The sequence below is a fragment of the Citrus sinensis genome, chromosome 3 (assembly GCF_022201045.2).
Source record: "Citrus sinensis cultivar Valencia sweet orange chromosome 3, DVS_A1.0, whole genome shotgun sequence".
In the NCBI taxonomy this organism is placed as follows: Eukaryota; Viridiplantae; Streptophyta; class Magnoliopsida; order Sapindales; family Rutaceae; genus Citrus; species Citrus sinensis.
In genome coordinates, this window is record NC_068558.1 from 10,583,676 (window position 1) to 10,727,854 (window position 144,179).

At 34.9% G+C, this 144,179-nt stretch overlaps 9 protein-coding genes, 2 long non-coding RNA genes, 1 other non-coding gene and 1 pseudogene across 29 annotated transcripts; 7 read left to right on the forward strand and 6 right to left on the reverse strand.

Annotated features, from left to right (window-relative positions):
• Positions 1–9,449: 9,449 nt before the first annotated feature.
• On the reverse strand, positions 9,450–11,761 carry LOC102630524 (uncharacterized). Its single transcript, XM_052437400.1, has 4 exons — positions 11,142–11,761; positions 10,872–11,045; positions 10,296–10,669; positions 9,450–10,208 (listed from the first exon to the last, which is right to left on the reverse strand). Exons 1-4 carry the CDS (start codon positions 11,464–11,466, stop codon positions 10,032–10,034), a joined length of 1,050 nt encoding a protein of 349 aa, XP_052293360.1. The 5' UTR covers positions 11,467–11,761; the 3' UTR covers positions 9,450–10,031.
• Positions 11,762–14,672: 2,911 nt separating this feature from the next.
• Positions 14,673–30,250, reverse strand: LOC102607058 (L-Ala-D/L-amino acid epimerase). 13 transcript variants are annotated; one of them, XM_025098859.2, is made up of 8 exons: positions 29,600–30,250; positions 28,322–28,441; positions 27,874–28,090; positions 27,317–27,650; positions 27,120–27,181; positions 26,936–27,008; positions 25,347–25,411; positions 14,673–14,917 (listed from the first exon to the last, which is right to left on the reverse strand). In XM_025098859.2, exons 1-7 carry the CDS (start codon positions 30,029–30,031, stop codon positions 25,390–25,392), a joined length of 1,260 nt encoding a protein of 419 aa, XP_024954627.2. In that variant the 5' UTR covers positions 30,032–30,250; the 3' UTR covers positions 14,673–14,917; positions 25,347–25,389. The 13 variants fall into 13 exon arrangements, 9 of the variants coding, with proteins under 9 accessions (XP_024954627.2, XP_024954628.2, XP_024954629.2 ...); XR_003065492.2 differs by having other exon boundaries at positions 14,899–14,917; positions 25,347–25,533; positions 29,600–30,249; XM_025098860.2 differs by lacking the exon at positions 14,673–14,917 and adding an exon at positions 16,486–16,502.
• A 6,746-nt stretch (positions 30,251–36,996) lies between these two features.
• On the forward strand, positions 36,997–38,487 carry LOC102606768 (reticulon-like protein B9). Its single transcript, XM_006477713.4, has 5 exons — positions 36,997–37,226; positions 37,343–37,523; positions 37,626–37,767; positions 37,966–38,035; positions 38,138–38,487. Exons 1-5 carry the CDS (start codon positions 37,094–37,096, stop codon positions 38,296–38,298), a joined length of 687 nt encoding a protein of 228 aa, XP_006477776.2. The 5' UTR covers positions 36,997–37,093; the 3' UTR covers positions 38,299–38,487.
• A 3,795-nt stretch (positions 38,488–42,282) lies between these two features.
• On the forward strand, positions 42,283–42,363 carry TRNAL-CAG (transfer RNA leucine (anticodon CAG)). Its single transcript has one exon. It is a non-coding gene; the product is annotated as a tRNA-Leu (tRNA).
• A 1,360-nt stretch (positions 42,364–43,723) lies between these two features.
• On the reverse strand, positions 43,724–46,985 carry LOC102631054 (uncharacterized). Its single transcript, XM_006477711.4, has 4 exons — positions 46,650–46,985; positions 45,997–46,392; positions 44,686–45,100; positions 43,724–44,321 (listed from the first exon to the last, which is right to left on the reverse strand). The coding sequence occupies exons 1-4, from the start codon at positions 46,894–46,896 to the stop codon at positions 44,120–44,122; spliced, it is 1,260 nt and encodes a 419-aa protein (XP_006477774.2). The 5' UTR covers positions 46,897–46,985; the 3' UTR covers positions 43,724–44,119.
• Positions 46,986–50,811: 3,826 nt separating this feature from the next.
• On the reverse strand, positions 50,812–51,736 carry LOC102630659 (uncharacterized). The gene is made up of 2 exons (XM_006477710.4): positions 51,402–51,736; positions 50,812–51,209 (listed from the first exon to the last, which is right to left on the reverse strand). The coding sequence occupies exons 1-2, from the start codon at positions 51,595–51,597 to the stop codon at positions 51,007–51,009; spliced, it is 399 nt and encodes a 132-aa protein (XP_006477773.2). The 5' UTR covers positions 51,598–51,736; the 3' UTR covers positions 50,812–51,006.
• A 36-nt stretch (positions 51,737–51,772) lies between these two features.
• Positions 51,773–53,436, forward strand: LOC127901535 (uncharacterized). Its single transcript, XR_008053775.1, has 3 exons — positions 51,773–51,919; positions 52,502–52,699; positions 53,048–53,436. It is a non-coding gene; the product is annotated as an uncharacterized LOC127901535 (long non-coding RNA).
• Positions 53,437–64,607: 11,171 nt separating this feature from the next.
• On the forward strand, positions 64,608–68,552 carry LOC102630351 (uncharacterized). Its single transcript, XM_006477709.4, has 5 exons — positions 64,608–65,315; positions 66,358–66,504; positions 67,683–67,781; positions 67,912–68,067; positions 68,166–68,552. Exons 1-5 carry the CDS (start codon positions 64,716–64,718, stop codon positions 68,298–68,300), a joined length of 1,137 nt encoding a protein of 378 aa, XP_006477772.2. The 5' UTR covers positions 64,608–64,715; the 3' UTR covers positions 68,301–68,552.
• A 181-nt stretch (positions 68,553–68,733) lies between these two features.
• LOC102630048 (uncharacterized) lies at positions 68,734–72,793 on the reverse strand. Of its 4 annotated transcripts, none has more exons than XM_052436966.1 (10): positions 72,373–72,792; positions 71,972–72,071; positions 71,758–71,889; positions 71,506–71,648; positions 71,247–71,349; positions 70,085–70,185; positions 69,795–69,999; positions 69,422–69,592; positions 69,191–69,291; positions 68,734–69,099 (listed from the first exon to the last, which is right to left on the reverse strand). In XM_052436966.1, exons 1-10 carry the CDS (start codon positions 72,715–72,717, stop codon positions 69,040–69,042), a joined length of 1,461 nt encoding a protein of 486 aa, XP_052292926.1. In that variant the 5' UTR covers positions 72,718–72,792; the 3' UTR covers positions 68,734–69,039. The 4 variants fall into 4 exon arrangements, with proteins under 4 accessions (XP_052292926.1, XP_006477771.2, XP_052292927.1 ...); XM_006477708.3 differs by having other exon boundaries at positions 69,795–69,969; positions 72,373–72,790; XM_052436967.1 differs by lacking the exon at positions 69,191–69,291 and having other exon boundaries at positions 72,373–72,793.
• A 575-nt stretch (positions 72,794–73,368) lies between these two features.
• LOC102629761 (uncharacterized) lies at positions 73,369–77,198 on the reverse strand. Its single transcript, XM_006477707.4, has 4 exons — positions 75,997–77,198; positions 74,627–74,735; positions 74,256–74,391; positions 73,369–73,894 (listed from the first exon to the last, which is right to left on the reverse strand). The coding sequence occupies exons 1-4, from the start codon at positions 76,950–76,952 to the stop codon at positions 73,788–73,790; spliced, it is 1,308 nt and encodes a 435-aa protein (XP_006477770.2). The 5' UTR covers positions 76,953–77,198; the 3' UTR covers positions 73,369–73,787.
• A 3,616-nt stretch (positions 77,199–80,814) lies between these two features.
• LOC112498199 (uncharacterized) lies at positions 80,815–83,975 on the forward strand. Of its 3 annotated transcripts, none has more exons than XR_008052721.1 (3): positions 80,876–81,118; positions 81,359–81,519; positions 83,547–83,975. It is a non-coding gene; the product is annotated as an uncharacterized LOC112498199 (long non-coding RNA). The 3 variants fall into 3 exon arrangements; XR_008052720.1 differs by having other exon boundaries at positions 80,877–81,118; positions 83,734–83,975; XR_008052719.1 differs by lacking the exon at positions 83,547–83,975 and having other exon boundaries at positions 80,815–81,118; positions 81,359–81,758.
• Positions 83,976–87,218: 3,243 nt separating this feature from the next.
• On the forward strand, positions 87,219–91,799 carry LOC102629289 (receptor kinase-like protein Xa21; annotated as a pseudogene).
• A 30,301-nt stretch (positions 91,800–122,100) lies between these two features.
• On the forward strand, positions 122,101–127,398 carry LOC102610392 (probable LRR receptor-like serine/threonine-protein kinase At3g47570). The gene is made up of 3 exons (XM_025098008.2): positions 122,101–122,665; positions 124,769–126,781; positions 126,907–127,398. Exons 1-3 carry the CDS (start codon positions 122,101–122,103, stop codon positions 127,245–127,247), a joined length of 2,919 nt encoding a protein of 972 aa, XP_024953776.2. The 3' UTR covers positions 127,248–127,398.
• The last annotated feature ends 16,781 nt before the right edge of the window (positions 127,399–144,179 follow it).

A 144,179-nucleotide genomic window follows, 5' to 3' on the forward strand; every position in this document is an offset into this window, starting at 1 on the left:
AGTGAGCTTATTGGAGGCTAACTGGCGTACTCTTAGAGAATTCAAACTCCTCAAACATTGTGGTATAGGACTGGAGATCTTATTTTCATATAAAAGTAATCCGCCAAATCTCTCCAAATGGCAAATATCATAAGGAATGGATCCTTGCAAATTATTAACTAGGAGATCTAAATTTTGTAGCTGCTTCACTGTACCCACCGATGCTGGAATCGTTCCATTCAAGTCATTGGTGCTGAGGCTTAAGAATACCAAGTCACGTAAATTGCCAATTTCTTTAGGAATGTTGCCCTTGAGCTTGCACTCGAATGCATAGAAATACTGAATAGAAGTAGAGAAATTTCAATTAATGGTGGAAGGATGCCGTTTAAGGGATCAGAAGCTAAGGCTAAAGAGGCTAGATTTCTGCAATTAATCAAAAAAAGAGAGAAAACTCCACTGATCTACTGAAGACGATTCTGTCGTCAAGTTATTATGCATAAGGTTGAGCACGCTAAGGTGTCTCATGCTGCCAAGTGTATTTGGAATATGGCATGAGAATCAGTTAAAGCTTAAGTCTAGGCCAATGAGGTTAGATACATTGGTGATGAAGTTGGTAATTGTTCCGATAAGATTATTGGTCGACAGGGTTAAGAACTTTATGTTCGGAAGCGAGTGGCCAATCGTTGATGGTCAGTGGCTTGAGAGTTGATTGCCAAGCAGATTAAGAGATCTTATGGTTGAAATATTGAAGATCTTGGGTGGAATGTTACCAATTAATTAATTATTCACACCAAGAGTAAGTCTCCATATTTTCTAGATTGCCCAATCTTGGTTGGAATTTCACCTACCATAACGATATAGCGCCAACACTGATGAGTTATTGAGCTTTTTATTTAACATAAATTTAATTTCATAATGCATAAGAATCAATTTTTCCTATAAAAGATGTTTTATTAGTTTTATAATAATTTAGGAGTGATGATATTTTTACCTCTTAATTTTAAAAAAATCCATCTGCTCTCTAAAAGTTGTAACAAAATCACATTATTCTTAAGAAAATTCAAGCAAAGAAAAAATTTGGAGAATCAATCAATTAAATCCATCTTAATTTATTTTTGAAATTTATGTTCTTTTATTATATTTAATCACTAAATTTGCTTTAACATGAATTTAACATGATGTATTTTACCTTCATAAGGTAAAACTACTAAAAATACAATATACATACATACATACATACATATACATACATACATACATACATATATATATATATATATCTGAGTGTGTGTGTGTATTTTAATTTCAATAATTTTTTATGCAAAATTTATTGCCTCTAAATGATGTCTAAGTACTACTTATTAGTATTAACAAAATATACTTACAGCATGTGGGTTATTGAAAATTATTGAATTGTATTTTAAAAAATTATATTACAAAACATAAAACTAAATGCCAAAGCTCCATATTACATACAATAATACATGTTTCTTGGGATAATCTGGTCAGTTTATATTATAAAGGTAAAATAGCCAAATCAAACTTATCTTAAACTGTAAATGGCCAAATATTGTTAAAAGAACTAAGTTAATATATATATTGTTTGGGAAGGAAATGTGAGACCAATGATGAAGCGCCACGTGTCGATATTTAAGAGATTAGTTTGTCTCGGGTACCTTGGGTACCTCGGGTACTCTAGGTACCCCGGCTACCCTCAGGACTTCGGGGGTACCTCGGGTACACCATGAAAGGATATAAAAATCTTCGTAAATATGTGAAGGGATATGTGGGCCCTGAATCTCAAAAAGATCGGTTTGATACGTGTCGAAAATAAGGAAATCTTGTGCCGCAAAAGAGGAGACAGCCGCCTGTCACGCCAGCGAATCCGCCAAAAGTGTGATATTGTGACAGTTGAGACCACCAGCTTTTCCTGCTACACCGGCAAAATTACAACGGAATTGCAGAGGTACGCGGGACCACTCCACTACGCCCAGCACGTAAATACGCCACAAACTTGCTCTCCACTGATATTTTTGAAACGTCTAAGCCGCCTTACGCATAAAAATAAGAATATTCCTGACATGACAGCAGGGAACGCCACTAAAATAGCGCCAGGTGGCACGGCGACCGGGGTACACCATATAAATACTCAGGTTTGATTTTTATCAAGAAAAAGTGAACAGACTCACGCCAAAAAACTAGGGTTCCTTCAACCTCAAAATCTCCATTACCGAGAGCTTGCAAGCTCTCTAACCTGAGATAACCCAACTCTGACTTGAGCGTCGGAGTGTGGTCGCCGGCCACCCCCGGCTCCACCTCTGACCTCTTTTTTGGTTGTTTCGCAGGTTTAAGGCGAGTTTCACTAGCCCTCCGCACCTGAAGTCAGACCCCCTCCATAACCACCGTCATCTCAATCCTCCTCTACTCCACAAAAAGCCCAAACAGCCCGCACGTGCCGAACAAGCGAGGTACCCCGCTCCCCGACAAAAATATAAATTTATTGCTCTTGGGTTGGTTTTGTGGTTTTTTATTCATTAACCCAAAATCAGCCGCAAACAATTAGCGCCGTCTGTGGGGAGCGCGCAAAAAGCCTCCACACGGTGCTAAGCTTGTCGGTACGTGTGCTTGGACAACCATGGCACCCGACGTACCCGCTGATAACCAAATGCTAGGTCATGATGGAGCAGAGGACCACGACGGTGATGAAAGGGGTGACTCGACAAGGAGGGCATCCCGTCTAGAGAAAGGCAAATCAGTTAAGCAATCAGCTGGTATTCAACCCGACGAGGAGCCCGTTACTCATAAACACTTTGAGGATTTAGCTCATGCGATTCTCAGAGCAGTAGGATCTCGGGTACCCGAAGCAGCTACTTCTCCGGTAACTCAAGATGTCCCGCCTCCACGCGGTGAGAAACAGATCATACCAAGATCTGAAATACCGGAGGGAAGTAGACCAAAGCATGGGCCATCGAGCACCCGGTCAAAGTTTCAAGCTGCCGGCTCCCGGGAAGAACGCTCCACTGCCTCTTGTTATTCCCGTAGTAGCCAGGGTATCAAACGCAAACAAAAGGTCCATGAAGATCTCCGGTACAAGTTGAACGCCAAAAGAGCTTCCCAGACAACAGCGGCCTCCTCAGGTGCACCTGGGGTACCCCGCGAGTTCCTGGAAAAAATGGAGTACCTCGAAGCTCAAGTGAAACTCCTTTCTGAAAAACAAAACCCCACCAATGCTCTAGCGCCAGCAGTGCATAACTCGCCATTCACCATGGAGATTCGGACAGCGGTTCTCCCGGAAGCGTTCACCATGCCTCAAATTCAACAATACTCGGGTACCTCGGATCCCGTGGAACATGCTGAATTGTATCGTGACCAGATGATGATTAAAGGAGTGGGCGACAATGCTATGTGCCGGATGTTCCCGCATACCCTCACCGGACCAGCCAAGTCATGGTTCCGATCGTTGAAGGCAGGTAGTGTATCCTCCTTAGACCAACTCCTAAAAGATTTTGTTCATGAGTTTGGTTATGCATCCGCCCAAGATATAACATCCTCCAAGCTTGCTTTCATCAAGCAAGGGGATTCGGAGTCTTTAGCCGAGTACGTAACCCGCTTCCACCAAGAGGTGTTGCGTACCGGTACATTTGGTCACCAACATACTCTCACTCATTTTGAAAAGAATTTGCGTTTGGGGAAGCTATGGCGGTCATTTCAAAAACACCGCCCTCTTTCATATGGGGAAGCTCGTTCTCGAGCCCTGCAACAAATAGAAATGGATGAGAAGTGTAACCTAAAGCGGGAGGAAGACAGAGTCGAAGTTGTGAGAAACAAGGAGAAACCCAAGAGAGCCGAGGTACCTCAGGTACCCTCTCGAACACCCCGGGTACACATCCCTCCTCGTCCAACCCCACGTGGGAGAGGACTGAATATCCCTGGTGTACCCCGGGTACCTCAGGTACCCTCCCGAGCACCCAGAGTGCATAGCCCTCCGCTACCGCCAGAACAACAGGAAGCACCATAAAAATCCAGATATGACTCTTTCCACCATTTGAATCAATCTCCAGAACAAATATTTTACCATATTAGGGATACGGGGCTGCTTTGCCCACCTAAGCCAATTCGGAAATACCCCAATATGAAGCGTAGCTTGAAGTATTGTGAGTTTCACGAAGATTTCGGCCATAGCACCGCCGAATGCTTTCACTTGAGGGAAGAAATTGAGTCATTGATTCTGAGTGGGTATCTCAAGGAATTTGTGGCTGATATGCGTGAGGCAAGGAAGTTCTCGGAGCAAGAAAAGGGTAAACAAGTTGCTAACCCTCATCTCGAAGCCGAGATACCCCAGGGGTCTAAGAAAGGCGTGTATGTCCGAATGATAGCAGGGGGTCCTACCCTCGCTGGGGAATCTAGAAGGGCCATCAAACGTTACAGTAAGCTACCAAGTTTGGATCGCCCTGGAAAAGAAGTGAACTTCGCTTGTCAAAATCAATTTAGGGTACCTAGGGTACCCCACCATCTCCCGCCTATCCTTTTCACAGAGCAAGATATGGAAGATGTCTCGTACCCCCATGACGACGCCTTAGTAATTACATTGAAGGTTGCTACTGGTAAGGTAGCCAGAACTCTTGTAGACACTGGCAGCTCCGTTGATATCATTTTCAAAAGCGCCTTGGATCAACTATTGATTGAATCGCCAAAGATCACTCCATGTGCTACACCTCTTATTGGGTTCGCCGGCGATATGGTTATCCCAAAGGGCATCATCACGCTGCCAGTAACACTTGGTAAGGTACCTCACTGTGTTGTTCATATGATTGATTTTCTTATTGTGGATCACCCAGGTGCCTATAATATCATCTTGGGAAGACCATTCTTAGCAACAACGAAGGCGGCAATCTCCATGCATTACCTCGCCATGAAGATTCCAACTGCTGGGGAAATTATCACAATCAAAGGGGATCAGCAATCAGCTCGAGGGTGTTACTCGGTCGCATCGAAAGTGAGCTATCAAATCGCCATCAATATGTTCCTGGAGGGGTACCCCGTCAGCACAAGGCCATTTACCAGCCTATCCAAGCGGGCGTTGGCTAGACGCCGGAGAGTTGCACGTAAGAAAGCTCAACGGTCCACGAACTCCCAAGTACCCCAAGCGCCGTATGAAGCGGGGCCAATGGAAGTGGACATGGTAGCCCCTGGGGCACCACTGGTACCCCAAAATCCCAGTTCAGCATTAATAGGAGAAGTCGAGGTACCCCTGGATCCCCGGGTATCGAAAGATGAAAAGCGAGGAACACCGGTTGAGGATCTTGTATCTGTCTTGATCTGCGATAAGGACCCAACCAAGATGGTCAAGGTAGGCTCCAACCTCCCTGACCAACACCGAGAGTAGCTTATTGAGTTCTTAAAGGAAAACTTAGATGTGTTCGCTTGGTCTCACGCGGACATGCCGGGTATCCCGCCTTCTATCGCCTGTCATAAGCTCAATGTTGATCCACATCATAGGCCTATCAAGCAAAAACGTCGAGCTTTCAACCAGGAACGCTATGACGCCATTGAACAAGAAGTGGATCGATTGCTAGCAGCGGGGTTTATTAGGGAGGCGGTGTACCCCGATTGGGTTTCAAATGTTGTATTGGTTAAGAAGTCTAACGGGAAATGGTGCATGTGTGTAGATTTCACGGATTTAAACAAGTCTTGCCCTAAGGATAGCTTCCCGCTTCCTCGGGTAGACCAGCTAGTTGATGCTACGGCTGGGCATGAGATGCTCAGTTTCATGGATGCTTTCTCCGGGTACAACCAAATTCCAATGTACGAGCCTGATCAAGATAAAACAACCTTCATCACCAATCGTGGATTATACTGCTTTAAGGTTATGCCTTTTGGTTTGAAGAATGCGGGCGCCACCTATCAGCGTTTGGTGAACAAGGTCTTCAAACAGCAAATCGGTCGTACCATGGAGGTGTACATCGATGATATGATAACAAAGTCGGTGTACGCCAGTGATCACTCAGGGCACCTCAGAGACACCTTCAATATTTTGAGAAAGCATCAGATGCGCCTAAATCCTGAGAAATGTGCATTCGGGGTGACTTCGGGCAAATTCCTTGGATTTATGGTACAACAGCGGGGAATTGAGGCTAATCCCGACAAAATCCAGGCGGTTCTTGGGATGAAGTCACCAAGTACCATCAAGGAGGTCCAGAGCTTAGCTGGCCGGATAGCCGCCTTGAGTCGTTTCATCTCTAAGGCCACTGACAGGTGCAAGCCATTTTTTAAAGCTTTGAAAGCGGGAAAGAAGCTCCAATGGACTGCCGAGTACGAAGAGGCTTTTCAGAAGCTAAAGAAGTACCTCGTTAATTCGCCGTTACTCGCCAAGCCTAAGCATGGAGAAGTGCTTCTGTTGTACCTCGCTGTTTCCAAGCATGCCACTAGTTCGGTGTTGCTTAGAGAAGATGAAGACGGGGTGCAACGGCCTATTTACTACACTAGTAGGGCAATGGTGGATGCGGAAAAGAGGTACCCCGCCACAGAGAAGTTGGTTTTGGCTTTGGTAACCTCTGCGAGGAAACTCCGGCCGTATTTTCAGGCCCACACCATTGCCGTTGTAACAAACCTTCCCCTTCGACAAATCCTCCAGAAGTTAGACATGTCTGGAAGACTTCTTCGCTACTCTCTTGAATTGAGTGAGTTCGACATCACCTTCAAGCCACGCTCAGCTATTAAAGCCCAAGCCATCGCCAATTTCATTGCATAATTCGCCAATGCCTCCGGGGGTGAGGAGATCCCGGGGTACCCGGGCGAAACAACATCAGCTATTGAAGAAGAGCATGTCTGGGAAATTTATGTGGATGGTTCCTCCAACTCGCACGGAAGCGGTGCGGGAGTAATAATCATCGATCCGGATAAGGTGAAGCTATGTTATGCCATGCAATTCGGGTTCAAGGCCTTAAACAACGAAGCCGAGTATGAAGCTATGATAGCGGGGCTTAGGATGTCGAAGGCCTTGGGCGCAAAAAGAGTCCACATCAAGAGTGACTCTCAATTGGTGGTCGGTCAGATCAACTCAGAATATCAGGCTAAGGAAGAAAATATGAAGGGGTACCTCGGGAGAACAAGAGAATTAATATCTCAATTCGCTGAGGTCAAGGTGGAAGGAGTTCCACGATTAGAAAATTGTGAAGCTGACAACCTCGCCAAAATGGCTTCCTTCGGTGCAACTCAGTCAGTTGGTCCAATCACTGCTGAGTACGTACCTACACCCAGTGTTAATTTACTTGAGCCAGAAGAAATAGGGTCGATAACTGCTGGGGTACCCTGGATGCAACCAATCATAGGATACCTCAGAAGTGGGGATCTGCCCTCAAACAAGAATGAAGCAAGGAAGCTAAAGTACAAAGCTGCTCGATATTGTCTCATCGAGGATACCTTATTCAGAAGAGGGTTTACCTTTCCTTACTTAAAGTGCTTGGGAAATGAACATGCCGAATATGTCATGAGAGAGATACACGAAGGGATATGCGGTAACCACTATGGAGCACAATCACTGGCACAGAAGGCCCTTCGTCAAGGATTTTATTGGCCTACGATGCGGGAGGATGCCAAAAATATGGTCAAGAGTTGTGACAAGTGCCAGAGATTTGCCAAGGTACCCCACCTTCCACCAGAAAAGTTAACTGTCATGTTTTCTCCGTGGCCATTTGCTGTTTGGGGAATAGATCTCATTGGCCTACTACCAACTGGTAGAGGACAAGCTAAGTATGCAATTGTAGCCGTTGACTATTTCACAAAGTGGGTAGAAGCGGAGCCGTTGGCAAGCATTACGGAGAGAAAAACCACTGATTTTGTTTGGAGGAACCTCATATGCAGATATGGTATCCCTAATGCAATTGTCAGCGACAACGGGAAACAATTCGATAACGAAAAATTTCGGAATTTTTGCTTGGAGCTTGGGATAGCCAACCGATTTGCTTCTCTGGCTCACCCGCAATCTAATGGACAAGTGGAAGCCATCAACAAAATCATCAAGGGTATCCTAAAGAAGAGGCTGGAGGAAAGAAAAGGAGCTTGGGTAGACGAGTTACCCGGCGTTCTTTGGGCCTATCGGACAACTCAGAATATTTCAACTGGGGAAACCCCATTTTCTCTGGCTTTCGGGACTGATGCAGTCATTCCAGCTGAAATCAGGATACCCTATCACAGAACCGCATACTTCGATGAAGCCGAGAATGCCTCTTTGATTGCGTCTAATCTTGATTTTGTTGAAGAAAAAAGGGCCAAAGCAGAATTGAAGGTTGCAATATACCAGCACCGCGTTTCAGATTTATATGACAAGAGGGTACGCCCCAGATCATTCAGGAAAGGGGATTTAGTCCTACGAAGGGTAACTCAGAATACCCGAGTACCCTCGGAGGGCTCTTTCGGAGCCAATTGGGAAGGCCCATATCGCATAGACAAGCCGGTAGGTTCAGGGGCATACAGACTACTCCACATGGATGGAACAATCGTCAAGCATCCCTGGAATGCCGCAATGCTGAGGAAGTACTACTAACATGAGGACAGTGTCTTAAACCTTATCGTTCACTTTATCTATCTCTTATTTTCTTTATTATGTGTGCAATGTGGTAAAGCCATGAAAGGTACTTAGGGTACCCCACATGTGCAAGTGAAAATTTTAATTCCCTAAGTCCTAGAGAGTGGATATCTATATGGTTTCCTATTCTCATTGGGACAATGAGTCAGTCTTATGTAATGTTCTCCTTTTGATTACCGAATGTGATTATGGTTAAATTTTCGCCATTAATGTGACTCTCTCTTATTACGCCATGTCTTATTCAGTTATAATTGCTCCATCTCAAGATAATCAGGGGAACTTGAGGTATCTGACTCGATTCGATCGTGAAGATCTGTTCGAGGTCAACGCCAATAAGAAATAATACAACAAATTTAAAGAGGGAGGGTCAGAGAAGGCCCGAGGGCGAGGTAAACCAGCATACCCTAGCGCCATGAGGTTCCGTTAAGGTATGCACACGCCCACACCTCCATTCTTTTGCTTGAGCCAAGTAAAGAATAGATAAACGAAACGAGGTAGGCAAGCATGCCCCTCTATTCGCATTATTTTATTAAATATTGACTAGAAGCGGATGGCAAAACAAGCATGTTTTTGACCATTTCTGCAAGAAAGGGGGCCAAGAAGGTCCCCGGGAAAAAAAAAAAAAAAGGGTACCCGGGATACCCAAGAAACTCCACAAGTTTATTTGAGATACGCCATAATATTTATTTTATCCTAGCTGCGCCAAATATGAATTTCGTTTTATCTTATGATGTGCGAATTACTAAATTATTTTGAGATGCGCCATAATCTTTATTAAGATGAGCAGTGAGCACATCTACGGAAATCACCACGCAAGCGCCAAAAATACATCAGGGGGGTACCTGGGGTACCTGGGGAACCCCTGCGAGGCTACGCAAATCAATCATAAGTAAGGAATTCAATGGCACGCCAAATAAAGTATATTGCAGAAGTTAATGCGAACGAGTAGGCAAGATTGCCAAGGCAACCTTACAAAAGACAAGTATCCCAATACATCAAAAGGATGATATCATACTACAAAGGTACAGAAGCAAAGGAAGAAAGTCACTAAGACATCTCGAGATAAAGCTGTAAATAGCAAGTAAGGTCAAGAAGAAGGGGGGACATCCTCCCCACCGTTCCCCTCAACGGGGGCGTCAATAGGAACACTCGCGGCCAAAGAGCTACTATCTGCAGGAACAGCGCTAGCCGAAAGGAGATCCGTCTGGGGTGCCTGGGGAACCTGGGGTACCCCCGAAGATTGCTGCGGGCTATAGGATGGTGGAGCTTGGGTAGCCCTTTTATCCTCTATCGCTTTCAGGATGGCCGACTTGTCCACCCATTTCTCCACCCGGGGTACCACCAACTCAGGCTCGACGCTCCAGACCTCAGTCATGATAAGAGTGAAGGCCTTGTCCATCATTTCCGGTTGACGAGATAGTAGCTCGCCGTGCTTAGATTCCACCTCTTCCAACTTCCTAGACAATCAACTGTTCTCCCGGGCGTGGTCATCCAAGCGCCTTTGCAAAGCCCTGACCTCCTCTCCTAGCTTCTCTTCCCGAGACTGGCCGAGCCTAACCTCACCTCGCAGCTTCTCTACCTCGGTCTGTGCAACCGAGATGCCACTAAGGTCTCGGAGACCGTGGCTAAGGTATAAATCCGCCTACACAAATAATAATAAAGAAAAGGAAATGGAGTCAGGACGATAAAAAAGAAAGAAGAGGAAAAGAAAAGAGTGAGAGGCGCTTACGTCATGACAAGCTTTGAGCGCTCGGCTATAGCGCTCATTTAAATCTAATTTATCCGCCTCCATTGCCATGTCTGTGGAAATACTCTCAGAGGAATGAAGGAAGCAATCAGTCAGGTGCGATATCCGCTTGTTAGCCACCGGATCCAGCTCGCCCTCCATAAGGTCTCCAGGAGCCGAGAAAAGAGATCCAAGCTTTCTCTTGTGGGTAGCCGGGGTACCCCGAGAACTCCCAAGAGAGGAGACGGGCAATTTGCCTTTGCCGCCTGGAACGACGGGAGGTCGGTCACCTTTTGCAGAGGTACCCAGGGTACCGGAGGAGCTGCCGCTCATGCGACTGAAGAAGGCGTCAAAATCTTCGCCAAAAGGGTCCATGCCTATCCAACAAAAAAAAGAGGTGAGACAAAGAGACAAATCAGGAAAATAAACAACAGAGTCATCATCGGCAAAAAGGCACATTAAGAAAAAATAAGATATGGCCACCAAAGCATAAAAAAAAAAAGAAGTTTGTTCAAATAATGGGGGCACCCCACAGAACCAATGAAGGCGGGGTACCCCAGTAACACCACATAGCCATACGTGAATCGCCCCCCGAAGAAGACTGAAAACACTCCTTAATCAGACCAGCTCTCGCCAACCAGGAAGTGCACAGAACATCACCCTCACTCTGCAAAATCTGGAACTTCTCTATAACACCATTCACTTTCCTCCCCACTTCATGGATTGGGCACGTTCCCTTGGTCCAAGTGATGTCTGCAAAAATCCCAAAAAACAACGAATAAGGAGAAAATTCATGCGAAGAGGTGTATATATACATAGAAAAGGAGAGAAGAGAAAAGAAACACATACTATCTTCATTGAAGAAGTTCCGAACTTGCACAACTTCATTTCCCGCTGGAATGCTCTTCCCCCACTCGCCCTCAGCCACAAACCACCCATATCTGTAGCCCTTTTTCAGCAAGGGATCCGGTCTCACCAAATTACCGTGAACCCCCCAAGTAGCAAAATAGGCTACGGATAAACCAGTGGGCTTCTTCAACTGATAAAGCCCCCTCAAATCTCTATAAGAAATATCCTCCCCAAAAATATCTAGCCACAAAACCTCCAGACCCGTGAGCAATCTCCAACCGGGTAAGGATAACTGTCCGGGAGCAATTTTCATCTCAGTGAACATTTTTCTAAAAAATGGCTGAAGAGGTAAACAGAGACCTAAGTCAAAAAGGTCTATATGAAGGGCAACACCATCAGAATGAGGGTGCTCGGGGCGCTCGCCCTTGCGAGGTACCCTAAGGTGAACAGAATGAGGTATGTTGTATTTGGCTTTAACCCTTTCTAAATCTCTCGGAGTAGCCGGCCTACCCCCTAGTGCATAGAGCTTAGGAGCTACAGAGATAGAGGGAGAGATCAGGGAGGTTCTGGAATGCTGACAGGAACAGGAGATTTGGGTCTGGATGCCTTTGCACGAGTTTTTCTATGGGCTGGCTTGGCTGGGTGTTTACCTTTAATCTTTGATTTTTTACTAGTTTTGGTTCGAGATAACTTGGGACTAGCCGAAGGGGATCCATCGTCGTCACTAAGGGATATATGAGGGGCTGAATCAGAAAGGGGAGCCTCCTCACTCGACTCCCCCGACTCCTTGACCACATTACGACCCTTTTTCCCAACAGTTTTTCTCCCCATCTTGTTTTCCTAAAAACACAAGACACAAGTTGAAAAAGAAAACCTCCACATCAAAAATACCCCCACAACTTCAGACCTCATCCATCACAAGCCAAACACCAACATCCACCAATAAAAAAGCATAAACAAAAAAGAAAAATGCCAACACTTTGCATGAAAGCCAAAAACAGAGCCACAACATCATTCTTCAAAATAAAGAAATCAAAAATAGGTATGAAAAATTTTATACCTATATCTCACCAAAAGTAGCAAATTTTAGTCGCCAATAAGTAAGTTTTAGACTATAAATCGCCAAGAGAAGCCACAAATCGCCAAAAGTTGCTCAAAAGATGGAGCAGTGCAGAGGCTGTCATAGACGCAATAAAGCATGTTAGAGATAAAAAATAAAAAAAAAGAAGCTTGGACGTACAAAAAAAAAAGGAGAGAAGTCTGGAGATATATAAAAAAAAAAGAGAGAAGTCTGGAGATATAAAAAAAAAAAGGAGGAAGTCAAAAAAAAAAAGTAAATAAGAGGAATAAAAAAAAAGAGCTTGGACGTACAAAAAAAAAAAAAGGAGGAAGTCAAAAAAAAGGGAGAAGCCTGGAGATAAAAAAAAAAGGAGGAAGTCAAAAAAAAAAAAAAGTAAAGAAGAGGAATAAAAAAAAAGGAGCTTGGACGTACAAAAAAAATAAAAGGAGGAAGTCAAAAAAAAGGGAGAAGCCTGGAGATAAAAAAAAAAGTGGAATAAAAAAAAAAGGGAGCTTGGACGTACAAAAAAAAAAAAAAAGAAGAAGAGGCCACTGGAAGAAACGAAGAAGCAAAATGGGGGGAGAAGATGGCTTACCACAAGGAGATCACTGCACCACCAGCCGAACGCCGTCGTCACGCCACCACTGGAAATCACGTGAGCCAAGGCCGACCAAAAAAAAAAAAAAAGGGAAAAAGAAAGAAGAAAAAACGAAGATGAAGAAAAGAGAAAGAAAGTTTGATAGTGGGCTGAGAGCGAGCAAGCAAAAAAAAAAAAGAGGAAAAAGGAGATGGAAGACGAAAAGACAAGAAGAAAAGTGGAGATGGGGTGGCGTCGGAGTTTGGAGAAGAAGATGAAAAGTGTTTGGGGATTGTAGAATAAAGGGAAAATAAAAACGTGCAGTAGGGGATTTAAAAAACAAAAAAATGTGTGAAGCTGGCGGTTGAAATGATTTGGTTGGTTTTTTGAATTTTAAAAGCCAGAGCAAGCAAGAAGCCACCGGAAGTAATTAAATTTTATGGGAGATTATGTTGGGATTTTTAAAATAAACGAAAAGAGATTGACATTTACATCAGGGGTGTTAATTAAACCTGACAGAGCACACTGCACGAAGAGAAGATCAGGGATGTTTGCGTGAGGTTGATTTTTTTTTTAAATTCAAACTGCATGTCAGACGGCTGCCACTTCCCCAGAAAAAGGAGAGGGAGACATGAAGACAACTGTTCGTTCCCATCGTTTAAAAAAAAAAAAAACAAAAAAAAAAAAAAAAAAAACAAAACAAAACAAAACAAAACCAGGGGGATGTTCCTTCAAGAAGACAGGCATCAGTTCAGTGTGTAAATATCGCCACGTGCCACACACAGTTCCTCCAAGAGTTTCTTGTACCTCAATTACATTCGCCACAAAGAAACTAGGGGGATGTTGTTTGGGAAGGAAATGTGAGACCAATGATGAAGCGCCACGTGTCGATATTTAAGAGATTAGTTTGTCTCGGGTACCTTGGGTACCTCGGGTACTCTAGGTACCCCGGCTACCCTCAGGACTTCGGGGGTACCTCGGGTACACCATGAAAGGATATAAAAATCTTCGTAAATATGTGAAGGGATATGTGGGCCCTGAATCTCAAAAAGATCGGTTTGATACGTGTCGAAAATAAGGAAATCTTGTGCCGCAAAAGAGGAGACAGCCGCCTGTCACGCCAGCGAATCCGCCAAAAGTGTGATATTGTGACAGTTGGGACCACCAGCTTTTCCTGCTACACCGGCAAAATTACAATAGAATTGCAGAGGTACGGGGGACCACTCCACTACGCCCAGCACGTGAATACGCCACAAACTTGCTCTCCACTGATTTTTTGAAACGTCTAAGCCGCCTTACGCATAAAAATAAGAATATTCCTGACATGACAGCAGGGAACGCCACTAAAATAGCGCCAGGTGGCACGGCGATCGGGGTACACCATATAAATACTCAGGTTTGATTTTTATCAAGAAAAAGTGAACAGACTCACGCCAAAAAACTAGGGTTCCTTCAACCTCAAAATCTCCATTACCGAGAGCTTGCAAGCTCTCTAACCTGAGATAACCCAACTCTGACTTGAGCGTCGGAGTGTGGTCGCCGGCCACCCCCGGCTCCACCTCTGACCTCTTTTTTGGTTGTTTTGCAGGTTTAAGGCGAGTTTCACTAGCCCTCCGCACCTGAAGTCAGACCCTCTCCATAACCACCGTCATCTCAATCCTCCTCCACTCCACAAAAAGCCCAAACAGCCTGCACGTGCCGAACAAGCGAGGTACCCCGCTCCTCGACAAAAATATAAATTTATTGCTCTTGGGTTGGTTTTGTGGTTTTTTATTCATTAACCCAAAATCAGCCGCAAACATATATATATATATATTATAAGAATAATTTATTTAGTTAATTGTTCAAAGTTATTGTTAATTCAAATTCAGGATTTTATAAGATCAAGCGAACGTATCGTAATTGCATTGAGGTGGCATTACAAGAATAATGGATAAACAAAATAAAAAGACTCCTACAGAATTCAAATACAAATATGACGGACGTACTTGTAGGTTGTTATAACCAAGGTTGAGGTTGAAAAGGTTGCTCAAATTTCTTATCCCTGAAGGAATACTTCCATCAATAACATTGAACATTGCGTCTAACATCTCCAGCTTCGATAAGTTGAAGAGAGAATTTGGGATTAGACCTGTGAGACTGTTGTTACAGAGACTTAAAATTCGTAGTTTGGATAAGACACCAATCCATGTTGGAATGCTTCCACTCAATTTATTGAAAGTGAAACTAATAAATCTAAGTCGACGTAATTGCCCTAATTCATGAGCCAAATGACCATGAAAATTATTCAAAGTAAGATCAAGAGACATCAGGAATAAAAGATTTCCTAAGTGTGAGGGAATGGTGCCTCCGAGACCCATATCTAAATGATTCAAGGCCGTGACTCTCTGATGGGGCAAACCACAAGAAATACCAATCCAGTTACATATTGGAGAAGACATAGCCCAATTATTTGCCAAGGCACTCCGATAATCAACTACATGAGCTTTGAATGCAAGAAGAGCTGATTGATCTGTTGTTATATTTTTTAAAGTCTTCGTAGCTAAGCTGGCCGTGAGATATTGTAACAACAACATAGGAACAAAGAAAATTGATAAGCGCATATTATCGTTTTTAATAGATACAGAAACCTAATTACTAGGTAAGATTGATACAAGTTTTAAGTGAAGGAAATTGGCATATACTTATACAGTAGACATGTGAATGAAAACAAATATACTTGCAAATTGTTATATTTCGTCATTGAGCGAGTCGTCCAAGTAAACCCATTAGTCATACTTACCAAAAAGAAGAAGATGCTCAACAACGCGTATGCATGCTTAGTCTATTTGTTCACATTATGCAAGGCTTAATGGCAACCACAATATGTTACTTTTCTTTTCTCTATAAATGCAAAAGACGACCTTCACTTGACTTGGACAAGTATGGTAATATAGATTTAAAATAATTGTTATTAGTTGTACTGTAAAAATAATTAGCTGTGAAGAAAATAAGTTAAATATTTGGTCAAATTTATTTTTAAATGTCTACAAATTTTAAAATTAGTCGTATATATTTAGTATATCTTAGTGTTAAACTACTATAAGAATATAATTGACTAAAATGAACATGATATTGAAGAAAATTTATTTACACATTTATTTACATGTATATATAGTTTTTTTTATTGTGTATACAAAAATTGCTAACTAAAAAATATTTATATTTCATAAATTTTATATCCTCTATTTTGTTATCTCAATATAAATGTCTATATAAATAATTGTATTAAGAATAAAAATTATTGTAAAAAACAAATTTTAAAAAAATTACTCATTCCTTATTTTTTAAAATCTACAGTAGGATATGATGATTTTTCACAAAAGTGATTTTTAAAATTTTTATCAAACATTGAAATTAACTTTTAATTTTTCAAAATCATTATTAAACTTCTCAAAAATAATTTCAAATGGACTCTAAGTCTCGGATGATCATTCCATAAAAAGACTATTGTACTATTAGATGGAGGGACACATTCTAATTGGTAATTCAAGTGACTTTTCTTTGGGGAAATTTTCTCATTTAACCACTTTTTAACTTTTAATATAAAAAAAGATCCCACTTCAATTTTTCTTACAATAACAACTACTTACAAAGCTCTGGGACTAAACTACCCCTAAATTCTCAAAACAAAAGACAAACATTTCGCCCAATATTATCCAACTCCCAAGCAACAGCCGAACATCTACACAGACCATCAAAACACTCATCATTTCACCTCTTCCACATTATTCAACTATCACTCAACCTCCCTTTTATCTATCTCACATTCATCAAAGTAATATATTTATCCAAGTATTGAAGACAAAATCAAGCAACAAACTAAAGAATAATAAAAAGTTAAGAGTAGAATTTCTTCAATTTTTATCTCTTATTTTTTTATTGGATACAAAAAAATCAATTGCTCATTTTATTATAATGTGAGTAGGTGAAATGGTTAATATGAGGTCATATTGATGACAATGTTGTCAATACAGATGTAGATAATATGCATGTAGAAACATATATCATTGAGTCGGAAATGAATTTTGGACATTGTCACATTTTAATCCTATCACCAAGCACCATTCTCGAAGAGAGAAATGTAACATCTCGTTGCCAATCTAAACCACATTTGGTATTCATCATCAACTTGTTGTACGACTAGTCTGAACAACAAATAGTGTACAAGATTGCCACTAAATCCAGGATCCCCTATGGCCATAAAATGACCAAAAGTTGACTTTTTAAATAGCCCAAATTGAGTATCAGGTAACTTAGTCTGTATACGCGTAGTGACAAAAGGAAATCTCGTTAAATTTGAAACACAACCTGAGAAATGATCTTCGATTGATATCTTCAGTGACTAGGGATGCATATGCTTGTCGGACATATCTAAATAATTAATTAGGACAACATTAGCATAAATATTTTAAAGAAAAAAATAAAATTGAAACAATTGGAAAACTCGGGCGACAACATGTTCAGTTGTCGTCGCCCATGTACCTACGTCGCCTAATACATGGATGACATGATCTATCGCCCAAACAAATCTGGATGACACAATTTTGTTGCCTAGATTCAATTGTTGTCTCCTAGAAAGCGGGCGACACAGGTACATGGGCGACATCATGTATTGCCCAACCAAATCATGTTGTCATCTGTTTACATGGCTGGGCAACGCAAGCGTGTCGCCCGCGTTGCTCAGCCTCCCACACCATGCATGGCCATTTGGTTGGGTGATGGGGAGAAGCCACCAACCTTGCCCAAGCTTAACATGGCCAAATTTTAGACAACACGGGCAACCATCCATGTTTTTTATTGGCCGACACACCAACCTTCTCTTTAACCTCAAAATAATTCTAAATTTAGATTAATAATTTCTTAGAGACTTTTTAACAAACACTTGGTGTGCCATTTATTAGATATCTTAATCTTAAAAAAAACTCTCATATTTTCATACCCAATGCACATCCTAGTGATTAACTATAATCAATGATGAACCAAGCAGGCAATTTTAACAAAAATTTATTCTAAATTCATGAAAAAATCAAGAAAGTACCTAAGCCACTAAAACCGTATGTAAAGAAACTTGTTGGAAGCAAAATAACTCATACACGCCATTGGAAGTGAAGGAAATCACCGCTAGAAGTGAAGGAACTTGGCGAAACTCAAGAAACACCGAAAGTGAAGGAACTTTGTGTGGGCATATTTTGGGCGATGTTTTTAAGTGAATATCGAGCAAAATGTTTGTATGTTTTGTTTTGAGAATTTATGGGTAGTTTGGTCCCAAAGCTTTGTAAGTGGTTATTGTAAGAAAAATTAAAGTGAGGTCATTTTTAATATTAAAAGTTAGAAAGTGATTAAATGGGAAAATTTCCCATTTTCATTACTAATCAATGTGAAATGTAACTCAACATGTAAAATTGATTGGACGACTATAGCCTTTACATTTTTGGTCCAATGTATGATCACCAACAGAAGCATAATACATGGCAGCTATACAAGCTTGCAAGCAAACTATCTGGATACAAAAGTTATTGGAGGAGCTTGAGCACAAATAAGAGAAAATTTTTATGTATTGTAACAGTCAGAGTGCTTTGTATATTGCAAGAAATCTAGCCTTTCATTTTAGGACAAAGCATATAAGAGTTCAATATCACTTCGTTCGAGAAGTAGTGGAAGACGGAAGTGTGGATTTACAGAAAATCCATACGAAGGAGAACCTAGCATATATTTTGACCAAGCCAATCAATGCTGACAAATTTATCTAGAGAAGATCCTCTTGTAATCTAGGAGAAACGTAAGCAACATGACAATGGCGGAGCAGAAAGGATGGTGTGGAGATTGATTGGTTCTCAATCTAAGCTCAAAGTAGGAGAATGACAAAAATGGCATGCGAGCACCACCCTTCTAGAAGGTGGGCCTGCCCATTTTGACGAAGATGGCATTGCTTCCATCTTTGACTGGAACAAAAGAAAAATGGAGAAAGAAGGAAAAAATGGGTGCTAGGCCGAAAAAAAAGAAAAAAAAAGAACAAGTACAAAAGAGGACACCAGGATATTATGTGGTTCGGCTTTTAGCCTACATCCACAAGCGAAAATAGAAAGAAAATATTTCACTAGTCAAAATGAGTTACAAATATTGTAGTATTTTGGTTCACTTCTCAAAACCCCAATACACCCAAACTCTCAAAACACTAAAACAAGAACTTTATTATTTAAGCTCTACAAAATTCTATGCTCTCTTAAATGCAGGAATTGCTTCTAACAAAAACTGAATGAATTTGCTCGTTCTCTTTATTTATATTTATAGAGAAAATCTGGGTACTATTCATTAATTAATATTATTTTATTATTTTTTTCTTCTTTTTCGGCCCAGCACCCATTTTTTTCTCCTTTCTCCATTTTTCTTTTGCTCCAGTTAAAGACGGAAGCAATGTCATCTTCATCAAAATGGGCGGGCCCACCTTTTAGAAGGATGGTGCCCACATGCTATTTTTGTCATTCTCTCACTTGAAGATTAGATTGAGAACCAATCAATCTCCATACCATCTTTTCTGCTTCGCCATTGTCATGTTGCTTACGTTTCTGCTAGGCCACAAGAGGATCTACTCCAGATAAACTTGTCAACATTGATTGACTTGGTCAAAACATCTGCTACGTTATCCTTCGTATGGATTTTCTGTAAATCTACACTTCCGTCTTCCACTACTTCTCGAACAAAGTGATTCTGAACTTCTATATGCTTTGTCCTGGAATGAAAGGCTAGATTTCTTGCAATATGAAAAGCACTCTGACTGTCACAGTACACAAAAACTTTCTTTTGTTTGTGCCCGAGCTCCTCCAATAACCTTTGTATCTAGATAACTTCCTTGCAACCTTGTGTAGCTGCCATGTATTCTGCTTTTGTTGTAAATAAAGCCACAATGGTCTGCAGTTTCAAAACCCAACTTACAGCTACTCCCGCAAGTGTAAACACATAGCCAGTAGTCAATTTTTTTTTATCAAGGTCTCCTGCAAAATTTGAATCCACGTAGCCCCTGACAGTAAATTATGATCCTCCATAACATAATGCAACATCTGAGGTTCCTCTTATGTATCTTAAAATTCTCTTAACAACTATCCAATGCTCTCCACCAGGATTCGCCATGTATCGACTGACTGCTCCCACTGCTTGTGCAATGTCTGGTCTAGTAAATATCATAGTGAACATCAAACTTTCCACCGCTGATGCATAGGTACTCGAGACATCTCCTTCCTCTCTATTTCATTGTTAGGACACATACTTGAAGATAATTTGAAATTAACAAGAAGTGGGGTAGACATTGACTTGCAATCGTGCATGTTGAAGTGTCGCAAGATTTTCTTCAAGTAATTCTTCTGAGAAAGCCAAATCTTCCTGTTATTTTTGTCTCGGTGAATTTGCATCCATAGAATCTTGTTTGCTGGTCCCAAGTCTTTCATTTCAAACTCCCTAGCCAACTGTGCTTTCAATTCTTGGATTCGATCTTTGTTAGGACTTGCTATCAACATGTCATCCACATACAACAGTAAAATGATAAAATCATTATTTTCAAATATCTTGTAATATGCACAATGATCTGAATTGAATCTTTGTATTCAAGGCTCATAATGAAGGAATCAAATCTTTTATACCAACACATCGGCTCCTGTTTGAGACCGTATAGAGATTTGTTTAACCTGCAAACTAAGTTCTCATTTCCTCTTTCAGCAAAACATTCTGGTTGGAGCATATAAATTTCTTCTTCAAGTTCTCTATGAAGAAATGCAGTTTTCACATCTAACTGCTCTAGATGTAGGTCAAATGTAGCACACATTGCCAAGACTACTCTGACTGTTGTGAGTCGAACTACTGAAGAAAATATCTCATTAAAGTCAATACTTTATTTCTAAGCATATCATTTCACCACCAATCTTGCACGATATCGCTCCACTTGATCATTGTCATCACGTTTGATCTTGTAAACCCATTTGTTTCCAATGACTTTTCTTCCGTGTGATAGTGGTACAAGTTCCCATGTCTTGTTATTGTGTAGAGCTTCAATTTCTTCCTGCATTACTGTCATCCACAAAGCAATATCTGAACTGTTTAAAGCTTCATGGAAAGTTGATGATTTTCCATCCTCTATTAGAAGACAGTATGCAACATTGATCTCTGCGACATACTCCGAGTGCCATGCTGGCGGTCGTCTCTCACGAGTTATACTGACGAACTTCTAGAGTCTCGGCCTCGATTAATTCTTATTTCTCGTGCTCTGGTGCTACTTCAGAAGAATTTGAATATTCTTTTTCCATATTATTTTTCACATATACCTGTACAGTCTCTGACTTTTCTTTTACAATATCAGCATCTGCATCTTTCATTTATAGTTGATCTTCTATAAAAATAACATCTCTGCTGATGACGATCTTGTGGGCAGTGGGGTCCCACATACGATACCCCTTTACTCTATCAACATATCCTAAAAAGATACATCTCCTAGATTTTGGATCTAACTTTGCTCTTTCTTGGACATTGTACATTACATACACAGGACATCCAAATGCATGTAAATAAGAGTAATCAGCTGACTTTCCAATCCACATCTCCATCGCTGTCTTCAGCCCAATTGTTGTGGATGGCAACCGATTTACTATATAACAGGCAGTTTTGGCTGCTTCTGTCCAAAATGAATTAGATAGACCAACAGTTCTCAACATAACTCTTATTCGTTCTGTAAGAGTCATGTTCATCCGCTCTACCACTCCATTTTGTTGAGGAGTGTATGTCATCGTGAGCTACCTCTGAATACCTTCTTGCTTACAAAAAGAAAGAAACTCATCGTCTGTATATTCTCCACCATTATCTGTGCTCAAGCACTTAATCTTTTTTCTAGATTCAAGTTCCACCCGCGCTTTGTATTCTTGAAACAGTGGAAACACATCTGACTTTTTTTTAATTGAATACACCCAACATCTCCTGGAATAATCATCAATGAAAGTCACCATGTACTTTACACCTCCCATACATATATCTGGTGATTCACAAACATCATAATGAATCAAGTCTAGAATGCATTTATTTTTAGCAATAGATCTACTGAACTTTAATCTATGTTGCTTACTTATAACACAATGCTCATAAAATGGTAAACTTACTGATTTGAGCCTTGCAAGCAATTTTCGCTCAGAGAGAATCTTAATATCTTGCTCCGACATGTGACTAAGTTTGAGGTGCCACGTCATCATTGATTCTTCTCCATTTGAGGCGACACACGCATCAACCTCCTGTAGTGTTTATCCTTTAAGTATGAATAGATTAGCACCAATCTCTTCTGCCTTCATCAATACAAGCGCGTCTTTAACGATCTTCATAATTTCATTCTCCACATGAGTTTTATACCCATAATTATCCATTTCTCCCAAAGACAATAGATTTTTCTTCAGGCCGTTCACATGTCGTACCTCCCCAATTGTGCAAATTGTACCATCAAATATTTTGATTTTGATAGTACCAATACCAACGATCTCTAAGGCATGATCATCTCTCATATATACAGATCCTCCTGAAATAGGTTCATATGTGTGGAATCATTCTCTGAAAAGTCATGTGCCAGGTAGCTCCTGAGTCTATGAGCCAGACATCAGATAGTCATTTGCTACCTTTTAAAACAATTGTTGCCTCGCTGTAGAGAATTTCGTCATCATCTAAGGTACTTGTTACACACCCTTAAGCATTTGATGACTCAGGTTCTTTACCCTATTTTTTCTTCTAGTTACTCCAACACTCTTTTTTAACGTGCCCTTTCTTGCCACAATTGTAACATTTAATATTCTTCTTACTTCTGGATTTTGATCTACTATGATTGTGACTCTCACTAGGGCCACGTTCCGTTGATCTCCCTCTCGTCACTGATAGCGCCTCCGCTTGCTGCGAACTTGCTTGTCTGTTTTCCTTATTTTTCCGCCTGCTCTCCTCATTTAATACGGAGACTGCAACATCGTCGAAAACTAGACAATCCGCTGGATTATTATTTGTCAGGTTGATGATAAGTTGATCATACGAATCTGTTAAACTTTGAAGTAGAAGCTCTACACGTTCATTTTCCTCTATATTATGACCCAACATTGTGAGTTGTAAAAATAGTCTTCAAGGTGTTGATGTGTCAGTCACCGTTGTAGATTCCGTCATTCGAAAAGTATAAAGTTTCCTCTTCAAGAATATTTTGTTGTGTAGTGACTTAGCCTCGTACAATTTTGTGAGAGTATCTCATATTTCCTTCGCTGTATTTTTCTCTGTCACACTAGATAATACTCCGTCCGCAAATGCCCAGTGTAAATCAGAAATGGCGTTGCCATCAATCTCGTTCCACTTGTCATTAGTTATCTCTATAGGCCTTTCTCCAATTGCTGTCAAGCAATTATTTTTCCTTAATACAGCTTTTATCTCATTTTCCATTACGAAAAATTATTATCATTGAACTTCTCAATTTCATACTTTACTGCCATTTTGTTAATAAATATTGTACACAAACTAGTGTATCACCTTAAATAGTTGTGAGTATATGTGAATTTGCACACCATGAAAGTTCCCAGGAAAGACTGGATGGATCACAACGGTCCCACTTAAAACTCAGACTCTTTAGGCTCTTATCGCCTTTGTGACAGAACTTTCCTAAACATAAACAAAACCACATAATTGCTTTACTCACACCACTATTCCATACTTTGCACCGCAAAATTCTTAGATCGCTCCCACCGTTTCTCGTGAACAGTACTGTATTTATGAGCAGTGCTGTATACGTGAACAGTATCGTATACCTGAACAGTTTCGTATACGTGAACAGTATCGTATACCTGAACAGTTCCGTATACGTGAACAGTACCGTACGTGAACAGTACTCGACTCCAAATAATACAACCAATAGCTCTAATACCACTGTTAGGAAATTAATGGGCAAAGCAGACTCGCGGCTAAAATGAAATTGGAAGAAAATAAAAAACAAGCATAAAAGAAGACACCAAGAAATTACGTACAAGTGACAGGAAAAAAAAGACAGTCTAAAGAATGTGCTCTTTTGACTTTGTAGGAGCATCCGCGCATGTTTGGTGAGCTATCAATTTGGAGGAAACGCATATCATTTAGCTTTAATGCGTAAAGGGAATTTCTACGTTAGGGATGGAAGACGCAGCAAACTTGCAAATAAAATCTCATTTTTCCGACAAAAGTTTCACAGTGCAATGTCAATTTAATCTAATTTTTGTCCTCAAAGAATGGTTAAGCTGATAAGATATCTTATAATGGAGCAAAAGATTTACGGGCGAAATACCTCCACGCCAACATAAAGCTAAACATTGAAGAACATCATATATTGAAAACGGGATTCAAGAAATAACCAACATATTAAAACAATTTTAGAGAGATCAAATTTGGGAAGTAATTGAAGAGTTGAACTATTCAATTTCGGATACATACCAGTTTTATGCGCCAAAATATTAAATTTGCAGGTTTAAATAATGTTGAAATGCAAATTTTCTCTAGTAGAAGATAAGAACTCAAATCAGGCAATACGAACATTTGTAAGCCTTTAATTGGATTTTGTGGTCTAATTATAGTCAAAACAAGAGAGCTTTGATATCATATCGTGGGTCACTAAACTAAATCATGGAAATGTTAACTTTTAATCTTCACGTTACTTGTTAAGTAATGTTGTATTATCAATAACTAAGGTCAAGGCTTCTCCTTTAAATTGGCGTGATAAAGATTAGCTCATTTTAACTCGATTGTACCTTTTACCACCCTCCATTTTCATTTCTTATTGTTCAACCATCAATGTTCCCATGTCAAATTGATCAAAAGCTAGCCACATTATTGCCTGAGCAGAAACATTTAGGATACAATTATACTAAACTATGTATACATGTGTTTATTATACATCATTATAATCAATATAATCATCTAACCATCAATACAATTAGTCTGATGCATGACAGAATATCTGAATATCGAATATTTGAATTGTTGGACATACTAATACAATCAAATTCTTCTATGCCCGGCATATTTTAACTATATTGCAGGATGGAAGTTCAAGAAGGGTCATGAAGTGACAGGCATGTTGTGTTATAAAACTAAAATGAGGGACAGTGTTTAGTGACCAGCGGCATGAATTATTTTAATCAAATTCTTCTATGCCGGCATATTTTAATTACTCTGCAGGATGAAAGTTCAAGAATGGTCACAAAGTGACATAGGCATGTTCTGTTATAAAACCAAGATGAGGGATGGTGTTCAGTGACTAGTGGCTCAAATCATCAAGCAAAAAGTACTATATCAAAAAGAGACAGTCTCCATTTGAAACGACCAGGAAAAGCAGACTCATTCAGAAAATGTATGGTATAGAAAACACTCTTATAAGAAGCAATACTAATCTGGAAAGGCAAACTCAAAACAGGTAAATTATCTTCACAGGTCATTATGAAATTAAATTTTTTTTGCCCAATGTTGTAAAGTCACAATAATGGCCAAGTGAAACTGTGAATCTTACCAGCAAATCCATAAATGCTAGCCAAAGACTTTTCATTCCCTGCTCATTCACTTGTTTGCAAGCCCCTTCAAAATCAGAGATCCGTAGGCCATATTAACAATAAGAGAGGTTGGCAAACACAAAAATGAGGTAAACTTTTTGACCGTCCTGTGTGCCAGAAGTATGGAAGCAAAAAACCGAGTAATTTCTGCATTTAATATGATGTGGTTAGGATTGGTTAATGCAAAATAGTACCAAAAAAGGTGACAAGTTGATAGAGATTTATTGTTGGAAACCACTATCAAGTCCAGTTTCTCATAATGGAACATGAGGCATTAAAATTTGATGCATGCAAATAGCAACAGTTGATGCAAACAAGTCTGATTAAGACAAGGAGAAATGATTGAGGAACCAAAGCCTGACAAAAGGCTGACAAAAACACATTCAAAACAACAATTGGGAGTGTTTTAAAGAAAAAAATTAAACTCAACCAAATCGACATCATTTTGAGTGTATTTTTGACAGCCTTTTGTCAGGCTTTAGTTCAAATATCAGTGCTCTAAGACAAAAGCAGAAGACAGAAGTTCAAAGCATCTTCTCAAAATGATTGCTCATTACAGAATGATCAATATGGCACATGCAGCATGAGGAGTTAATTGTGAAATTATTTCTTGAAATTAAACCACTGTTTTCACTTCTTATTGATATGGCTAGTAAAGCCACTTTTCAATTGCTTGGGTTTCCATAGATCTTATGGAATTCTTTCAAGGTCTTTTTTCCTGAAATGAAATTTGGAAAAGCTTTAAAGGAGTCAAAAAATCTCTTAGGGGTAACACACATAAAAAAATCAATATTTTATGGCAATTTTAATGAGAATAATAGAGAAAGATAGTAATATCCACACAAAACACACAATGATATACATGATTTAGCTTTTAGCCTCCGTCCATGCTTAGAGACAACAATAATTTTTCAAGAACAAAAATGGAGTCCAATTGCAATATTCTCTCCCAAAGAGTGTACACTTTTTCAACTCTTGCCTTTTCATTTTCCACACCTTGGCTTATGAGTCTTTGGGTCAACTAAATGTCTCTACAATTTGAATAGAATGACTGGTATGTGGAGGTTTACGGATGCAAGAATTAGACTCCGATATTTGTTAGTGAAATTTTAACTCTTTTGTCTACACTTATGGGCACAAGCTAAAAGCTGGATCAAGTGTCATTGCAAGTTTCTGTTTAATTGTCAATATTTTTCCCTATTACCTTTATTAATATTTGCCATAAAAACTGTGTCCCCCACAATAAGTGGTATCAATATTATTTGATACCAATTGCCAACCTAGCAAGAACTTTTATGCGTCTTTGCCAACTTTTCAAATTTTATCATTGACAAGGAGACTGATGCGAATACCGTCACATAATCGAGTTCTCTTGGTTTGTTATTGTTGTTATAGGTATATCAAACCAAAGATTGGCTAGCTAGCTTTCATGATTCAAGGTTATAAGCAACAGTGTTGACAACCCCTTTAAAACAACTTCAGCAGTGATGCAGAAGCACAGTTGACACTCATGCAGATGTAGAAAGAATATAAGTGGTCAAGGACTCACCATGCAATATTGTCCCAATGAAGGAAACCACCATGGCCTCTTGCATTCGTAAACTTGTAAACTGCCCCTGACACTAAGACAAATTATTAAAGCATTGTCAAATTGCAACGGTACCATAATATTATATTAAACTAAATTATAATTTTATGAATAATGCCAAGATACAGGAGATTTGCTAAGATACCTTCATAACCATCAAGAACTGGATCTTCAGACAGAAGAAGAGGTGTATCTAGGTCAATGAATCTGCAAAGACAATATACTAGTTAAAATTCATAAGAAAAAATTGAATATAATACCCAACAAATATATTAGTTCGTACACAAATGTCCAAGTTTTTGAAAACATTTCTTTTCAACAAGCAAGAATCAAGATACTTACTTGAAACACCCAAGGCCAGCAGTGAGATGACCAGCAAAGCCCATGGCTAGTCTGGTCTCAACCATACCACCAATCATCAAGTTTAATCCTGAAGCCCTTACAACTTCTATAATTTCAAGGGCCCCAAGGACTCCAACTTTTGCAAGCTTAATGTTAATAACATCCGCAAGATTTCCTTTTACAATTTTCTTGACATCATCCAAACTCCGACAGCTCTCATCAGCTGCAACAGATACCCCAAATTTGTCTTTGGCAATATGACTAACATGGCCAAGGCCTTCCCAATCATCTCTATGAACTGGTTGCTCAAAGAGAACTGGAGTGACCCCCATTTCTAGAAGAAAGAAAACAGTAAAAAGGTAAGCTTCAATGATCATAGGAGTCTTAATACTTACCAATTGCTGAGATATAATAAGGTACCAATTTGGTTACGAAAAAGTAAAAGGACTGCAGGGTCAGATCATGCCCAAGCAAGAGTTCTTTGATTTTATGCCAGTTTTCTATTTATAGCAGGCATGAAAAAAAAAGCAACTGAGCACTTTATGTAGACACTTTACCATATAATTTTTCAAGAACTTCAACAGCTTCCTGTGGTTTGTAACCCTCATTGGCATCCAAGATGAATGAAGAATCAGGGTGGACAGCACGTATTGCTCGTAGGACTTCTATGTCTTCCTTCAGATTCTTTCCCACCTTAAGCTTCAGGGTAGTGAATCCTTGTTTGCGATATTTTGAAGCCAGTTCAGCTGCTTCAGCAGGGGAAACAATTGGAATCTACAAATATAACGGAAATAGATGAGGCTAACTTTTGCTTGCAAAAAAGTAATAATTTGCCTTATTGTACCGCAATATAAAACTTTTCAATCTTACTGAAATCACCAGCACCACCACGTGGTTCGTACTTTTTTCAAGATAAACATAAAAGACAAAAGAAGAAATAGAAAAGAAAAATTATCAGAGTGAAGTGTTTGTCCGTAGCTAGAATCACTGGAGCAGGAATTTAACTGTTATATCAGTGGTTATAGTATTTGAAACTCCACCAAAGAGTCTCCACAAAGGCATGCTGACACTTTTCGCAACTGCATCAATCAGTGCCATCTCGACTGCTGCCCTAACCTTCAATTGCTAGAACAATTTAATGAGTAAAGCCAAAAGAAAAATAAAAAACACTTCTGCATTTTAAGATACAAGCATCAAACTAAATAAAGAGTAAAATAAACTTTTAGTAGACCTATGACAAGATGTGCAGAGACATGAAACATGTCATTTCCCTTAAACTGATAATCTGGATTGTATCTGCATAATGAAATTATTGTCAAAAAATAAGGCACATAAATTTTTAACAGTAATAAATACAACTACTGAGTCATGGAGGACAGTAATCATTCAAATACATGTTCGGTTTTGCACTGACTTTCAAGTGAATTGCAAGCAAAATGCTAACAATTTTTTAGGAGAATCATATGGAATATCCATAAGACTCAAGGCATGAGAGTAACTCATGAATGTAGACCCAGTATCTGAAGCCCCAGTCTCATTCTGGTCACTTACAATCAATTCAAAGTAGAAACTAATTTAATGCAGCAGGTATGAGCAACCACGATTGGAAACAGTTATAGGAAGATGAAAAAGAAACAGAGAGAATAATTTTCAAATGATGTCCTTTCTCTCACTTTGATTTCCAGAAAACTTGACTCGAGCAAACCAAATACTGGTAGAAATAAGGCTCGCTAAAACCTTCAATTTCTACATGTACTAAATAGTTTGCTGTCATTTTCTGCATTCTCCCAACAAGCAGGCATATTTAGAAAGAACTCATATTTGTGAGCAAATCTATTAGCAACCAAATTATTTTTACGAAATATAGCAAACGACCCAATTGTAAGAACACAATTTCTAGACCCGATCAGATGATATTGGATGTCTTGGCTGAAGGCCAGAGGCCAAAGCCAGGCGGTAAGTTTACTCTTAAATAACGAAGGATTAAGGTCAATATTTATTTGGGCTGCAAATTGATGATTAAACATGTGAATACCAATAACTACTTGCAATTAAATTGTCTGCCTAATTTCATACATAGGTGAAGGTCACACCACTCCTTAATAATAAAACAAGGCAAAAGAGTAACCAATGGTACTCAATTCCAATCAAAAGCTTACAATAAAAACTCATCATTTGAGTAAACAATACACTCCCAACTAAACAACTTCACATAAAAATCCATCAAAAAAATCAAAAAAAAAATTCCAGAAGGATCTTGAAATCCCAAGAAAAAGAACTTACAGAAGCAAACTGATGACCAGGGAGAAGGCCAGCAACCACACCAAAAACAGAACCCAAAGCCATGGCAGGGCTCTCTTTCAAAACCTCACAAGCCTCACTGGCTTTGACCATCGCAGTCTGCTGATCCTCAGCAGTCACGTGAGGCAAAACAGGGGCCTCGCCCCACCCAACACACCCATTACTAAGCTCGATTCTGATAGCCACATTCTCCACTTGATCAAGCCTCGAAGTAGCAATCGTAAAAGGCGCAATCAGCGGCACGTTCAAGGGCCTGTTCTCTGCTCTCTGGACATCCACTGTGAACGTTTGCGTCAAGTTCTTGAAGCTGAAGCTGGTCGGCGCAGCAGCAGCCGGTGGTGATGACGCCATCTGGCAAATGGGTTTTTGGGGTTTGATGTTATTGAAAGGGAGATAGAATCCAACTGAAAGCATTGGCGGTCGGGTTTGATTGGATTCTCGGTGAAACAAGCAGTTGTTGTTAAAGTTGAAGAGAATCTTGTTGCTATCGTTAATGTCGCGGTTGCAAGTGTTTTCATTCCAAAAGTCTTTGACTCGATCGAACTGCTGTCCATTTTTTATATTGTTTATGTTTCGTTTTGGACGTTTCTAACAATGCTCATCGGACTGTTTTGTTTCTTCCTCTGTTGGGTGAGTATGTGACCAGTCAGAGTTCTGAGCAAAAGCACTCTGAAGTCGGAAATTATTTTATTTTATATTTCTCTTATTTTACTGACGTGTAATTTATAAATTTATTAATATTATCAAAAACATATTTTTCATTTATTACAGGAATATTTTCAAAACCACCACTTAAGTTAATCATTACTTCTCCCCCACCTAATGCTTCCTTTCTTATCAATTTAACACTAAAGTGTTAACTCCATTTGAAAAATATTGATGTCATTAGGGTATTTAATTAATAAAATATTTCTGACAATCACTAAGGAGACTCGAACCCTCTAATTTATGTCGATTAACCCAACCAAGATATTGTTAGCCACTATTATTAAATTAAATATTGTAAAAGATATGTATTTATGAAATTGATATAAATTTGTGTAATAATTTTTTCCCCTAGCACACAAATGTAAGAATGGCGTGTAAATTATTTACAATAAATTAAATATATGTAAACTACTAAGAAAGAAAATGTGGTACTATTCATACTACAATATTACTAGTACACCAGATAACAGCATTGTTTATACAATAATACTATTGTTTCCATCATACTGGTATTTTCACCGCTGGTGGCAACCATTTCATAGATGATACCAAAATGAGATTATTGTGATCTGATCTTGGGCAATGACAACACAGTCATCGTGAGCATGTAAAAGTTTCCAACCGCCAGCAAATTGACTTTTTTTTTTTTTATAGAAAGATTTACTTTCATTAACAAAGCTTTGAAAATAAGCACATGATTTGAGGAGGGAACGATCCCTTCCAAACACAAGATTTGTCATTGCCTAGGGCTATCTTAGCTAGTGCATGAGCAATTGCATTACAGTCTCTAGAGATATGCTGAATTTTTGCCATGCTGTTAAGTGAGTTCATCTTTTTTTGAATTTCAGCTATATTCCAGAATATTTTCGTTCTGCTGCTCTGCTTATGGAAGACAAAATCAAAGATTTCTTTGCAATCCATCTCGACAATTAGAGGTAGCAAATCAGCTTCCATTGCAGTCTGGATCCCAAAGTTCACTGCTGCTGCTTCAGCTTGAGCTACATTCCCGTAGAAGGGTGTTCGGTTTACAGCTGCAGCTATCACTTCTCCCTTGCTATCTCTTATCACCACTCCCAGACCTGCTTCCCTTTTCTCTTCATTTATGGCCGCATCGACATTTGCTTTAAATAATCCATGAGGAGGAGGTAACCATCTTGAGCTCTTTTCTGGTGTGTTGCTTGCTGCTGCTAAAATCTTCCCCATTTTTACTCTTGCATAAGCCTTAACTGTGGCATCAGCTTTAGCTACTGTGATATAAGGATCTTGCTCTGCATTTTCAAAGATAGACTCGTTTCTTGCATACCAGGCTGCCCAGCACAATGCAATTATCCTCTGTAACTCCTCTTTGCTTCTTCTTTTTTCTATTTCCTTCATCATAGATAACAAATCCTTATTTATGAGCACATTCATTTCTGCATAAAAGGGAGTTAGCTTCCACATCTGCCTTGCTGATTTGCATTCCAATATTGCATGGACGGTACTCTCAGCCTTCATTTTACACCTCGAACATATTGGATCCTGCAACACTCTCCTCTTCCATAGGTTTTCTGCTGTTGGGAGCAGATTTTTTATAGCCCTCCACATGAAAATTTTTATTTTCTCTGGTAGCTCCATTGCCCATATCACTGTTAGCATACGTGCATTTATAATGTTGATTTTGATGATAACAAACAAGATTAAGAATGATTAAGTTTTTAAAAGCTCAAATTATTTTAAATAAATCATTATTTTCATAATATAAAGGTTTTATACTTAATGGGAAAATGATTTTATGAAATTGGTTGTTTTCAATTAATGGTCTAAATTGAAAAAGTTTTGAAACTCTGGATATGGACTTATTTGTAAAGTTTTATGACAATTTGGGCCATAGTATAATTATAGAAAGTTTTGGGGTAAAACTATAATTTTAGAAAATAATTTCACTGTAGCGATCACTGTAGCAAACGGATAACCGTTTACTGAAAACGGCTAACCGATAATTTTCAAAAAGCATGTTCTGCATAGTATTGTTAAAATGATGATTCTAGAACATAACGGTGAACCGTTTACTGAAAACAGTTAACCGATTATTTTCAGATTGCTAACCTTGAACCGTTTAGTAAGAACGGTTAAGCCAAATTTGTTTTGCAGGTCTCTGGAATTTAACGGCGAAAGGGTAATTCTAAATGGTAAACCGTTTATTTGAAAATTGGCCCAACGGTAACTTTGACCGGCCTAAACGGTTAACCGTTAATGGTTAACGACGAACCGTTTTCGAGTAGACAGTCTATAACGGCTAGTTTTTCAGCTCCAACTATAAATAAGCTCAATCCAATTCAAACAAGAAGAATTCCAACGATCATCATTGAGCAAAATATTGAGAATACAACTTTCATTGAGCTTTAAATCCTTGTATTCATCTCATTCATTCACACATTGAGCTTTCATTTGTGATCAAACACATTGTGTGAGAGAAATTCATTTGTAATCCTTTTTGTAAAATCAAGTTAAAAGATTGTAAGTGTTGGGATACACTTGGGTTAAGAGATTGGGGATAATCTCTTGTTGTGAAGATCCATTGACACCTTGGAAGTCAATTGTAAGCATTTGAAGCCTTGGAGGATTGCTTAGTGAAATCCTCAAGCCCGGTGAGCTTGGAGGCGTGGACGTAGGCGGGAATTGCCGAACCACGTAAAAATCATTGTGTTTGTTTTCTCTTCCCTTAATATTTTTATTGTGCTTGATTGATTTATTTGTTATTACTTTAAATCCGTCTTAGATTTGCATTGAGTTTTGTTTTAAAATTGAATAATTTTTAATATCCTAATTCACCCCCCCTCTTGGATTGTATACTTGTATTTCAATCACATTCTATTGCCCACTATTATTTTTAGAGCAAGATGATTCTTCAGGGTGCTTGATCTTCCTAGCTATCCGATATCTGCTCTTAACCGAATACTGGTCTTTTTTATCATAATGCCACAAGATTTGGTCTGGTTGGGGGCTGTTTGGGAGCTGGATTTGCAGAATTTTCTCAACATCTTCCTTGCTGAAATGCTGATGTATGAGTGTTTCTTTCCACTGTTGATTGGCATCTATCAAGTCTACTACAGTGGCATCCACACTTAGAGTTGCCGGAGCGATAGGTTTAAAATTTTGTGGTCTTGGTATCCATTGGCTCTTGTATACCTTAACCGAATCCCCTGATCTAATTCTCCATCTCATTCATTTTTGGATGATTTGTCTTCCCCAAAGTATGCTCCTCCAAATGAAAGATGGCTTTGATCCCAACTTGGCTTGTAAGAATTCACTGCTCTTGAAGTATCTTGCCTGCAGAATTTTCGTCAGCAAAGATCTAGGGTTTTGGATTATTCTCCAGCTTTGCTTTGCTATCAGGGCTTGATTAAAACATGCAAAGTCTCTAAATCCGAGCCCTCCCCTACCCTTTGTGTGACAAAGACTCTCCCACTTTGTCCAGTGGATGCTTTTCCGATCCTTTTTTACTCCCCACCAAAAACCAGCAACTGCTCGTTGCATATCATCACATAAAGTCGTAGGAAGTCTAAACACATTCATTGCATAGGCTGAAACAGCCTGGGCCACTGCTTTTATTAGAACCTCCCTACCTCCGCTTAAGAAAAATTTACTTTGCCATCCCGAGATTTTGCTTAAGATTCTCAACTTTATTTCCTTGAAAAAGCTGACTTTCTTTCTTCCAACCATGGAGGGCAACCCCAAATACTTTTCATGCTTTGAAACCACCTTTAGCTGGAAGATGTCTTTTATTTCATTTATTTGCCCAGCTGAAACGTTTCCACTAAACAACATGGATGACTTTTCGAAGTTGAAGATCTGGCCAGAAGCAGTAGCATAGCAATCAAAAATCTACTTCAGCTTTTTGCAATCTTCCACTGCAGCTCTACTAAAGATCAGACTGTCGTCTGCAAACAACAAATGATTGATGAAAAGCTCTTTGTTGAACTTCAACCCCTGGCTTCTTTTTATCCGCTTGAATCAGCATACTGGAAAAGCCTTCTGCACAAGCTGTGTAGGCCAGTCAATGCTCTACACGATGGTGATGACTAAGCATCACAATTTAAGTTGACGTGTCGAGTTATATATGTCCCACTCGTACAAAATTTAAGTTTGACATTGACTTACATGTTTTTTTTAAAAATTTAATAACTTAATTAATTTAATTTTAATTTATTAAATTATGAAGAAGGTATTTAGTTATTTTTTACTTAATGATTTAATTAACTTATTTTTCAATCAGTGAAATCATTCAATATGTTTTTTTTTAACTTAACATAAATTTTCAATCACTAACTCATAAAGTTATTAAGTCATTTTTTTTAATTTTTTGCTTAATCTAAAAAGTCTAAATAATATTATTAAAAGATATTATCCAAAATATACCTATTTAATTAATTATTTTTCATCATTACCTATTTTAAATTTAATAATTAGTATTACTACCCATCTTTATAACTTGTGATAATATAATGGTAAACTATTATTATTTTATTTTTTATTTTCTTCAAATTAGCATTATTTAACTTTATAATTTTCTATGTATATTTTCACATAAAAACATCATGGGCTACAATAAAATTGATTAACATATACTAATTTATAATATAAAGGGTCGTATCAATTGAACATGATTCATGTTATGATAATACATTATCTTATTTAAGTTCTTTGAGATGTTTATTAATTTGTTTAATATTTATCATTTGTGAGGAACAAATTCAAAATTTTTAAGTTAAAAAAATAAATTAATATTTATTTTTAGCAATTCAAAAAAAAAATATCATTCAGATTCAGACATTCAACTCTATTCAAAATTCAGACTAATTTAAGTCTATCTAGATTTCAGATAAAAAAAATGCCACCTTGGCACCCATTTGAAATTATTTTTGGGATGCTCAAACATGAGTTTGAAAAATTAAAAGTTAATTTTAGTGTTTATTAATTTTTTAAAAAATCACTTTTAATAAAGTCACCTATCCTACAACAAATTTCAGAAAACAAGGAAAAAGTAGTTTTTTCAAAATTAATTTAAGAATCAATTTTATATTTAATACAAATTTCATATGTATCCACATTTGTATTATAATAATTCAAAATTATCCTTATTAATTAAAAAAATAAAATTATTAACTTTAAAGAGATTATTATTATTATTATTATTATTATTATTATTATTATTACCAATAAAAATAAAAATAATAATGTAAAATATTTATTTTAGTTATTAGTTACTATAAATACATAGTAAAAAATATTTTTATTATATATGTTAATAAATATGTAAATAAATTTTACTTAATATTATGTTTAATTCAGTTATTTATATTTTTAACAGTAAGATTTACCCAACACATGAAATTACTTTTAAAACTCATAACATTTTTAAAATCAAATTTTACCAAATATTAAATTGATTCTCTTTACAGTTAATTATTTTTCCAGCATTGTTAATAACAATTATTTTAAAAATTACAATATTACCAATCTAAAAATAGATTTAGTGGCACTCACCGCGGCCCATGTGTTTAGCTCTTATTGATGGAACTATTCAATGAGATCTACAATTCTTTCAAATGAGAGCTTGACACATGGGCCGTTGCTCATCATAAACCGAGCAATTTCGCCCATAAAATCAAAACCCTTATTACTATTATTAGTTAATTTTTAAATCTCACTCACTTTACTTGATTTTAATATATTCTTAAAAATATTTTGTGGCGCTGCCCACTCAAATTCTCATTGATTTTGATTTTGATTAATATGACTAAAATAATTTTTTTTTAAATAAGGCAAAAATAGCATAATTTTATTGGATAAAAAAATGAATAGCAAATCTTTAATCAAATAAATGATCGTATCATAAACAGATTCAAGTCTCATAAGCTCCCCAGGGAGGGGCCGAGCTAATGCTCCGTCGTTTAACTAGCGAGGCCTAGCCACTAGTTACTCCACATTGTTCATTCTTTTATTTGACTTATCGTAGAAGAAACTGTACGTAGCAAATATTCACAATAATAGAATCCATCAAACCCCAAAACCAAAAGTGATTTCCGGTACAATCAACTTTTACATACCAGTGATTTCTAGATGTATTGTCGCCAATTTTAATCATTTTCATCAAGGAAGCCATTCTTCGGAAACGAATCGACTCAAACAGACTGATCAATTACCAATGATGTTCTTCAAATGTTGAATTAAAGACAAAATTAACTCTAAAATGTGGAGCGAAATTACCAAGTTTTTTTGTCATTTGGGCATTCAAACTTTACATATATAGTTTCAAGTTAATCAACTTCAGCCTGTTTACACATCAATAATGTCCCCTGAAAAAGGTCCAGACAATTGACAAAACAGTGCGTGGAGCTAGCTAGTCATCAAGATGCTGCTGGCTTAAAGTTATTCTTGTCTCAAGTGGTACGCTTTTAATTAGATCAAGATGGGCATGTAAACTTTATGCAAGCATTTGCTAATTAAACTAATGAAGGCTTTTATGAAAAGATCTGCAGTCTTTTCGATTTGTGGAAGCGGGCATGCAAAGCAACCTTCAATGCGAAGCTCTAAGCCATTCCTTACTTTGTTCTCTGCATTACTTGCTACCAAGCCAAGCTACAAAACCCACATATATGCCATCTCCTAGTATATATATACATATATATACATGCATATTACTGATACTGGTGCAAAATAAATCAACATCACCATTTCACCAGCACACAAAATTAATTAGCCTATAATTAACATAACGAAACAGCCATGCCGATTTACACATCATCATCCGAGTCCGACAACGAACCCTCACGTCCGTCGAGAACCACCCCACGGCCACGCCCCCCGAGGTTGTTGGGGAGCCAAAGGCCAATACATGACATTCTCGGAGGAGGAAAAGGTACTTTACATATATGCGTGCGTGCGTGCGTGTGTTTTAATTTTTATTTAATTTCAAAATGTCATTTTGTTTGTGTGCATTATTAATTTTGATGATTGGATTCACATAATTCACAGTCGCGGATGTCTTGCTATGGAAGAACATAACGGTGTCAGCCTCGCTTTTGATTGGAATGACAGTGATTTGGTTCCTGTTTGAGGTTGTGGAGTACAATTTTGTGACCTTGCTCTGTCACATTTCCATCACATCAATGCTTGCACTCTTTATATGGTCTAAGGGCGCAGAATTTTTCAATTGGTATCTATCTATTTATTACTTCACAAACTATACCATTCGTAACAATGATTTTTTTTTTTTTTTTTGCCTATAAATATTGACATTTGAATTATAAATTCTCAGGAAACCTCCCCAAATCCCGGAAGTAATATTACGGGAATCAACATTCAGAGAGGTTGCTTCAACTTTACGAGTAAGATTCAATAAAATCCTGTCAAAGCTCCTCGACGTGGCATGTGGAAAAGATCCAGGACTCTTCATTCTGGTATTGCCATAAAACTGAGGAGCTTCCTTCAAAAAATTTATTAACGAGTTATTTTCTTTTTATTAATAACTGACGTACCGATCAAAGCTGGAATCCAAGACCTGAATCCTTGGAAGGCCGCTCCTTGCCACAGGAACTGTACCTTGCATTCAATTAATCAGTTAAATAACTTATGTTCTCTTATATATTATGCTACAGGTAATAGCCATTCTGTATATTTTTTCCGTGATTGGAACTTACTTCAGCTTCTTAAATCTCCTTTATCTTGGTAAGAATTTGCCACTATAATTCAATAATGTACACATATGATTATTGAAATTTTGGGGCAGTGTGGACTAATAATATGGTTTCTTTTTTCGTGTGCCTGAAGGTTTTATCTGCATTTTAACGGTGCCGTTTCTGTATGACCGATACGATGAACATGTTGATTATATTGCTGACAGAGAATTCCGTCGAATGAAGAAGATGTTCAGAAGGTTTAATTCTCAGTTTCTTAACAAGATTCCAAGAGGGCCTGTTAAAGAGAATTAAGCCACATAATCGAAGTTGTTACTGCTCACGTTACAGTTGAATTATGTGTTATTTACTATTCGAAAAATACAGATTGATCCATTTCATGGATATTGTAAGATACGTATAAATGTGTATATGGTGTGTAAATATGTACTTTGTTTCTATGTAATTTTTATTTGCTAATATGCAACTACAAGCCTTAACATATGACCTAATAAGTAAGGAGAAACAGAATTTTCAGAAAAATTAGTAAAATGAGGCCATTTTATATGCAATTAATCTTGGCGTAAAGGGGTTGATCATTTTCAACTCTAACCATATGTACACTGGTAAATTGAGCGAAATAAATAGTTTCGAAAAGACTTTTATGTTGAAAATATTTAGTGTTGAGTGGTCTCATATTGATTAGAAAATGGGTGATATGGCTTAAATAGATAATGAATTACTTATCTAATAAATTTATCTTTCGGATTGGAAACGTAGATATTATAAGTCATCCCCCAACAGATAACTAGCATTAGAGCACGATCCTAATAGTCAAGATGTGATAAACTCAACATTATTAAAATGGATCACCTCTCCATCATCCCAAGAAGTGGTATTAGAGTCAACTCTAATAGTTGAGATGTGGTGGACTCAATGTTAGATAAATGGGTCACTCACATCCCCAATGATGATAGTTTTAATTGTTAAGATGTTGAGTTGTCCCACATTGATAAGAAAAAAAGGAGATGACACATCACTTTAAAAGACTAATCTTTTAAGTTAGAAATCTAAATATTCTATCCCAGCTCCAATAATTAATTTGTTAGAAATCTAAATATTCTATCACAGCCCCAATAATTAATTTTTTAACTATTAATATGATAACATCACATCATTTATCAAGAAATTAATGACACGTCGAATACCAAGTGTAAACAAAACTATGTTTTACAACTACGTAATCGTAGCATTATTCCAATACTATAGTTAAGTGATTTATTATCCACTGAAATAACAAAATGTCTCGAACAATTTAAAACGACAAAATTGTTTTGTTAGGTCTACTGTTTTTCCTGCCCAGAGAGAATATATAGCAGTGATGTTCATAACCTTCAGCGCACATTTAAATATTTTGCAAATGGTCATCAGTTAATATTTACCTTTTTGTCAATCATACATACGCTATCCCATCTCACTGTGAATATTAAATTATTCCTTGTAATCGAACATGCTAACCTCTTACTTTTACGATTAGAGGCCAACCAACTAGACTATCATTTAAGGATAAATGTTATTAATTAGTTAATTCCTATTACTACTCTTGTCATAAGTGGGTGCCGTTTCGTTAAATTCCAATCTTAATTTAGATCTAGAACTTACAAGTGGCACCTTTTTTGTCCTTTGATGCTCCAATGAAACAAAGACAAAAAAAAAAAATTTAAAAAAAAATTAGAAAACACATGGAGGAAAATGAAAGTACAATTATAGCATGATACAGAACCCTTTCGATCGAACTTGTACAATAATAGAAGCAAAAACTAATTCTTAATCCCTCTCACGATGCAATTAATATTATTGTAATATTATTCTTTTCTAGGCTATAATACAACCCCCACTATGGCAAATAGTTACAATTTTAATAAGGTTTATTTAAACCCTTTTCACAAGTAAATAAAGGATGAGATGAGACTGGCCTAGTTTTAGCCTTCCCAGGGCAAGATCAGAGAAGGGGGAAAAAAAAGTTGAAGTCTTTGATTTAATAATTATGAATATTAAAGAATGAAGATCGTGGCCAATATTTGTTCGTTGTTAGTGCATTACCACAAACTTCCATGTAAAAACAGCAAATTCATTCTCTTTTAGGGGAAGGAAAAAAAAAACACTGTTTCTTAGAATTTTATTATTGACCAAGACTGTGACAAGAAAGAGTGGGGGTGAATGCGCTGCCAACCATCATTAAAGTTTTATATGTGCATGCATAGAAAGAGTGGCTGTGTTGACCCCACCACCTCCATTGTCAAAATTCCGATGGTTGTGTCTGCCAATTCAAATGCAAGCGAGACGAATCAATGAAGTTTTTATTAAATCCTAAAATAGTTTGAGAGAGATTGAGATCTAAGTGGTTTTGGACCTTAAAGCCACTATTTAATTTCTTCTCTTTGGGGTTGAGATACTGTGGCAGAAGGTATAAAACAAAATTATAAGTATAATGTTTGGAGTTCTGAACTTTTTTCACATGTCAAATTCATTAAAAAAACAACTACAATTTAGCTATTGTTAGTTATAAATTCTCAAGGCTCTTTATATATTGAAAACTAATCTTTTAGTTAAAACTTTAATTAAAACTTTAATTTTTTGTTATTGACTCTCAAATTATAAGATTTAGATCTAATGCTAAATTATACAGTCTGTGCTCCAACTCTTTATAATCTTTCACTACATGTGTATTATAACTCAACTCTTTATAATTTTTTACTACATATGTATCTATCGCAATATATGATTAAGGTTTAATTAATTTTATATTTTTATCCAATAACTAACAAATATATCTTTCTAAATTGTTAGTAAAAAGCTCAATAACACTGAATGCAAATCCTAAATTATGATGTATTATATACACACAAAATTTGGATAGGTAATAAAAAACTTCTACGTTTTAAGTATAACTGAAAAATTAGAATTTTGAGAGAAGAGTATACGACAACGACAATATTGAGGACACTTAGGATTATGAATTTTATAAAAGTATAAAGTTTTACATGTGCAATTATATCAGAGCCACATTTATTGCTTGACTCATTGACTTAGGGCTTCTATAAAAAAGCCTTTGTTGTAGGAGAAGCTCACTTCCCCACACACAAAGCTTATCACCAGTGATCATCACAGAGAGATAGAGTAGATGGTGAGACAATTATTGACAGAGTATATCATCACTGTGAATGGAGAAGGTGCTGCTGATGGTCTGGCAAGAGCTTGTGTATTCATCTTAGCAGCTTTGCTCACTCTTTCTCTATTACCAGCCATAATCTTTGCTTGTGCAGAAGGTGCATCCAAAGGAAAAACTTCTTCAGCCGATGATTCCAACCTTTACGGTGCCGGCTGCACCGCTGGTTGTGGCGGCGGTTGCGGTGCAGGTTGTGGTGCATGAATTTTACAGCTTCTTCATAATATGCAAATAAACCTCGCTCTAAGTGTTGAAGTTAGTAGAATTTGTTTTGTTTTGGTAGCCGAAGGCCTTCGTTGAATGTATTTATAATATTTTAAAGTTGAGATTTAATTATCTAATTATAAATCACATCTTTTTTTTTATAAGATCCACGACAAAACTCATATCAGCATTGAATTCTTGTCAATGAAATGATGAATGATATGTGATCATCATCACAGAAGAGGTCTTAGTAACTAATTATGAATTACAATCAATTTTTTATGCTGTGAGAAGCTTATACAATTTTGCATTTTATTGTAATGCTTCAGAAAACAAAATGAAGACTAAAATTTTCCAAAGCAGCACAGCACTAGTGAAGATTATGATCTAATAAAAAAAGCTAATCTAGCTCCATGTTCTATGATGATTGATGAGCATTCCATATTCTTTGAATCTGTGTCATCACTTTCGTGGGTCTATTTCGTTCACCCGATCCATTTTAGCCAAAAGTTTTGGTTCACATGTCATACCAAAACCAAAGAAAACAAAGGAAAAAAGAACTTCTTTATTAAAAAAAAAAAAAAGATACATTTAAACATTATCACATGTAAATTGATTATTATTGTCTCTCATTTTACAAGTTTTTATCTAGACAAATACAACAGAATGATTGATCATCAATAAAGTAGAAAAGAATAAAAGAATTAATTTTGGCCATAGCCAACAAGTGCACTCGTTCTTCATAAAATTTATCTTTCTTCTGTTAAACCTGTGTCTTAGAGTATGGATGAATTTATCTTATCAAGTGCTCACAATATTTTAATTGGTAATAATTAAATTAAATAAATGCGGAGCCTACCACCAACGTCAAGATGGCCGAGTTGGTCTAAGGCGCCAGTTTCAGGTACTGGTCCGAAAGGGCATGGGTTCGAATCCCATTCTTGACAAAATGAGTTTTTTTCGATTTTTGGGTTCGGTGGGTCGCATCACATTTTACGATCTTAATTTATTGACTAATGCATACAAAAATGAAAAATATGTAGCATTTAAAAAATTTAAACTCATTTTCTCATAAATACTTTAATTAATAGATTTCATTAATTTTATTTCTCCCAGTAATCACTTTTGAAAGTATCTGCGTCAGCTTTTTGCACTATCAAGATTAGTTTACTAATATGAATGAAGAAGCTAAGCAATTCTTTGCACCTACTGCACGAATCTCTCTATCTTCATCATGAAAATATTAGTTTTCAAAGCAAGAATCTCTCTTCTAAAGTAATTTATCAAGCTAATTGCTGAGGAAAACGTACTAAAGTGGCAAAAACTTGGTAACATTGAACTGATAATCAAAAACAAACTTTGCCTTCACATTGCAACTATTCAAGCCTATTTGTCATCCTATTTTTTGGATCGGAGGACCCGATTCCTTTGAGCATGCGTGTGATTTACACGGCATGCTATCGGAATCAATGTCGGAAAATGATGAATACGCTGCAAAAATCCTTTTCTTCGATGCACAAGCAGCCCATTGCACTGCACGCTGTGTAGCTCGCCATCCGATCTTGCACGGTAGCTTGATGCAGCAGCAAGCAAATGATAACGGGCAACAAACACAAAATAAACAAGCACTACATGCAAACTCTATAACTTTACTGCAGAATTTGGAATTCTTGAATGCGGCAGAACAAGATGTAGCTGTAGGTCTTGCCGCCTTCATTTTACACCGACTTTCCTCTTATAGGAGAAACCTGCTTTCCATTTTCACTATTGTCACCAGAATCATGCAGAAACCACTGCTGCATAGTCACGGCCGTTGATGGTTGCCTGTAATTATGGCTCTGAATACATGTGCAAACTTGGGAGGTGTTCTTCTGTAAAACTAACCTTAATCAACTAGCTGGTTCTTCTTTCCCCCTATTTTGAAAAACTTCTTTTTCCTCTTTCAGAAACTTGGTACCGAAGTTGGGGAATATGTCTTTAATGCTTTTCACATGCTTGATTCCTTGAGAATTAGGCCACTTTCCGTCTCTCTTTCAAGTACCATATCTTTATACTATTCCAGAATTCCAAGCGACCTTATTCGGTGATATATGTGCTGAATCTTTCAGCTTGCTGCAATTTTCTTCCCTATCTTTTGCTTCTCTTTAACTTCTTTTGTATAAATTAAGACAGTTATCGAAGGTCACCATGAACAGCACCTCCATCCTTTCAAAACGACTTATAGGTCCAAGAATAATACACAATGTATACCAAAATGGTACTATACTTACCGTAAAACTTGTAACAATATGCAAGTATAATTGCAACTAGCACAAAACATTTTTCCATCGATCTTGGTGGGTTAAAAGAATCTTATTGAAATCAAATAATATACATAAAATCATCTCTTAATCTTAAAGAATAAAGTAGGAAGCTTCATGCTTCATGCTTCATGCTTCATGCTTCATACTTCACATAAAGCACATTAACCTTAACAAGAAACGAAAGCATCCCAGCAAATTAATCAGCAAAAGAACGTATGCCGGTAAGCTGAACTAGCCCGTAACAAGTAACAACATATAATGATGCCTGCAAATCATGTTGAAAAATATCGTGCACCTAAATTTGCAAGAGGAGATATTGCCACAAAATTAATATTCATTAACTAATGTCGTCAACCTGGAATTGTTTCTCCACATACCAGAGAGGTTGGTATTCAAAAATTTATGCATGGATTGAGTTAGACCCTTTCGAACTCAAAACCTTTGCACGCAGCCTTTCCATGAACGCTGGATTGGCTCTGAGTCTATCCTTGACATAAGAAGCACGAGCATCATCCACCATTTTATTTGCTTTCCCAGCTTCTTCAATGAGAGAAAAGAGAGTCCTAAGGCAATCTTTCCTGTTTTCCTCCCTATGTTCAAACCTGAAAAAAAAAAAATGGTTTTATCATTATTCCTACTGCATAAAAATGCACATAATGTCACTGCCAAAGTAAAGATGGGAAGCAAATGAGCAGGCAGCAGCATTAGAATTTTCTACCAAGACAGCAAGGACTATTTTGGTGCAGAAATTATTAGTAGTTCATTAAAGCAAAAACCCTTGGCTTGTGATTGAATTTGACAGTTACAAGTAAATTCCATATTTCGTTTTGTTTATGACAACAAAGACATGATTTAGTATAGAAAGTACTTTCGTATTGAGGTTGCAGAAAGATCACAAGGAGCAACATAGACCAAAAAACCAAAAAAAAAAAAATGTCATAATGATTAGTCATATGTTGACTTTACCTCTCACTAGTGATGGTAAGCTCATCTTTCCCTGGATGATACCTTTTCCCAACCAGTTCCCGCAGGCGACGGAATTGATATTTTGAAAGCCCAAGTTCTTTCACAGTAACAGACATTTTTACTTTTCTATTTTTGGGATGCCAGGCATCACCACCAGGAGCAAAGACTGCCCGTGTTACCCACCTAAGAATTGGCCCCTCTCCCGGTGGATCATCAATGTCCTTTTTTGTGTCCGGCACAGCAGGAAAATCATATTTTGGGGGCTCCTCTGTTCCCACCTGTTTCATATATTCAGCAACTACCTCATCCTCAAACTTCTTAAATAGCTCATATGCCTGTTCTGGTTCAAGCTCCCCACTTTCACACATGTCCCCCAACTCATTGAACTTTTGCTCCACCTTTTTTTTCATATCATCTGTAAGAGAATTGAAGTTTGAGAAAACCCATTGGATGCAAATGTAAATTTACTAATGCAATTACCGTGTCATTGATATTTGTATAACTTTTCAAAAAAAGATATGAACAAAAAATAATTAAAGAAGTGAATGCTTTTTAACTACATACTATGTGCTCACAACATTAGACGCAGAAAATACTAAAAACTGTAATCATTTAACAGAACACGGCAAATATATGAAAATCAGTGGAAGTGTCAGAACATGAAATTAGAGCAGAATCTCAAGTTTTAAGAAAGATTGTAATGGCATTACTATCACCAACATGTAGAATGCATGACAACTATAACTCATGATGTCAGTGTCCTTGGCATAGCAGATTCTGGTTGACACACTGTATCACCAAAACATAAAGAGTACAAAGACAACATGCTATTCTACCAATATATGTTTGCCAACAGAAACCATTATAGGTCTTCCCCCCCACCCCCCCCCCCCCCCCCAATGAAAAAGGATTTCATAACAGGCATTATTCTTAAAGACATTAACGGGATAAAAAATTAAATTGTATTACATTCAGAATATCATAAGCTAATTGTATGAGAAGTTAGCAATGTAGTAAACAGCTAACTACAGCTACATGACCGGCAAGACAGTGCCAAGACTACTAAGCAATATATACAAAAGTATCAACTCTAGAATACATATTAACACAAGGATTCTCAGCATTAATTTGAAGCAAACATTAAGACACTAAGATTACCAAATTCAATATTAAAGTAAATATATTCTTATTTTAAAAGTTACCACTAAACAATGATAGGATGATGAACAATAGAATAAACTACTTTTTATTTAAGGAACTGGAAAAAATCTCATAATATGGCAATGACAAAGTTAACAGAGGAACAAATACCAGGGAGGAGCTTGTCCCAACTCAGCATATCCTCAAGAATTTCCTCACATTCCCTAGTGTCTTTTAAATACCCATGCTGAACCGCCTCACCAATCATTTCATCCCACTTCTTGTCATCCATGTTGAAGTATTCATCCTTAACCATCTTCTTTACAACATGGTCCCTAGCGCTATACAAATCATCAATCTCCTCATCAGTCTCATACAACTCCTCAAAATCTGATTCAAACTCTTGGTCCTTGACGTCATCCAAAGGCTTCAACTGTAGTTCTTCTGTCAACTCATCATCCGTTTCCTCATGCTTCCCCACCAATCTCCTCTGCAATATTGCTTCAAGAATCGATGGCAGCACCTCTTCGTCCCCTTTGAAATACTTATCTATGCGCATTTTCAGCTCTGAGAGACCAAACAAGTATCAGATCAAACACTTAAAAATATAAAACCCAAAGTGACATGTAAAAACATAAACAAGCTGAGAATTTGACCGAGAGAAATGTAAATTCAATTGCAAATAAAACATATTCATCGATGCTATGACTATAAACATCACATTATTTTAAAAACGTTAATCAAATAAATAGATAAATTACTCCTAAATTATGCACATCAAATTACTAACAGTCCAAATCTTTCTTCTGGGCTTTTTCAGTTACCTTTGTTACTCACATCCTCAACATCAATGGAGACATCTTTCTTCTGGGTTTGTGCTGTAAGTGCGGTTTCGGGAGCGGGGTCAGGGGCACGTTGGTCATTGGAGGAGTCTTTTGAGTCGGACGAGTAAAGTCTGAGTTGGGTCCGAGTTGAAGCAGCGAGTGGAGGGATGAATGGTTGATTATGGTTTGGATTGTGAAGAAGGTTGCGACTGATAAGAGAAGCATTTCTCAGAAGAGTTCGTCTCATGGTTACTTCACTTTCTAGGGTTTTAGATTTAGGGGTTTGTCAATTTTATCAGCGCATTAAGGGCTTGTTTGGCTGTTTGCCAAATAACCAATTCAAAGATTTGCTCCTCAATTTTATTATTTTCTTTTAATATGGAGACTTTTGCTTGTAAAAATCTAATTAATGTAAGTTCTTACTTTCCATTACTTACAATTTAGTCGAATAGTGTTTCTTGATTTTATTCCTAATGTTAAATTTAATATGTTATAATGTAATTAAAATTGCGCTGAAATCAATCTTGATTAGCACAACAAAAAATGAGCAAATTGGCTTTTAAAAGGAATTTCTGCCAAATAAATTTAAAAAAAAAAAAAACCCAATTTAAAAATAGGCGGTCCATTAATTCCCCCACAAAGTTGAAATACCCTTACTATTTTTTTATCCTTTATTTTCATTCATATTATAGATTTCTTCATTCAATTATGATTATTAACATCAAGCATACAACCAGAGAGAAAATGGTTGCTTGTTGTATTTGGACTGAATTTTGGAGTTTAACATTGGCATTTGGAGTTCAACATTGGGATTTGGAGTTCTTAGCTTCAATGGCTAAAGTGAAGTTAAAAGATTGGAACTTTGCAACAATTTTTTTTTTTTAATGTTTTTAATAGAAAGAGCTACTTTCATTAAAAACAAAAGAGTGATTACATCTTTGATTTGAGGAGGAAAAGATCCCCTCGAAATACAATCATCATTACTTGCTAGAGCTATTTTAGCTAAAGCATGAGCAGCTGCATTGCATTCTCTTGGAATGTGCTGGATTGCAACCATATTATCTCCTTTCATTTTGTTTTGGATTTTGGCAATGATCCAACATATCTCAGTTCTACTACTTTTCTTCTGAGATACCAAATCTACAATTTATTTACAATCAGGTTCAATTATCAAAGGAGTCCATTTTGTATCCATTGCCACCTGTATCCCCAAATTAACAGTTGTTGCTTCTACTTGTGCTATATCACCATTGAACATTATCTGTTGAATAGCTACAGGCAAGACACTTTCATTCTCATCTCTAATCACCACCCCCAAATTTGCTCGGTGTGATTCTTTGATTGCTGCATTAACATTGACCTTGTAACTGCCTTCAGGAGGTGGAAGCCAAATCATCTTTCTCTCTGCTACAGACCTTGCTGTCGTATTCACTTTGGACATTTTAACTCTTACATATGCTTCCACCACAGCTTCTGCTTTAACTGCTGCACTCTGAGGATCTAGAAACTTTTTCTCAAACACAAACTGATTTCTTTCATACCATGCTACCCACCATAGCGCTATTATCAACCACAGATCTTCTTTAGTTCTCCTTTTTGCTAGCTCATACATCTGTCCCAAAAAATTAACTCGATAGTTGTATTTCCTCTTTAAAAGGAGTTAATTTCCACATCTGCCCTGTTATTTTACACTCCGTTACAGCATGTATAATGCTCTCAGCCTTCATCTTGCATCCTGGACAAGTTGGATCTTTCAGGATTTTCTTCTTCCATAAATTTGTAGTTGTTGGAAGCATATTATTTATGGTCTTCCACACAAATATCTTAATTTTTTCAGGCAGCTCCGGAGACCAAATTACATTCCAATGACAATAATTTTTGCTGAAGCAGCTTGGAAAATTAGAATGTTTTAATCTCAAGGCTACCTGGTACCTACTTTTGACAGAATACTGGCCATTCTTATCATAATGCCATAAAAATTGATTTGGTTCTGGCTGGGTTGGAAGAGGAATTCTAAGAATTTGCTCTGTATCTTCAGGATTAAAATGCTGCTGGATCAGATGTTCTTTCCACTACTGGTTGTTATCAATTAAGTATGATGCCTTACAATCTATATCTAGAGTTGGCATTGAAATGGGTTTGAAAGTCTGTGGTCTAGGAATCCGTTGACTTTTATACACTTTGATTTTATCCCCTGAGCCAATTCTCCATCGCATTCCTTTATGTATGACTTTCCTCCCCACAAAATACTTCTCCATATAAATGAAGGTTTTGATCCCAACTTGGCCTATAAGAAATCAGACTTCTTGAAAGCTGAGTCTCCTAGGTTAGTTTGAATTTTGCTTGGGGGGAGTTAAAGCTGTATTGAGTACTAGCCACTTTGCTTTTTTTTTTATGAGAAAGTAAATCTTTCCATTGATTAAAACTGGAAAAAAACATCAACAGAGGAAATTGGAAAATTTCCTATCCAAAGGGCATGATCTTCACGATCTAGAGCTACCTTTGCTAAGTTATGAGTAATGACATTACACCTTATTGGAACAAATTGAATAGTTGCCGTGTTCTGGCTTTTTAAACATTCCTGAATTTCTTCTATGTTCCAAGATATTTTAACTAAGCTGCCCTTCCTGTTCAGAACAAGCTCCACAACTTCTTTTGAGTCTGATTCAATAACAAAATGGACACAATTTGCTTTCCTCGCTATTTGGATACCAAACAGCACAGCTTCAGCCTCGATGTCTGCAACATTTCCTTTAAGAACAATTCTCTAAGCTGCTGCAGCTACAATTTCTCCATTTGAATTTCTGACCACTGCTCCAAGACCTCCCATTTGCTTTGAAAAATTTGTAGCCGCATCTACATTCACTTTGAACCAACCAGGTGGAGAGGGCTTCCAATCTTGCTGCCCATTTTGCTGATGCAAAGCCAAAACATTATTCTTAACAGATTTTACCCTCCTATATGACTCCCCAATGGCTACTGCTCTTGTAGCAGAAACCAGAGGATCTTCCTTCTTGCCTTCAATGACGAAACAGTTCCTCGAGTACCATATTGCCCAGCAAATTGCAAATATTTGCTCTGTCTTTCTTCCTTCTCTTCATAGCTAACTCTTGCAGCACACTTAACATGTCCTGATGAGCCATCATCTTAATCTCCTCATAGAATTCTGTCATCTTCCAGACCTTTCGAGCAAACTTACACCCCACCAGAGCATGTAAAAACATGAACAATTGCAATGAGATTTCCCCAATACCATTCGGTTCCTTGAGAACAATCAATGCTTAATTAAAATGCCATGGTCCTCCTGCAAGGATCCTTTTCTTGTCCGCTTCATTTCCAAACTTGAAGATAAAGATATTTTCTCCAATCTTTTCAATCTTCACCTCTTTTTTTGTTTGCCACACTTGGTTCAAAGCAGTTCTCAACCCCTCTGTATTGACACTTCTTGTGTGTAGCACTTTACCTATCAAACATCCAGCCACCATTTGCACCCCCTTTTCTTTCATCTTTCTTTTAAAGGAAAATTTTGTTTTCTTCTACCTCTTTTAAAGATATTGATTTACATCTTCTAATTAACTCTTCTGTCTTCATAACTGCTTTTATAGATCTATTTACCAACACCTTAATTACTATGAGACCATTTAAGGAAAAAAAAAAAACTTTGGCTATTAATAACACCAAAACACTGAGAACGAGTGATTTAATAATCCATAAAGGCTTAGTTATGTCTTATATTCTCCAAGCTTTCTCCGAGAGAGAAAACTCATGAGAGAGAAGAGTCTCTTTATCTAGAATTTTTTTTTAACAATTTTTTTGAAAGTGAAAACATAATTTTCCCTCTATTTAAAATCTAATGATAACACATTAATGTTCATGGCCAATGAACGGTGATCCATATATCCAAACGAGTAGTGATAAAGACACAATCACTTAACTGATATGATACGAAGAGAATAGTTTTATGAAACAATCACCGGTCCACATAATTGAAAAAAAAATAACTACTATCAATTTTCAATCAGTCTCTGCATAAGCTCGTGCATATTAATTTGTACAAAATTATTAGTGACTCTAATATTACTGTATCCAAATCCCCAGTACTATTTTGTCAATCGACAATTGACAATTGTCATTCCACGTTATCTCAACCACAACAAACAAGTAAACAAAAGTTTGAAACTTGGGTTAAGTTTCTACATCATCAGGCAAAATTGAAGATGAATGAGGATCATCAACAAGACACAAAAATCAATTACACGTAAATCCCAAAAGTAATAGTTTTCAAAATTAGTTTACTAATTAACTAAGTACAAAAATACATTGATCAAACAATACAAATGGTGTAAGGATGATGCGTTCATGAGTCAGACCCAGAATCAAACTCATCTTCTTCGTTAGCATCCCTGTCTGAAGTCTTGGTTCTAATTTGGAGCTCTTCCATCAATTCATCGTCACTTTGATCGTGCTTCCCGGACAACTTTCTACTCAAAATGGCTTCAAAGATTGATGGCACGGCATCTTCGTCACCCTCCAAATACTTCTCTATTCTGCTTTTCAGCTCTACAATTAACAAAATTTAATTTTGTAATTAACTAATAACGCATAAGCACATCTGAACAAACTAACCCAGAAAATTAACTTAAATTAACAGAAATCAAAGACCCAAATCAAAGATAACCAGAAATCATCATGTACTAATTCTTTTTTTTTTTCCTCAGGCTCAATTACTGAATTCAAAACAAAAGCTTTTACCTTGGCTGCTGACATCCTCAACACCAATGGAGCCGCTATTATTTTGGGTATTGGGCAGCTTTGAAGAATCGGACTCGGAGGCGTAGAACCTGAATCTGGGCTGACTGAAAGCGGATAATTTGACAGAAGAACAGTTAGGGTTCGTGTTCTTAAGAAAATTGCGAGCATACAACGCCACCCGTTTCATGCTCATCATGATCCTGGTCGCCGCGACGCCACTCGCGTTGCAAGTTTGCACTTTACTTTTCTGATACGGCTGTTGGGTCTCTTATGGGTTTGCGGAATCAAAGCCCAACCCAAAAGGATTCGATGAAGCCGCATGTCATATGCGGATATGCCATTTCTCTGACAAAAGATAATGTGAATTCATCACATCATCTACAGAGGTGGGCAGAAAACAGACGTTCCGGTGCCGACCCAAATCTTATTGTTTTGCTTCGGTTTTTTAGATTCGGCTCGGTTGTTTACGACTTGAATCCATCCGTCGCTTGCTATCTGTCAATCACATGCTGCCTAAGGTTAGTTAGTTTCCCCATATTTTTCACTCTCTCTAGTTTTAATTTTACTCTTCTAGTTCTAATTTTATTTAATCCTATGAAATGGATTTTCTAAATTAGAATTTTCTGAAACTGGGTTTTTGATTTTATAATATGATTTACAATTTCAGTTGTTCAAAGCTTTTGATTTTGGATTAGAAGGAGGGTTAAGTTTTGTTGTTAATGTGGAGCTACTGAAGACTTTTCCTTTCAATTTAGATTTGGGCTCTCAAATGAGTTTTTTTGTTTAAACCGATATGCTACTACAACACTTAAGCGGGGAACTTTAAGGTCAATTTTCAGAAACCTCCCTTGAGGTTTGATATAATTTCACTTAGATGGCGAGTTTGATTGTATTCTCACTTACCTCCCCTACCGTTAGTATACATACGGTTTGACCGTTAGTTGACGAGGGTAAATATGTAAAAGACAAGGTAAAATTATAAAAAAATTAAATAACAATAAAAAAATGGTTTAAAATCTATTGGACAATTGTATTAACTGATTAGACACAATATCCATTGTGTAAAAGAGTGCATTTTTCTTTCTCTTCTCTTTCCCCAGCACAAAAAAGCAGTGGCTGTCAATCTCTCACCATTTTCACTCCACTCACCTACTCTCATCTGCTGGAACAAAAAGAAATACACATCAAGAGCATACATAACCCATGAAGAAGAAAAACGTAGGTAGTCGGAGAAGGCCACTGACCGGTGACGATCAATGGCAACCGGAAGATGCCACTGTTATTGGAGTTTGTAAGAGGTTAGTTACTTTATGAAAGTCTAAAATTTATAAATACCTTTGGTTTTCTTGTTTTTGGAGTTTTATAAGTGGTTGTTGGTTGTGTTTCATTTGTCTTGTTCATGGGTTGGTGGTGGAAAAATTGATTAAAAGGAGAATGAATTTAACCATATGTGGCCATGAGTTGAAAATTTTAATTATTAATTATTTTATGTTTGTGATTTACACCATACATAGTGTAATAAGGCTATAAAGCCAAAAATTTGTTATTGTTATGCAAATGGGTGTGTAAAATAGAAGTAGTCTTAGCTGCAATTTTTATTTTTCCCGCCAAAGTTTGCTTAAGTTGATATGTTTATGAATTTGCAGTATTTGTGTGTGCCCGCCGCAGAAACACAGTTTCTGCATTTTTGGGTGACAAGTTTGTCTCCCATGCGACAAGTTTGAGGGATTTGATGATACAACACCTTTTCAATACGAGCAAGGCAATTGAGATGTCGTATCATCTTTTTGTACTCAGTCATACGCACAAGATTGAGTTTTTGTATATTTTGTATAAATGTTACACTAACATAGTGACAATACCATGTATAAAGTATAACTCAACTATCTATCATGGCACACTATTACTGTAGTTATTATTTTTGTTCTTTTTGTATATATGGGCGACTGCTAGATGTATAGGCTGATAAAATTCAGTCAAATTGTAATTGTGATCAACTGTAAGCTGCAGAAATGCACATGTAACTATTATTTAAGTGATAGTGTCAGTTCTTATTAGTGTTATTTTCCAATTTAATTAATTGATATTAATGTTTTGTAGGCTTCAGCATAAATTAAAATGTTTGTTATTTGTATTGTCGGTTGGGTGACAAACAACTTGATGGAGAGTATAGTCTATTACTGAGAGAAGTATATTATGTTTTTGTAGTTTTTTATTTCACCTCCAAGCAAACATTCTGAAATTTGGGGAGACAACAATGTTGCACGGGAGACAACCGCTTGTCTCATTAAATTTCAGAATGCTTGTTTTTGCAATATCGAAATAAGTATTCTGAAATTTAGGGAGACAAACTGTTGTCTCCCGTGCGACAATGTTTGTCTCCCCAAATTTCAGAATGCTTATTTTTGCAATTTTGAAACAAGCATTCTGAAATTTAGGGAGACAAGCTGTTGTCTCCCGTGCGACAGTGTTGTCTCCCCAAATATCAGAATGTTTGTTTTTGCAATTTCGAAGCAACTATTCTGAAATTTGGGGAGACAAGTTGTTGTCTCCCGTGCGACATCGTTGTCTCCCCAAATTTCAGAATGTTTGCCTGGAGGTGAAATAAAAAAACTACAAAAATATAATTTACTTCTCTCAGCAATATACTATACTCTCCATCAAGTTGTTTGTCACCCAACCGACAATACAAATAACAAACATTTTAATTTATGCTGAAACCTAAAAAAACATTAATATCAGTTAATTAAATTGAAAAATAACACTAATAAGAACTGACACTATCACTTAAATAATAGTTACATATGCATTTCTGCAGCTTACAGTTGATCACAATTACAATTTGACTGAATTTCATCAGCCTATACATCTAGCAGTCGCCCATATATACAAAAAGAACAAAAATAATAACTACAGTAACAGTGTGCCATGATAGATAGTTGAGTTATACTTTATACATGGTATTGTCACTATGTTAGTATAACATTTATACAAAATATACAAAAACTCAATCTTGTGCATATGACTGAGTACAAAAAGATGATACGACATCTCAATTGCCTTGCTCATACTGAAAAGGTGTTGTATCATCAAATCCCTCAAACTTGTCGCACAGGAGACAAACTTGTCACCCAAAAACGCAGAAACTATGTTTCTGCGACTGGCGCACACAAACACTGTAAATTCATAAATATATCAACTTAAGCAAACTTTGGCGGGAAAAATAAAAATTGCAGCTAAGACTACTTCTATTTTACACACCCATTTGCATAACAATAACAAATTTTTGGCTTTATAACCTTATTACACTATGTATGGTGTAAATCATAAACATAAAATAACTAATAATTAAATTTTTTCAACTTATGACCACATATGGCTAAACTCATTCTCCTTTTAATCAATTTTTCCACCACCAACCCATGAACAAGACAAATGAAACACAACCAACAACCACTTATAAAACTCCAAAAACAAGAAAACCAAAGGTATTTATAAATTTTAGACTTTCATAAAGTAATTAACCTCTTACAAACTCCAATAACAGTGGCATCTTCCAGTCGCCGTTGATCGTCACCGGTCGGTGGCATTCTCCGACCACCTACGTTTTTCTTCTTCATGGGTTATGTATGCTCTTAATGTGTATTTCTTTTTGTTCCAGCAGATGAGAGTAGGTGAGTGGAGTGAAAATGGTGAGAGATTGACAGCCACTGTTTTTTTGTGCTGGGGAAAGAGAAGAGAAAGAGAAATGCACTCTTTTACACAATGGATATTGTGTCTAATCGGTTAATACAATTGTCCAATAGATTTTAAACCATTTTTTTATTGTTATTTGATTTTTTTATAATTTTACCTTGTCTTTTACATATTTACCCTCGTCCACTAACGGTCAAACCGTATGTATACTAACGGCAGGGGAGGTAAGTGAGAATACAATTAAACTCGCCATCTAAGTGAAATTATATCAAACATCAGGGGAGGTTTCTGAAAATTGCCCGGAACTTTAATTTAGCTTTTTCAAGGCATTGAATGTGGAGTATGATGGTTCCCCAGCAAAGACGGTTGGATTATTAAGTTAGTTGGACATGGGCCGAAGCCAATTGGAGAAAAAACAATTAGTTTATTTATGCATGTGTTTGATTATCAAGTTACTTGTATTTAACTTGAAACAATAGTCGTTTTCATATATATATGTCCGTGTTATAAACTATTTTTGTTTCTTTTTCTTAGATGGATCCAATGATATTTGATTTGGTACGTTGAATTAATTAAGAGAATTAAGGAAGAGAGAATGTGCTATTAATTTTAATCGAATCAAATTGAACCATGTGAAATATGTTCGGCTTATACCAAAAGTCGGTTTAAAAAGCTTATAACATATTAAATCCGATTTGGTTTGGTTTGATTTAATTGATTTTTTATCGAACTGAGATAAACCGAATAAACTTATTTAAGATTATGAAATAAAATTGAACTCAATTGGTTTATTATTTTTTTACTTTTAAATTTTTATTTTTTTCAGTTATTTGATTTTTAAGAAAGTTTTTTATTTAAATAATTAAACCTTTTTTTTTTTTACAAACCTAACTAAATTACTAGTTCGATTCGATTTTTTTAGGGTCAGGATTTATTTGCCCACCCTTAGTGATAATAAAACAATTATGTACCATATCATTTGTGCACATAAATGATCCAATGAACAATATTATAATTGGATCATAGACATGTAGTGTAATTTTGTAGTTCCATGTGAATTAGCATAGGGCGTTTGGATGTAATCATATAGGTTCGATTTGAAATTTCCTAAGCTCAGTTATCAGTTCGCTTTAAAGGAGAAAATAAAATTAAATAAGTAAAACAAACCAAATTTTCGAATCAAACCAAGTAGAAATGAAACAAAATGTACCAAATTTTGGGTTCAGCTCGGTACAAGTTCCTTCAAATTGATTAGATTCAGTTTGATTTTATTAAAAATCAAACTGAACCTAGTGTAAATAAGATTGAAGTGTGTGTGAATTTTGGCTTCTTGATGGTGAACAGAGAACAATCAAATGCCACTTGCCTATGGTTTATTAGATGTTATTAAAACTTTTAGGATTTTGGCAGGACAAAACAGAGGAAGGACAAGTATAATAAGAGAGATTGTGTGAAATTATGTACTTAATTAAACATAATCTTTCAAAAAGACTGTGCGATTGATCCTACATCTAGAAAAGTTTCCAAAGAGGAAATTGGTTATTTACCACCTAATTTCTTAGTCAACATACTTCTATTTGTGGTCATTTTAACAACATTCAATAGGTCATTTTAACAACATTCAATAAAAAAGTATTATCCTCGCAGGTTACGTTTGGCACGTATGATTAAATTAAACTAATTATTAAGATTGGACTTGATTAAGTTTGATTGAATTAAGTTGGATTACATTATATAGTCTCATGTTTGGTACATTACCGGATTAAACCATATTAAGTTATATTATAATCATAGTTAAAATAAATTTAAAAAAGTAATTAATGAGAAATTTAAATATATTATAAATAAGTTATTGCGTAGTCATAATATAATAAACAAATAAAAATACATAAAAAATTAAATTTTTAATTAATTTTTATCAAATATTTAAAAATATTATATAAAATCAATTAATAAATGGTATTATTAATTTTCATGATTATTTTTAACATTATATTAGTGATTATTAAATTTAGTACAATCAAATAATGCAATAAATTATTAAATGGTTAATTTTATTGATAAATTATTAAATATACAAGTAATGAAAATTTAATCTCAAGAGTTAGTAGAAGTAAAAGTAACTAATTTAATTAGATCATAGGTAATAAATAAAAATAAATTTTAAGTAAATCATAAATAAAAAATTAATTAATTAATAGTGGGTGTAAATGAAAAAAAAATGATTTAATAAAAGTCTCATGAAAGGACAATTCTTTTCTTTAAATCTTATCCCATCTAAACCTATCTGTAAATTAGTAAATTACAAGATGATTAAAAAGAAGGCCATTTGAAATTGGTTCAATTTCAGTTCTGAAAATTTTGAACCAAATCGAACCGAATGATTTGGTTCGGTTCATTTTAAAGTATATCGGCTTTTAATTAAAATATATCGAATCAAATAGGAGTGGACGCGGGTCGGGTTGAGTCAAGTTGAATATCAACCCGCTAATAGAACGGGTTGAAAAAATTCAACCCAACCCAACTGAACTTGTGAAACTGCGAGTTGGATTGGACTTTTGAAAAAGTTCATTTTTTTTAGTTTAAACAAAAATAAATAAATAAATTAGAAAATTAAAAAAACACAAATATTAAAATCCGTACAACAAATCCAACATTTCAAAATTCAACAATCAAATTATTAGTACATAAATTTAAAGTATTGTTTAATACAAAACACTAAATATCAAAATTTATATAATAACACACACACACACATATACATATACATACACATACATGGGTTGACGAGTTGGGTTGAGTTCAAAATTTTCAAGCCAAGCCAACCCAACCTACAAATAGTGTGGATTGAAGATTTAACAACCTAACCCATACATTTTATCAACCCAAACCAACCAGCAAAAAATCAGATGAGTTGGGTCGGTTTCACAAGTTAGTGCCCACCCCTATAATCAAAATCAAAAAATCAAATCGAACCGATTTTTTTAGATTCGGTTTTGTCTACCCCTATAATTTATTTCTCTTTCTCATTGATCAGACACTAACTTAACCATTAATTCTATAATTATACAAATATGTATTTTTTCACCATTTTTAATGAACGCACAAGACACAATCACACACACTCAATTATCTGTGAAGAAAAACTAAATATAAAAAATTTACAGCAAATATGTATATTCGATAATTGAAGAAAAACTAAAAAAAAATTGTTGGAAAAAATGAGTGTGTATGAAAACAAAAACGAAATCGGTAGTGAGGGGCTTAGGGTGTGTTTGGGAGTGAGGTGTTGTAACTTTTAAGTTGCAGCTGCTGTAGAGTAAAAACTACAGTTGTGGAGTAGAAGTTGGGAAAAAATTTTAATAAGTTGCCAAAGTCCAGCTACAAGTGTTATCAAACACCTTAATAGCTAGGTTTTAGTAGTTCAACTACCTTACTGCACTCCCAAACGGGCTATTAGAGAGCTCGGTGACTAGCGACCACAACAGAGTCGATTGCCTTGAAGGAAGCGACAACGGTAGTGACCACAACATAGCCAGAAGGAAGCGGCGGCAGCGGGAGCGGCAACAAAGCTAGAAGGGAACAACAACGGCAACAAAGCTAGAAGGAAGCGACAACAACAATTAAAATCTAAAAATTACGGTTCGAAGATGTTGTGTGTAATTTTGTGTGCGTGTGTGTAATTACAAATTTAAAAAGAATGCCATTTGAAATCGGTTCGGTTTATGTTATGAAATTTTGAACCAAATTGAAACCGAACCGAACGGTTTGGTTCGGTCTCAATTTAAACTATTTCGATTCTTTTAATAAAATTATATCGAATCAAAATTATAAAATCAAATCAAATCGATTTTTTTAGATTTGGTTGTGTCCACCCCTATAGTTTCTTTCTCTTTCTCATTGATCAAACACTAACTTAACCATTAATTTTTTTTTTCACATTTTAGATTAACTAGAATTCATCAAATGCCAATGTTAAATTCCACCCACAAATAAATCATTACTCATTATCAATGCCTCCAAAATTTATCTGATTTGGATACATGCCAAATTACACTTCATTTCGCAGCCTCTCCTTTATTTAGAAACAATGGACATCTTTTCTCAGGATTTGCAAATTGCACGCCGGCTGCCAGCTCTTTCCTCCGCTAATTCATCCGCAATCGATGGCAACGGCCTTGCTTGCTTTTTAAGTCGCAATCAAAATACTTTTGCGGACTCTCATGTAAATCTAATCATTTTAAACAACAGCGTCAAACAATAATGCTCTCACTTTCTTTCATGCATTAATGACAAATTTCTATCTTAATTAAAACAAAGCTGGGGTTACATGAATAAGTCCAATCTTTTATACTTGAAAGGATGTTTGAGAGCAATATTAGCTCTGAGAATTTAAAACTCTTAGACTAATAAGTAATAATATATTAGTTGCACATGGTGTGGCTCGATCAATGAATCGGCTATTGTCACATCCTTCAATCACCCAGCAATTCTTTTGGTTGTTACTTAGAAACTACTAGGCACTCACCTTCATTTTCGTTTGTTTAGAGTCCTTCTTGACTCTTTTGCCTTATAAAGCCATTAATTAATTCGATTTTCCCATTTGTACCAAAATATCACGGGTGGCATTAAACTTTTTTGGGGTCCATATGTACTATTAACTCATCTTTTAGTCTTCAAATTATACGCGTTTCATATTATTGCTATTCCAAATTTATGAATATTTGTTATCAACTAACTGTTCCTGGACAGCTCTTTCCCATTTCTAAACCCATCCACCGTTTGTTTGTTGCTTTCGTGATGCCAATTCTCAAAAACACTATTTTCTCACTTATTATCATGGTTTCTATTTTAATTCGTTACATAGTTATACTTCCACTAGAAATAATATTCATCACACCACATATTTTTACCAGTCCCGCGACAATGTTATAATTCGTGTGGATATAATTTTTCGGTGGATTCTTGATTGTAATATATCATTTTAAAAAAATTAAAATTTAAAATAATAAGGGGTAGAAATTGTACATCTTTATAAAACTCAAAAATCGGCAAACAATTAAGTTGCATCATTTGACATTCATCAATGTGAAGGGTAACATAATGATTTCAAAAATTTACAAAATTGTCATCCACCGGCTCAATAACACATCACATAAAATAATTTCTTAGATAAGTTTTGAAAAGGCTGCCTTTTTAAATTTTTCAGTGGGGACTAGCATTATTGTCCTAGCGTATTGAATGGTCTATTTAAGAATAAAGAAATGGTATGCTGGGGGCAGCGGGAAAGCCTCATTGGCGCCCAAAAAAGAAACACACAAATTATAATAATTTCTATGAAATTAATGCACTGAAATTTTTCGAAATTCCAAAACAATTAAGTTAATGGGATAATCCAATGAGAATAATTATGTTGGGCTCAATGGGAACTCTTTGCTTTCATTTCATTGGCTCACTGTTTGACAGCTGATTTTATGATTTCCTAGAGAGACAATCATCCCATCCAGTGTGTGGATTGCAAAACTCTGTTGTTGGGACCCAAACAATTTAATTCATAAACCATTAATTATGCAATTGGGGCAGGCATTATGGGAAAAAAGTTATAGCCTTCATTATTTTGCCTCCCCCAAGACAAGGCTAAGCTTTTAATTTAATTGAGTGAAATAATTTGTAAATTTCTCTGTCCTCCCAAGTACATTCCACACTATAATTGATGTATCCATTTTAGGGGCCAAATGTTTCTATACATGGATTTGTTATAGCTTATCCATTTTGGTACAAATATTCAATTACACTATGATTATCTGATATTTACAATTTAAAATCCATGAAATCTGTAATTTTTTTTTCTTCCACTGAAATCTATTAACGTTTATAATTAATTAAAAAAATTATCAAAATTCCTCAAATCATCTTTGTTGAGTTATATTATAATCTACAGGTATTTGTATTCAGATTCAACTCAAACCTCTTAAATCAGTTTTATTGTTCATACAATCGAACATTTTAAAGGGGAAAAAATCTTTATAATGATTAATGAAAACAAGAGAACTCAAAATTATTAGTTTTTAAAATGATACATAGAGATGTTCACTACTCAACCAAATAATAGTTTAATACAAAGATACTATTTTTGTAACTTAAACTAATTATTTTTATAATCTATACAGTAAAGTGCTAAGAGGTTCACTATGTAGCACCGACAATATTTAATTATATCTCAGATGAATTTGCTAATAGAAAAAAGTCTTAATGGCTTTGTTGTTCGCACTAATTCATCAAGAAAATTTTATGGGAACGAGTAGAAATAAGGGAAGCAAAGTAAAAAATACAAATCATATTCCTCTTTTTTTTGGGGGGGGGGGGGTTAATTACAAAAAATTCAATAAAAATTAAAGTCATCATGATATGGTGATTGCTCTTAAAAGTTTTATTATTAATAAAATTTAATTTTGTGGTCAAATGGCTCAAACGAAGGAAACCTTACCTCATATGTAGGGAGCTCGAGGGATCTGTGTTTGCCATATTTAAATTGATTGAAAAAAAAAAAAGAAAAAAGTTGGGCTAGGTCATGTTAATTAAACAAAAAAAAAAAAAAGTTTAGTATTAGTAGATCTTAATTAGAAAAGCATAGTCACATTATCTATAGTAACATAAATTAGATGAGGTCATTTTACTCCTCACCCACCTCTATGATTAAGCTAATAGAGCAACTTCAAATAAAATTTCCAAGTCCTTATCCACTACCTTATTAATAATTGAACTTAAACAAAAGTCAATTCACTGAAAAAAAAAAAAGATGTGCCGAGCAAATCCTACGCAACTTGGCTACCGAATATTGCTAAACATGTTTTTCTTTTATTCGCAGCCCTCAAATGATATCACAATTCCATCATTTTATAGACAAAATTAAATAAATAAATAAATATTGTAAATTTTTCATAGTATCATTGAAAGATGGGATCCAACTATAATATTTTCATAGTATCGTTGGATGATCAAAAGTCCATAAAATATGATCATTTGACAGTACTTAAATTATAGAGAATAATAACGCTTAAGTGCCGTAGTCAGAGTTCTTGAATCAATCCATTATACTAATTTGTTTATCATTAATTCTTCATTCACTTTTTTAAGACGTTAGCCTCAATATATGTGAACGGACAAGCGAAAAGAGAATTAAAATGCATTTTTTTTTAACCCAAAGTTTCTGTTACAATGACATTCATTGATCAAGTGGATAAACAAATATATTAATGGAACATTACCTAAAAAAATAATATAACAAATCTGGGTCAGTGTAATTTCCATGCATTCATGACCAAACTAAGTAAGATGTTGGAGGCCATTAACGCATTGGACCAATAGTTTAAGCGGCTTAATTAATGGCTTTAGTCAAAAGAGACATTTAAAAAGTCTGTTAGTTAATTAACACTCTTTCTCATGTGACAACTTATTCTTATATCTGTTGCTTGACAATTTTTTATCTTCCACTGCAAAAGTGTCCTTCAATTTAAAAAAATAAAAATTGGTATCTTGTCCTTATATATTTGTTCTTTTTTAGCCATAATTATTTAATTTTTGGATGTTTGGCTTTTTATTTTTGTTTGTTCTGAAACATTTTCGCAGAGTTTCTGGACGATGTGGATTGTGGAGCCACTAGATCTCACTAATTTTAGCAAATTGAACGGTTCTAATGTTTTTAATTTATTTTGTTTAATTCATGTTTGTCGAAAGGGAATACAAAATAATTTCTTTACAATGAGCCCATTCGCCCAACAAATATGCTTGCTTACTAGTCATTCTTTCTCGCAATCATATACAAAGGACATGATGGAAAACTTCAAAAATATTGTAAATATGTTTGGATAATTAATCTAATTTGAGTATGAGATATAGAAATCAGAATTTATAAGGAAAAACAAATGTTGATCTGAATTTATATGTATAAGTTCGTAGGTGTAATGTGAGATGTTGGATAAAATACAAATAAAGAAAAACTTTACCCTATTGCTTAAACCTTTTGACGGGTTGGTTAATAAATCACAAAGTAAACCCCTAGTTCTATCAACAGAAATAAAAAGAGAAAAATAAGACCTCCACTTAGGTGACACATCAAGATCACGATTCACGAGACAGGGTTGGCACAAAAAGGGTTATCTCTAAGAAAAGTGTAAGCTTTGATACTCGTTCTTACAAATCTAAAATGTAAAACTAATTCTTAAAAATCAGTTTATGAAGGGAGGATTCATTAGAGTTAATAAATCACTAGGTAAGTACGATTTTAGTCGATATGAGATCTCAATATCCCCGCACTACGAGAATGATTAGTATTAACAAGGGTCTTAAGTACAATATTTCACACCTGCTTACAATAAATCTTGGTTTAATTATATAAAATTTAGATAACCATGGACATTTGAATTGGCTTTTAAGTATAAATTAAGCTTGTGAGTTTTTATGTTTAACGCATCTGTCTGGTGTATTAAATTATAAAAAATTATACAACATAAAACTAGAAAAAAAAAATTAGCTCCCACTAATTTTTTGACAAATAACAACTCAAATATCGGTGATAATTAAGGACTATGTAAATTATGTAACGAGAATTTCAATAGTATTGAATTTGACTTTAATGGACATTAATTGTCAAAAAAAATAGCGGCAATTGATGCAATAACAACAAACCTTGGTGGGATTTAGTGATAATATCTATAAATTGCACTAATTACCATTGCGTTGTGTGTGTCACATTCTCTACTAATAAGGTACAACATGGAGAACTGAAGATGAATTATCAATGATGAACAAATTTTACCAAATAAAATGATTCTTAAAGGGTGCACAGGATAGAGCAAAATGACTGATAAGAGACCCCACCAACCATAATAAATTGGATGCTTTTCATTGAAGGCATCCCTTGAGTCAAATCTAAAGCTTGGTATTTTGCTTTTGCCCCCACATGATTGCTACTGTTTTTGGCCTAATGGAATGCCATTTTCTTTGCACTTTACAGTGGTTGTAAACTTGTAATTCCAACACAAAAATTGATTTTTGACCTTATAATTTAATTTTCTTTTGTGGGGTCTTTTCGCGCAGCATCCACTGCACTTACCAACAAATCTAGCTTTTTTCTTTCACAAAATTCATTTCATAAATCATTATACAACAAATATCACATAAATGTAAATCAAATCCCTTTCTCAATTCATAGATTTGAATCAAAATTTTGTAAAGCAGAGCATTTAATTAAATAATTAAAGATCTTTCTTCTTTCGTTTGGATAGATTAGCATAACCAGTCAAGCACAAGCATAACAAGCATTTAATTAATTAAGCATCTAAACTTAGCTTAAAAAAGCAGTAAAGAAGAAACCGAAAAGTAAAAGTTAATTCACAGATTCCAAAGCACTTATCAGGAAAAGTCTTACAATAAATAATAAAAAAATTCTGAAATTTTCAGTTAAAAGACAAAAATCAAAACTCATTACCCACCTAACAAATCCAAACTTAAATAATAAATTATTAATAAAAATTCTTTTCAGAAAAAAAAAAAAGAAAAAGCTCCTCAAAGCTAAATCAAAAATCTGTTCTTTGTTTATTTTTTCTCTCCAATAAAATGCCGGTTCTTGTTGGGGAGTCTTCAAATTCAGTGGCAGAGCAAATAAAAGAGAGACCCAGAAGCGAAATGAGTCAACAGCAGCAGCAACAACAAGAGGCAGCAGCAGCCAAATTAACCCCAAAGAAGAAACTGAACAACACGTTCAGGGGATTTGGCTGCACGGCGGCGGCTTCACAGCAGGTGTCTTTGCCGGCGGTGATACGGTCGTCGGCTGATTGGGATGCCAAGAAAGTGAAGAAAAAGAAACACAAGAACAGCAGCAAGAAGAGCAGTAGTAGTAACAGTAACTGCAACAACGATTACGGCAGCAACAACAACCACATCAATATTAGTAGTAGTAGTAGTAGTAATAATAATAATAATCCTAATAACAGTTTGAGTTCATGTGGGGTTGCTCAGGATGTGTGGTGTGGCCCTGGAATTGGGTTTTCAGCTTCAGATGCAGTGGTTGGTTCTGTAGATTGTGTTGTTACAACCAGAAGGAATGTTGTTCCCGGAAGAGGAAAGATTGATAATCATCATCAGAGGGAAAGGGAGAGGGAAAGAGAAAGAGATAGAGATAGAGATAGAGAAAGAGAAAGAGAGAGGGACAGAGAGGTAATTTCCCCATCTGCATTCTTTTCTTCTCTTTTTTTCTTGTGGGCGGTGGATGCTGAATTTAGGTCCTTGTGATGATACAAGATTTTTTTTTTTTTTGGATCTTATATCAGTTGCTAATTTGGCTCTTGATCTTGGTTTTAATCATTTTTCATTTTAATGCTGATTGTTTGTAGAATCCTGCTTATCCAATTTGTTGACTTTTGAACCTCTGATTCTAGAATTTCAATTCATTTCATTTCTGCTGTTAATTTTTCAAGATTTTGTGGACGATTTACCAGAATATGTTTCTTTTCTCATCAAGATTGTATTTTAAGAAATTGTCTTGTTTTTTAATGGATGCTGAATCACATATGGGAATAAAAAGGCAAATTTCCATTATTATTATGGAGGGGCGATTACAGTAAACCCTAATATGTTTCTACTCGTCAGGATTCTAGCTTATCTTAAATTCTTTGTTTTCTTATTGGGATTAAAGCTACAGTTATATTAGAATTAGGACTGTATTAAACCACTATAAATAATTGGTTAATTCTTTTTTCTCGCCAGAATCCTAACACTACTATTGTTTCATTTTTTTTCTGGTCTCTCAGATGATCCTGGCCATTTTAACCTTTTAGGACACTTAATTTTTCTTCTGCATCAGGGCCCTTTGTGTTTGGGATTATTAATTTGGTTTCTGATTTATTGGGTAATTAAATATATACGTGGTGCATCAATGTAAGTATGTCATTGGGAAACCGAAGCAACATTTATTTTTTTATTTCTAAATGTGTGCACGGATGGTTTTACTTGGTCACTAACGCAAATTCTTTAGTTGAATTAAATGGTCCCTTTGTTGACCATGTAAATTAGGAGTTGGCAATATGGAGGACTTGATGGGTACTTTTTATTAGCATTTTACTTGGGAAATGATATTCTCTTTGATTCTATATTTTTTTGTGCGCGTTTGTTTTATTGGTTTATAGTTGAATCTTAACAGCTTGCTTGTTTACTTAAGTTTGTTTCAAAAAGCTTTACCCTGCATCATGAATCTTTGCAGCGTTGTTTGGCAAGGCGGACAATGAACTCTGAGTTTCCTTTTCCGGATTTTGACTCTCCCTTTGCATTGGCACGACCTGAATTGGACGTATTTGGACCTAGGTACTATCGTCATGTACGACATCCTTCTCCTGATGGCCTTGCTGAGGTAGGTATTTTGTTGATTCTATCTCCACTGTTCTATTAATCTAGTAGAGTATGTTGTAACATAATTTTGATTGTTAATTTATTGTCATTAATGACTCTTTTATATATGATCTATGTATCTGGTTTGGCAGTTATGTACCTCTCCATTTTATATGGTCTTTAACATGTGTTGCCTGTTACTTCTTAGTTCTAAGGAGATTTAGGTAATTTGTTAAGTTTTGTTCAATGGGAAGTCTTTTACCTTGAAGCTACAGAGACCTTGGCTTCTTGAAAAAGAAAAGCTCTTTCGGTTGCATGTTAATTGCCTAGGGGTGGTGTTTGCGCAATAGTACTCACTGATACTTAATATGGAAGAGTTTTCATTTGCATTAGAAAGTAGGATTTAGTTCTTACAAGCAGGATACAATAAAATATGAATTCCAGATTCTCAATTTAGATAATTTTGACTGTTAAGTCATAGAGATGCCCTTAGTTTCTTGTCTTACAGTGAGCTGTGATATATACCCCCACGGCCATTGGTCTTCAGAAACAGAACAGGCTGGGATGAATACTCAGTATAGGTTGATACTTTTTCATTGAAAGTTCTATTATGGCTGTGGAAGTGACAGTGATGAATGATATTACATTAATGGTTGAACGGACACTTCATATCCATAATCATGGATTACTGAAGGAATGATGTGGACTTTTGAGGAACTGAAAGATGATCATCTGTTGCCCTTTCATGAGTGAAAGTTGGCCCTCTCTTTCAATGAGGTGTGGATTGTCTGTGCTCAAATCCATTTTTGAGCTAGTCTTCAACTGGGTGTATTCTGAGGAGTAATATGGTAAATGGGAAGAAATTGAGAGGGAAATGAAGAATGGGTTTCTGGATCCCCTTTTGTCCAGTTTATCAAAATGTATCTCGTACATCTTGTGCATAAAATTTTTAGAAATGACAATAAATATTCTTTGATGTTTTCAAAAAACAACCAAAAAGGAAAAGGGTAGAGTGAGCTTTAACGTTATGAAGTGAGAACTGAAAGACAGATATATTATTAATTGCATGGAAATATGGAAATATGATGCCAATGCTTGCAAGTCAGCAAACTAGCGGTTTCTGCCATCTCTCGTGTGAAGTATGTTTATGTGGTTTTTGGCCTCTAAGATGTATCTTAAGTTGGTGCTTGCTGGATGCAGATGATGATGCTCCAGAATAGTTTGCTGATGGGAGGAAGAGTAGATTCTCATGATCACTTTAGTGACTGGAGGCTTGATGTTGACAACATGTCGTATGAGGTATGCTGTTTTTCCTTGCAGAACATATCCATCTTCAACCTTTTTTATTTATTTATTTATTTTTTTTGTTTGCATGACAAAATACCCATGTCATGATCAGAATTTTCTTGTTCTGGATGTCTCTATGCAGGAACTGCTTGAACTGGGTGACAGAATTGGTTATGTGAGTACTGGACTGAAAGAAGATGAGATAGGCCGGTGCCTTAGAAAACTTAAGAACTCAATTATAAATGATCTATCATCTCATTTGCCCTTGCACGTTGATAAGAAATGCACCATCTGTCAGGTAAAATTGTATATGCATCTGAGCATTTCCTTTTAAGTTTTATTTGTTTGGCTGTTAATGATTCATTGTATGCCTATACTTGTCTCATTATTGTGCAGGAGGAATACGAAGCAGATGATGAGATGGGGAAGCTAGATTGTGGGCACAGCTTTCACATTCAATGCATAAAACAATGGCTTTCCCAGAAAAACGCTTGCCCTGTCTGCAAGGCTGCAGTGGTGAACCGATGCTAGAGAACCCAGAGGATTTCTTGCATCTCATTCGGTGCAGGTGTTCTTCAAATGAATGATTTAATCCCTCTACGGCTCTACCCGATGTATAGATTATTATTTTAAATACATAAGCAAGAATTCCTCATTCTTTTGTGTGAGAAGCTTCAACCTCAATTTGCCTCTTGATGATGGGCCAATTTTAGCAACCTGGCAATATGACGTGATTGAAATTATTGAGTTTATGAGGATGGAATTGATTGAAAATTATTGTCATACTTGTCCATTTACATTAGTCATATGATTATATTTATGTTGCTCCAACTGTTTACAGTTGGATTAATGATTGAATTCCATCTGTCCTCAATTGTGTGTTTGGTAGTATTGGTAAGCCAACAAGATTGTCGAATCCAGTCGCAGGCAATTTTAGAGCTTAAAGAAGAAAACTATGCTCCAATTAAAAAAAGAGAACTGGATTTAATAAATATAATACACTTCAGACAACAGTTGTTCAAGACTAGAATTAACATTAACATGCAAAGCGTTCAAAGTTCCTATATGTTGTGCAAATGGGAAATTTGCTGCCATTTTTTCTTTTTCAGTTGTATTTGCTATTCTGTTTAACTGTGGTGCTATTTCATGTACAAATGTAAACAGCCGAAGTTCATGTATGTACTAGTAAAGAATGAGAACTTCTGCCATGGAGGTCTTTCTTTTCCTCGGCCTCTTACTTTCGTGGATAAAAGAGTGAAGTAGTGAGAAATTATGTCATATCATGACGTGTGAGAAATTCAATTATACACGGATACACTTGATATGCTGCCTGCAAGAAAAGGGCAAAAAACAGAATGAAAAAAAAAAAAGTTGTTATCCGCATAAATTTACTGAATATAGGCATAAGATTTGGTTCATACCAAACGACTTCCCACTAAATCATAGTGAGCATAATGTGGACCTCTAGGTTCTCCAAAAACTTTGAAACTAACCAGATGCTCGGGAATAAGTTTCACAGTTTCTGCTCGATTGATGTATCATAGTGAGAAAGAAAACAGGGAAGAGGAATGTTAAAGGGAGAGGTAAAAAAAGGTCATTCACATGTAAGTGAAGAGCATAGGCTTATGTAAAGATTGTGTCTAATATTGTACCGTAGACAGCTTCAGTTGGACAAATTAGATCTTGGTCAGCAGCAAGTGCCAGCACGGGGACATTGGTTTTGCCTATATGGTCCTTGTAGAAGAAAGTTCCACTCCGATCACATAATCCACCCTCTTGAAAGACTGTTGTTAGCTGGGAGATAAGCTTAGTGGGTATGTTGCCTATGAAAAATATCATAATGTCATACACATAATTCCTTGAAAAAGAATAAGAATTGGAAACTGAAAAGCACAGGAAATACTGCTATTTTTGAATTTCTCTTTTATATCTTTTTAAGTTAGTTTGAGTACTATTGAGAACTTAATTATCTTAAAGTTTTATGCTGAAAAAAACTTGTGGAAAATAAATTGTTTTTGTACTAACCAAAGTTGCTGAAAATAAGCTTTTCAAATAATTCAGGATGCATCATATCTGGTGCAGATATTAGAAATTTTAACCAAGACAAGACGTAGGGAGGACTAGATGCGAAAGGATGAATTGCAGCAAGAAAAGTCCCCAGGGGGATAACTGGAACGTTTAGGGCCTGTATAGGGTCTGACTGTTCAGCAGAATGAATTAACATCAGCTCCTGGTATTTTATTTGCTCAGATGTGAAATATTGGTCATAAAACTCAAAAGGCTGTTTAAACCAATCAATTTTCTGCAATACTCACCAGAGGTAAGAGCAATCTCAGTAATGAGTTTGAAGGTCTGTAGTCAAGCGATGATGCCAAAGTAGTGACTGATGCAAATCCAGAATCCTTTCCTTCGAAACCTTTAAAATTGGCACGGTTCAGAAGACATGAATAATAATTATTCAAGGACTAACATGGCCGTGGAACCAAACTCTCAAATGGTTAATATTTGTTTGGCTTTGCTGAGGTTAAAACGAACATATCGATACAATGTTCACTCAGTAAAGAACTTCAATATGTTAATACAATGGCTAAACACCTACCTACTCACTTTGCTTACTAAGCAATAGGCTTGAAACCTAAAGCCAAAAGAGGTACTTGATCTCTATCATAGAAAATGCATATGCAGCTTGGTTCATTCGCAGTTGTACTTCTAGAGCTTTTAGTTAACAAAATAATTCAACTTTCCTCAAGCTTTCAAGAATCTTACTTCCTCTCCTGACAAACTGGACAATTTTTCTTTATTTAAATGCCCATACATACTGTCGGCTTCAGAACTCAAAGCATTATCTTCAATGACTTCCAAAATGACCTGAACTTCAGTCACTCTTTTTTTTTCTGAGTTTATTTTTAATTTTTTTATACAAATATTAAAAAAGTTAAAACATTTAAATTATCTCCTTAAATTATGTGAACGACCAACATAAACTGTGTGAATGACTTCCAAAATGACCTTAACTTCGGTCATACTCTCTTGTTCTGAGGTTTCATATACATAGATTAAACTTAAAACATTTAAATTATCTCCTTAAATTATGTTAATGATAACCATAAACAACAAAATTTGGAAAGCAATTAGCATTATTAGACTTTAGTAATTTTCTTTCTATCCCTTTCATTTTATTTCTATTTTAAATTCAAGGAATCTTTATGAGTTCCAGATTTCAACAAAATTCTGAAGTCACCTTTTGACCCCATCTACTTTAATTTCAATCACGAGAAGACAAGAAAGAAACAATAAACTAGATGCTCTACACTCGGCTTAGACAAAAATCAAAGCCAGAAGTTATCAACATCAACTCAAAAAGTATAAAAAATAATGCTCCAGGAGTACTCTGCTTCGGCAGCATGCAGATAGTTTAGTTAACAAACATTAAATAACGTAATAATAGCAAATAACAAGCATAATTTGATATCTTACCACAACGTGAAAGCATGGCATATAGCAAGATGCCCCCCATGGAGTGACCAACAGCAAGCAACTTGCCATCCTTAGGTTTGCTTAGGGTTCTTATATACTCCATCTAAGATGACGGAAATAACAGTTGGTAATCAGTTTATTTGTCACCAGTGATTCGATAGTGTTAAGTAAGAAATATGACAAAAGATGAAATTTTGGAAATCATCTCAGAAATAAATTGTTATATATTTTCATTTATACCAAAGAATTGTCACCTCACCACGGCAGGCACATCCTCTTCCAAGTAGTGATCAAAGTCCCAATCATTCTTTACAATCAGGTCCAGCTGCTTCTGGAAATCCTCTAGTGATGTCGAAAGCCTCTCTTGAAGGTCAAAAAACTGTGGTGCATCTGGCTCTTCACCTTTTAGAATAACAATTTTAATAAGCTTGTAAGTCAGAACCCCTGATTTGGTCATTTCAATTTCACAAGATGGAATAATGAAAAATATCAAATTAATTAAGCCACAAACCTTCATTCAAAAGGCCTGAAAGTCTTTGAGATGATTGCATAACAGTTTCCATTAACTGAGACTTTGACTGTGATTCCCTGGATAGAGTGGTCCCCACTGTGCTTTTCGCATTGGCGGAAGCGATCGTAGAATCTGCATTAACAAAAATCCATTTGTTCATCATTTTAGCAGCAGAATAAGTCAGGTTTCACGAACCAGAAAGTAGGCTTCTTACCTTCTCCGAATTCCACCCTGTGTGCACTCAGCCCAGCACCTCGAACTTCAAGAATCCATGTATCAAATCCTTGGCCAGACATATAGCGCGCAAAAGAGTACTGAAAACAACAACATGCAAAATCAATTTTCCTAAAAAGAGAAAGCCATGGATTATATCGGAAGTAGGCAAAGACAAGACTAGCAACGTCCTCTCACTCTCCGTACATGAGACACTATAGAACAGCTTCCCTCCTAGCACACAAGCTTTTATTTTCAATCAGGCCATAAATAACACCCTATTCTCACATCAAGAATCTTTTCTGATATACATATTACACAGATAATAATCATATTTTTTTAAAAATAAATAAGTATTATCAAAAAAGGAAATAAATAGACACTCAAAAGAGAAGCAGCGACCTCAGGAGAAAGATCATAGCCAATCGCGTTAGTTCCAATTCCTGACAGAAGCAACAGCGGGTGATTCCGCTGCGGAGCCGCCGGCGAAGGAAGGTACCGCCAGAGAGCGAGCCGCCAATCGGAGTTCGGAACGGCGACGTAATGGAGCTCTTCGGCCGTACAGATCTTTCTCTTAGGCTTGTTCCTGACGACATTGCTGGGTTTCTTCTCTGTCACGCCACGGTGCGCGTACAATGCTCTCAATGGAACGACTCTGACTCGTACCCGGACCCGAGGGCTCGGGTTGGAGCCCGCCGGATTGTTAATGTGAAGAACGGCGCCGTTTTGGTACCCGAGAACGAACATTTTGATTCAAGTGTTTTCGTTTTTTTTCCAATTTTGCTTCCAATTTGAAGAACGAAAAGATCATTCTGTATTCCGTTTTCATTTTTTCAATGGTTTATATTAAGTACATGCTGGCGATGACGTGTAAGCGATAGTTATTAATTGGTGACCGAATGCCGAATGGGGCCCCCTTTTTTTTTTATCCTTTATCCATGCGAGAAAAAAAAATCACACGCAACGCAAGATACATTCTGGGAAGCGGCGCCAAATCCAAATTCAGTGATGAGTTTTCATGCATGCTTACAAATTAACAAATTGGAAGGCAATAAGCCGCCGAACTTTCTAATTAAATCTTAATACTATAAATACACGCATAACGTGAGACTATGAAAATGTTGGCACAACTTAATTCAGTACAGGATCTAATTTTTTTTTTTTAAATAAACTGCAATGTTATAGGATATTTTGGCTTCTGAGAGATTTATGCTATTTCACACTTTTTTTCTAAAGAAAATTATTAAAATTATCAATTAGAATCTTTGTATATCACAATGAATGACCAGGAGACAACAAAAATGTGAAAGCTTATTGTCATAAGAGTTGCTGTGTTGATGGGGTTCTACTTTCAGCCGATTCAGTTGCTTCTTACAATAAAAAAGATGATACAAATCATAAGGTCCTGAACCAAATCGATATGTAGATTATAAATATCGGATGATTACAGGACAGAAAATGAATTTCTCAACTTTATTCCACACGCAAGAAAAGAAGTATTCCACTGTCTTCTACATCTAACAATCAAGTTCCCCCGTATTGGAATGTCCGAAAATCTTTCTTAACCAAAATGCTTTTTTTTTTTTACTAAGTTTTTCAGTTGTGTGAAAACTGCTTGTCAAGATCAGTTCTAGAGTTAGTGGGAGAAGAAATAACCCTACAATCCTTGCCTCATGAACGGCATGTGCGGAATTGTATGGCCACGAGCATGGCTATAATTGGCGACGTGTACCGGTGATGATTCCCAATATTTGGAGCAACTTTAACGCATTAAAAACTTCATCCATCAACTATATTTTGTTGCTCGTCTTTGATACTCATGATTCAACCAGAGAAAGAATGTGTTGTGCAATATCTGCAGAGGCACCTGGCTTTGCAGCTTTCAGAGCCCTTTCAGACATTTCTGCCATTAGAGCCTCATTGCCTGTCACCAAAACAGTATAAGAACTTGAAAACATTTTATATGCCTCATCAAGGTGTACACTGAAAGGTTTCACAAAGGCCATATGCATTTACTGCCTTCTTTCATGACAGCATCAAATCTTTGTTAAAAAAAGGATATAATTATGTTATCATAAGATGCTGTCACAGAAACAGGTAACTGAAACTGTAGCAAGTCAGTTAACAAGAATCTCATATAACCAAGGAAAAGCCTTTCCTATTTCTTGCAAGAAGAAAACCACCACTACCAGCCTAAATTTCTACGAATTTATACAGTCTCAAAGGTATTTAGATAAAGTAAATACATGTAGTAATCAGCATTGCAAGCAATACATAAAATGTACCTAGTATCTCCTCAATAGTGGTTTCAAGGGTAATCGAATCAAGTTCATCTTCAGTAATAATTCTTGAGTCCGCTAATTTTGCCATTAAGGATGCATTTTTGAATTGATGTCCTTCTGCAACATTTGGTGATGGTATCTACAGATTAAAAGAGGGAATTTTTGGTTATATGATCCATCAAGATAGCTAATCATATTTGTAGGGGGACAAGGAGAGGGGGGAAAAATACCAAACTGGAAAGTTGAAGTACAACCAAACCAGAATTAAAAATTTATCAAAAAAAATGCATGATTAAACTAGTATATCACACAAAAGAGCTCATAACTCAGATTTATGTTATTAAAGAGGAGAAAATATTTGTTGCCCCAGTTACCAGAATTGAAGGTTTCCCTGTAGCCAAGATCTCATAACAAGTCATTGCACCAGCCCTTGACACAATGAGGTCTGCAGCTGCATATGCCAAATCCATAGAATGCAAGAACCTTCAATAAATAATTGCATAGGTATGTCAATAACAAGGAAATAGAAACCTAGGTAAAATGAACTCCGAAAATAACTACGGGGCCCGGGGGGGTGGGTGTAGAAAACTAATTTCAAAAATTGGAAGCCTTAAGTTCAAAATGAAATTGAGAAAACATATAATGGTTTGGAACATGAGGTGAAAGTTAAAAGAACAAATGGATTAATAAAAATAAAACAAAAGAAACCTAGGCCAATTAAAGTAGCAAATGTAAATTGATTTGGGATCAGTTCTTTCGACATTAACATTATTGAACCTCATTGGTAGAACTCTGCCATAGTGAGGGCTTTTGCCACATTCATTATGTCCACAGCCATTTCATCAAGAGTGATCACCTTCTTGAGTTCAAGTAGTGTCCAGGGAAAACCAGGAACATTATGCAGAAAGCTTATTGGCAAGGGAATTGGATGTTTGAAGCAATTTACTGTCAGGAGTAAGTAAAATGGCAGAGTCTAATATTGGCCAAACAGTGCACTGTTGGCATGGTCATCCACTGTCCATCACAACGATGTAACTGCATTGCTTTATGCTGAAACTCCTATAGTCTGAAAAGTCTAGATCTTTCTTATCTTCCTAAAGATAGACACTCACTCCACCAAATTATAGTTGGGAGAACATATGATCGTTACCTCATTCATATAGAAATCATAGGCCCGAGGGCCGTTCTTTTGACTTGCAGTGGTGAGAACTTTACGCCATAAGAAAATGAGCAAAAGGTTGCTTAGTTGGCATATTGCCCTCATGTGAGTAATCACTACTTTAAGAATCAGGCCGACCATCTTTCTTTACACTAGAATTGACAAGTCTCTCTTTTTGCCTAATGAAATCCAAATGCAGAATGTGGGCTTGGCATGTCGAAGTTTAGGAGAAAAAATGACTAAGAAATAACCTACATAATAATTCACAATCAAAATGGCTGATTAACATTTCTCCCATGGTCAAAAGGATCAATTTTCCCTAACTTTGAGCTGGAAAGACTGCTGATATAATCATCAAATAACAAAAGGTAAAGCATGATCTAGCTCACTAATTCATTAACTCTTCATTCTTCTCTAGCAATGTTATGTCATGTATTTTATTTTTCCCCAAATCAAATTATTCATCAAAACCAAGGTACTGCACTACACGAGATTATTCACAATCAAAATACAACACAAACAATATGAATCCCAGCATATAAGAAAATACAGATTGCAGTAAAAAGCCAGAGACTAGTAACTTACGGCGTCAAAAGCAAACGTGGATGGTTCCTAACAAGGCTTTCCATCTCATTGAAGGCCTCAACACCTGTCTGCCAAATAATAAACAAATTGTGTTTCTCCATCAGCATCTGATAATACAAATTCAACATAGCAATATTCACAGCATTAGCACCCAGAGACCCTCCCAAAACCAACACCACCCTCGCATTTGCCTCGTCCTCCTTCTTCAACCTCGGAAAAAAATTCAACCTTGCGACCACCTTGGACACATAAGTCCTCAAAGACAATCTCACAGGGTTCCCACAGGCTACACATTTATCCTTTCTTGGGAAACACTCAATTGTTGAATCGAACGCAACAAACACTTTATGAGCGAAAAACGAAAGAACCCAGTTGGCAATACCGGGAACTGAGTTCTGTTCTTGAATAACGAGTTTGATTCTCTGCAAAGCCGCTGACAAACAAATGGGGAAGGAAACGTAACCGCCAGTGCCAACTACGATATGGGGATTGAAGTTTTTGATAATGGAATGACATTGGATCAAAGATTTGATCAAACGGTAAGGAAGGAGGAGGTTTTGTGGGGAGAAAATGGGGCGAAACAGAGGAACAGTTGTGGGGACGGAGACGAAATCATAGCCGGCGTACGGGACAGAAGTGGATTCCATGCCGTTCTGCGATCCAATGAAGAGGATTTGAGTTTTGGGGTTAATGATTTTGAGCTCATCGGCTATGGCCACAGCTGGGCATATGTGGCCGCCGGTTCCGCCAGCAGCGAAAACGATACGGAGAGTTTTGTCGTTTTCGAGGTTGGTGTCTGTTCTTGAGTCACTGGATTGATGAATGGAGAGACAGCAAGTGGGTTTCAAGGTTCTGCAGCGGAAGTTGATATGGAGGAGACTGGAGTTTGATGGGGTTGAGATTGAGGGGTAGAATGGTAAAGTTGAGGGGTGGGGATGGAGGGAGCTGGAGGCCATTGAAGATGATGCTAAGGTGAATGCATTGATGATTTCTTTAAGAGAATTTTTTTTTTTAGCATCTGTTTCAAAGCCGAATCGCTGAAAAGTGCAGAGTTGAATTTGTGAAGTGTGGTAATATAAAAAAAAAAAAAGAATTTGCGAAGTGTCAAGTTGAAGTGGGAACAGGGAAAGCCACTGCAGTTCAGAAAAATGAACTGTCACAGAGTTGAAAGAGTGAGACAAGGAGAGCGGTCATCATATTGCCTTCCTTATCAAACAAGATTTTTTCTTTAATTAATAACTATCGATTGGCAGAGAAATTCTGGTTAATCCGCAGGTTAAAAAAATATCAACCAGCGTAGGTAAACTGAGGTTATTCTAATTTAATTAAAATTTTTTATTCAAGATTTAAAAATATAGTTGCATTAAATATTTGTTGGAAGAGTTTAAATAGTTATATCCGGTTTGAATCTGAATTAGTCGGGATTCAATGATCTTCAGATACTAAATAATTTAATACACTGACAAAAATATCACAATTGTATTACGTGTCCAGTACAATACTTACCATGCAGTAAATTCTATATTCACTGGATATCCAACAAATTAAGGTAAGGAGACTGACAATCTATTTGGACCTATTTTGTATTTCGAGTTAGATAAGTTTGGGTTGAATTGGATAATGAATAATAGATTATATGTAATATTATGTCATGTCTAGTATAGTATTGTATTAGATTATTGATAGTTTTGTCTTATGTTTTGATATGGGATCCAACTATAGTGCAACTGTAGCATCATACTACAGTTGCACTATAGTTAAGTCCTTTAATACGATATGCGATTAGTTAGGAACTAATGTCTTGTATGTGAATTTTAATAGAATTATCTTAAATTAATTTTTACACTTAAAATTAGAAAAAAAAAACTCGGTGTTTTTCTTTTTATTTTCACTCGTTAAAATGATAAAATAATATGCACATCAATCCAGCAACTACTTAGGATCAAGAAAGAGACTAGAGATTTCTATCTCTTAAAAGTTGTAATACTTTACAATTGATTTTAGTGCAGAGCAAGAAAGAGACTAGATATTTTCATCTCTTAATAAAATTTTAGCGTAGAATTGAATTTTGTCACTACTTAGGATCAAACGGTGGACCCGTCATTTTTATTACACTTCTATACCTTTTTTCGTAACAAAGACAAGATAAGAAATTAAGAATTATTTTACATCAAAATTATCCAATCCCATGATTTTGGAGTAAAAACACTCGGGCCCCTTAGAGTCGTTTTGAAATTTGTCTTCGGTCTTATTGTAACCATAATATGTCATCGTTGTCGAGAGCATCTCATGATGCATTCGAACACTAATTCATCAACAATTAATTATTGATATTTATATTGCCAACAACACGTGCGTAATTACCAATCACAAATTATTTGGTGAGAAACTAGATCTGTCCAAGATTCCGTGACACATTCTCATAGTAGATAAAAATAATATGGGTGGGTTTTTCTTTTTCACGTGGTTGTCGCATGAGTGGTCAACAATTGGAGACATTAGTTTTTAGAAATGTAAGATGTTGATACGGGATCTGGTATGTAGCCTGTTTGGGGGAAGGACTGAAGGATCCCAGGCAAAATATATTACTCCTTGTGTGAGTAATTAAATCAGTCAAAGGAAGGCAGCCCACGAGTCTAAAATCTGGAGAGCGGAGGTTAGGGTAACACGGATGATTTCAAACACGAATACTGCAGTTGACAAAGTAAAAACATAATGTCTGCAGTCTGCTTGATCCTAAAGCTTCGGAGTATACGAACCCGGCACCCCTACAGACACAAATTCTAATCACCAATCCAGATTTATAAGCTAAGGGGTGAAACATTTGCGGCAAGCACGCAATCACAACTATCAACAGCACAAACTCACCAAATCACCTACTAACTTCAGCATTAGAGCAGGATACTAGAAAATCCCATTCTTCAGCCCCATTTCACCATTTTCTTATTTTTGTGTGTGTGCGCGCGCACGCGCACATAAATGACCTCCATTTGTTGTTCTTACCTTAGCTAGTATTAAGAGGAAATAACTATCAACATGTGATTTTGCAAAAAAATGGGAAATCATTACAAATTAAACTGATTACACATCAAATTACTACCAATACATCTGTTAGCAACTACTATTAGAATAAATATTACACTGATATTTACAATACATTAATTCTATGTAACTTATATTATTATATTAATTCTATGTTTTACATTAATTATATGAAGTACATACATCTGTCAACAACTGCTATTAGAACAGATATTACATTGATATTTGTAATTAGATATATAGCCGAGACTTACATTATTACATTAATTCTATGCATTACATTAATTATATGAAGGTATATACCTAGATATATCACATCTCGCAATGGAGAACGACTTACAAATTAAGCCCACATAATTTTTTGTTTAATTGAGGGAGTTTGAGCGTATAAAGACTCAAATCACTACCCTCATAATCCTACTTAACTTTGAGAATAATGGTTCATTACTGGGCTAAAATCTAAGTGACTGTAGTAGTTGACGTTAATCATATTAGAATGCAAAAGAAAAAAAAAATGCAGGTAAAAATATGATGGCAGAAAAAGCAAGAGCTCGAGTGTTTTGGGCCGGACTCAGCCCGACTCGATCACATTTTCAAAATACTCAAATCAGGCTCAGGCTTTCACCTAGAAATCCTGGCCTGGGCGGAAGAATTTGCCAAACCCTAAGTGACTTGAAAAGAAACAAAGTTTGATTGATTGTGTGAATGAGTTAAAACATTGGGCTTTAAATCAAAAGGCCAGGGCGACCGAGCCCGCCAAAGATAGACAAATCAACCTATGCCCATCAAAGCCTAATGTTTAAAGAAAGTGAGCCTTCTAAATCTCTCAATCTCCTCAATAAGAAATATAGTTGAGCTATGACAACCCCTTCAATATCCTTACGAAGCCCATCTCTGTACTAATAGTTTAGTCATTAAATAAAATTACATAAAATGATAAGTTTACCTAAACCCCGCACGCCCTTGTTACTAGAATATCACCTGCACAACTTTCAACTTCCAAATCCACACAAATCGTAAAACCTCAGTCTCTGCTTTAAGATATTCTTGTGATGAATTTTAAATAATTTATGAAGAATTCGTGAGATAAGGGGTGGAGTGCAAGAAATTGGTAATATAATGAGTTTAGCTGTCATTTGAATAAAGATATAATTATAAATGCAAAACTAGTGCTTTATAATAATTATAGAGAGGTGCCGATAGCATCACTCTTAAAAGATAAACAGTTTTATCTTTTGTTTTCTAGGAGAAAGGCAGTTTAACTTAAACCTAAATATCATCATCACCCTAATTGTTTAGCATTTGAAGTTTGGTTTAGACCGGTTTGATTAAGTGGTGAAACTAAAATTTTAATTTGTCGGGATATAATACACTCAAACCACCCGATCAGGAGTGGTTTGCATCAATCAGGTTAACGGCACAAATAAAGATGGCAATAAAGAAAGGATATATTGTTCCCAAATGAGTAGTTGGGACACAAACCCACTGATTAAAAGAAAAAGAAGAAAGAAAAAAATCATGCGGATTATCATATGTTCTTACTCATCCCAAGCAAATATGGCACACTAATTTGTACGAAAATTGATGGTTCTATCATTACACCTTGTGAGTATAGGATTGAATTTGGGTATTGAATCAAAATACAAGAATGCAATGTGAATTATCTACCATGTAATTTAACAAAAATTAACTTGGAGTTAAAACTTCTTATAACTTAGAATGTCTGTTTGACGGGTCCAGCTACTGTGCATACGTGATTTGGAAACACGTATTTTTGTCTTTTACTCAACTGGCCGTTAGATTACAAAGAGAAAAATTCAACGGCTTTAAACTGGCATGACCAGGGTTTTCCAAAAAAAAAAAAAAAACTAGGATTTGAAAAATCATCGGGGCCCTGTGGTTAAGAGTAATCCGACTGAGATGAGCAATCTATGAATCAAGGCAAACATATGGGAATTAGTCTATTGGTGGAACTGAGAAGAAAACTCATTCACGAGCTGTATTGAAGGGGAGTTTATGAAGATCAAATCGTCAGCGAAGATTCAAATGCTGCTGATTGAACGCTTAAGTGTAGATTGAGGTAGGTTTTTCATAAGAATTGCGAACTTGGGGTGTTAATTAGCGTGCGTGTCAATAATTATTTTGTGTAAATTTATAGTGGGCATATTGGGGCTCTGAAACTATACAATCCAATACACACAATAAGGGGTATTTGCTTGGCTTATAAGGAAAAAACTTCAGTAGATGTAAGCAGGGTTTCTTTTTACAGTCAGCGTATTAGAGATTTAAATTTATTCACTTTGATTATTTCTCTATGCAGGCTTTTAGAATTGGTTCCAACCGACTCCAAAGGTTAGCTACTGAGCAAGTATCTTCGCATGTGAATGATTGCATCTCGATTGCACGTCACTGATACTTTTTTTTCTTCCTGCAACAACTCCATAGACTTCAAACCGAGGTGTTTCTACTTATTTCTTGGAGGTTCGACACTGTCAACAAAATTTGGCATACTTTTGTGGTTAAATAATTAAAATTGTTTGCCATTTGGGCTGCTTTTCCTTTTTGTCATATCAGGGAATTTAATACGGCATGCAATCTTGTGTATGTTTTGAAGTCATAATAAAAATAATTTGTATTGTCGTAACCTTCTTATGTGGTAATATGATTGCAAACTTGTCATTCCTCGCTATTGAAATTCGCACAACCGACTACTTATTCTACATCTCTTGTGTTGGAAAATGAAAATAAACTCTTTATAATCACAGGAATTCAGCAAATTATGGCCTATCTGCACAAAACCTTTTAATTAATCATGTCAGTTTTAAATAGGTCAGCTTTTAATACAAAATCAATCATTATCTATTATTGCACAAGATTTTGATTTACACCAGGTATTTGGTTTGCAAATGACCACCTGCAGCTCTGCAAGCAGTCTAAATTTATTTTCCACATTCACATTCTTAATTATAATCACAAGCAGTCCACACATTGTGTATCATTTGTTCATTGTGTCATCTGGATTATCTCCTTTTCACATTTACGAATTTAATATATATCCATCAGCACTAGGCAAAGGTGTTGGATCTCTATCAGCCTGCTCCTGTAACATCCTGATTTCTTATGTCTTTATCTCTTTTAATATTTTGAATTTGTATTAATTTTTAAATTCAAATTTAATTTAGAGACTGAGTTAAGTTGGATAAGAATTGTACATTGGGACAACCCCTTTATATTTGAATTGTATTAGTTATTGGTCGTGCTATAGTGGAAGCTTTTGTTATTAAGTAACGTGTGTGTTAAACAAAAGAGAGGGAAGAAACGAGAACAAAAAAAAAAAAAAGAGAATGAGTGCAGTGGAAGAGAACTAAGGTGTGTCCGCTGAGTTTTCATGAAACTGAAGAAGTTTGGAGGAAACAAGAAGCTTGAAAACGATTCTTGAACAGGGAAGTGGCTGTCGTTGGGGGGTTTATTGGAATTGGGTGAAGTGTTATGTGCAGTTTTGAGTTTATGTTCTTTATTTATGGTTGCCGTAGTTCCTTATAATTTCTGTCTACTCTATAGAAGGAGTTTCTGTTGCTAATCAACCAGAGGATCTTGCAGCAAATCAGGATTGATCATGACTAAATCTATGAGTAGAATATTTTCCAACAAATAGTATTATTTTATTAAAATTAATTCTTAAGCATCTGTTTTGATAATGTTTGCATTAGTATCGGTATAATCCATAAATTCCTTTTAGCCATGTACGACATTGTCTTTTAGTTCAATAAAATCGGTTAAATGATTTGATTAAGATTGATAAGAACTAGATAATAATTATATTCTTATATTGTTATCGAAAGAAAATGGTAAGAGTTTTATTAAACCTTAAATTGAACTAGCTTGTGGTTTTATTTTTTATTTTTTTAATATACTCTGCATTGAAATTTTTGTTTAGTTGTAAATTTACTATATGATCCTTTATTTTTTAGTATTACAGCTTAGTGTTTGTCACTGCTATAAAAGAGTATGTAATTTCTTAAGTGTTTTGATGTAGGAAGTTAATTTAGGTTAACTTAAGTTAATTTGAGTATGTAATTTCTTTTCCCGAACCAAAATTTTTATATTAACTGAAACTGTATTTATTTTGTGTTAAGTTTAGAGTTTATTTAAGTTCTGAACAGTAATTATTTATTCCAAAAATTGTAATTTTCTATAATTAACTAGTCTGCTGAGTAGTGAGATAAATTTCCAACTTTACATTTAGAAAAAATTTGTGTTCTGGTTAGTAGCTTTTGTACTACCTTGCATGTACTCTTTCCTGATCAGATGCCGATTTAGATGTTGGCTTTCGGGACCCTTCTGGCATACAATAGGTTTTGGACCGTATGCCTGAACACTTAGCCTTTTGGGAGCAGCTCTGCTCATGCTTGTACGACCAGCTTGATTTATTGCTCTGCCTAAGCGATGATAGTTATGCCAGGTGTATGGCTACTCATATTTTATATTTCCTTACTTTGCCTATGCAGATGTAGCATCATGGGTGTATGACCAGCTTATTACCTTCGGTACCTTGTTTGTTTTTTTTTAATTTGTTTTCCCAGTTGTTAATGCTGTAAATATGTGCTTATATTATATTTTTCTAATGAAAACACTCCACTCACTGAGTTATCACTCGCCTCTATTTTAATGTTTTTTACTTACTTTTCCACCCAGGTGGTTCCGGGTTCAAATAAGTTGTGCTGTTCAATTTGTAAAGTCAGCCTACTTGATGGTGCAAAGGCTCTTATTCTTTAATTATAAGTTTTGTTTAAGCTTTGGGACTTCTAGTTGTTAAGCTCTTTAAAATAATTTTCCAGATTTGTAATAAATGGAATTTCAGATAACTTGTTGGTTTTGTTATAATTTTTCATTAAATAATTCAACAAGACTTGAGTACAGGTACTTCTTAATATTCAGAGAGATTTTTGGGTTCTGTCAGCTCCAATGAGTTTATAAGCATGCAACAATCCTTGGTAATATATGAAACTGAGCAAGCTTTCTTTTCGATTGAATTGGTTCTATTAGTCATTCTCTTTAATTCATATTCCAATAATTTTTCAATTCTATTCAATAAAAAACTGAGCAATTTTTTTTTTTTTTGAGAGTTGAAAATTAGAAAAAGATAGATAAAAGGTAATTTTAGAAATACATGGAATTGATTGGAAAATGGGGGTGAAGACCATAAATTAAGGAGATCAAATATCATTATTATGCTATATTTTTAATTGTTACAATCAAAGAAGATTGGTAGTTGCTATTTTTTTTTCTCAATTAACTCCCACATTTACTGAAGTTCGGACCAAAATTTTAGGCTTAAGAAAACCTCTCTTCACTATTGGAACCAGACCTTAGCTTAGAGATTGATAGTTGCTTAACTATATTTATTTTTGATAACTATGTGATGTCAAAAGGGATTAAACATATAACTACACATACCCGAGCTTTTTGGCATCATTTTTAAGGGTCCAGCTCCACTAATTTTTGTCTTATGTGACATTAAATTTCGTTTAACCTTTTATTTTTTTTCTTATTTATATTTTATTTATAATTTTATATGCTTTAACTAGTGACCTTTTAAAATGTAATTTTATTTTATTTAATATTATTTTTTTTACATTTATTTATAAGTTTATATGTTTTGGCTAGTAACTTTTTAAAATGTAATTTTATTTTATTTTATTTAACATTATTTATCTTTTTCAAAAAGAATAAATATAATAATAAGCCTATGACTAAATAATATTAAATAAAAAAATAAATAATATTAAAAATATGTTAAATAAAATAAATAATATTAAAACGTTATTTTAAATAAAATAAATAATATTAAAAATGATATTATTTTTAAGACACTATTGATTTTTTAATATTATTTAGTTTTTTAAAGAAAAAATATAATTATAGCCTATGACTAAATAAAAATAATATTAATCTTTTAACACTCATTACTGATTATTTTATTTTATTTAACATTATTTAGTTTTATGAAAGAATAAATATAATAATAAGCCTATGACTAAATAATATTAAATAAAATAAAAATAAATAATATTAAAAATGATATCTATTTTTAAGGCTCACTACTGATTATTTTATTTTATTTAATATTATTTTTCAAAAAGAATAAATATAATAATAAGCCTATGATTAAATAATATTAAATAAAACAAAAAAATTAAAAATAATATTTATTTTTAAGGCTTCCTATTGATTATTTTATTTTATTTAATGTTATTTAGTTTTTTGAAAGAATAAAGATAGTAATAAGCATATGACTAAATAATATTAAATAAAATGGAATAAATAATATTCAATAATAATTATTTTTAATAAAATAAATAATATTAAAAATTTATTCTTTTAAATAAAATATATAATATTAAAAATAAAATTTATTTTTAATACTCACTACTAATTAAACAATATAAATTGTAAACAATCCGGATTTATGTGCTAAAACTTTTAAATTTTTAACTTGTTTGTGCTTTTAATAAATATCAGGGAGTGTAATGTTAATATTTAAATGGACAAATCTCTACCATTGAAGCTACCTTTTCATTAATTCCAATGGTAAGGGACTGAAATCAAGAAAAGACAAAACTTGGTGGTACCTTGCAAGGTAGCTGAGTCCCATTTTTAACACTTATGAATTAAATAGATTTACGTGCTGGAGTAATTATTAACATTCCTTATCTTGTAGAGAGTTATCATTAACTTAACAAATAATAACAGTAATAATAATAAGGAATAATAATAATATGTATGCCACACAAATATCCTTACTCTCATTTAAACTGTCTATCAAGAGATTGATTGTTGACATTTATTTTTAAAACCTTCAGCATTATGCTCTTAGGCTACATTTGGCATTGCATGATTTTATTGGATTTAATTATTAGGATTGGACTGAATTAAATTAGATTGAATTAATTTAGATTATATTATATTGTCTTATGTTTGGTAAAATATCAAATTGGATTATGGTAAATATAAATATCAATTATTCATGAAATTTTATAAAATAATTAAAATAAATTTAAAAAGTAATTAATAAAAAATTAAATATATTGTAAAATAAGTATTGGGTAGTCATAATATAATAAAAAAAATTTAAATATTTAATTAAATTTTATCAAATGAAGACCGACATCAACCCATCATATCAACTCATTACTCGGGTGGTGCAGGTTCCCTGCACTCTCGCTTGTCTAATTTTATTATTTGCTGCAATTTTGTGAAGACGTTAATAGCGGGACCCGAAGATGGTAAAAGATTTGGTCAGATAAATTGCATGGACCCCTGAATTTACTTTACGAGTTGGCCGGCCGTCACCGTTGCCTATTATAATTACTATGAAAAAGAAAAAGTTAGGTTATTTCAACTTAAGTTTTTAAATTTTGAATTGTTAGTCTCATACAATTTTAAATTTATTGTACTCAGACACTCTCAAGATTTAATAAAAAAGTTAAATAGACGCTGGTTTTAAAAATAGACACACACAAACTCTTTTTCATACTATTATTATTATTATATCCTTTAATAATCAATATATTATGACAACAAAAGATTGACTCGCACACCCGCGCACACACGCGTTTACTTGGTAGTTGGTAAGTCTATGAAAATGAATTTGCGCATATTCCACGGTGCGTGATTCTACACAATTCTGTGTGAAGTCTTCTTTTTTATTTGAATTTCCATTACAGATTGAGTGAGACATATAAATAATTTAAAAATTAGAGAAGTGAAATAGCAATCTCATCATGATGAATCTCTTGTATACAGAAGCACGTTAGTTTTCTTTGCTTTAAAATTATTTTATATCTATCTCCCTCACCCCTTAGTTAGCTTAGAAAAGCCAATATGAGCTTTTCCTACCTTATTCCGATGTTATTGTTACACTGTTTCATGGCTGGCTCAGCTACGGCAGCCGTAAGAAACTTAACAACGGATCAATCAGCTCTTCTTGCATTTAAAGCTCATGTCAGTGATCCTCGAGGTGTCTTGGCAGATAATTGGTCCATTTCATACCCAGTATGCAGTTGGATTGGTATTTCTTGCGGTGCACGCCGTCATAGAATCACAACCTTCAACCTTTCACATATGATATGAGTCTCGGAGGAACCGTTCCGCCGCATATAGGAAATCTCTCATTCCTAATGTATCTTGATATCAGTGAGAACAATTTTCGTGGTTATCTGCCAAATGAATTAGGGCAATTGCGCCGGCTCAAATTCCTCGGTTTCGCTTACAATGATTTGACTGGAAGCTTTCCATCATGGATTGGTGTCTTTTCCAAACTCCAAGTGTTGAGTCTTCGTAATAACAGTTTTACCGGTCCCATCCCCAATTCTCTCTTCAACTTATCAAGCTTGGTGAGATTGGACTCAAGGTTCAATAGTATTAGCGGAAATATTCCTTCAAAGATTGGAAATTTGAGTAAGCTTGTGCATCTGAATTTTGCTGATAACAACCTGCGAGGTATGTTTCGCTTCCACCTTGTCTTTTTGAAGCATACATATTTGCAATTGCATGCATGTTTGGAGATTGCTTTCCTTACACATTTTTAAAAAAATAAAATTATTAACATAATTTTATTTGGGTAAAAACTTTATTAGTGGTAAAAGTCTATTTGAAAAGTTTGCACATACATCAACACCGTATTCTTTTCTGGTTGCACAAACAAAACAGGTAGAAAATATCCTTAGTAAAAATGCCAAATTTAGAGAGACTGACACTTTCCCTCCTAATTGATTTTGTGGTGTGGGATGGTGTGATTGTGAAAGTTGTAACATCAGGAGGTAATTAATGAAGTATTTTAAAGCTGTTTGGTTTTGATCATTATGTTTAGTTCAATTGGAATCCAACATAGCAACACCGACGCTAAGGACTTATTTGGTATTAAAGGTGGACAACTGTATAAGTTAGGACACTTAAATGTTCGGAGGTAAGGCTAGAAGAAACTCAAAAATCAATTTAAAAAAATCCCTTCCTGGCGGATGGGGCTTTATGTTTGGATTTTAACTATATAAAATACCTATTGTGGTTTAAAAGTTAAGTTAATTTAATCTCAAACTTTCATAATGAAACACCTATACTATCTCCAATTATTAGAGAAAAATCATATTTACTATATGTTATTAACTTTTATTACATAATTATAATTTTTTTCAACAGTAGTTATAATTTAAAATCTACAAGACCTCAATACCAAATATGACCTAACTTATCTTTGGCTTATAAGGTGTTTAATAAACGTTCCAATTGAACTTCTATTTCTTGAATACAATTAATTCTATTGCTAGTCATGGTTATATATATTCCAATCCAAGATCCTATGTTTGTAAAAGTCAAGGAAAATTGTTAAACCATGTGGTTTAATAGTGTAATGACCGTAAAAGCTATTAAGCCATAATGTTTAATGGAATAATGACATTATACTATTAAACTATATGCTTTAAAATCATAAAATCTATAATCCTGGACTAAATCACCCATATATATAAATTCTCATTTTATTAAAATGAGGATGTATTAAAATATATATAAAAAAAATAGATGTCAATATATTGGAAACTATGTTTTTTTAACTGTTAATGTAATGAGATTTGTGTTTTTTATTTGTTAGTGGCATTTTCACCTTAACAAAATGAGCATATTTTCACTAAAGAAGGACTAACCTTCTCTCATGTTGGTGTCTTCATTTTTTTTTTTTCATGCGGATAGACATTAAGTTATGTGATTTTAATAGAATCAATCTATTAAATCACACAATTTAATAGTAAATCAAATATTAGCTTTGTTAAATGAGATAATTTAATAATGTGTTCATATTAAAAAAAAATAGGGCACTGACGCCTAAGAATTTCTATATAAATATAAAAAAAATCACAAATTGCTTTGATAAAAACTTTTCCCAATTGGAGCAAGAGAGAATTATGGTGTTAAAACGTAATTTTCAACTCTCATGCATTTGATCATATTCCTCTTCATGTATTTGCTTAACATTCGCCTCAACTAGAAAATTGAAAAGCTCAGTAACTCTCAAATCAATGTGCAGGCGAAATTCCAAACGAGATTGGCAATTTAAAAAACCTGGCGGATCTAGTTCTTGCTCTCAATAACTTAATTGGTCCCATTCCAACCACTATCTTCAATATTTCAACCATAATAATCATTAATCTAGTTGGCAATCAACTCTCAGGCCACCGACCATCAACGATGGGCCACTCGCTTCCAAACAGACAGTTTTTACTCTTGTGGGCCAATAGACTTACCGGAACAATCCCCAACTCCATCACCAATGCTTCTAAACTCATTGGCCTAGACTTGAACTCAAACTCACTCTCAGGCCAAATTCCAAATACATTTGGCAATTTGAGACACCTCAGCACCCTCAACATCAGGGCTAATTACTTGACAACTGAAACGTCGTCTAATGGAGAGTGGAGCTTTCTTTCTTCTTTGACAAACTGCAATAAACTAAGAGCTCTAAGCTTAGGTTCTAATCCCTTAGATAGCATCCTTCCGCCATTAATTGGGAATTTCTCTGCTTCTTTTCAGCAATTTTATGCACACGAGTGCAAACTCAAGGGTAGCATTCCCAAAGAAATTGGTAATTTACGTGGCTTGATAGCTTTAAGCCTCTTTACCAATGACTTGAATGGAACTATTCCAACGACACTAGGAAGATTACAGCAGCTGCAAGCCCTAGTTCTCAATAGAAATAATTTGCAAGGATACATCCCTACAATATTTGCCATTTAAAGAGGCTGAGTAATTTACAGTTGCAACGTAATAATCTCAATGGACCTATACCCACGTGCTTGTCAAGTTTGATATCTCTAAGACAACTCCACTTAGGCTCCAACCAGCTTACCTCTAGTATACCATCATCATTTTGGAGTCTTGAGTATATATTGCGGATAGACTTGTCTTCAAATTCGTTAAGTGGTTCTCTCCCTTCAGATATACAAAACTTGAAGGTCTTGATATATTTAAATTTATCAAGAAATCAATTATCAGGAAATATTCCAATAACCATTGGTGGCCTCAAAGATCTAATTACTCTGTCCTTGGCTCGTAATCGATTTCAAGATAGTATCCCTGATTCATTTGGCAGTTTGACAAGCTTGGAATACTTGGATCTCTCCAACAACAATCTCTCTGGAGAAATTCCTAAGTCATTCGAGATACTTTCACACCTGAAACGACTTAATGTGTCTCACAATAGGCTAGAAGGGAAAATCCCTACCAATGGACCTTTTAGAAACTTCTCAGCTCAATCGTTCCTTTGGAACTATGCACTTTGTGGTCCACCAAGACTCCAAGTCCCACCTTGCAAGGAAGATGACACCAAAGGATCCAAGAAAGCTGCTCTAATTTTCCTTAAATATTTTTTGCCTCTGATAATATCCAATACACTTATAGTGATTCTCATCATTCTGTGCATAAGATACCGAAATAGGAGTGCCAAAAATCCGCCTCAGGAAGATTTATTTGCTCTAGCAACATGGAGAAGAACATCATACCTAGATATTCAACAGGCAACTGATGGGTTTAACGAATGTAACTTGCTTGGTGCGGGTAGCTTCGGATCAGTATACAAAGGAACACTTTTTGATGGGACTAATGTTGCAATAAAGGTTTTCAATCTACAGCTAGAGAGAGCATTTAGGAGTTTTGAATCAGAATGTGAAGTATTGAGGAATGTTCGTCATCGAAATCTCATAAAAATTTTTAGCAGCTGTTGTAATTTAGATTTTAAGGCCTTGGTGCTTGAGTTCATGCCCAATGGTAGTCTAGAGAAGTGGTTGTACTCTCACAACTATTTTTTAGATATCCCAGAGAGGTTGAATATAAGATAGATGTGGGGTTGGCTCTTGAATATCTCCATCACGGTCATTCAACACCAGTGGTTCATTGTGATTTGAAGCCCAACAACATTCTCTTAGATAAAAATATGACGGCACGTGTGAGTGACTTTGGCATATCTAAACTCTTAGGTGAAGGTGATGATTCTGTGACACAAACCATGACAATGGCTTGGTTATATGGCTCCAGGTAATTTCAAATCTAAACTCTAAATTTTTCCCTTTTTTCAAGCATAGGCAAAGTTTGGATCGATTATTGTCAAATGATTATTATCTGTATATCATTTATTTTGTGGTGGGATATATTTATGATGAATCAAAATTGGAAAAAAATGCAGAGTATGCATCAGATGGAATTATTTCACCTAAATGCGATGTCTATAGTTATGGTGTTTTATTGATGGAAACTTTCACGAGAAAGAAGCCTACAGATGAAATGTTTACCGGAGAAATGAGTTTAAAGCATTGGATTAAGGAGTCATTACCTCATGGATTGACCGAAGTTGTTGATGCAAATTTGGTGCGCGAGGTGCAAGCTTCTTATGCCAAAATGGATTGTTTATTAAGAATCATGCATTTGGCATTGGGTTGTTGCATGGATTCACCAGAACAGAGGATGTGGATGACAGATGTCGTTGTGAAGCTCCAGAAGATTAAACATACGTTTCTGGTCCCTGGATGATGTTGCTGCAACAGCTTAATGTAATTAACTTTACTTTTTTTGTTTGTTATCTTGTCTGGGTTTGTGGTTTTGGAATAAGAGCCATTGTTTTGAGCAGAGAAGAAATTGGACACAGAAATCTGGCGGTCCTACATCAATGTCATGTATTTTATTTTTTTCCAGAATCAAACTATTCGTCATCCTTACGGAAATTTCCACAAAGAGATTAATCACAATCAAAATCAACAAACTTTTTTTTTTTTTTTCATGAATCCTCTTTATTTAGCAAGATAAAGATTATAGAATGAAAACTAAAGGAAACTAGATCCATGAATAAAGAGAATGCATGCCCGATGACAATCTCACAGGGTTCCCACACACAACGCACTTCTCCTTTCTTGGGAAGCACTCAATTGTTGAATTGAATGCACAAAAGAATTTATTGATACCGGTATGGCAATACCAACTGAGTTTTGTCCTTGAATAGCAACTTTGATTCTTTGCAAAGCTGTTGATAAACAAACGTAACCGCTAGTAGCAACTACGATATGGAGATTGAAGTTTTGATAATGGAATGACATTCGATCGAAGATTTGATCAGACGGTATGGGAGAAGGAGGCATTTTGGCGAAACAAAGGAACAGTTTGAGGAGGGTTTCGTGAAGACACTGATAGCAGGCCTGGGGCCTGAAAATGGAGAAAATTTGGAAACATATTTAATTGGGTCTCATTCAAATTACATTTAGTAACTTACAATTAATAAAAATAAAGTAAAAATGAGGAGAAATTTTTTTAAAAGAACCTTTAGGGGGTTCAGTCATGAGATTTAGACCTCATGGTAAAATTTGGATCCAAAGTCAGTTAAATGTCTATAATATCATTTTGTTGTAAGAAAGTATAAAAGATTTTTCTTACAAATCTTCTAATCTTATTCACTCAGTTCTAAAAACTCAAACTCGCATTTCTTGAAAGTTAAAACTCACAAAACCTTGCAATAATCGACCAATATTATTTCAATAATTTATAGACTTTCTAAAGGCATGTATTTAACCAAATTCATAAGTTTAGTTTTGGTACCTTTGATAAGTTTTTTGAAATCAATATTTAGGATTATGTTTCATGACAGAGTTGTGCAACATAAGTACATGCACAACTGTTATATATTGCTCGATACTGTCATATATTGCATGAAACTATCTTGTACTGCACTATAGTGTCATGTATTACACGAAATTATTACGTAAATATGAGTATTTTAGTCTCATAAATGTGATCAAGAGTCCAACAGTGCAAAAATTAGTCAAGGGTCCAAGACCCAAACCAAAGTCAAATGAGGTCCTTGACTTCATAATATGACAAAAATAAGATATTGATTCCACATAACTCATTTGTTATTTATTTATTTTTAGTTTTAAATTAATACTAAATATAATTTAAGAATTGACTTTAATTTATTAATGAGAAGTGTAGTTACTAGTTAGTCAAGTTCGTCTTGTTTTGTTTATTTTTTTCTTATTCTTTCGGAGGAAAAATAAAATAGGGCAAAGTACCTTTTTTTTTTGTTAATACTGGTATACAGGACCGTTACTGATATTACATCAGATATTATAATTAATATTTACAAACAGATTATACAACTAAGACATTCTTCGTGGCATGTACTCTTCTGAAGCGCTGCTTAGATTCTTTAAACCCTTTCTAATATTCGAGGGCTGTCAACTCCACTCACATTTTGTGAGCGATAGACTGACTCCACTCAATTATTTGATAATTGAGGGAGGACTGAAATTAACCCCCCAAAATACTTTTATGGAGAATCAAACCCTTACACTCAACATTGTAAGTGCAAGGATTCTCCCACTGGGCCAAAGGCCTTTTGGTAAGGGCAAAGTACTTTAACACAAAGCCAGAGACCCTTGTTGATGCGAGATTCTGGTGTCTGCTCCTCTACAACCAGGATCTCTTTTTAACTCTTGAACTCACAGCCAACCAGGTATGCTTCACGTTACTCTTCTAGGCGAGCAGAGCTATGCCTCTTGCAACTTCTACTCAGTGGACTCTTGCGCACACAAAAACTAGCCAGAGCATGCCGGGAGTTTTACCTGCGTAAACCCTCTGATGCTCAAGTCAGAAATTCGGCCTTACATTTTAGGAAACTCTGCCACTGATCTCATGGCTCTCTAATGATTTCTTAGGTAATAGAATTCTTATGAGCTTTCCTGAGGTTCTCAATAGAACACTTTTCTCTCTCAATTTGATATGTAAAAATGTCTAACCCCTTTACCTTTGTTGATTGCCTCTTTTATAGCCTTGCTGTGAAATCAGTCCCTCACGATTCATGTTCACCACCTCCCCCAGTTCCCGGAAGTAGATGCTTGAATATTGTAATTACGACCGAGTGGATTTCGTGCCTGGATTCTCGGATAATAGTGCACGTCCCGTTAACCGCTATGGATTGGGTCTATCGACCCCGGACCCCAGCAGAAAAGGCTTTCGGCTTCTAGCAAGAGGCCTGCTCGTGCTACGGTCCAGCAGAGGGTGTCTTCGTAAATGAGCAGAAAATTCCTGCTCTTGGCAACCTGCTTCCAGACCTCACATGTCTGCTCACTTATAAGGAGGTTGACTCCTCGTTTAGGGTATGGTTGGTCGCTTCATAATGTACCCTCAAACACCGGTCCCCCAGTTTCTGGTATTGGTAATGCAATTGATCAATACTAAAAACTCAGAAATCCTGCCTTGCTCGGGGTATGATATGACTTCTTAACTTAGAGTGAAGGAGCTGCTCGCTTTTTATGTCTACCTCTTTTTTCGGCTGACAATAGCCATTTTCTTTGAAAATTCGTGTCGCAATTAACTGCGGATGATGTGGCAAGGATCCATCTATTCGTTTGAATTTCAAACCGACAGTTATGAAATCCTTGGGATTTGTGCCGTTAAATGCTAATACACTAAAAGTTTATGCCTCACTCAGGAACCCTAAACCTCAAAGGAAAGTTTAATTTCTGAGTTTTCTTTTTCACTCTCCAGTGACTGAGTGATCTTTCTCCCTCGAAGCTGAAGCCACCTTCCTTGCCTCTGTTCTGGTGTGCTACATCTGTAGGTATTGTTTTTGTTTCTTTGGTCTTGGATAGTTGTAGAATTTTTTTTTTGAGTGGCGTTTGGTGGTATTGTTCTAGTCATAGTTTAGGGAATGTCAAAAGGTAAAGAAAAAGTAATTGAGGTGGAAGATGATGAGCTAGACTTCCTGCCTGGTCTACTCGCGGAACCCGCTTTTGACCCCAGGATCCTTTTAGAGCCAATAAGATCCGCTAACGTTGGGACTAATGCTAGGAGCATGTCTCCTGAGGTAACCACCTCGCCCAACAATAATGACGATGAGGGATCTTTTGGTTCGAAGGATGCTCTAAGTGAGGATATAGGTGAAGACTCTGGTGAAGTATCTTCACCAGGAGCAGCACGACCAGAGAAGAACAGAAAACTAGGCGGTAGAGCTCTAACAGAACATTACACTATTGGCCTCATGACCTGTAGGACCACAATAGACGACCTCGTAAGCTTCGAACCATTTATGACATCCCTGATGATATATCCCTTAGAGTTCCAGGAAAAAAAACACTCCCAGTCCACCTCCCAAGGGTTACATTACTCTATTTCTAGAAAGCTTTAAGTTTGGAATGAGGCTCCCCTTACAACCTTATTTTGTCCAAATGCTTAGTGGGTTACACTTAGCTCCTGGTCAACTTAACTCTAACGGATGAAGGGTACTTTTTGGTCTGTTTGTTCTGTGGGGCAAATGTGGTCAGAGTAAGCCTACAGTTAATGAGGTCAAACATCTTTATCAGCTAAAAAGTAGCCCCAAAGACGCCGGCTGGTATTATTTCATGTCAAGTACTAAAACCAGGAAACCTACAACTGATCTCCCCTCCTGTTTCGTAGTTCCAGGTTGCTTGCTCGTTTTAGATGTCTTATACCCCTAGTTGTTCTAATGACTGAACCATCTCTAACACGGTCGAGTTGCAAATTCCTAGGGCATCCACTACAACCTCGAGCCTGAAGTACTCAAGCGGGTCGAGACCGCATTGGCAAATTCTTACACGTGTAGGGACTTATTGTATACTCGTAGCTTGATCGAGTCTTGCCTGGTACCCGTCGCTTACGTTATGGAGGACGCAGTGATTGGGGCTTTGAATAAGAAATGTCCTCGTCCCAATGCTGCTAAGCGAGATCACAGCAAAGATGCTCCCCTCAGAAAATGAGTCAATATTATGGAGCATGTCTCTCATTTGAAGACTTTACCACCTCCTCCTTCCAAGGCCGGCGAAATTAGTGGGACTGCAAGTGGCGCTGATCCCGCTGCTCCTCCTCTACTAGCAGGGTTAAAACATCGTTTGCCCGAAAATCGACTAGAGCATCTAACATCATATATCAACAAGTTTTCTAGCCTCATGAGCAAAAAAGACCTGAAAGATTTTGACGGCCGTACTCTTGGTGAGCTGGTTGGGGCTATGCAGTTCAGTGCTTTTCATCTTGGTTGCATGGCTACTTACTATAAAGCGAAGGTCGGTTGTTACGACTGCAAAATGAAAGAGGTTGTTCAATAAGCCAAAAGCAAAGCTGATACTGTTGAGAAGAAAGCTGGAGATCTCAACCTTAAGAACTTAAAGTTGATAGAGCAAGCGTCTCTCGCGCAGGCGAAGGCTATCACTTTTGAGGAGGAGCTGTGTAAGGTTAAGGAGGACCTGTAGGCGCAAAAGGTTACTTATGAGGCTCAGCTCGAATCCCTTCGTGCTTCTCACAAGACTCAGGTCTAAAACTTAGAGAAGAAGGCGGACAACCAGTATGACAAGGGGCTTAAGCATTCTTATCAATGCATCAGGGCCGTCCTTAAAAGACAGAATCTTGATCTGAAGATGGATGAGCTCGCTACTGGTGTAGCTGAATACATGAACTAGGAGGATGCCAAAGAAGGTGGTAAAGGATTAGAGCTAGATGCGACTGAGGAGGCAACCTCGCGCAACTGGCGAGACACCCCATGCTCCCCAAATGGATCAACCAGCAGAAGTAGCTCTGCTTACTGACCCCCCGTCCTCTTGATTGTATTGTGTGTTTATTGTATGCCCACTTTATCAACTTTCTACTGTTGCAAAAAAATTTTAATAACATTCCTTAGTTTGCTTGTTTTGCCTCGCCTTAAATATTCGATCGCATGTTCGCTATTACTTGATGACATTCTTTTGGAATATTTAATTTTTTGTTCACCACTGCTTGATGAACAAAATTGCGCAAAATCTGGCTTTTAATGTTGCCATCAAACATGCTTTGAGACTTTGAAGCCTTTACATACCTCAAGAATTTTATTGAAATTACGATAGTTTGCTCGCCTTCTCATGGTCGAGCAAATTCTGGTAAACTTGGCTCTTTGTCTCGCCATCGAGCAGGCTTTGAGACTTTGAAGCCTTTACATGCCGTAATAATTTTTTTTTTTACATCGATGTTAGTTGAATGAAATTCCTCCAAACTTCATTGATCACTGAGCTTGACTTACATGAAATTGCCTGAATATGAAAAACAAATAACATCTAGAATGAATAGAAATAACTCTTAAGTATTGTTGGGTCTTATTGAAAATATTTCTTGAGATGCGCTGCATTCCATGGTCGATTCACCTCGTGGCCATCCGCGCGAATGAGCTTGTAGGCTCCAGGTCCGACCACTTGTTTGACTCTATATGGCCCTTCCCAGTTAGGACCGAGTACTCCCTATGTCGAGTCTTTAGTGTTCTGATTCAACCTTCTGAGCACCCAATCGCCGACCCTGAACTGTCGTACATGCACCTTCTGGTTGTAATAGTGAGCAACCCTCTACTGGTAGACGGCTGAAAGATGCTTGCTCCCTCGTTTCAGTCAGTAGATTCAGATTTAAGCATATTTGGTCGTTGTTCTCATGCTCATCGAAGTGCTCGGTTCGGTGCGTGGCTGCCCCTATCTCCACGGGCACAACGGCTTCATGTCCGATGGCTAAAGCGAACAGAGTTTCACCGGTCGCTGTTTTATGAGATGTCCTGTATGCCTATAACACCCCTAGTAGCTCATCAACCCATGCACATTTCTTCTCTCTTAACCTAGTTTTCAAAAGCTTATTGATAACTTTGTTGGCTGCTTCTACTTGTCCATTAGATTGAGGGTGAGCAGAATTTCAACTCAATTATGAGGTTCTGGCAAAACTTTCTGAAGTTATGATTGTCGAACTGCCTACCATTGTCTGCTATCAAGGCATATGAGTTCCCGTATTGGTAGACAAGGTTCCTCCATACGAAGTCAGTCATCTTTTTCTCTATGATCTTACTGAGGGCTTCTACCTCGACCCACTTTGTAAAATAGTCTACTGCTACTACTGCATGATTAGCCGCTCCATGTCCTTTTGGCAAAGGCCCCATCAGATCGATTCCCCATTGAGCAAACGGCCATGGTGAGGCCATTGAAGTGAGTTTTCCTGGTGGCTGGGTGGAGAAATTGGCAAAACTCTGACAACTCATGCAACTCCTAGTTTTCTCCTGAGCGTCCTGGTGCATCGTCAGCCAGAAATATTGTTGCCTAAGAGCCTTGTAGGCAAGGGATCTCGCACCAGAATAGTTTTCACAAATCCCTTCATGAATTTCTCTCAGTACGTAATCTGCATCGTCGTTGTTCAAGCATTGAAGGAACAACAGAATGTACCCTTGCCAATACAGCACTCCATCAATTATTGTGTCCCTCGACGCTTGGGATTTGATTCTCTGTGCTCGTAACTTATCTGCTAGTAACACCGCATCCCGGATGTATGAGATTATTGAGTCCATCCATGAGCTCTCCTGTTCTATTCGCATCACTTCTAGATTCTGTTCGATATTGGGGCATGACTTCACCTCCAAAGAGACCGACTTGGGCATTTTTGTTCTAGATTTTGTTCAATACTGGGGCAAGACTTCACCTTCAAAGAGACCGACTTGGGCATTTTTGGGTCCGCTACAGTTGCCATTCTGGCCAAGATGCCTGCTCGGTAGTTCTCTCCCTTGGGATTTGCACTACGTCTACGGATTCAAACTTCCCAATCATCTACCTGACTTTCTTTAAATATTGTTCCATCTTCTCATCTTTGGTTTGGAATCTTTCACTGACATAGTTGGCAACCAGTTGGGAATTAGTTCAAATTTTTACCTTATCCGCTTTCACTGCCTTAGCCAATTCTAGTTCCGTTATTAAAAGTTCGTATTCTGCTTGTTGTTTGTGGCCGTGAACTCCAATCTAACAACATAAGAGATCTCCTCCCCTTTTGGGCCCTTCAAAACAATCTCTGCTCTGGCACCCTGCTCAACTAAAGATCCATCCACTAATACCTGCCAGACTCGATCCTCGTCGTTGTCTGCAGTAGTGCTCAGTTGGTCTAAACCTACTTCAGGCTCTGTGAATTCTGCCAAGAAGTCAGCTATCGCCTGGGCTTTTATTGCTGCTTGGGGTTTATAGCTTATATCGAACTCGCTCAGCTCTATTGCCCATTTCACTAGCTGACTGGAAGCATTTGGTTTGTGCAACGTCTGCCGCAGTGGTTGGTTTGTTATTACTGAGACGAGAAATGCTTGGAAGTATGGTCTCAGCTTTCGAGCAGCCACTACAAGAGCAAGTGTCCATTTCTCTAACAGCGGGTACCTGGTCTCGACATCGAACATGGCCTTGCTTATGTAGTATATTGGATACTGAACCCTTGTTTCTTCTCTCACCAGAACCGAGCTCGTAGCATGATCCGATACCGCTAAATATAGGAACAACACGTCCCCCTCTCGCGATATGGACAGCAAGGGTGTTTGCTGTAGATATTGTTTCAGTTTCTAGAAGGCCTCTTTGCATTCGGGAGTCCATTTTGTTTTCCTTCCCCTCCTTATTAGTTGAAAAAAAGGCTTGACACTTATCCGTTACCTTAGATATGAATCGACTTAACGCTGCCAGTTTTCCCGTGAGGTCTGTATCTCCTTCAAGTTACGAGGGGATCTCATCTGCACAATTGCTTGGATACTCTCAGGATTCACCTCAATCCCCCGATGGCTCACCATTAATCCAAGAAATTTTCCTGATTCGACTCCAAAGGCACACTTTTCCGGATTAAACTTTATTTTATACTTCCTCAAAAGCCCAAATGTCTCCTCGAGGGGTTTGACTCGGGCTTTTCGACTTGGTTATCATGTCGTCCACGTAAACCTCCATTGTTCTTCCAATCAATGACCTAAAGATTTTATTTACCAATCTCTGGCATGTCATCATGCGTCGAAGCGAACACATTTGCGTGAGCTCGCAAACAATGCACCAGCTCCTGCTTCAGCTCTTCTTTAAGCCTCGACCCAATTCAGATTATTTTTCCTGAGTCGTCTTGTTCTAAGTTTACCATTCCCAGCTCCTCAACTGGCTCCTGTCTGCCACTCTTGACTTCCACTCGAGTGTCAAGCGAAGTGATTTGCATTGCCTCCCTTGCTGCTGTAGAGTAACAGCTTCGGGCGATTCTATGGTCTCCTCGTACCACCTCCACTACTCTATTCACCCGGTATGTGAGAGCCAAGTAATGATTAGAGAGCACTGCCTTACTCACTCTTAGAAAGGGACGACCTAGAATCATTTGGTAAAGGCTCTCTTCATCGACAACCACAAAATCTAAGATCATGGTCTTTTTTTACGGAGAGCAGCCTATCGTGATGGGCAGCTCAACCACGCCAAGAGGAATTAGCTTTCCTCCACCGAACCCCTTTAAGGAGGTATTGGTGTGCTCTATCCTCAAATATGCTATTCCCATTTCCTCTAGAGTTGACTTAAACATGACATTGACCGAACTTCTTGTATCTACTAGGATTCGATCAAACCACTTGCTGGCAACAATGGCTTTAATAAACAATGCATCCTCATGTGGATATAACACTCCCTCTTCATCCTCATACGTCCACATGATCGGCACCTGTCTGATTCTTGCTCGTTTGGCAGCTGGGGTGTTGAAGAATACTTATTTGCTAGTCATGGCGTACCTAGCATAGTTTTTTCTCTATCTGTTGGAGTCTCCAGCCAACGTTGGGCCCCCAGCGATCACCCTTATAATTGGTTGCTCATGGCCCATGTTTCTATTACTCTGCTCTCCTTTGCATGACGAGCCCACCATCGGGATATCCCCATCTACAAACTCGTCCAGGTAGCGATTCCTTACTAAATCTTCCACCTAATTTTTGAGATCCCTGCGTTCGGTTGTGGTATGACCATGAGTGCCATGGAATTTGCAAAACCGTCTCTTATCTCGCCTGCTGGGTAGTTTCGCTATTAGGGTAGGAGGATACAGAGCCCACAGTCTTTTATTGCATCATACACCTCGTCCAGGGGCACCTTGAAGGAAGTATACTGCTCATAGTTTTGACTCTGATCAATCATGTGCATTGTTCTTTTCCTGTGGTTGTTGTTCTTAGTAGAAGGAGGCACCGGTGCCTCTAGTCTGCTAGCTCTCTTACCTTGTAATTGGTGAGCCATCTTAGGGTGTTGATAAGGATGATTGTGCGACTGATCATGCATTCTCCAAGAATCTCTGGCTGGTAAACGAAGATGTTGCATCCTGCCACGCTGATATTACGGTGACTTCTGATGAGGCTGGTAAGAAGCAACCCGGCTTCCTGCACCGCCACCTGGGGCATGGTGGTCCTTCCACTTAATAAGCCCGCCTCCCGCTTGGACTTTCTTTTCTTTTTTTTTTCTCCTCAACCCTTTGAGTTGGTCTATCTTGATCTTTGCTGCTTTTTTCCTCGATTTCTATGTCCCTCTTGGCCTGCTCAAAGGTCACAGAATATGACTGAACTACTGGACTCCTCAAGTTGTACCATAGGCGTCCTCTCCTTACTCATTCTTTTAATCCCCTCAATGCTTGGGGATGGTTGAAGGCTCCCAGGTCGAAGACAACGCGATGATACCTTTTGATAAACTCCTGAAGAGTTTCATCCTCTCTTTGCTTCATGCTCGCCAGCTCCATCATATCATCTTCAGGTGCCATTGCCCCCTGAAACTGCTCTGTAAATTCCTGGCACATCTGCTCGAATGTTCTGATGCTCCCCCGAGAAAGCTTCCGGTACCACTCACGTGCACAAATGGGTCAGTTCGTCCCGAGTACTTGAGGTCGGGGAAGCGGAAGTCCCTCGAGATGACAGGGCTAATTATCTCTAGCGAGAGGGGGGATTCGCCGTCGAGCATTATCTGCCAACCGAGTACTATACTCTATCCCTGCATGTCATTTATGATCTGGGCTAGCCTACACACCTCTTCCTTCAGCTACATGGCACGACCAGGGTTACGTGCCGCAACCTGGTCTCGCTCTTGCTCGATGTTATGGAGGTGTTGTCGAAGCTCTCTTTCTTCTGCATTCACAGCCCTGTCATTATTATTAGAGCTCTGCCTCCTCGGGGATTGATCCCCTCCTTCATGACTTCCTCCCCGTAGAGATTGGTCACGCACTTTACCACCAAACCTCTTGGTGGTTCGACCTCTCATCGCGATACCGTTGTTCCTTCTGTTAACGTGCCCTGGTGTTACTCTACCACTTCTCATCCCTTCCTCTTGAATTCCCTTTGTTCGTTTCTTAACTCCTGCAAGATAGTTGTCAGGGTCTCCATCTGTTTTTCCATTTGTTCCATCCGTTCATATATTATTTTTTCTCACGCTTCGTTAGCTATCTCTCTCAATGTTACAGACTCGTTAAGCCCCAGATCACCTCCGTGGGCACTACTCCCACTTACGTCTGTAATCTCCCTACTTTTTTTCTCCTTATTCTATCTGTTGATAGAAGTTTTTTGTTCAGCTCCCTACAGACGGCACCAAAATGTTGATACGAGATTCTGGTGTCTGCTCATCCACGACTAGGATCTCTTCTCAACTCTTGAACTGGCAGCCAACCAGGTATGCTTCACGTTACTCTTCTAGGCAAGCAGAGCTATGCCTCTTGCAACTTCTACTCAGCGGACTCCTGCACACACAAAAACTGGTCAGAGCATGCCGGTAGTTTTTCCGGCGTAAACCCTCTGACGCTCAAGTCAGAAATTCGAGCTTACTTTTTAGGAAACTCTGCCACTGATCTCGTGGCTCTCTAATGATTTCTTAGGTAATAAAATTCTTATGAGCTTTCCTGAGGTTCTCAATAGAATGTTTTTCTCTCTTAATTTGATATGTAAAAATGTCTAACCCCTTGACCTTTGTTGATTACCTCTTTTATAAACTTCTTGTGAATTCGGTCCCTCACGATTTACGTTCACCACCTCCTCCAGTTCTCGGAGTAGATGCCTGAATATTATAATTATGACCGAGTGGATTTCGTGCCTAGATTCTTGGATAGTAGTGCACGTCCTGTTAACCAGTATGGATTTGGTCTATCGACCCCGGACCCCAGCAGGAAAGGCTCTCGGCTCCTAGCAAGAGGCCTGCTCGTGCTACAGTCTAGCAAAGGGTGTCCTCGTAAACAAGCAAAAAATTCATGATCTTGGCAACCTGCTTCCAGACCTCACATGTCTGTTCACTTATAAGGAGGTCGACTCCTCATTTAGGGTATGGCTGGTCGCTTTATAATGTACCCTCAAACAACCCTAGTAGTGAAGAAGAAACAATAACATCAATGAGAATTGAAAAGCACATCCGTTTAGCCATTTACTTTATTACTTAGAAAAATTATGAGTTTATGAGTCTTGCATTTTTCATTTATCGGTTTTGTTTTTAAAAGTTGTGTCCCTTGCGTGTGGATTATGTTCCTCTCCATTGCCTTTTCCCTTCTAATCCCTCATGTGTTTTAAAATGTCAATTAACACGTGACCGTAATAAAAGTTAACGTTTTAAATTTTTATTTTTTTTATTTTTTTAACCTAAATGAACCTCTTTTTCTCCTGCTAAACGTTCCCAACCAAATTTCAATTCCAGTGCCATTAACTTCCGTAATCTTCCCTCCCTCTTCATTCATTATGTTCCCTTTTCCTTCTTCTTCATCAACCAATCTCAAATCCCACACCACTTTTCCCAAAACACGCCGCTTTCAAAGTAACCGTATGACAATAAGAACCATGGTTTTGATAGAAAATGAACTCAGTAACGGGCCGGCCATCGACGTTCCTTACAGAATTAGAGATTAATTGAATTGAAGGAGAAGAATGGTCAATCTTACAAATGACAATTAAGTTTGTATTGGGAAAAGTACTTGAATTAAGTATGATGGGTTGAAATAAGAGTAGAGATGATAACATTTAATCTCACCCATGGAAAGAAGATAAGATTTAATCTCAGCCAAATAAATTTAAGTGGTGGCATCCAGACCCATAATAAGTATGCTATTTTACTTCTCTTGAAAATTATATCCATCTCACATAACACTTAGGTTGCTTGAATCTCTATATATTAGAAAAACTGAAATGCGCTTATACTACTTTGTTCTTATTTTGTTGTTACACTATTTCACGGCTAGTTTCCGCTATGCCTAGTGTAAAAAACATAACAACAGACCATTTCACTGTTCTTGCATTAAAAACTTATGTCCTCGGTCCACGAATCCATAATTATTGGTAAATTTCATATGTAGGGGTGAGGTCATCATTTTTTTTCCTTTTTTTAGGGTGGGCTAATGATGTAGGGAGTTGTGTGTTGCGAAGAGGATACCTTTCGAAGGCCATAACTCGAGTTATAGGTGTCCCTTTTTTTGCGTATAATATACAGTTTCGAAGCTTACGATAGGATGAATAAAATCCGGAACCACCTAAGCCGTTCCGCCTGATGATCGAGCAATTTATTATGCTTATTTTTTGGTTTTTTCCTAGTTTTAGGATTTTTTCCTATTTTTCCTGATTCTTCTTGGATTTTTATCCTTTTTTTAGAATTTAGATTTGAGTGCCGTTTGTTTTGCTTTTCTTATTTTGATTAGGAGAATTTAATTATCATATTATATTTCGAATTTTCTTATTTTGGTAAATTCACAATATTTAGGATTGTTATAAAAGAGTATCAAAACTCTAGTTTTATTCGTTAGAGTATCAAAACTCTAGTTTTATTTGTTCATACTTTCAATAAGATTTCTCATTATTTAGAAACCTAGTTTCTTCTTTCAAGTAAGCTCAATAATGTTTCCATTTTGTTAGCTAAGTTTTTTAACTGGTATATTAGTATATTAGTATATGGTGTTGCTAGGAATTTAAACAGACTAAGAATTTGTCACAAATTTATCTTTCAGTTTCGTTGATGTTGTACTTGTGTAAATAATTAATAAATAAAATGTGTACTTTATTTTCTAAGCTAATTTATTTTTAATCTATTTTAATCGACTTTGGTTATAACTTTTGTTTTTATAACATAAAATTATTGGGTTTTGGATTTTAAGATTTAAATTATTTAGTTTAAAATGAGGGAGGGACAGATTATTAGATTAAAAAACGAAAACAAAAATTGAAGATGGGCAACAAGGATGAGAATCCTCTCCAACATTGTTTTCTCTCATAACTTCTCCTGATTTAATGAGTGAGTAAGATTGAATTTTAAATTTTATCGTTGAACAAAAGCACCTTTAGTGAGTTTGACTAGGGATGGCAATGAATTGGATATGATCCAAGATCCACATGATCCAAATGCAATCGGATCGGATTTGGGTCAGATTAAAATTGATTTAGATCGGATTTGGATATCGATGCGTAGATCTAAGGCGGATCTGTAGCAAGTTCGAATTTATTTTAATATCTAGATCTAGATCTATATCCACTCACCATTTAATGTAATTTTATTTTAAAAAATTCTTAACAATTATGAATTATAAATGATAATAAAATTTATAAATGATGATAAAATTTGTTCATTAGCTTGTATTTAAGAATCTTAAAACTTAAAGGTATTTAAATGATAATAAGACAAAAATTTATCAAGTGTAAAATAAAATCAGGATAGCCTACCCTAATTTTTTTTAAGTTTTTCACTCTATAATTTAGTCTCTTCTTTTTCTATTTAGTCTACTCTCGCTTCTTCACTTCATTTGAATGCTTGGATCAGTCCTTTCATTGCTAGGAAAATCTAAAGACTTGATTTTTTTTATCATTTTTTGATAATCTTATTTATTTTGTATAATCACTAATCAATGGTGGCTGTCAACTATAAAATAATTATGTTAATCATATATTTAGTTAAATATGATCATAGTAAAAATAATAAAGCACTAAATATAATAAATCATTTTTAACTTATATGTTATTATTTAATGATATAGGAATGATGATGGTGTGCCGTGAATATTGGGATGGTAAATGAGACATTAAAATATTGTAATGATCTTATTCCTGGAATTACTTTTGTTAAATATTTTATTATCTTTTTTATTTGTTTATTTTGGTGTAAAAGTAGAAGCTACAATACTTATTAGATTTTTGATACAAATTATATAAGTTAATTGTTACCAATGTATTTTAGTCTTAATTTTTCTTTCTAAAAAAAATATTGATCTCTTATTATTGAGATTTAGAATTCATGATGGATGTAGAGCAGATTTAAATTTAAATTTTTCTTTTTGGATTTGGAGTAGATATAGATCTTTATTTTTTGTTTTGTATCTGGATATGAAGCGAAAAATATAGATCCATGGCAGATCTGGAGCAACTACGGATCTTAATTTTTATTATGGATCTGAATTTGGAGCAGTGTAGATCCAATCCATATCTGCTCCATTACCATCCCTAAGTTTGACGAGTTATTAGATTTTAGATTAAATTTATATGACTTGTTTTTAAGTTTATATGGAATGGCAGACTTGTTTTTAAGTTTATATGGAATGGCAAACTTATAGGTGGCAAACTTGTAAAGATAACAGCAGCAGTTACATATAATGGTATTTTTTAAAATAAAATTGAAAATTTTCCTAAATATTAGATGGGCTGTAGTAGAGATGGCAATTTAACCCGGACCCCGCCCGGACCCGGACGAACCCAGATAATCCGGTCCGGGTTGAACCCGTACCAGATTAAAAATAAATCCTGATCTGAATGCGATTTTATCAACCCGGACGTCTCCGGGTCCGGTTCCGGGTTCGCATAAACCCGCATATGCGGAACCCGGACCCGGATGTCCTTATTTTAGCATTATATTTAAATTAATATTTTAATATAAAAAGGGGAGATAAAGTCAATGCCCTAGTTCATACTTTCACTTCACAGCCGCCCAATTCATTTTTCTCCTATTTCTTCATCTTTTCTCTTCTCTTCTCTTCACTTCATCAAATCATCCTTTTCGTCTCTCTTCAATTCTTCTCTTCGTCAAATCATCATCGTTACTCGTCATCACTTCGCAACGCTGTGTTCCCGCTCATCATCATTATCAGCCTCTGTTTGGCAGCCATTTGTCCATCACGATCTTGATTTTGGCTGCTGTTCATCCGCCTTTTGCAAATAATGCTCGCAGCTGTGACGTGTTCATCATCATCATATCATCAACAGCCGCTGTTCGTTGCTTTACCAGACTCCGATTGTTGAAGTTTGTGAACTAAATCCCTAAATCGCGGCTGTGAGATGAATTGTAGATATGGATTTGTATTTTGTGAATGTTATATCATAGATCTATGGTTTATTGCTTTGAAATTTAAAATCTGTAAATTTAAAATGGTTTATTGCTTTGTATTTGATTTGGGTAGAATCTGGATTTGTAAATTTGTGAAGTGAATTTGATTTTTTTTTTATTTGTATGTGATCCGGGTTGAAAACCCGCAATCCAGAAACCCGGATTATTCCGGGTTTAACCCGTACCGGACCCGGTGTCATAAAAACCAGGTTTAAATCCGGGTCCGGTACAATATTTTAGTGTCCGGGTCCGGAACCGGGAAGGCCAAACCCGGACCCGGACCCGGTTTTTGCCATCCCTAGGCTGTAGGCCGTTCTAGCTAACAAATGGACTCGAGCCTATTCATACTTCATACGCACTTTGTAGTTAGTTGGAGTTTCTTACGGTGCTGGTCATAATAGAGTTATGGCCTTGGATTTGTCCGTTATGGGTCCTCAAGGCGCAATTCCCCCGCACTTAGGAAATTTCTCATTCTTAATGTATCTTAATAATAGTCATAACAATTTCTATGGTCATCTGTCCAACGAATTGTGGCAATTATGCCGTTTTCGAATCATAAGTTTCACTAGAAACAAATTAAATCTAAACTTTTCATCTTGAAGGGATATCGTATCCAAATTCTGATGATGTATTTATTTCATGGAATGAGAATGGAGTACAATGAGAATGGGTTGAGAATGGAAATGAGCTGGAATAAGAATGAAATTCTAATGTTTACTTGGCAAAATAAATAGGAATTAGGAATGTGAATGAGAATCAATTTACCAAAATATCCATAATATTAAATAATGTAATTTTCATTAATTAGATACATGTATAAATATTATTATAAAAATGATATTAATTAAAATAATAATAATAAATGTTAATAATGATAATATTAATAAAAATAAAAATAACAATAATTAATAATAAATAAAATAATAAGTTATTAATAATAATAATGACATTTAAAATAATAAAATAAATTGTGATTTGAACGAAGGTAATTTGGAAAATATAAAAAAATTAGAGGGATACAAAAGACAGTTCAAGGAATGGGAATCCTCATTCCCAACCCTCAATGGGAATGTGATTCTCATTCCTTATTCCCAAATTATTCTCATTCCTAAATTATATTTTGCCAAGAAAATATGAGTTTCATTCTCATTTCTTCATTTTCATTCCCTAAACCCTCAAGTAAAGACACCCTGAATATTGAGTCTTCGTAATGGCAATTTCACTAGTCCCATCCCAAATTCTTACTTCAACTTATCGAAGCTAGAGTTGATGGACTCGAGTTTCAACATTATAAAGGGAAATATTCCTTCAAGCATACGAAATTTGATTAAGCTTATTAGACTGGCTTTATAGTATTTAGGACCTTAGGTGAACTTTTTTTATGAGACTTCTTTTTATTCTTACAATTTCAATACTCAAAGAAACATAAAAGGGCCTTTAATTCTTGAATGTTAACAATAATAAAAAAAGGATCCTAAAAATTTTCAAAAACAAAACCTAAAAAAAAAGTGAAGGAGATATCTTTTTTTTTTAATCTATTAGAATTATTACAAAAATAAATAAACAAATAAATAAGAACAATACTATTTTCAAATAGAATATTTAGAATGACAGTACATAAAAAGTAGAGATGATTAATGAATGATTAGATAATTGATATAGATTTTTTATTTCAAGAAACTATTTTTTTTAATGAACAAATGAATGTAATAATTTTTTTTTCGTAGAGAAAGAGCTGGAAATTTTTTATATATGGATTTTTGAGATTATAAGATTTCTAATAATGAATGAATTAATGGTTAAACAATATTACTAATTTTAAATTTTTTTTATTAATTAGAGAACTATTAAAAAAAATAAAAAAATAAAGCATTTCTAAAATATCGAGCTTTAGGCTATTACTTTGTTTCCCTATATTTAAAGTCTAACCCCGAAACTTGTGTATCCCAATCTTTGTTATAACGAACTTCAAGGTACGTTCCACTTCCACTTCATCTTTTTGAAGCAGATATATTTATTAGCCATTTGCATTGATGTCTGCAGAATTCATTTTCAATACATCGTTCAGAATCCTGCACGGTATGGCTACTGTAGCTGTGCAAAAGAATTCATTTTGAAAGGAACAGAATTTTAATCACAATCTTGCAACCATCAATTTTAAAAATCATTGAAGGGTGATGCTCATTAGATGAGATGATCATTAATTTTATAAATATTTTTCTCTCTTTCTTCTTTAATAATGTATTTTTCTTTCCCTTAATGTTTTCTCTCTTCACTGCCTTCTCTTCTTCGCCGTTGTTAATTGTTCTTCTCCGTTGTTAATTGTTTGTTTTATCGATCTTTCATGTCTCCAACGATTATTTTTCTTCTCCCAACTATTCTCTCCTTTTCCGGATTTTTTTCTAATACATTTACTCTATTCATGCAGCACAGACAAATTAGGAAGAGTTTTGGGCAGTGATTTTATGATCAATTGTCATTTCAAAACATTCCAACAGATTTCCTTTGGATTTTAAATGATAATACCTCATACCGGTCACCAGTGTAACTAAAACTATTTTCATTGTTTTATTCCTTCTGCATTTCTGAATATTTCAAAATACAATGGAATAAACCTTAACTTTGGCTACTGTAGAAATTTCATGGCAAGAAGATCGTCTTAAAACAATTGTGCAATAAGGCTATTATGTGTTTGAGAGCTTGAATTATTTCATTGATTTCTTCACTAATTTATACAATAGTACAATGGACAGGTAATTCACTAATAATAGTCTAAAACTTGGACAGGTAATTCACTAAGAATAGTCTAAAACTAAGGAACAAATATATTGTTCATAAAAATATACAAGCTGAAAGTTGATTAAAGATATTACGATTGATTCTTACTATAAATAAAAGAATCAATCGTAATATATATTTTATTACTTCTCTCTTTTCAATTTTGTAGAGTGTTTTTTTCTCTTTAATTTATATTTTATTATTTTTTATTGGAGAAAGAGAGAATTGCTTTATCTACTATTTACTTTTTCTTTTAAAAAATAGTTATTTGATTAAAATAATATTAACTTATTTCTATTGAAGAACTTTTTCAATGATAGCATATTTTTTTTACTTTCCTATTTGTCACATAGGTAAGTAAATAGATATTTTAAGATTAAAATTAGTTGAGCTTTTTGGTGATGCTTTAAGGTGGCTGATTGTGGTTTCCATGATTCTTGGCTAATGGTGTGAAAATAAGGATAGATAAGGAATTATATTTCTGTCATGTTTGATTTTATTTAAAGAGCAATGCTCAGTATTCTAATATATAAGTCTCAATTGAAGTCTCAACTAATATGGCATTCATCCATTAGATGATGATTAAGTAATTTTACTATCTATGAAATCCATCATTCAATAGATGAGTGACACATAACATTAAAACTTAAGTTGGGACTCAAATGTTGGAATCCCAAACATTATTGTTACTTAATTTTATTTGTGGGAAACTTTCATAATATATGTAGACAAAGCAAAATTTTCTTTATATTTTTACAATAAAACAAAATTTTCTTTGTATTTTTAGTTTTTTACACCTTTTCAACTCGATCCAAAGTGAGAAACCATGGTGTTGGCTCAATTTATGTAATTTTTGAATGAAGGCAGAGAAACTCAATCTAAATTATAACGCACGGTAATATTGGGGGTCCGCCTATATTGCAATAGTTGCACCATACAATAACTTTTGTCCTTTTGTGTTTGATTACACTACACTACCTTATATGTTTTGCAAAATTTAATAGGAACTAAACGTTACAAAATTTTACATATAAGTCCATTTTTGGAATAAAATGACATTTGAAAAGAACTTTAAATTTTATTATTATTATTGTTATTATTATCATCACCATCATCATCATTATTATTATATAAGATTATTGCTATTAAATTTTATTATTATTATTATTTATTTTAATTATTATTATTTATGATTATTACTGTCATTATTATTATTATTAAAATTTATTACTTTTATTATTTTAATTGTTATTATACCGTAATTAATTCATTATTATTAATATTTATCTTGTTATGATTAAAATTAATGTTATTATTAAAATATATTAACTTTATTATTTTAATTATTATTAATTATTGTTGTTATTATTTTTATTAATAATAATATTATTAAAACTTATTAATAATTTTAATAATTTTAATTATTATCATTATTAATATTATTATTTCAGTTAATTTTGTTGTTGTTGTTATTATTATTGTTAAATTTTATTAATTTTTTTGTTTTAATTAAAATTATTGTCATAGTTATTATTTTTAGTTTTAATATCATTATTGTTTTAATTATAATATATAAAAATAATATTAGGGACACAATTAACAAAGGGCATTTTAATAACTTATAAAAGTCTATTCCAATTATAAAATAAAGTAAACACATCAATGGGAATGTTGTTCATTCCGATTTCGATTCCTACAGCTCAAGTAAATAACTTATTCTGATTCAAATTTCTTATTATGATTCTAGCTCATTTCGATTCTTATTTAATAAACGCACCATTAGAATGTGCTTAGAACATAGTATTGTATATTGTTATAATATTGTTCACATTAAATTATTACTTACCTATGTTTGGAAGTTTTAAAAGTTAGATTGCGGTCAATTATATAATTCACTACAATGTGCTAACTTTTGTCTTAATTGAAACATTAAATATATTTAAATTATATTTTTATTTTTACTATAATAATTATAATATTAAAAATAAATTATATTACAATATTATTTTATTATATCATATTATATTTATATTAATAATTAATATAAAAATAATAATTAAATATAATTATTAATAAATTTAAATAATGAGAGTAGATCTAGAAATGATAGTCATAATTAAAAAATTATGAAATATTTATGAATTTGTGAAATAAATAAACGTATTTATCTTTTTGAAGTTAGGACACAAACATAAGCTTTATTTTATATTTAACGAGTCGTGACTCTTATAAACTATTATTGAATCATGCATTGTAATTGTCTAATATCAATAATGAAAGTCCTCTTAAATTTCTTACTTCTTCCTTATTCAAATCATTTAACAACTAAGCCAATAAATAAAATAATAACAAATATATTTTTTCCTGACATTTCAGAAAATAAGAGGGATTGCAATGAAAATAACCTAAATAAATACACCCTGCCGTTGGATTTGCTTTTACCATTCTAACCTTGGATCCAATGGCTAAATTAGAAAATGGCAAAAGAAGTGGTATGTTGCAATTGTTGCAATATAGGCGGCCCCGTAATATTGGGAGAGCAAAATGGGGAAAAGTAAGAGAAAGTAACAGGAAAAATAATATATTATCATAACGGGGAGGAAAGTTTTTTGGTGCTCTTATGGGTAGGGATGGCAAAAATCCCCACGGGGACGGGTACCCTCGGGGATTTTTCCAATTCGGGGAGAGTACGAGAATAATTCTATACCCAATTTCTTATTCGGAGAAGGGACAGAGAAATTCTTTTACCAAGTTTCTTATATTTATATTTATATTTTTTAAAATTACTAGTAAATAAATAATAAAATTTGAATTATATTATAATATTATAAATATTGGTAAAAGTAACAAAATATTTATATTATTAAACTTTTAGTCCTAATTAACTAATTAAAGTCTTAAATTTTTATTTAGGACATTAAAAAGGTCGGGTAAATTCTATTAGCCCAAAAATTTTGTTTTATTAAAAATATTAATTAAGTATCTACATTTATTTCATTTATTTTATTGTCGATATAAAAGTAAATTCTTTTTCTTTTTATTGTAGGATTATGAAGATTGACAAAGATAATTATTTTGATAATTTGTATTTTGCATGTGACTTTTGTAATGGATCAATGTTAATGTAAAATATATTTTGAACTTTACTTTTGTTTGAATTTTTTATTTTAATATAATTAACTCAAAAAAAAAAAAAATGTATTAGTTATTCGAAGATCGGAGACCCTTGGGGATCTCCTGTTATTATTTGGGGAGGGGATGTGGATTTTCTCAAGCAATTTTGACGGGGATGGGGAGGGGACGGGGACATATGCAAAATATCAGGGATGGGTACGGGGAGATTGGTCTCCTCCCCTCCCCTCCCCTCCCCATTGTCATCCCTACTGAAGGGGAACCTACATTTTTTCTTTTTGGTGCTCCATAGGGACCCACAGTTATTTATCGGTTTATTACTTAAGAAATTAATAAAAACTTTAAATTTTACCTTTGGATAAATTGTAATTTATGGTTGTAAAATTTTGAAAGTTACATTTAAAATTATTTCCCTTAAACCTCTCTCTCTCTCTCTCTATATATATATGAAAATACTAAATTTTGTACGTACCCACGAATTTTTGTATATATTTCAATTTATATTTTTAATAATTGTTAGCCACAGCCAAATTGTGTGAATTCACAAATTGATTGTTCCCTAAAAGTACCACGTTTTTGCTATGACTAAACGTTTTTCCCAAATGGAGCTTGGCAAGAATTTTACCATATTCCACTGCATGTATTTTTGACACTTTCAATTCAACAAGAAAATTGAAATTACGGCAGGTGAAATTCCAACCGGGATTGGAAATCTACAAAAGCACTCTAGTTCTTGGTCCCAATAACTTCATAGTGTGTTTACTTCTTGGAATTGAGAATGGGAATGAAGGAATGTGAATGAAACTCATGTTTACTTGGTAAAATGTAATTTGAGAATGAGAATAAAATGTGTGGGTCCCACATAATTTGGGAATAGGGAATGAGAATCCCATTCCCATATGGGAGTTAGGAATAAAAATGAGGGAATGAGAATGAAATATATGTTTACTTCTGTATCCCTCTAATTTTTTTTATATTTCCCAATTACCCTCATTCAATTCACAATTAATTTTATTATTTTAAATGTCATTAATAATAATAATAATTTTATTAACTTTATTAACAATAAAAATAATGATAAAAATAATAATTAATAAAAATAATTAATTTATCATTATTAGCAATATTAACATTATTGTTGTTGTTATTATTATTATTAATAAAAATAATAATAACAATAATTAATAATAACAAAAATAATAAAGTTAATAAAATTTAATAATAATAATAAATGTTAATAATGATAATAAAATTTAATAATAATAATAATAATAAATGTTAATAATGATAATATTAATAAAAATAATATTAACAATAATTAATAATAACTAAAATAGTAAAGTTAATAAAATTTAATAATAATAATAATAATAAATGTTAATAATGATAAGATTAATAAAAATAATATTAACAATAATTAATAATAACTAAAATAATAAAGTGAATAAAATTTAATAATAATAATAATAAATGTTAATAATGATAATATTAATAAAAATAATAATAACAATAATTAATAATAACTAAAATAATAAAGTTAATAAAATTTAATAATAATAATAATAATAATAGTAATAACAACAACAATAATAATAATATTGTTAATAATGATAAATTAATTATTTTTATTAATTATTAATACTATAGGTATTTTGGTAAATTGATTCTCATTCCCATTCCCCATTCCCATTTATTCTGCCAAGTAAACATATCAATGGCATTCCAGCACATTTCTATTCCCATTTATTTTTGCCAAGTAAACATTAAAATCTGATTCTCATTCTTCATTTCCATTCCCAGCCCATTCCCATTCTACCCCATTCCCATTCTATGAAGTAAACGCGCCATAAGTGGTCTCTTTCTGCCCTCTGTGTCCAACATTTCAACCATAACACTCAGTAACCTCGTTGGCAATCAACTCACAGGCTATCTACCATCAACACTTGGCTACTCACTTCTGAACTTGGAGTTTTTAGCATTGGGGATTAATAAACTTGTGGGAACAATTCCCAATTCCATCACCAATGCTTCTAAACTCATTGGCTTAGACTTGAGCTCAAACTCATTCTCTGGCCTTTTTCCAAACACTTACGGCAGCTTGAGATTCCTCAGCGAGCTCTTCCTTGGATTTAATTAATTACTTGAAGACGGATTCATCTACAATAGAGTGGAGTTTTCTCTCTTTTTTGACTAATTGTAGAGATCTAACATTTTTAACTTTAGGTTAAATATTCCATTACTGGAATGCTTCCACCATTAATTGGGAATTTTTCTTCTCCTCTTCAAAAATTTTGCGCATATAATTGCAAAATCAAGGGCAGCATTCCTCAAGAAATTGGTAATTTACGTGGGTTGATAGTTTGAAGTGTTACAAAATAATATTTGTCTTAAATTTTGGGAACATTCATGTTGTATCATCAAGACTCATAATGACCAATTGCTTTCTAGAGCCGTGCGGTTTGCCTTCCAGATCAACACTTTTTCCTAAAAAATTCTTTAACTTTCTCTTTGCACTCTCTCCGATGATAGGATGTTAGAAAAAAATAGAATATAACGTGTAATTTGGGATTATAACTGTTATATATAGACAATTTCCCTGTTATCATTTGATATTTCAATTTTAGCATATCATAAAAATGTAAATTACTCTTAACCCTCTACATATTAATGGCTCACTCTTTATCGGATACATTAAAGCTCAACTACTGAAAACCTTAATAGATAATTTTTAATTGGGTTTAATTCTATATGACAATCCACAGCACATAATTATTTACATAAAAGCCCAATATTGGATTAAACATCCAACATTAAGCCTCTTCAACAATGACTAGAATGGAACTATTCTAACAACGATAGGAAGATTTCAGATACTACAAGATTTTGCTCTCTCTAATAATGATTTGCAAGATTCCATTCCCTACGATCTTTGTCACTTGGAGAGGTTGAATGGATTGGTGCTAAGTGAAAACAAGCTTAGCTCGCCGGACATATACCACACTGCTTGGCAATTTTGATATCTCTAAGCGAACTCAACTTAGGCTCCAACAAGATCAGGGCTAGTATACTATCACCCTTGTTGGATCTTTTGTATATCCTGAAGATAAACTTTTCCTCAGATTTATTAAGTGGCTCTTTCCCTCATAATATTCAAAACTTGAAGGTCTTGGTAGATTTAGATTTATCAAGGAATCAATTATCAGGTGACATGCCAAAAACATTGGTGGCTCAAAGATTTAGTGACTTTATCATTAGCAGGTAGTCAATTTCAAGGTCCTATCTCTGAATAATTTGGTAGTGTAATAAGCTTGGAATCCTTTGATCTCTCTAGCAATAATATCTTTGGACAAATTCCCAAGTCATTGGAGGCACTTTAATGTGTCTCACAATGGACTAGAAGGAGAAATTCCAATCAAGGGGCCTTTTATAAACTTTTCAACGCAGTTGTTTATCTGAAATTACGCACTATATGATTTGCCAAGACCACTACATCTGTGGTTCACCATGACTAAAAGTCCCACCTTAAAGAAAAATAACAGAAATGGATCCAAGAAAGCTATTTTCTTGTCTTGATATACGTTTTGCCTCCAATACTAATATCCATTGTACTAATAGCAATTGTCATCACCTTCTTTATAAGATGTCAAAACAAGGGTACAACAATTAAAAGTCAAGAAGATTTGTAATCTCCGGCAACATGGAGAAAACTCTTATGAATTTAAAGAATGCAACTTGCTTAGTATAGGTAGTTTCAAATTGGTATATAAAGAGATACTTTCTGATGGAGCTAATGTTGCAGTAAAGATTTCCAATCTGTAGCTAGAGAGAGCATTTGAGATTTTTGATTTTGAATGTAAATATTATGAAATGTTCATCATTGACATCTCATAAAGATTATTAACGACTATTTTCATATGGATTTTACGGCCTTGATATTTGAGTTCATGCCCAATGGTAGTTTTGAGAAGTGGTTGTGTTCTCTCAACTATTTTCTTGATATCCTACAAAAATTGAATATAATGATAGATGCCGCATTAGATCTTGAATATCTCCATCATGGTCATTCGACATCCGTGCTTTAAATTGAAAATATGGTTGCGTGCTTGAGTAACTTGGCATTTCCAAACTCTTAAGTGAAGGAGATCATTTAGTGATACAAACCATGACCATGGCTATAATTGGTTATATGGCACCGGGTAAAGTTTCAAATCCAATTTCAAATTATGTTCTTTTATCAAGTACATCCAGAGTTTGGGTCCATTATTAGATTATTTGTTTCATAATGTTATAACTGTTTGATTAATTGAAATTAAAAAATTGCATGGTACGGAACAAAAGTGGTTGTTTTACCCAAACACGATGTCTGTAGTTATGGTGTTTTATTGATGAAAACTTTCACGAAAAAGAAGCAAATGTTTGCCAGGAAAATAAGTTTAGGGAATTGGGTAAAAAAGTCATTACCTCATGGATTGACTGAAGTAATTGATGCAAATTTGGTGCAAGATGAGCAAGTTTTTTCTGCCAAAATGGATTGTTTATTAACCATCACGCATTTGGCATTAAATTGTTGCATGGAGTGACCATAACGGGGGGTTATGTATGAAAGTTGCCGCTGCAAAGCTCATGAAGATTAAAGTAACGTTTCTGGATGATGTTGCTCCAAGTAATTAATGTAACTCTGATACGTGCTATCCGCTATTACTGCGCTGTTGCTTGTTTTGGAATTAAGTAAGACCAACTCAGAAGGAGTAAATTAGCTGTTAGTGGTTTGTTTTGCTTTTGTATAGAACTGAATAAAGTAGACGCTGGAATCGTGGCACTTAGTGCTTCATCATTATCTCCTCATATTTTGGTATTCTTGTTTCTTATTTCTAGTTGGATACTTGTGTTCTATGCCTTTAAAAGGCCAGCTCTGGATTCAATAATAAACGCATCAAGCCATTTAATATCCAACTCTCTATCTCTCTTCCTCTTAAGCCTCTATTTCTTTCTTCCGAAATTACACATATCAAACTCTTTTTTGTGTGTTTGTTAACTCTGTGCTCTCCCTTGTTGGGCAGGGCAGGGCAGAGCAGAGGACAGCACAAATTGGGCCAAGAAATACGATAGACTTCTATCAATGTTATGTGTTCTATTTATTTATTTATTTTTTTCAGAATCAAACTATTAATCAATCCAAGTAGGTGCACCCGTCTCCCAATATAATAATTTTCTACTGAATCTTTCCAGTCATTTCCACAGAGGATTATGTCTCCCCATCTCCTGGAAGCATCAACACCCTTATGCCAAGTAATAAACAAATTATGTCTCTCCATCGGCATCTGACAACACGAAATCAATATAACAATGTTCACAGGATTTTGCTTTCTTGGAAAAAATTCAATTGTTGAATTATTAAATGCAACAAACACTTTAAAATTGAACCTGGATTTGGCAATACCAAAACTGAGTTCTGTTCTTGAATAACAAATTGAATTCTAAAGATCTCATAATTTAATTACGTGAATATGAAATCTTCATTAGGATTTCACTTGAAGGGTTTCTTGCATTGAATTTTTTCAAAGGGTTATTTAAAATTTTCTAAAGATCTCAAAATTTAATCATCTGTTAATAGAATGAAACTATTGGAGAAAATTTAGAAAAATAAAAGAAATATTTCATAGTCTTTTTTTTTTTTATTATTGCTTAATTACTAGCCTTGATTGATCAAAATTTAAGATTTATCATTGATGGGTCTACGTCTAGTCTTGATTTGATGGTTTATTGGCAAATATATGATAATTTGATTTGAATCATACTTCTTTAGTGAATAACTTCAATTATTTGTGTTATGATAAAATAACTAAAAAATATCTTTAATTACTTCTTTAATGTTTATGTTAAGAAAATAAAATAAAAAACCAGTAAAACCTCTTTCTTATTGGTCCCAGGTTATGGCCATTTTGCCAAAAACGAAACTGGACTTCTATAGGGTCTCTGTATATCTTTGATGTGCTCACTCCACGGCCCCTTGGCTCCGGTTTCAATATAAATTTAGGAAATAGGGAAAGAAATCATCAAAATCTCTAAAGTTTGTTTAAATAAGGAGATTGTCAGTTCTCACTACTGAAATTAATATATATTATTTATTTTTTATTATTTTTATAATATTATTGTCTATTTTTCCCTATTGAAATCAATATGTACTATTTTTTTTATTATTATTTTCGCAATATCAAAAATCTCTCTAGCACAAAAAATTTAAAGAAAAAGAAGCTTAAATAAGTCATTTACTTGATAATTTATCTTTAAAATATAATATATATATATATATTTATTGTAATAAAAATATTAAAATAATAATAAAAGTACAAGAAAATACCTTAATTTTAATTTTCAATACTTCAAATTTTTATTTATATGATTCATTTAATTTATAATAAATATAAATAAGATTATATTTAAAAATAAAGATAATATTATAAAATTATACTTGTATGAGATTATTGGTTATTATACAAATTGTAAGAGAGTAAATGATATATATTTTTTTGGGTATAGAGAAAACTTGCAACCTCCCGTTTATATATACATAACACACATTAATTCCCTTTATTTAAAAAAAATGATTACACCTTTTTCTCATCACACCCCTTTTTTTTGAAAAATTATGATCTTTGATCATAATGTCTCAACACAACAATCTAGAAAGAGATTTCTATGATCATTTTTAAAAAAAAATGACCCACGGTCTTGTGTATTTGAGCAAATCTTGAAGATCTAGCGGCTTTTCTCCTTGAAAAAGTATGGGCACTAAATGATAAACTATGGACATAGAGAAAGAATAAAAAGAGAAATTAGATATAAAAATTGAAGACTTGACGTTTGAACTGGTTTTTAGAGAGAAAATGGGTAAGGCTTATATTCTACAATTGTTGAAAAGCGGCTTGCACTGCTAGTGAGGCACACAGTTGTGATAGTTGTAAGAAAGTGGTCATAAAAAAATAGCAACAAATAAATAGAATAATCTTTTATGCTTTTTTCCATATTGTTTTTCTCTTATTTTCGCACATCTATAATTGAAACTTTGACAAGCTACCGACGATTTTCCACCTAGATCTCTAGGCCGTTTCCTTTACAATTTCCACGGCAGATTTTATTGACTTTTGAAGTCAAGAAAGTCAAGCATGAAGACCACTCCATCATTCACTGGGGAAGGATGGAGAGGCTACCGAAGTTCGAAGGCATATTATTTAGAGGGAGATGAAAAATTTCGCCCATAATTAGACACTAGTTTTTATATTATATTTATTATTACTTGAATTCAAGTAACTGTAGATATCAAGAGCATTCATGGTTAGAGGCTTGGAGCTGAAGCCATATTGTAACAACTAGCTAGTGCCCAGTGAATTTTCTTTCTTTTTTCTTTATATATATATATAAATATTCTCCACCTAGTCCTTGTAAAATATCACTCAAGTTTTGAGTTGCGAAGAAAGATAACGACAATGAGGTCTCGAGGTTTGTCAAATATGAAAATGAATGCATCTGAATATCTATGGATGCAATCGAAGTTTTCTGTTTATATCTTTCATTTAATTTAACGAAAATAAGTTATGAATTGAAAGAAAAATCTTATGCCTTAGAAAAACCTTTCGGCAATAATAATTATGACACGAGTGCCAATTTTTTTCTAAATCTTAAGGTAATTAATGTAAGACAAGGTTGTTCGAGGTAAATTTGTACGTAATGTTACTTGAAGTGATTAATGATGTTAGATTAAGGCGTATTATACAACTTTTCGTCGATATTTCAGTCCCCAAAACACCATTAGAAGTTATTTCCTAACACCATCAGTAAGATTATTTACATATTTTTTTCCTAGAAAACTAATGATTTAACTTCCATTTCTTGCTTCATGCTTCTATTAGTTAATTTCTAGTTTTTTATTAGGTAATAAAATCTGAAATCCTTATGCATGAGGAGTTCAGGGCTATTTTAGACATTACGTCATTAGAATTTCTGATTAGTATAAAAAGAGGTAAAGCTTAAAGGCTTTTTCAACTTTTATCATCCATAAAAGATTTTTCGTTCAAATTAATTTTTGGCTTCAGCTTCATCATCGTGAGTTTGGAGATGCTCGTTTCTGTCTCCTTTCTTATTGTAGAAAGTTGGCATTCTTGTCTGTTTTCTTATTGTTGAAAGTTGGTGAAGACATTGACAGCGGGGCGCCTGAAAATGGAGAAAATTTGGAAGAAAATTCTTATAAGCGAAATGGGCACTTATTGCAACTATTAGTATTTGACTGCAACTAGACAAGTTTTGGGGGAGATTGCCAATTTCTCCCTAATTAATATATATAATTTACCTCTTTACTTTTTTTTTTCTTTTTATAATAGCTAATAACTCCCTTCATAACAATAATAAATATGAATAAGAGTGTATTTGAAGATAAATGTAATATTATAAACTTATGCTGTCGGGGGTTATTGACTATTATAAAAACAACAAGGGGGCAAATGGTATATATTTATTATAGTAAAGAGAAATTTCCCTAAGTTTCGGTCGCAAAAAGATTATTTGCAACCAAAATGTTTATTTTCTGGGATTATTTTCGGCCACAGAAACTGTTCGCTAGAATGTTGAAATTTAGTAGAAAATTCATAAAGGCGAAATGTGTGGTTAATTAATTACAAGCAACTAGCTAGTAAGTCAAAGTTGTTTTATTTTATTTTTTCTTCTTCTGTAAGACCCAAAAAAAAAAAACAAAACAAGAGTCAATAAAATAATAAATGTACGGTTACAACTTGCAAGGTCGGCATAGTGAATATAATTGTCAAGCATATGCATTGACTTGGCAGCTTCTATCTCTTGTGTAGGTATGCTCTATATTTTTCTTCTCTTTAAAATTTATATCAATCAGACTCGGCACTTATTTTGCTAAGCACTTATGAAGATCAATATGCGCTTATTCTACATTTTTCCTGTGCTATTGTTACAATATTCAATGGCTAGCTTAGCTATGATCGTACAAAACTTAACAACAGATCAATTTGCTCTTCTTGCATTCAAAGCCCATGTCACCGATCCTCAAAGTGTCTTGGCAAATAATTGGTCCATTTCTCAACCAATATGCAAATGGGTTGGTATTTCTTGTGGTGCACGCCATCAAAGAGTTAGAGCCTTGAATCTTTCAAATATGGGTCTCAGAGGCACCATTCCACCACACTTGGGAAATTTCTCATTCCTAATGTCTCTTGATATTAGTAAGAACAATTTTCATGGCTATCTGCCTAATGAACTGGGGCAATTACGCCGACTCAGATTCATTAGTTTAGATTATAATGAATTTAGTGGCAGCTTTCCATCATGGATTGGTGTCTTATCCAAACTTCAAATATTGAGTCTCCGTAATAACAGTTTCACAGGTCCCATCCCCAATTCTCTTTGCAACTTATCGAGGCTGGAGAAGTTGGACTCCATGTTCAATATTATTGACGGAAATATTCCTTCAAGGATAGGGAATTTGAGTAGCCTTGTGAATGTGAATCTCGCTTATAATAACCTCCAAGGTACATTCCAATTCCACTCCGTCTCTTTAAAGCATATTTATTTTCAATTGCATGCATGTTCGCTGATTTTTTTTTTCTATATTTGGGGGGAAAATGGCTAAAAACTGAACAGGTCAAAATCTAGCCCTAGTGGCTGCTGCTAAAGAATTCAACTTTAAGCTGGTTGTGTGGGATCAATTCGATCTAATATAATTTATGGTTGGCAAATATCAAGGCTTCAATTTATCACATCAGCCAGGACCAATCGTTTATTAAGGAGTAAGGATATTTAAATCTATCAAACTACTAATTAATTGCATTTATTAAGTAAACTCACCTTTAAATTTTAAAAGCTTAAATTTTACTTAAAAACTCACCTAAATACCCAATATGTCTTTATTAAATGTTTTGGATATATTAAACTGAAAAGTAAAACATTGTTTAAATAGTTTACACCAAACGTAAACAATACTTTTAGTTATTTGGTTTGGAGAAAAATTTAAAATGTAAAATTAAATTACCAAACGTATGTTTGGCAAAAAAAATATATGTACAAAATATTAATACCCGATTTAATTTATTGTCAAATTAAAATATTGGTCGTGTATTTTGATAATATTAGAGTTTGTGTATACTCTAACAATATTAAAGTTTCTCAATTTATTTTTATCAATTGATTTTTTAAACATCTAAATAAAATTTGAGTACTATTTTCCACTTTAATCTTAAATATTTCAGTCACATCAAGGATACTTGAGAAATCTTTTAAAGTATTTGTCATAGATTTTTATTTTTATTTTCATTTTTTTGCTTTTACTTGGGGGCTCATATTGCACTTTGATAATGTTAGTTCGGTTATTTCTCTCTGCACACATAAAAGTATTGCATAATATATATATATTTTTCAAAACAAATTCTGAATACCTTAAAAAAAACTAATAATCAAACTTTTCAGCGTGATAAACTATAAATTCACATTTTGCTTAGTAGTTTATATCTAAACAAATAACTCTTGATTCAACTTTTCGGATGAAGAAAATTCGAATCCCTAAGAATTACTAATAAAAAAAGTTCAGATTTACTGTTCCTTACATTTTAGTGTGCAAAATTTAAATTGGCTGTAGGGGTATTTTAATAATCATAAATTATTTTTAACCGTGTGTTCAGTGAGTAGCTTGGTGAGTTAAAATAATCCCATCCTTTTACTAATCATTTGTTCTTATTTTGTCCTTAACGCCCCTTCTAATTCCCCAAAACAACGATAATTTGTTCATTATAACTTCCATGGTCTTTCTCAGATTCTTTGCTCGTTAAAAGTTTAAACCCCTAAATTGACAAGGTTCCTGCTCCCGACAAATACACGATTAAAACAAGCTCTATTTTTTCGACCTTTTCAACAGAAAGGGAACATAAGAAACTGTTCGCTGCTTTCCACTGAAAAAATATATATATATATAAATTGAATTGTCTGTATCAATGGACCTACTTAAGCGTTAGGAAAACTAATCTTCAGTGCAAAACAAGCCTTAAAATTATGTAAATCAGTTATTGAGTCATTACTCAGAACCAAGCTCCCTAACCACGTTGATCCTATACGGACTTTTCTAGGTCTACCTTGTGTTGATTAAAATATGAAGTTAAGAAGCAAACGTCATTTGAATCTATTAGTTAGGAGTAGATTGGACATAACAAGGGATTAAAATGTAAATTGGGGATATATGAGGTATATTGAAACAGATAAATTATTTTAAAATTTTTAATGAAGTTAATTGAGAAATAGAAGTGATGAAGTAAAATGAAGGGGTCAAATATTATTAGTTTTCAAGTTTTAGCTCGTGGCAATTTGAATTGTCCTATGTGACAATTTTACTCACCATGTTATCGTCCACTAAATTACTTCTCTCTCTATATCTATAATCAAGTTTAGATCTAGACGTCAGAATTGATATAGAGTTATTTGCCATGTTAGACAACTCCAATCGTAGTTGAAAGTTAGATTTTATGAAATCTTGGTATGTTGAATCAGTAAAAACTATATTTTTGGAACAACGAACTTTTTCTATGAAATCAATTCTGCTAGAAAATGATAAGTCCAATAATCCCTCAATGTGTGCATCATTTCAGGTGAAATTCCAAGCGAGATTGGCAATCTACAAAATTTGGAGATACTTGTTCTTGGTATGAATAACTTAAGTGGTCCTATCCAACCCTCGATCTTCAATATTTCAACCATAACACTCATTAATCTATTTGGCAATCAACTCTCAGGCCATCTAGATCTACCACCAAAGGTTAGCTACTCGCTTCCAAACTTAAGAGTGTTTAGTTTGGGGAAGAATAAACTTACTGGGACAATTCCCAACTCCATTACAAATGCTTCTAAACTCACTGGCCTGGATTTGAGCTTCAACTCTTTCTCTGGCCTTATTCCACACACTTTTGGCAACTTGAGATTCCTTAGCGTGTTAAACCTAGCAAATAATTACTTGACGACCGATTCACCCACTGCGGAGTGGAGTTTTCTCTCTTCTTTGACTAATTGCAGAAATCTAACAACTTTAGCCGTAGCTTCTAATCCGTTACGTGGAATCCTTCCACCAGTAATTGGAAATTTCTCTGCTTCTCTTCAAAACTTTTATGCATACGATTGTAAACTCACGGGCAATATTCCTCAAGAAATCGGTAATTTGCGCAGCTTGATAGTTTTAAGCCTCTTCATCAATGACTTGAATGGAACTATTCCATCAACGGTAGGAAGATTAGAGCAGTTACAAGGGTTATCTCTTTATGGTAATAATTTGGAAGGATCCATTCCCTATGATCTTTGCCACTTGGAGAGGTTGAATGGAATAAGGTTAAATGGAAATAAGCTCTCTGGGCCTATACCACAATGTTTGGCAAGTTTGATATCTCTAAGGGAACTGAACTTAGGCTCCAACAAGTTCAGTTCTAGTATACCATCATCTTTTTGGAGTCTTGAGTATCTCTTGGCAGTAAACTTGTCTTCAAATTCATTAAGTGGTTCTCTCCCTTCAAATATACAAAACTTGAAGGTCTTGATAAATTTAGATTTATCAAGGAATCAGTTATCTGGTGATATTCCAATAACAATTGGTAGCCTCAAAGATCTAGTCACTTTGTCCTTGACTAATAATCAATTTGAAGGTCCTATTCCTCAAACATTTGGTAGTTTGACAGGTTTGGAGTCTTTGGATCTCTCAAATAACAATCTCTCTGGAGAAATTCCAAAGTCATTGGAGGCACTTTTATTTCTCAAACAACTTAATGTGTCTCACAATAAGTTAGAAGGGGAAATTCCTGCTAATGGGCCTTTCAAATACTTTGCTCCTCAATCATTTTCATGGAATCATGCACTTTGTGGTCCAACAACACTCCAAGTCCCACCTTGCAGGGCAAATAAAACAGAAGGATCTAAGAAAGCTAGTCGAAATTTCTTGAAATATGTTTTGCCCCCATTAATATCCACCGGAATAATGGTGGCAATCGTCATTGTCTTCATAAGCTGCCGAAAGAAGATTGCAAACAAGATAGTTAAGGAAGATTTGTTACCTCTCGCAGCATGGAGAAGAACATCGTATCTGGATATTCAACGGGCAACAGATGGATTTAATGAATGCAATTTGCTTGGTAGAGGTAGTTTTGGATCAGTGTATAAAGGGACATTTTCTGATGGGACTAGTTTTGCCATAAAGGTTTTCAATCTACAGCTGGACCGAGCATTTAGGAGTTTTGATTCGGAATGTGAAGTATTAAGGAATGTTCGACATCGAAATCTCATAAAAATCTTTAGTAGCTGCTGTAATAATGATTTTAGAGCCTTGGTGTTGGAGCTCATGCCCAATGGTAGTCTTGAGAAGTGGCTGTACTCAGACAACTATTTTCTAGATCTCTTAGAGAGGTTGAATATAATGATAGGTGTAGCCCTGGCACTTGAATATCTCCATCACGGTCATTCGACCCCTGTTGTTCACTGTGATTTGAAGCCCAGCAACATTCTCTTAGATGAAGATATGGTGGCACATGTGAGCGACTTTGGTCTTTCTAAACTCTTTGATGAAGGAGATGATTCTGTGACACAAACAATGACAATTGCCACAATTGGTTACATGGCACCAGGTAATGTTTCAAGTCTAGTTTTAAATTTTGCTCTTTCTGAAACACAATCAAAGTTTTTCTCAAAAGATTACTCATTTGCAATTGCTTTCATAATCACATATTTCTGTTTGATTGAAATTATGCAGAATACGGAACAGAGGGAATTGTTTCTTCCAAATGCGATGTCTATAGCTATGGTGTTTTATTGACGGAAACTTTCACAAGAAAGAAGCCCACAGATGATATGTTTACGGGAGAAATGAGTTTAAAGAAATGGGTAAAGGAGTCATTACCTCATGGATTGATGGAAGTTGTTGATACAAATTTGCTGCGACAAGAGCAAACATCTTCTGCCGAAATGGATTGTTTATTAAGCGTCTTGCATTTGGCATTGGATTGTTGCATGGAGTCACCAGACCAGAGAATATATATGACAGATGCCGCTGTAAAGCTCAAGAAGATTAAAGTGAGGTACACAACCAATTAATATAAATTTCTTTTGTGTGCTTTTTGACTTTGATTGTGCTCTGTCTTGTGCTTGTGCAATAAGATTATCGGGGTCCTTGTTTTGAGCAGAGCAGAAATTGGACTGAATGTCTGAGAGATCTGATTGAGTGATTGTCCTCTTATCAATATATTTTTTTATATGCTACAATTTTATTGATATATTTAAAATAGAATTCTACAGGGACTCATTTTGATCAATACTAGTAAATCACAATCGAGAATTTTACTGTCAATACTCTCCTAAAAAATTAATTGGAGAGAAATCTAGTACTCGAACCTGCACGGTACCAGTGGGCTCCCTCTATCAATGTTTAGTATTTTTTTTTTTCATAGAATTAAACTACTCTTCAAATCAAGTAGCCCAACTGTCTCCTAATATACTTTTCTGCCTAATCCTTGCAATTATTTCCACAAGAGATTATTCTAGGGTGGCAATATATGGGTTAGGATTTGTTCATTCGATTCGATACAAATTTAATGAATTTGAGTTGGAAAAATTGATTTATTTAATAAACGGCTCAAATTCGATTTAATTAACTAAATAAACGAATCAGATTTGTTTTTGTGTTCACATATCAGTTTATTCTTTTAAAATTTATCTATTAAATGATGCAGTGAAAATATGAAATCATATAGAAAAAAACACTTTGGTTTAAAAATATTTACTTTGAGGATTTTAATTATTAATGTTTATATTTTTAATGGATTTACAATTTGAACTTCAGAACTTTGGAGTTCGGATGTTTAAAACTTTAAATATTGTTAGCATGATAAATTTATCATATTTTTTTTAATTATTATTTTGTATATAATATGATAATCGTAGTTGAACAAATACAAACAAGTCCAAACTTGATTAAATTTACTTATTAGTTATGTGAAGGAATAAATGGATCTTTTAAAAAAACGAATTGAATTCGAATTTATTGAATTTTGATCTAATTCGTTTAGGATTTGGCACGAATTAATTCATTTTATTTGGGGAGAATCCATACATTTTCCAAACCGTTGACCAGGTAAGCAGGCCTTGCCACTCTCGCCTATTTTGTCCATTATTGGCCCTGAAAATGGAAAAATTTGGCCGAAAAATTATAATCGAGTACGTTACAGTCGCCGTGGTGGATAACGAACTCTGTTAATTACTATTAAAAAAATATATATAATGTAAAAAGCAGAGCGTACAGAAAATTAAATTATGCTCAGTCAAATAATAATAAACTTGCATGCATGAAATAAAATAGTTAAAAGACAATAAACAGTTCAAATAGACAAAATGAGTGAGTTGGATTACAATTGATTTTTACACGGTAATTATAGAGCCAAGTAAAAGAAGCTAACACCTCCTACATGATCCAATTACAATAAACATAGTTATACAAGGGACTCGGCATATAAGTCTTCCACGATTAATAGATATAATTTTAAAATCTTGTCTGATCCCTTGGAAGACTCAGGTGTCTCTTCTACAAGTAGTATATTTTTCTTTACCTTGAAATTGTGTCAATCTCACTTAATTAGCACTTATTTTGCTAAAATCTTTGAAGACCATAAATATGCGGTTGTTCTACTTTGCACCGTTGTTGTTCTTAAATACTGTTACATGGCTGGCTTTAGCTTAGCTATGTCTGTTAAAATCATAACAACGGATCAATCTGTTGTTCTTGTATTCAAAGCCCGTTTCCTTTAAAGATGTTTGCTTCTTTCCTTTTCAAGCAGTTAGATATGCAGTCACTAAAAGTTCCTTGTACAGTTCAGCAAAGTAACGCAGCCGTAGCAACTGCTACCGCAATCTATAGGATTTAACCACGGGCGAAGCTAGAAAAAAATTTCTGGGTAGCTATAAATATAAATCTTAATGAAAATTTCATAAATACATAACAAAATACATCAAATCGATCCAAGAAGCGATTCAATTACAGTTAAATACTATTTAAGTTGTGCCATACGATACTTTTAAGAACTAAATTCATCTATTATCGAATTTAAATTAGTAGTGTTTGCAAATTCTCTTTCAATGTAGATAACCATAACAGAAGCTCCTTCTCCATCTTAGTTTGAAATGGTGTCTTGATGAGCTTCATAATTGGAAATGCTTGTTTAGTCATTATACTCGAAACAGGAAGAGTCAACACTAAACCAACCAATCTGTTTATCAAGAACTAAATTTGAGACTTTTTTGTCTCAACTAATTGTCAGCATAATTCAGAAAGTGAAGAAATACACTGAAACTCAATAAGATGAAGCACATCAATTTATAAACATCCTAACTATCTTCTAAAAGCAAGTTTCTCAAATTGAGTAAAATCTTGAAAAAATCTCTCTGCAAGATTACAAATATCATCAGCATTAAATGATTTGAAAGAATTAACAGGATTCAAAGCAAAGCTCAGAGCAAAATGTTCCAGCGTCTGATATGTAAATCTATTATTTAACTCCATCAACTGAAAATATATTACAACATTAAACAAATAAATTCGATAGTAATGCTCCATTGTAACATAATCATTCTATTGACAAAAATGCGTCGTACCTTTTCATATGGTAATCATTCAATCCAGGCATATCAATATGATGACTTTGACAAAATGATATCACATGCTTAATAAAAGTATCCCAACTGCACTGTCTTAAGCTTTGAAAAATTAATTTTGCAGCCGATATTAAATGCATAGCATTCAAAATGTCTTGAGATTTCATTTGTAATGCTTGACTAAGTAAATTACTTATCCTTAAAAACTTAATCATCAAATGCATGATAAATAAAAATTTAAAGGTTGACATTGCATCATACACACCTTTAGCTTCCCTTGTATCTCAGTATTCGATCGGTTGCAAATCATCTTTTCAAGATACTCATGAACAACACCATCAACCCATTGACTGAAGTAAAATGAGGGCTCTAACAAGTTGCTCTAGATCGTTGCAATGAAAAAATTTGATTAGCTCTTGTACTAATTTGAAGCTCCTTGGAAGCTATCAAATCAATAATTTCAGCGTTCCTAATAGATTTCAACTTAGAATGACGCTTAAGAGAGGAACCAAAAACATTGACAATGGAATTCAAAGTTGAAAAAAATATCCATATATCGGGCACATCTTTGAAAACTTTCATTAATGCAAGTTGCAATCAATGACCAAAATAATGGAAATTATATGCATATGGATAGTTTTCTTGAAATAATGCTTGCAATCCATTCCATGCACCTCACATGTTACCAGAACCATCATATTCTTGTCCTAGTAAATCTTTGTTGAGAAATGGATTCACACAAGCAGCTGCAAATTAAGTGGAACCAAAACTCTTTCCCTCTTTGTGTGATCAAAATACGACGTGTACCACAAATAAATAAGTAAAAAATAATAAACCAACATAATCCAAAGCAAAAACCAAGCACAAGAGGCACAAATTTTTACGTGGAAAACCCAAAACGAGAAAAACCAAAGGACTGTAGTCCAATATAATCTTCCACTATATTAATGAGATTACAACAAAAATTCTTCTCTAAATAATACTAGAGGTTAACAACATCAAGAATCTCAATAATCTTGGGTTACAATAACAACCTAATAACTCTCTCTCTAACAAGTGGGTATCTCAAATAACAGCCAATGAGAAGATAACATAAAAATTAAGACCAATAGAATTATAGAGGATGATGCCAAGAACTTACCCTCAAAATTTAGGAGAAAACAGAATTAATTTTGCCTTCTGATTGTCCAATCAAATATTGAAATCCAAGCCCCCAAATATAATATTGCGTTATTGTTCTCTCTTTTCTCTCTTGTCTTTTTCTTCTCCACTAAAAGTTGTTGCCGCCCCAACTTATTCTTATTTATATAGCCACGTTTTTCGAAACTTAAATTTCATGGCAAATTTCATCCAAGTCTAAAACTTAGTAATAATTGCAAACCAATCAAACCTATTTGGACTTTGAGCATTTTGGTTCACTAAAATGAGATAGACACTACAAATCTCCCCTCTAGCTCATTTGAGGGGCACCACCAAGCTCGCCCTGTGCACACAGCTTTTCATCATATTTGACCAATTTTCTGTTGTGTGAATCTTTTTAAGCTGCAATTGTTTCTTCTTAAGCACGTCTTGTATCCAATGATACCTCACATCAATATGCTTAGATTTCGAATGGTATGTTGAATCCTTTACCAAGTGAATGACACTCTGACTGTCACAGTACACAATAAAATTGTCTTGCTTTACACCTAACTCTTATAGGAAATTCTTCATCCACAAGGTTTCTTTGTAACCTTCAGTAACTATAATATACTTTGCTTTTATGGTAGATAAGACAACACATTGCTGAAGTCTGGATTGCCATGAGACTGATCCCCCTACGAAGGTGAGCAAATATCCTGATAGGGATTCTCTAGAATCAGCATCCCCTGCTATATCTACACACTTATAAAACAAGTTAGTCACCACCAAAACATAAACATGCCTTGAAAGTGCCACTGAGACATTTGAGAATCTATTTTACTGTTGTCCAGTGCTCTTTGCCTGGATTGGGGAGAAATCGACTAACTACACCAATTGCATAAGCAATATCTGGTCTTGTACAAACCATGGCGTACATTAGACTACTAACTGTTGAAGCATATGAAGCTCCTTTCATCTCTTGCTTCTCTTTCTCACTTGTAGGATAATGCTAGAAACTAAGCTTAAAATGGCCCACAAGTGGAGAACAAACATATTTTTCCTTACTCATGTTAAATCTTTCAAGAACACTTTGAACATATGTTTCTTGAGACAACCATAACTTCCCAGATTTTCTATCGCAGGAAATCTTCATGGTAAGAATCTGTTTTGCTGGTCCCAAGTCCTTTATTGCAAAAGAATTTTTAAGCTCTTTATTGAAATTATCAATCTTACTAGCATCTTGGCCAACAATCAACATGTCATCCACATAAAGCAAAAGAATGAAGAAATCATTATCACCAAACTTCTTCACAAAAACACAATGATTACACATTGTCTTGTTAAAAATATGATTCTCTATGAAAGAATCAAACTTCTTGTACCATTGCCTTGATGCCTGTTTCAGCCCATAAAACTTTTTTTCAACTTGCGCACAAGTTCTTTTTTGCCTTTTCCACTAAGCCTTTCAAGTTGCTCCATGTATATTTCCTCCTCTAAGTCACTGTGCAAGAAAGCTATCTTTACATCAAGTTGTTCAATCTCAAAATTTAAACTAGCTGCTAATCCCAGAACAACCCAGATAGAAGTCATCTTCACCACAGGAGAAAATATTTCTCCAAAATCAACACATTTCTTTTGACTGAAACCCTTCACAACCAATTTATCATTGTATCGCTGTTGTGAGTTATTTTCCATTTTCAACCTGTAAACCATTTGTTTCTTCAGTGCCCTCTTTTCCTTAGGAAGCTTTACAAAGTCATAAGTGCAGTTCTCATTCAATGATTACATCTCCTCTTGCATGGCTTTAACATACTCATTTTTATACTGGTGAGACATGGCTTCTTTAAAACATTCTAGCTACCCTCCATCTATAAGCATCACATATTCATATGGAGGATATCTAGTGAAATGTCCCTATTCTCTAGTAGATATTCTCAATTTTGGCTTAACTAGTGGTGCTAGTAGTTCTAGAGGTGCGTGGTCAACTGATTATGCTAGACCATCATTATTATCCTCTTTAGCTCCCTTATGATCATCATGAACTACAGGTAGAGAAACTGAAGTTGGAATAATAGGAATCTCTAGAGATGACTGAGACTCATCATTCTTCTTTGCATAAAAACTATCCGATCTTCAAGGAACACAACATCTCTACTTGTGATAAATTTCCTTGCCACTAGATCGCATAATCTGTACCCAAATTCTTCATGCCCAAAGCCTAAGAAAATGTATTCCTTGGCTTTATTATCAAGTTTCGATCTCTCATCTTTAGGGATGTGAACATATGCTCTACAACTAAACATTCTTAAGTGTTTATAAGAAACATCTTTTCTAGTCCAAACTCTCTTAGGTACATCACCATCTAAAATTGTTAAATTATATATTATATTTTTGCTCTTATTATTATTACTATTATAAAATTGTGATAAATGTGTAAGAGGCTTATTAGTAAGCTTAAGTGCTTTAGAAAGGCTCTGTCACAAAGATTACATTCATTACATATATGAAGTTTGGGTTTTAATTAGTGTATTTTTACATATAAAATGGGTGATCTTATATCACTTGCTAATTTATAATAATATACCTTCAGGATCTACAAAAGCTCCTCTAGTTGTCACGAAGTTTGTTTTTCCACCAATGTTATCCACTAGACTAATGGTGACTATCATCATTGTCTTTATAAGATGGCAATACTGGAATGCAATGTTAGATCATAAACTTCATCCATACAACTTTAAAGCCTAAATTATCTTTGATCTAGCCCATGTAGGCATCTTTAAGTAGTTAACACTTGTGGTATTAAATGTGGTATTGTGGTATTAAATGCGGTAATGATTTGTGTGGTAGTCAAGCTGATGTATGGTTGTAATTAATTTTTAACAAGTATCAATAGCTCATCTCTTAGTTAGTTTAAGCAATAAGAAGTAGCAAATATTCTTTGTTATAAAAGAGTTATAATTGAGGAGTTGTATTGAATTCATAGGAATTATCCAACAAAGTGGTACCGCAACTAATAATCGGTGCTCTGCATAGTAGTTACTATATCAAATGAAAGAGCTCAATGAAAGGAACAAGATGTCATTAAAATCAACATGATTGGAGTTTGAACACACCTGTACTTGTTACTGGAAGTTTCTACCCTGAAATTGAGTCAATACACTAAGTTGAACCAATTTGAACCGAGGTGAACTATGTTGAATTAATCTGAACCAAGATAAACCAACTCAGAGCTAAGCCAAGTCAACCGAGTTGAGCCAATCCATTGACTATTAATTGTTGACTATCATTGTTGACCGTTGACTAAAATTTGAACTTTTGATCTAAGACCCTCCCTTGGTTGTCTGATGTTTCGGATCCATTCGTGTAATTAGAATTTTTAAGCTTTGACTCTATAAAGTGTTATGGCAAATAAAGTCTTGGTATTATTCCAAGTTTCACTACTAAAAAGAAGCAACTTTGACAACTAGAATATCAAAATAAAAACTCTCCTTGGAGCTCATGATGTTTAAGAAATCACTAAGAAAGGTTGTAATGAGCCAGAAGATGAGATTTCTTTTACTTAACAATAAACGGTAGTTTAAAAGATTCAAGAAAGAGAGATAAGAAAGCTCTTTTCCTTATCTATCAAGCATTACATGATAATAGATATGAGAAGATTTTGAGTGCAACTTCAACCAAGCAAGAATTGAAGAAGCTTCAAACCTCCTATAAACGAGAAAAGAAAGTGAAAAAGATGGGTCTCCAAACTTTAAGAGGCGAGTTTGAATCATTGCACATGAAAGAATATGAGTCCATTTCTTATTATTTATCAAGATTTTTAGCCGTTTCAAATAATTAAAAAGAAATTATGAGAACATCGAAGATGTAAGGATTATAGAGAAGATACTTTGGTTATTAGTCCAAGATTCGAGCGTATAGTTATGACAATTGAAAAGACAAAAAACTAGAGAGCATGATGATCGAGCAACTTCAAGGTTTACTGCAAGCCTACAAAGAGAAGTACAAGAAGAAGTAAAAGATCAATGAGTAGTTTCTCAAGATGCAAATCAAGAAGAAGATAACATGCCAAGGTAATGATACAGAACGATGTTCTCGAGGTAGAGTCAGAGGTCGAGGAAAACGTGGAGCGTGCTGTTAAGAATGAGGCTGGAATTTCAACAACAACTCCTATTATGAAAGATGAGAAAGCTCAACTAGAGGACAAGGAAAAAATAAATCATGGCTGAGGTGCAGCAAATCCCAAGTACAATGATATAATTGTCAAAAGTTTGGGCATTATTGTTGTCTAATTTCTAATGCTATTGGTTTCAATGTACAAGCGTATAGAACAAGTAATAGAATGATAAGTATTCAAGATCATCTCCACAAGGATTGATGTTATAGGAATTGCTACAACAAAATTGTCAGTGCAATTTTAGATTAATTATAAAAGAACAATTAATAAGCTTGATTTCCTAAAGTTAAGAAGAACTTGATACTTAAACACAAGAGACTAATCAATGAGAATGGAGTGGTTGAGTGGTTAAACTCACTTAATGGTTTTGACTATATTCCTAATCTTTGGTTCGGTTACTACAACATCTGCTACAACATCGGACAAAATCCTTATGTACCTTCAGCTGTTGTTTATTGGATATCTTATATTAAGATGCAACTTAACAGTGACCAATTGTTATGCTAACATAAGATATAACATTATACGCCTAGGTTCAAATAACCCTATAAGGTGAATCCCTATCTCTAGTTTATCACAAATCTTAGATTAAGCATGACCCTTTTCGAATCAAGGTAAACTCAACTCAGGAAACCTAATCTAAAACCAAGTATTGCTTTGATATGTTCCACTAAGTCATGTCTTTTTAAGGCTCTTTCTTAGCTAGTATCACTAAATAGGTGGTCAACCGAAAGGGTGAATTGAAATAAGTATTATCAAAACAACGTACTATAGCAAACATGCAGCAATGCTAAATATCAGTCAATTAACTATCAAGATTGTTTATCACTCAACCATAAATAAATTTAGTTCATAATTTGCGATAAAATAAAAACCAAAAGAGTTTAAGCCTTCTAACAAATTATTATAACAAGATAAAAACAAAAGAACAAGAACAAGAGTTGAAATCCGCTCGATGTTCTTCTTGAATATGTTGTTGCCGTCCTCAATTCTCTCTCTTGATCTTAGTTATTTTTTTTTTCTTTTATTGTTTCTCTCTCTTCTTTTCTAATGGTTGCCCCCCCTTTTCGTTGTAACGTGCTCCTTTTATAAGTCGAAATTAGGGTTACCAGAAACGTATGTTAGTGAATCTCTTATTTTTGGAAACTTTAAATTGCAATCTTTTATTTAACGAGCGAAATCTCATTTATCGTTGTTCTAGTCGTTGCTGCAGCAACAGTGCTACGACATATTACTCTAGCATCTTCATTATTCCAGACTTCCTTTAATTCCATTGCATCTAAATTCTTTTATAATTTTGCACGCCTGTTGCTGCACTGGTCCACCCATGAGATGTAAGCTTCTTGGTCACCTACAATTATGCACGTAATTAGAGAACACAATAATCTAAAAATACATTAATTTTATTGAAATTAAACTTAAATGACTACTAATGCAGAATTTAACTAAAATACAATGAAAACATATAATTTACTCTCTAAGTAATGTTGATTTAAGCACAAAAGCATCATAACAACTCTCATTTCATAGAGTTACCACACCCCCAAACTTAACCCATTACTTGTCCTTAAGTAATATCAACAAACCTAACCATTAAAACACACAATCATCCAATGAACAAACAGATAAGCTCTATCATCTAGATTGTTTTGATTTATCAACAACCCTCAGATTTCTTCCACCTCATATACGATTACTAATAACAGACCCGGTTCTAAACTTAGGTTTCATTCTGTGCTGTGTGTGTGTGTGCATTCTGGTCAAATTTCGTAGTTGCTGCAGCAATACTTAATTGCTTAATACATCTCAAATATAAAAGGGAAATATCATTCGTACACGCTAAATTTGCGCTTTTATAAAAAATACTACAACTCTTTAAGGGTGTATCAATCGTCCACCCTAAATTGACAAAAGTTATCTACCGACCACTAAACCATTAGCTGTCGTTTGAAAGTTAACAGAACTATAGCAAATTGACGATTTTACCCTTGAAAATGATCGCCTGTATCCCGTTAAAATCACTTATTATCATTTATATACTCTTAAATTATCACTTGTATCATATGAAAATACCAAATTACCCTTCTGACGTCATCATATTTAAATGGTAACTAATAGTTTGGTGGACGGCATATACATTTTGTCAATTTAGGATGGACGATTGATATACCCTTAAAGTATTGTAGTAAATTTGATAACGGAGTAAATTAAGGGTATACGATTGATAATTTCCCAATATAAAAGAATAAAGACATTTTTATTCATGGGGGAAACATAAGTTATAAAGACTACAAACTGTTGTTTTTTTTTCACTTTAGTGCGACATCAATTTTTCATATGAATATCTATCAGGGGTACTGATGACATCTAATTAATTCATCAATGCACAACTTAGAGTTGCTGCAGTAGTAGCATTGAAGATGCTATTGCAGTGATCTTTATCTATGGACACCTTTTACTCAAGGCAGTACATGAGGCTCATGAATAGACCTGGCTACTCAACATCCTAAATAGAGTACAAAAAAGATTTTTTTTAAAGTCAAATATATAGCATTCTTGCTACAACAATGATCATAACTCTTACTGCTTTTTTACTCAAGTCTACATGTGGGGTACACACACAACTCTGGTTACTCAGCAGCTGAGCCATTGGAGCAGAATTTATTCCATGTCAACACGTTTCTAAATTCCCCTAAACTTGAACTATTTTCTATCCATTATTCAACTAAGTCTTGCTACAACAAACTCACGAAATTCAACCAAAAAGAATTGTTAAGGCAAACTTAATCTTTGTCCACAACTGTCTCTAATTGAAGGTAACCTATTATTCATCACCAAATCATCTTCATTGGACGTTCTTTAATAAAAAACAACTACCAAATAACAGAGCTACACACTTAATCACACACATTCAAATTTTTTTTATCACTGAAAATTTTTCACACACCACACATTCACTCTTACATAAAAAATAAACTAAATTACATGCATACTCTTTAACACACTTAGAACATACTTATAACACAATTAGAAAACACTTAGAATATAATTCCCCCCCCCCCCCAAACTTAAGAGGTGTTGTGTCCTCACAAACACATAATCTAAACTAAAAACATGCAGGTAGATATTTGAAAGTAAAATTGCTAATAAACAAAAGAAAATATAAACAAGAAAAGAAAAGAAAATAAAAAATTTAGAAATTGGAAAAGAATAGGCTGGCAGAAGGTACTCCCCTATTATTAGAGGGCTATATTGCAGCACTGGTTGAGCAAAATCACTGCTTTTGGGCTTCACTTCGGGCACTCTTCCTTGGTGGGATCCGTGTGGCAACAACTGATTTCTTCTTCTTCCTGCCTGGATTAGTTGGTATGGTACCAATAGCTTCTTGAAGTGTGGGCTGATCAGACTTTGCTTTCTTAAATTCTGGTTCTTTTAATGCTTGCACTACTGTAGCATCTCAATAGGGTTATGCCCCTTTATGTTTGGTGGATGCCTTTGAGTTTGGCTAGGAGATTTTATGGGTAGGTCCTGAGTAGTTGTTGCTGGAAGAGTTGCTGTAGTAATTTCCTTAGACGTGATTTCAACAATAATGTCTAGCAAACTCTTCTTTGCCTCAGCAGTTCTTGTAGCCCTAATGGCAGTTGCTTCAATTTTTGCATCAATAGCATCTTGATCTTCTTCTGAGTCTTCATCAATTAAGACTTTTTCCTTGCCTTTGCTTGGAAATATTAGAACTGAGGGCTCATCATCTTGCTCGTTCTCTGTCTCTTCTTCCTTATTTTTGATGATGTGCTTCCCTTTTCATTTAGGAGGCACCATTGGAGGTGTCTCATCCTACTCCTCTGTTGATTCTGTTACCCTAAAGGGCTACACATAATGTAATTTTGATGATAACAAACATGTGTCTTAAGTGATTTGATAAATATTGTATTTTACATTTTCACTAGTTCTTGAAGGATAATATTTATGCAAGTGAAATCAAGTTTAAGACACTCAACGGACAACGACTCGATCAAGAATAAAGTTTAGATCTCAACAGACTCATTATTGCGACAATTCCTGTAAAGCTTGAATGATTTAAAATATGCATGGTTTAGCATTTGAGAAGCTCAAGATTTTGTTTAATAAATCATCATTTTTCATAAACCAATGGTTTTGCAATTATAAGCTAAGTATTTTATGAAATTACTTATTTTTTCAAGATGTGGACTAAAAGAAATTTTTTTGTAATCTTTGATTTTAATAAGTATTTTTTTGAATTCTGGATTTGGACCTACTTGCAAACATTTGAAACATTTTAGGTCATATTCTAATTTATAAAAGTTTTGGGGTAGTGTAACTATTAAAAATAGACAAAGAGTTAGCGGCTAGCTGCTTGAGAAAAATTTCAAATTCTCAAATTTTGGATTAAAGTGAAAAAGTTTTTAGAACTTTGAAATAACTAAGTATTATGTCAAAATTCTAAATATGACTCTTTGAAATATTTTAAAAAGTTTTGGGCCATATCATAATTTTAAAAAGTTTTGGCCATATCATAATTTTAAAAAGTTTTGAGAATAACAAGCATTATTTATAATTTCTAAAATTGGACGTTTCTGTAAAGTTTTATGATATTTTGGGCTCGAGTACAATTGCAAAAGTTTCGACAAAAAATATAATTTTAGTAAACAGTTTACTGTAGTATCACTGTAGCAAAATTCAAATTTTAATGGTAACTTTCACTGTATTGAAGAAGTGAGCCGGCTAATTAAGAGGCTAACCACTTGCTTGCTGGAATTTGCCTATAACGGTTAGTTTTTGGGCCGACACTTTTCACTTCTATTCCCTTTCTAGAGACTCTATGGTCTAGGATTATTCCTTCTTGTACCATAAAATGACACTTTTCCCAATTCAGCACTAAATTTATCTTTTTACATCTTTTAAGCACATTTTATAGATTATGCAAACAATCATCATAGGTCTCCCCGTATTTGCTCGACCTTATCTTAAAAAATGGACATCATACACCTCTGGAAAGTTGCTGGAGCATTGCACAAACTGAACGACATCCTTCTAAAAGTAAAAGTTCCATATGGACAAGTGAATGTTGTCTTCTCCTGATCCTTTGGTACTATAGCAATCTAGTTGTAGCCTAAGTATCTATCCAAGAAACAATAGTATTCTTTTTCAGCAAGTCTGTCCAGTATCTGATCTATGAAAGGCAGTGGGTATTGAGGTTATGGGGCCCCAACAATTCTTCTGTACGCTTGTGGGTGTAACATCCTTTTATGTAATTCCATTAAGGTACAATAAGGTTAGCTAGGGCGTAACTGGCCAGCTCGTTGGCATAAGTACAAATGTGTGCAGCCCCTCATGTCCATCCACCGGTTAGTATGGGGCTCTACGCTTAGGGATGGCAAATATCCAATTATGGATGGATAATATCCATCCAAACACAAATCCATAATTATCCATAATGGATATATCCATATCCATATCCAGTATTTAATATTGGACATGGATATGGATTTTATCCATATAACTATGGAGATCCATGGATATTTTATTTTTATTATATAAAAATAATAATATAAAATAGTTAAAATTCCAATATTAAATTTGGATATTAAACTATTTATATTAGTAATAATATATATATATATATATAAAATAAAATGGCGGTCCAGTGGTCGGTGGCGGCGGTCCGGCAACTTTCCGGCGAATTCCGGCGGAGGTTTGGCGACCTTCCGGCGAATTCCGGCGGAGGTTCGACGACCTTCCGGCGAAGCCGACGGTGGTCCGGCGACATTTCGACGATGTCCGATGATGATGGAAGTGACTTTGAAGATGAAGGCATTGAAATGATTGCTAGAAAGTTTAGAAGGATCTTTAAGAATCAAGTAAAGAGAAGAAACTTTAAAGATCTCATAAGAGAAAACCTTAAGGTGGAGAAAGAGAAAAAGGAGGCAATTGTTTATTTTGAATGCAAAAAGCGTGGCCATATAAGATTGGAGTGTCCATTTCTCAACAAACTCGAGAAAAAAGCCATGGTGGTTACTTGGGATGATAGCGATGAAGAATCGAGTGATGAATAAGATTCGCAAGAAGTGTAAGGTAATAGGAGATGATGAACTTGATGAGGTAAATGATCTTCCTACTTATGATGAGTTATATGATGCTTTTAAAGAATTGTACAATGAATTGATGAAAGTTGGTAAAGAGAATGCATGTCTAAAAAAGAAAACGGTAGTGCTCACAAATGAAAATGAATCTTTGAGTGCAAAGATTAGTTGCCTGGAATTAGAAAATAAAACATTGGATCATAGAGTTGCATTATCAAATGAGAAATTTAACACTTTACATGAACATATAGAATCACATGTAGATGATTTGAAAATGGAAAATGAGATACTCAAGAAAAAGAATATTGAACTTAGTGATGTTGTCTTAAAATTTACAAATGGGCAAAAGATGTTAGATAACTTGCTTAATTTACAAAAATGTGTATTTGACAAAGGAGGCATTGGCTATAAGCCAAATTTGAAACAAAAGTATTATAATAATTACTTTGTAGAGAGTACTTACATTAACAATCAAGTTGTATGCCACCATTGCAATCAAGATGGTCACATGAAGAATAGATGTCCAGTTAAAAGAAATGCATATTATGGAGCAAAATGTATTTGGGTTCCAAAAGGAATCATTGCTAACACTCAAAGACCCAAGAATAGTTGGGTACCAAAAGACAACTTGAATATTTTTTTGTAGGTAACATAATCAAGAAATGGTGGAGAGTTCCTTGATGAAAGCTTGTGAGGATAATCACTTGAATATGATTTAATTGTTTTGGTAACAATTCTTGCCATATTGATTTTGTTGAATGAAGCATGCTTGTATGTTTACATAATTAAATTATTATTGTATGTAATCATGATGCATGGATAAATATATATGATGGCTTATCTTAATAGTTATGTTGATTTTGATGATTTATATATTGTCATTATGTACTTATGCTTTATTTAAATTTTGATGATAAAGAATGTGCTTTGATAATTACATTGTATTTGATGAAGTTTAATCTTATGCAATCTATGATTAGTGAATGGATGCATTTTTTTTTACTTAATCGATTTATTGTTGAATGTATTGCTTGTTTTAAATGATATCGAAAGGGGGAAAAATACATATACTTCGAGAATTTTAAGCATATAAGATTTTTTAAATTATATTGAAATGTCATATTAGATATTTGATGAGTTAAATTGTCTTGATTTCTAAAATGTGATTAGTAATTATGGAGCTTGGATAGTTGATAATATGTTCATATAACTTTTGCATGCCAATTTGGTAAACAAATCAAAACTTATTTGCGAAGAATAATTTTCAAAACTTTGGCATAACTTGGGATGATGAAATTTATTAATATCTCTAATCATGTTATGAATACTATTAAAATTGATTTCTTGATGATTTTGATGATTGACGATTATATGTGTGTTGTTTGATGAATTGATGGAGTTGTTGGTTTGTTATAATTGTTTAAGCTTATATGAAAGTCTTTTTAATCATGTTGTGTATTTGAGAATTTGTTCATTTTTAAGGGGAGACTCTGCCGAAATTTTTGCTTGCACAAAATGGGTAATATCTTCATCAAATTATTTTTGATGATCTTGTTTTGATTGTATCTATCTATCTTTTCTTTTTTTATGATGAAGGGGGAGATAAATATGATATATTTTTAGATAAAATCATTTTGGTTAAATTTTAAATTGATTATATATTTAGGGGGAGCATACAATATGATTGGGATAATATTTATTTTGAACTTTTTGTTGTCCAAAGAGGGAGACAAAATAATATATCATTTCGATGTTGTTAAAAGGAGGAGAATAATATTCACTTTGAGTATTGTTTTGATGATTGATATGTGATTATAGTGATGATTTTGAGATATGATGATGATTTGATTACATGGTTTTTATATGATGATTTTATGTTATGAGTTGTTGATTTGGTAATTGATGGAATGATAGTTCATGATTATTTTATGGTTAATTGGATGTTTGGTTATTATATGTTTTTTTATTAACCATTGACATATTATCAGTGTTAACATGAATTTCTAGTAATTTTGATGATGAAGGGGGAGAAATCATGTATTTTGAATACAGAGACATATAATACATATTTTGATCTTGAAGTATTTGTACATGGTTTTAAAATATTAAAGGGGAGTTTACAAATTGTTATAGACTATATATTCAGTGGGAGTTTTGTTTTAAATTTGATTTATATGTGGAATCATATATGTTATGAATTAAGGGGAGTATAAGTGTCAAAATACATAAGATGTTTGTCATCATAAAAAAGGGGGAGATTGTTAACCTAAAGGGTTATGCATAATGTAATTTTGATGATAACAAATATGTGTTTTAAGTAATTTAATAAATATTGTATTTCACATTTTCACTAGTTTTTTAAAGATAATATTTATGCAAATGAATCAAGTGAAATCAAATTCAAGACACTCAACGGATAAAGGCGAAATTAAGAATAAAGTTTAAAGCTCAACGGACAAATTATTGCGACAAATTCTTGTAAAACCGGTATGATTTAATTGATGCATGATTTAGCATTTGAGAACCTCAAAAGTTTCTTTAAATAACTAGTTTTCATAAATTAAAAAGTTTTATATTTATAAGATAAAGTATTTTGTGGATTTGATTAATTTGGACTAAAATGAAAAGTTTTACAATCTTTGAATTTAATAAGTATTATCTTGAATTTTGAAGTTGGACCTATTTGCAAGCCATTGAAACGTTTTGGGCCATACTATAATTTATGAAAGTTTGAGGACCTGAATGTAATCCAAACATTTGAAATCCAAAATTGGACGTGAGCAGCTAACTGCCTAAGGAAAATCTCATATTTTCAAATTTTGGATTAAATTGAAAGGATTTGAGAACTTTGATATTTATGAATATTTTGTTAAATTTTGAAAAGGATGTGTTTGAAAACTATTATTATATGTTTGGCTATAGCATAATTTCAAAAATTTTTAAGAATGACAGGTATTATTTAGAAATTTTGAAATTGGACCGTTT

What these genes read in the sequence shown, in the direction of transcription:
- LOC102607058 (XM_025098859.2), bottom strand. Translation starts at nt 30,031, where the DNA reads ATGCTTTCAGTTGGATTCTATCTCCCTTTCAATAACATCAAACCCCAA. An exon ending in CTATAACCACTGATATAACA is followed by an intron (nt 28,091 to 28,321) that starts GTTAAATTCCTG and finishes TTATATTTGTAG; the next exon opens with ATTCCAATTGTTTCCCCTGC. An exon ending in GCTGGCCTTGGGTGTTTCAA is followed by an intron (nt 27,182 to 27,316) that starts GTAAGTATCTTG and finishes TTGTCTTTGCAG; the next exon opens with ATTCATTGACCTAGATACAC.
- LOC102606768 (XM_006477713.4), top strand. Translation starts at nt 37,094, where the DNA reads ATGCCGATTTACACATCATCATCCGAGTCCGACAACGAACCCTCACGT. An exon ending in GGCGCAGAATTTTTCAATTG is followed by an intron (nt 37,524 to 37,625) that starts GTATCTATCTAT and finishes ATAAATTCTCAG; the next exon opens with GAAACCTCCCCAAATCCCGG. An exon ending in ATCCAGGACTCTTCATTCTG is followed by an intron (nt 37,768 to 37,965) that starts GTATTGCCATAA and finishes ATTATGCTACAG; the next exon opens with GTAATAGCCATTCTGTATAT.
- LOC102630524 (XM_052437400.1), bottom strand. Translation starts at nt 11,466, where the DNA reads ATGTTCACTGAGATGAAAATTGCTCCCGGACAGTTATCCTTACCCGGT. An exon ending in GAACTTCTTCAATGAAGATA is followed by an intron (nt 11,046 to 11,141) that starts GTATGTGTTTCT and finishes GGATTTTTGCAG; the next exon opens with ACATCACTTGGACCAAGGGA. An exon ending in TTCTTCGGGGGGCGATTCAC is followed by an intron (nt 10,670 to 10,871) that starts GTATGGCTATGT and finishes TTTGTTGGATAG; the next exon opens with GCATGGACCCTTTTGGCGAA.
- LOC102631054 (XM_006477711.4), bottom strand. Translation starts at nt 46,896, where the DNA reads ATGAGACGAACTCTTCTGAGAAATGCTTCTCTTATCAGTCGCAACCTT. An exon ending in TGAGGATGTGAGTAACAAAG is followed by an intron (nt 46,393 to 46,649) that starts GTAACTGAAAAA and finishes TTGGTCTCTCAG; the next exon opens with AGCTGAAAATGCGCATAGAT. An exon ending in CTTACCATCACTAGTGAGAG is followed by an intron (nt 44,322 to 44,685) that starts GTAAAGTCAACA and finishes TTTTTTTTTCAG; the next exon opens with GTTTGAACATAGGGAGGAAA.
- LOC102630659 (XM_006477710.4), bottom strand. Translation starts at nt 51,597, where the DNA reads ATGATGAGCATGAAACGGGTGGCGTTGTATGCTCGCAATTTTCTTAAG. An exon ending in TGAGGATGTCAGCAGCCAAG is followed by an intron (nt 51,210 to 51,401) that starts GTAAAAGCTTTT and finishes TGTTAATTGTAG; the next exon opens with AGCTGAAAAGCAGAATAGAG.
- LOC102630048 (XM_052436966.1), bottom strand. Translation starts at nt 72,717, where the DNA reads ATGTTCGTTCTCGGGTACCAAAACGGCGCCGTTCTTCACATTAACAAT. An exon ending in AAGAGGATGTGCCTGCCGTG is followed by an intron (nt 71,350 to 71,505) that starts GTGAGGTGACAA and finishes CCGTCATCTTAG; the next exon opens with ATGGAGTATATAAGAACCCT. An exon ending in TGCCATGCTTTCACGTTGTG is followed by an intron (nt 70,186 to 71,246) that starts GTAAGATATCAA and finishes CCAATTTTAAAG; the next exon opens with GTTTCGAAGGAAAGGATTCT.
- LOC102629761 (XM_006477707.4), bottom strand. Translation starts at nt 76,952, where the DNA reads ATGGCCTCCAGCTCCCTCCATCCCCACCCCTCAACTTTACCATTCTAC. An exon ending in CCACGTTTGCTTTTGACGCC is followed by an intron (nt 74,736 to 75,996) that starts GTAAGTTACTAG and finishes TATTTATTGAAG; the next exon opens with GTTCTTGCATTCTATGGATT. An exon ending in CAGGGAAACCTTCAATTCTG is followed by an intron (nt 74,392 to 74,626) that starts GTAACTGGGGCA and finishes TTTAATCTGTAG; the next exon opens with ATACCATCACCAAATGTTGC.
- LOC102630351 (XM_006477709.4), top strand. Translation starts at nt 64,716, where the DNA reads ATGCCGGTTCTTGTTGGGGAGTCTTCAAATTCAGTGGCAGAGCAAATA. An exon ending in AAAGAGAGAGGGACAGAGAG is followed by an intron (nt 65,316 to 66,357) that starts GTAATTTCCCCA and finishes GAATCTTTGCAG; the next exon opens with CGTTGTTTGGCAAGGCGGAC. An exon ending in CTCCTGATGGCCTTGCTGAG is followed by an intron (nt 66,505 to 67,682) that starts GTAGGTATTTTG and finishes TGCTGGATGCAG; the next exon opens with ATGATGATGCTCCAGAATAG.
- LOC102610392 (XM_025098008.2), top strand. Translation starts at nt 122,101, where the DNA reads ATGGCTAGCTTAGCTATGATCGTACAAAACTTAACAACAGATCAATTT. An exon ending in CGCTTATAATAACCTCCAAG is followed by an intron (nt 122,666 to 124,768) that starts GTACATTCCAAT and finishes GCATCATTTCAG; the next exon opens with GTGAAATTCCAAGCGAGATT. An exon ending in AATTGGTTACATGGCACCAG is followed by an intron (nt 126,782 to 126,906) that starts GTAATGTTTCAA and finishes GAAATTATGCAG; the next exon opens with AATACGGAACAGAGGGAATT.